The 144,179-nt window shown below is 39.7% G+C and overlaps 1 protein-coding gene across 1 annotated transcript; it reads right to left on the bottom strand.

Moving 5' to 3' along the window:
• Positions 1-35,881: 35,881 nt before the first annotated feature.
• On the bottom strand, positions 35,882-143,382 carry SLC6A11 (solute carrier family 6 member 11). Its single transcript, XM_005444412.4, has 15 exons — positions 143,152-143,382; positions 142,455-142,685; positions 138,275-138,409; positions 137,973-138,113; positions 136,440-136,530; positions 113,673-113,805; positions 91,330-91,464; positions 57,509-57,612; positions 50,806-50,930; positions 48,565-48,677; positions 47,052-47,189; positions 41,907-42,009; positions 40,906-41,006; positions 39,391-39,561; positions 35,882-37,525 (listed from the first exon to the last, which is right to left on the bottom strand). Exons 2-15 carry the CDS (start codon positions 142,672-142,674, stop codon positions 37,373-37,375), a joined length of 1,863 nt encoding a protein of 620 aa, XP_005444469.1. The 5' UTR covers positions 142,675-142,685; positions 143,152-143,382; the 3' UTR covers positions 35,882-37,372.
• Positions 143,383-144,179: the final 797 nt, after the last annotated feature.

Raw genomic sequence — 144,179 nt, 5'->3', positions numbered from 1 at the left:
TATCACAAAAAATACCCTGGTTCCAAAACTTCATTTGTTGTGCCTCTGACTGTATCATTTTGGAACAAACCCATTTTTTTATTTCCAGCAGGTTCCACAGCTCAGTCATACCTGTCTCAACCTGCCTTTCTTTTTCTGTCTTGCATATGCAACATTGCTGTATCTCAGTTTAATAGATGTGATTTTGTGTTGGGGTTGCAAGGCACCAAACTCACAGCCTGAAACAGTACTAGTCCTCAGTGGCTCACAATTAAAATCAGATGAAGAGCAAGCATGGAAGACAGCACAGCAGAGCAAAATCAGAGCTTGAGGCAGAGTAAGACTGACCTAAGTAACTTTTTCAGTGAGGGCTGTCCCTGATGCTATCCCCTCTCTTGATCTAGGCTTAATGCTTCCTCAGTCCCTACTTTGCTCTAACCCCAGACTCTTTTGCCTCCTGGTGCTACCTCAGCCTCTCCCTCAGGCCCTGACAATGCCTTCTCACAGTTTCTATCCTGATACAGAGTTCATACTGAGAAAGTTCAGTAGTTTTTTCTTCCCTTTCTGTGCTCCACCTTTAATGGGTGTGTGCCTTATTGATGAAAAATACCTCACCAGCTAGGAACTGAGACCACAGACAACTCTGCTTCTCAATCTTCTGTGGATATTATGAACAACGGAAAAAAAAAAAAAAAAAGCATTACAAATCACTTTCAGGTTGCAAAGTCAAGCACTAAACAAAGAGGAAGTGCTGGAATTAAACTTGCCTGCAAAACTTTAATTTGGCCCTTTTGTGCGTAAGTATTGTGATATAGACTTTAATTACATGAACACAGACTATTTTTTCCACATCTAAATGCATAGATGTGCAAATTCTCAAGCAGTTGACTTGATTACAAGTATGCATAATATAAAAGTTCAATAGTCTATTGATATTTAGTCAGATTGCAGAAATTCCACATATTCATCGCAGCAGCTGACTATATTAGGATACTATGCCAAGAGCTGAACAAATGAAATCAGATTACTGCAAATGACAAGGAACAAATAGCCAGGAAAAAAAAAAAAAAGAAAAAAAAAGTAGGGCCACAGGAAAAAACAACATGGTGAATACTAGACAACTGAATTAGGTTCAGCTGAAACAAAACAAGAATTCTAAAGCAGCCCGCAAATAATATTTAATCTTTCCTCTAGTACCAGTAAAACAGACTAATCAGCACAGTGGCCACTTTATATTGGGTAACTCCAAAGACTAAACCATAAAAATGGGGTCAAAGTATACGTTTGAAATACACACAAAAAATTAGAGCCGACATGTTGGCCTGTAGGTCTTCTTCTGGCTGAAAGAAAAAAAATAGAAAAAGGTTAATTTCAAGGTTAGAACTAACCTTGTTCTGTTTTTTTTCTCCAGAGCCCAAAGCAGAGCTCATGGCCAACATGTCACCTCTAATATTCTTTGCTATCTTAACTGTGAGTTTTATATTAACCTTTTCTCTTAAATTTTGCAGTCAAAATGCTAATGCACTGTAGATTTTGTTGCAGTGTGAAGAAGCTTGGCTTGATCTTTAAATCACCGGTCAACTAAGCACAGAGGCTGGAAAATGTTGATGGCAATGCTACCGCGTTTTTGCACTTCACAGGGAGTAAAGCAGGGCAGAGCTGAACTGATATGAGCTACCTCTGGACAGTAACAGAAGCAAAGCAGGGAAAGGCTTTATTATTGATTGATCTTTGTTTTTAATATCCGAGGGAAACACTTCGAGATACAGGAACATTTTCAGTTACTACCTGACAGGTGGATAGAGTTCTTTTTTGCTAGGTGCTGCATATATTATGCTCAGTAATTAATGCCAAAGTCTGGCCCTCTCTCAGTTTGCTGGAGAAAAGTTCGAGACCAGACCTCAAGATCTGGCCTGGCAAATTCTATACATTGCATACATTGTATAAATAATAGGATAAGATTGATTGAATCTTCAATCCAATTATGAACAAATCAGCTTTTCCTTTAATGCATTTCTTTCCTCTCAGTTCTTTTGTCACTTGAATCCCTCAGTTTATTCTCCCCAGCTTGCCTTGTTCACCCTACTTCCAGAAACAACCCCAGTGCTAGGAGGAGTCTTTTGGAAAAGTGCCGTGTTCCTGGGAAGTCATTGTATGCCCCTTTCCCAGGCATCTGCCTGCCAGCTTTGTACCTTCACCTAACCCGAAGTATTTCTGTGGGGGAAACTCTGAAGCGATAAGGCACACTGGTGCGTACGGCTTCTTCTGGAGGACAGGGGATGCTGGCTCAGCTGCTTACACAGAAAAAGGGAACTACTCTCTAGTTTTATAGTCCAAACGAAAGTATACAGTAGGTTCTGCCTGCACACTAGCATAGAACATGGGTGAAGGTGGAGAACAAAGATTTCACAATTTGGTAGGAGCAAATTAGAAATATTCTGTAGGAGTGAGAAGAGAAAATTGTCCAAGTAGCATATGAAGGTAGCTTTAAAATATACTCTATCCCATTAAACTCATCTGCCCCTACTCATACATTGGGACAAATTCTATTTATTCAATTTTCACTCTGTTCATATGATGATAAAACCTGAAATCAATCAGTGAGAGGCAATATCAGTTATCTTGCTGCTGCTCCAAAGTAGTTTCAAGCACCAGGAACAAATTAAAATTACATGTTGTAGCTGCATGGCTCGTATGAGTTCAGTTCCTGGCCATGTGATCTTCACACCAAATTCTTTTCATAACCAGTCTTCATAAAACCTGGAGAGGACACTACCTCCCTGAATATGCCGTTATACTGTACTGGGCTATGCTGAAGAAATGGGAGAGGGTTTTTGGGCGGCCCAGCAGTGTTGATTTCAGTGGCTCCAGCTACCTCATGTTATTTTAATTCTGTTCATTCCTGGTCACATCCCTTTCAATCAGCAGGCATGCTCAAAGAGCTACTTCCAACTTAAAAGCTGCAAGTTGCTCTGACCAACAGGTTTACTGATATTAGAATCTAGCAAGGGTTTTAGTAGAGGTCCGTTGTGTTTTACTGAAGGTTTCTTCTATACTGTATCTTCAGTTATGTGAGGATATGTGGGAGTCTTTGTTTTCATTTCACACACAGAGCTCCCCATATCCCACCTCATTCAAAATCTGATATCCAGAGTGTCAATTTGAAAAGCATGGCGTCACTGAACCTTTTCCTTTAACAACTGTCACTAGCATTTCCCATGGCATTTTACAGTACATCACACTGGCCTGAAACATTGCTTGAGCCAGCACCACTCATCTCTCATGACAGTATGCTGTGCTGTATATAAAAATTCAAAATATAATGCTGCGTGCATACCTGAGCCAGACAAACGGTTTGTTGTTGGAGTGTCTGCCTGCCTGAGTTTTCAAAGCATGGTGTGGGGTGCTCAGTCTTTATTTCAAATTGCTGAACTGAGATGTTAGCCAATTTTTCTGTTACATGAGAAAGTCATGGAGAATTTCATGTTGCAAATACTTCGCATGGCTTACAGACTACAGTGTACAAATATAGTCCACAGGAAAAAAATCCCACAGGGCGAAGCTGTCAAAAGCAGTGTCAATCCCCTGCTAGTAGCAGAGCCGTGTATGGGGAATGCCAAGGGCATAGCTGCGCCGCCATGTGCTACTAGGGGATTTTATCTGGTGCAATTAAAGCCAGGAAGAAAAGAGATGGTTAGGAAACAAACATTAAATTTTGCTACCTAACAATGTTCTTATCTTGTACAGAAATATCTCCTGGCTGTCCTTATGAAGCCTTACAGCTATGCTCTCTCTTGAAATGTCATGTGTTGGGAAGAGCAGCGTAAATCAGCTAACAGTAATCCACTGACAAACAGATTCTTTCTTTATTGGTGACAAAGCAAGAGCAGAAATTCCAGAAATGCAGCTGTATAACAGAAGAATCAGGTCCATGACATGGACGTAGAGCTAGATCTGCTCCATAAGCAGTCTGACACTCGTGAGTTTCTATGGTTTGAACCACAAGTTTATGGCCCTTGGAAGGATTTTTTTTTTTTTTTTTTTTTTTTTTTAAGGAAGTGCAGTGAAGACTTTCTTAAGGTTACAGAAGGTGGGATGACTGCAAGCTTTTGCTACAGAGCTTCAGTTCTAACGTAAGTTTCTAGTAACTGAAAATTCACTACAGCAAAAGATCTCCAGCATTCAGTGGACAGATCTGTTTCAGCTAGGAGCAATCCTCTGTTCACATGTAAAGATCATTGCAGCAAATGGCATGGTGGCAATTAAAGACCATTAAAGACCTCTAGGAGCAAGCTGGCTGCAGACTTATGTCACAGCAGTTCCAAAGACTCACCAGCTCCAATTCCAAAGCACCATCCATAATGCAAAAAGAAACATGGATGCTCCTTTGATCACACTTTCCTTAAAAAGTAAAAAAATTAAAGCAGAATTAGCTTCCAATTTATTTCTTAGGTTGGTGACTTGTATTATCCTGTTTCATTTGAGAGGGAACATCTGATATTATAACTGCCGCCTCTGATATTTTCAATTCATGAATCACCAGGTAGGGAACAAAACGTTCATTGTTCTAGCAGCAGAAGAAGCCAACGGGGAAGATATTGTCTCTGCAGAGGAAGAGTGTGCAGAAGTAGCTTGGGCCTGTTCACTGCAATTTGCAAATCCCTTCATGTTTTCCAGTAAAAGGGTGTCTGTGTAGCAAATAGGGCTGAATTTAAAGACTTTGGGTTAAAAGGATGAAGATTACATCTTAAGTATGCCTGCGTGCTGTTAATCGTCACCTATGACTCAAATCTCCTGGCTTGTCCGTGATTCCAAGACTTCATCATGTGTGCCCAAGGGCTGACATACAGTCTTTTCTACATATTGCAGCAGGAAACCTATTTTATTATTGTTCCAAGACAACAGTTCACAGAGCTTTTCTAACTAGCAAAGGATGACATTTTTATGGGATTAACAGTTGCAATAAAATACACCCCCAGCTCTAAAACTCAGTTAAGAGGGCACCATAAACGAGATGTGACAAAAGAAAATATGAGATCTTAAAAAGATGAAGGAAAAGGGCCGTTAATTAACTTAGCTTCAACTTTGCCCTTCCAGAGTTTCATTCAACGTTGAGAGCAGTATGTTACTCTTGTGTAAGTGGAAGGTAGGCTGCAGTGATTACATTGCCTGCAGTATACACTTCATGAGACTAGGACAAGTTACTACAGTCCAGAGCTGAATCACAATTTCGCTGTGACCTAGCAATGACTGTTTGGAGTAGTCTCCTCCATGAAGAGCATGTCTAGCTACAAGTATACGGCACCTTCAGTTTCTATTTGCACGTCACTCTTGCTAAGAACAGCATAGTAACTAATAATATTCCTACATGGAAATAACTTGAAAGATTTATTTTTGAAAGCAGCAAAGTGGTCTTGATTTCAATAGTATTCAGATGAGGACACGTCAAGGGCTGCAGACCAACTATTCCATAAAATATACTATGAACACAGACAGTTATGTTTCTTTTCAAGCCTTATATTTAGCTGCAGTACATACTAGATGGATCTCCTTATCCCTCTCCCAACAAAACACCAACAAAGTTGTTCATTATTATCTTTTCTAAAGAAAGCAGCAAGTCTGATTTCTATCCCAGTCATATCACAGTGCAAGTGCCTTAAAGCTAACGTGAAGGGTTGCCTAGCAACAGCACAAGGCCTGCTGGGATCATCCTGCTACTGATTTTTGCATTGATATTTTGGTACCCAAGGATGCTTTGTAATAATGAAAGACACTATTAACCCTGTTTCCTTACCTCAGAATTTAATTAATGCTTTTACTGGTGTGAAAGTCACTGCTTTCCAAAATGTCTAACTATTTTGTCAGCTCTTAGGGAAACAAAAAAATTTGGGAGCAACACGTAGCAATGGGTCCATCAAAAGAACCACAGCTTTCCAACAAACAGCAGCTGCAGATCTTATCGATCCTCTTAATTCTACACAAAAGTCACTATTTGCAATGAAACTATTGCTGGGTGTGACAAGAACAATTACATGCAATCTCTGCTGGTGGCTTTTGGAAAGTCTGTACTAACAACCAGTATGTGTAATAGTTGTGATCTGCATTTACTAGCTAAACAGAAGGCTGTTAAAAAAAGAATTATCACAACTCACGGTATCCAAAATCAAACAAACAAGAAGTTGAACTAATTGGACAGCAAACAATACACTTACTTGGAGGAGGAAAGACTACACATTATTAAGCATTTAAGGTTAAGGGGATTGCTCCAAGAACACCTAAACTCAGTGATGAAGTTGGCTTTTATCAGTATTTCCTCACAGTAAGTCTACAATGAGTGTAAGGCCCGGGAACTGTATATTGACATACAAATGGATTTACCTTAAATCTAGACCGAAGGCAAGAACAGAAATAATTTCTGTGTTTAAGAAAGCAGAATACTATTCTTGGGCTAAGTAGTAGCAAATCATGTTCCATCCTGCCTCAGTCCTAATGCAGCACTGTCTCAACGATACTAATACCTTATTGAAAAGCCATCACTGAGTTAAGGAGGACACTTTATTCCTCTTTGTTTCTGCTGGACTGCATAGAAAAGTCACAGACGTTGAGACAAGAAGTATTTTTATGCCATTAATATCAAAATGTAAAACATGGGCAAAAATCCTGGTGCTCTCAGCTCCCATAGCCAACACAATAAGCACCAATGGGTTTCAGACAGAGACAGGTAAGTTATACATCTGCAAATAACCAGCAAGATTTGAAGTAGATCTTAGCACTGTGTCTTAACTTGTGCCATCTTCTAGTGACTGTTCTCGGAAGAAGCAGGCTCATTTGAGAAGTCAGGAGGCTTCTTTCTTTTTCGGAAGGTTAGAATCTGGTGATGTGCATCTTTTTCATCAACTACGAATTTTAAGTCCCTGTAACTGACAGCAGGTACTTGAATCCATGCACAGACAGGGCCTGAGAGCTAGGTATAGTATCTGAGTCCCCATGATAAGATCACTTGCTAGAGCTCCAACACAACATGCCAAAGGTAAAAGTTCATGTTACTTTGTGCTACCCCGTTGAATGTGGTTCCTGGGTGGCTACCATGCTCCTGACCCAAGACTAAGGCTAGGGATTAAAAAAAAATAAAAAAATCACCAACATGTCCCTCTACAAGCTGACGTCAGATTGTGTGATTTAGACAGTATTGCAAACCCAAAAGCCCCAAAGATCTAGTCCAGATTGGCTTTGCAGTAACAATGATGCAAGTTTGTTTGATGGGAAATAGAAGGAGGCTATCCCCTCATTCCACATGGGGATCAATTAGTTCCCATGGAGAATGACTGGTCATCCATGACCTTAAACCTGAACCGCAGACACCGAAGTCATGATCTCCACACACAGGTTTCAGGCTCCCTCTCCTCAAATTCTGAAATTCATGGCAGGTTTTCCTTTCTGCCTTCCCACGCGGCTAGTAGGCCCATGGTGCCAAACGTTTTGGCTAGCTTTAGGGAAGGCAAGCAATCTCCCAGGTTGCAACCTGCAGCCCAAAGAAATCAACTGGCACTGTTCCCTCTATTTTCATAACAGAAGCAGCTCTCTTTAACAAATCAATTCCAAACAGAACAAGCTGTTTGACAATTATCAGTCTGAACAAATATTTCCAGCCACACGCAAAACACCGTGGCAAAAAAAGCAAACTCCCAATAAACAGAAAATAAATGATTGTTCTAAAATGACAGCTTTCATGCTGTTTATCCCTAAGGATCCACAGAGCTTATGTAGTATGAAATAAATTTGCCACTGGTTAAAAATGCAAATTCTTTAAATACATAAGACCCTAATGAAAAGGCTTGTAACATTTCCCTTTTCCTGATTCCCACTTTTCTCTTTTTATCTTCCTAGAAGACGACATTGATTATAATTACAGTGGAGACAAAAATTTATGCCTGATTTTGTGTTTAAAAACTTATTTAGAAAGTAAAAAGGGCTCTTCGTGTGCGCATGATTTGGTGTATGTATGTGCTTCTACACGTATGCATATATGAATTGTTTCATGGCTTTTAAAGAATTTTCTTTTAATGCACTGAGTACCTTTCATATTTAAATGCACATAATTTTTAGAGAGCACACAGAAGAGAGTCTGCCTATGGAAACTGGAGCGAAAAGCTGCTTTGAGATTCCTCGTCTCTTTAATGCTTTCAAGATGCACAGTAACGCAAAACACGGGGACTGCCTGCCTGCCTAGTCAAGCAAGGAGGGCTGCAGGATCAGTGCCATAGTCCATCACTTTCTGCTCACGAGTAGCAGGAGCTTGTGATCAGCACTGCAGGGTCAGCTGCTGTCAGGTCAGAGCATGCGACGAGTAACGCTCAGCCTCCACGGCCCCGCAGGCACAGAAGGCAAGCTCAGGTCTGAAGGAACACGCTATAGCACAAACCTCAGGCTTGCAAGGGGACCAAATGTTTGCTACTTAAGTGGACTGATTTCAGATTTATTTATTTTTTTTTCAACAATGATTTCAAACTCAGCACATTGCTTCTAGAGGTGAAGAACTAAAAGTGAAACTAACAGATAAACGAATAGTTTACTCCAGCGAGGGGAGATGTGTGGAAAGGCAGCAGTTTGGACCCCTCACACGTCAGTCCTCTACACCCAAACACAAACAAGCTCAGCTCCCTGCTTCACTTCACAGAGTGTCTACTTCTGTACAAAGGAACACGCACATGTGGATTTTAAGGATACTGGCTTAGACTTGAAAGCACTTGTTGCTCTCTCCCCTAACAATTATTCCTTTCTTTCCTTACAGATGCCATCAGTGCAGACCCTGCGTGCAGGCTGTGAGCCCTTTAACAAACAGCCACGGCACACATGCAAATGAAGTGTGCAACACACCAGCACCGAGCCCACCAAGACACTCACAGGTCGAGTAGCAGGTGCAACGTGCTGGACTTCGAACATCCACACCACCAAGTCATACATACACAAGTCCAGCAGAGCCAGCACGTGCACCGCGTTTAGGCAGAGGTCTGGCACTATCAGGACACACCAGCCTTACTTATGTACGAGACAACAAATACATGATCCTGCCTGCTGTGATAATCCCAGTGTTACAGCAACATGGTAGACTTTGCTAGGTATCCTGAGATTATGTCTGCATCTACCCCAACACATTACGATCTTTAGATGTACAACTAGTAGAACTCCACTGCATAGTTTCTTGGATCAGAGAGCAGATGATCCAGGTCCTACTCCCATTGCTCCTGTTCACTTGCTCTACAGCTGTGTGAATAGTAGTTCACATATCATTCTTTCTTGGAAAAACAAAAACATCCTTATTGCATACCAGGCTTCCCTTCTCACACTTAGCCAGGTCACATTCTCTTGGAATATATCTCAGCAAAGTAACTAAAATGGCTATTAGTTTGTTGTTTGTTTGTTTGTTTTAAATTATTATTCTCCTTTTCAGTTCACAGGGACCAAAATAACGGTGACTGCCATGCTTCTGCCTGGTGAAATGTCCTTTGACAGAGCAGTGCTGCGGGCGTACTGTGTGACACGGGTGCCATGCAGTGACCTAAAGACTTTTGGGATGTCAGATCGTTCGAGATGAAGCACTCAGAGCAGGGTATAAACTGTGTCCAGACCACTGGAGTAGTTTCTGGAAAAAGCTCTCCTGTGGTCTATGCCTGGGTCCCCTTTTGAATGGCAGCACTGAGCTCCATAGCAGGTGGAATCCCAGGAGGAAGCAGGCAAGCAGTATTGACAGTCAGTTCTAGGGGACAGGGCTTGCCCTTGTTCTTGAAACTCACCTCAGACTCCTAATCCGGTCATGTGTAAGGATGGAAGATTGGAAGACAAGATTGCCTTTGGGATCCTTTCCTAGCAGCAAAGTTGTAGGTACAGGCAATGAGTAGTTAGCTAGTTCACAGTGCAGAAGCTGTAGTCACACTGAACTCTGTTAGCCCACTTACGTTCTTGTTCCCACCCTTTTTGGTAATTATGCCCAATTCATTCAAGCAAAGGCTAATGATGAGAGAAAATTAGTTCTTATTCTTTTCATGTCATAATTAATGCTTTCTACTATCCTCATCAGTAGGTGTCTATCATGGAATATCCTATACTTTGCTTTGCCCTAATAAATTAAGTAAATTACTGTTCTGCTCTAGTATGGACAACCCTACAGTGATGTATACAGCTAGTCTGAAGGCACAACAAGTAGCTGAATGACATCAGAAGTTTTCAGTACATTTTGGGTGACCATCTGTGCAGAATGTAATATTGTAGATGGTAGTCTCCTCTGGAGCGAGGCAGTTAAACAAAGAGCCAGGGTCCAGAGATCCCTTTATTAAGGAGGAGCTCAATTTTTTCTTTGAAGTTGGCAACCTAGATCCTTCTCTGTCTCTTTATGTTTTAGTGAAATTAGTCTATCAAGAACATTGTTTTTTATAGTGATATGTCTTGCAATCATTTTCTGTCTTTCCATCTTTTCCTAAAAACTTACTAGTTCTTGCAATCAAATGGACAAGAACCAGCATCACAAACAGTGGAAGTGTACCATCACCTTCCTTTGGTTATGACAGATACAGAAGTATCAAAGGAGCTCTTGAATTAAAACCCATTTGAATGTTTATTTGAACTGCACTTTATATTAACTTTAGACATTCTTCTTGGCCGTATGATTTAGTTTTAAGTAGTCCCGTGAGGAACAGGGAGTTGGATTTTATTATCCTTAGGTGTCCCTTCCAACTTGAGATATCCTATGATTCTGTTCTATGATTTACCTTTTTATAACTTCTTCACATGTGAACTTTGACTTGGTTGTCTAAATTTGCTCTGAGCATGTGGTTCATGCTGACTCTGAGATTATAAATCTAGCAACCAAACTAAAGCCTTAGTCAGACACTGCCCAAGGAGCCCGATAGGGAAGAAACAAAACACTTGAAAATATGAACCACAGTCACATTTCATTGCTAGATATGACTACATTAATGACAAAGGAATTTGAAAAAGTAAAATAATTTAAACCAAACTAGACCATTTGTAGCTCAGTCCACGTTTTTATGTATCCCTTGCGTATTAGAACTGGAGATGGTGAGAAGCCTTTTTTTTTTTTTTTTCTTCTCCTAGAAGTGCTTTATGTATGTAAAAAATAAGAAGGAAGAGTTATTCAGTGGAACAGATATCCCCATTCCCGTACTGATACTATTGCATTGATTGAAACTGGTAGTAAATTAACATAAAAATATCTATTGCAAAGATGATAGTAATTCTAGGGCTGTGATTTCCAAGGAGTTTGTTCCAGGGTTGGCTTTGATACCACAAAAGAATTCCAGAATTTCTCATGACTGGAAGCTTTTAATACTTTTTCCATGTCTGTTTCCGTATGTCAAACAGGATAGCGAAGCTTTTCAGTCTGTGAGTAGATTAAATTCTGTAAATATAGCATCTTTTTGAGGTTGGCTCTTCTCTCCTTGGCTACTTATTTTTGGGAACCTTATAGGAATTTAAAGTCTTAAGCCCTTTGTTTCTCTAACATTATCTGCTTGAGCTTTACAGGATACAGTAAAGATTACTGAGGGCACAATGAGAAAATAAGTGTCAAAATCTCATAAGACACATTTCCTTAGGAATCCAAGATAAAGACAATTATGTATCTTCTCAAATATTTTTAGACAAACCCCTGGTTGGAGAACTTGGGAGGATACAACTTCGCAAGCTGGCCTCTGGGCTCAGCTAGGAAGTGTTCATGCAGTTTTTCTCGGGCTCTTTCTCCTCTTCCCACATCTCATTGTTTCTGTGCCAAAACAAAAGAACCAGATACCTATTTTTATAGTAGGTTGTTCTAGCTAAATACATCCATCATCTTCTGAAGACAGATGTGGGTGAACCTTCTCTATTCATTCAAAACCAGGCTGCATTTTGCAAATACAATTTGTAGTTCAGGCAGAGACCAGCGAAGCTGACTCTATTCATGCAACTGTCAGCTGCACACAAGATACTTAAGAGGCTTCAAGTTGCCTGACTTGCCCCTCCAGTTTCTAGTGTGGATTCACAGAAAAAATGCAGAGGGAACTGTGCAGCCTGCTTCTACTTCTTGGAAGTCTGTGTGATACATTTGTCTAAGTTATTTCTGCTGAAAGCATCTATAAATACCTTGCATAACACCTCAAGTGTATTATGGAATTATTTGGAGTTTTGCCTGATTAGAAGAAATAAGTAAAAGCTCTGAGAAAGGAGCTCAAGATTTTACATAGTAATAAAGACCAATAATTGAAGGGCTATGGATCTATTCATGTACTTAAAATTAAGAACATACTCAAGTGTCTGCTCAGCTGGAGATACTTTGCCTGTGAAATAACGTTGGTCCTTATTTTCGCAATACAAAAAAGGCCACAAAATGTTTCATCTCACACAAAGTGTGTGTTAGATCAGAACTTTTTGTTATTATCAAATAATATATTTGCCAGTGTTCTCACAAAAACACTTGTTCATTCATTGTGTTTGGATGCCCTTCCTTTTCTCTTCATATCCAAGGTCTGGAAGGAATTTTTCAGTAGGTGCCTAGAGAAAAAAAGCAATTGTATGCCAGAGAACAGACTAGAGCATCCTTGGAGCAAAAGCGTCAAATTATTGTTTGTAAGTTGTGTAAGCTGTATGCACTTCCATGCCTAATGTCTGAAAGAGCTTATCAGGGTTTTGAATACACTATAGGGACAGCTACTCCTGCTTAGCCATTAAACAAAAAATGCAGCTAAACACCAGTCAGTACTGGTTTTTGAAGGGCGAGGGGATAATAATAGGGAGCATCCCTCTTGTCATAGGTAAATGCACATTCCTTGTAACTAATGCAAGCCAGAACAAGTGACAGCTTTATTGGAAACTGTTTTCATGTTCAGGTCTTGCACTAAGGAATGCTCTACATTTCTTCTGGAACATGGAAGGAAATAGAACCATCATCTTGCTCAAGTTAGTTATGTCCATCCTTCACTATGTTCTCTTACGGATTCGTTTTATGTATATATAACCATCTCTTCACTTCCAGATATCTAATAGAGTGCTCTCTTTGGGTGGTTTGGTTGCATACTTGCTTGCATGACTACCACGCCAAAAAAATACAAAGCCAAAAGAAGATACTTCCCTTATGCTGATTTCAATGTATTTTACCTAAGGCCTTGAGAATCAAAGTGCCTTCACCAGTGTGATTTACAGGTGAGGCAAGAAGGATATGTGCATGGCATCTTAGGCTACCATATATTCGGTTTTAGATGTGAAGTGATTTACTACAGTAATAGATAGGCTAGCTTTTCTTCTAGTCTGTCATAAGCTCTATCGCACATACACATCAAGACTGATGAGATGCTGGGTGAAGTGTTTCACTAAACTGGAATAGCTACCTCTGAACCATAAAAAGCTTGTGTACTGTTCTGTGTACATGGTATTTATACTACTTGTTGCAATGGGACAACAGCTCTGTGAAGCTCAGTTTTGCTTTTCTCCTGGAGTTGTAGGTGGCTGATGGTTTAGTTTGGTATACATACACTTAGGGGTGGACTCATGGCATGTCTTTGAAAACCTCTTACAGTTTCTTTTTAACCAGCAGAGTTAAAGCTCCTGACATTCCTTCTTTTTCAGCTGTGTCTGATTCAGACATCAGAGTGGTATTGCAGGAGAAGATTTCAACCTGAGATAAAAGGATTAGATTTTACTCCTTTCCAGGAAACCTCAGTCTTTGATTCTCCTTTGCTGCAAAGTCAGTGCAACAGTAGAAGCTTTTATCACCTTGGGTAGTGAGCTGCTGTTCTACTTGGGATCTAAGTTATATTGGGTTTTGGTAAGGTGCCTACCTACCGGAATAGCTTCAGAAGTTACAGCTTTGCATTATATACCACAAACCCAGGAAATTTTCTCAGTTGAAAAGTTCTCTGCTAAAATCCACAGACTGCCTTGACCTTTTGTAAATGGGGACCCCTAGGAAAAGCTGATGTGACGCCCACTAAAGTCACTGAATAATACCTGTGGGCTTCGGTGGATGCTTGTTAAGTCTAGCAATTGCAGAGGTGTCCTGCAAAGATGTAGAGATATCAGCTCCATCACACTGGTGCAGGAAGATGCCATATTATTCATAATCTATGGATGATGGTAAGAGAAATGTGTGTGTGGGGGTTCTGTATAGCCAAAGACGTTACAAATCTAAGCTAATCAAAACCATCAAGCATTAATGACATCTGAAGAACATGATGGCTAGATTTACTCATCATCAGAGTTTTCTGAAGAAACGACCATTGTTTAACTATGGCCCAATACACATTTTCTAAACAAATGTGGAGAGCTTAACTACTCATCAACATGGTGAGTAAGAACTCTCATACTTTGCATGACTTCAGGCCAGAGTTCAAGAGCTAAAGAGCTATAGCAGGCAAAGAGGTGACGTTCCCAGCCTTTGTGAAGGCAGCACTGCCAGCTCTGCCTGGCACCTGGGACGTGCCCACAGAGACCACAGGGCACGACCACCAGCCTCTCGCAGGACTGCATCCCTCCCAGCCCAGGGAGCACCATGCTTTCCTGGTGTGGGCGCTCAGTGTCAACCTGAACGATGTGTTATATACAGTATCTTAAACACGCTCAAAACACGTTATACTGATGTATATATAAAACCAGTTTTGTTTTCAGAGCAATAGGTTTTGGCTTCCCTCGCTACTACCCTCATTAGAAAGGATGCCCGAGGACGCAGTACAGAAGCCAGCAGTTCCTCAGCCAGACAATCCAGCTGCTCCCAGTCACTTGAGAGTCGAACATCTGTTACTTGGCAACTGGGGAGGCAGTTTGGGAGCCTACCACCCCTGCCACTCTCCTCTTGCAAACCTGTCATGAACCAGCCACTCTGTGCAAGTAATCCTTTCCAAAGCAGAAGGTTAGTGTAAGAAGATTATACATTTCCAGAAATAAAACTTTACTTCAACACTTCTCTAAACCATAGCTAGGGAATGTTTAGTATATCATTTTCTCCACAACCACAGGATACTTAATGCAACAACTGATCAGTCAAAAGCTGTTGCTAGGTCAGAGACACAGCCTGGGTAAAACATCAAAGTACCAGTGCGCTCCTCTCTTGTCAACAGTTAGGCCTGCTTGCTTTTCCAGTTCAAATAGACCATGTCTGCATGGGGGTTCTGTTCTGTTGGAGGAACTGCCAATAGTCCCCAAAGCCTTGAATTATCCATTTGCACACATTACATAGGCTCTCTGTGTTACATACCAAAGGATTTAAGGATCGGCTCACTCTGCATCTTTGTTTCCAGATACAGCAGGTAGTTATGACCTTGTGTTAATTTCTGCATTTACTCTTGGTGCTTTGTTGCTAGTTTCCTTCACCCTTAGTCTCGTGTGTTTTGAAATGCATCTTTCTCAGTCCTCAACTCTATTTCTAGCTATGATTTAGAGGTGCAATTGAAGATCCTACCAACAGAATCATGACTTAGACTAACTGCTTTGGTTCTCTTGAAAAAAGGGCAAGCCATCTTTGCATTGTGCAATTTTCTTCATGGGAAGAGGCACTGTGCACATTAAGTCATTTGGGTGGACTTTTTTGATCATCACATCAACTATAACTTCTGTTTTATACTTTCTTTTATTCTAGTTTTAATAACAGTTATTGTTCCTAAAGCAAAATAGATTTTGCTTGGCATTTTTGAACAATTCTGACAATTCTGAAGATTTCTCGAGATTCACAGAACATTTATATAGGGAGGAGAGGTTTAAACCTGTTGAACATGTTACTAGATGAACCTTATTTTAAAATAACAGCCTTTTTGAAACAAACCATCATCATCAATAAGCAACGTATTTCCTGGGAGTTCCGTAATTCCTCGTACTAACAGCTGCTTCCCATGTGACTGAAGCTTGGCACATTCTGACATTTTGTTATTGACTTGATATGCAGGACAAATCACAACCTTTCTTTTCCAAGTAGGACAGCCAGGTTTCTATGGACAGCTAATACAAGCAGACAAATCTACTTTGAAAATAGGTATGTACGGCCTTAAGATATCAGTGCGTTACAATAGTGCATCAAGTCAGGAGAGCAGCCAGTTACACAGAAGAAACAATTAGTGCATAGGTTATCATCTTGTAAACAGAAGAACCAGACAACACGTAGCCAACCCCAGCGACTTACATGGTTTAATTATTCCTCTGACTTTATTGCTATGAACTATGCTGACTAAAACTTGAGTTAGATAAGGAGGCTACTAAATCTAGTGCTCTTTAGGCTCAAAATGAGGAAGAATGCAAAATTATTTTCCATTTAATTAATGTGTGTAAATGACCATATTTGGCACCTGAAGACTGCTGCTGCACACCTCCCATAATTTTTCCAGTGTTCATGGCCACCGTCTTTGGGATTTAAACCTGCTTCAACTGCATTTCTCAGCTGCAGCTGAGGTATGGTCCTAGGTTGTATTTCCTCCAAAAAAACTTTGGGTCCAAGTGCTCAGACTGCTTCTGAGACTTCCTATCCCAGCCAAAACAGTACATTTGCAATCCTACTTTCATATGTGAATTTGAATTTTGTACTTTAGTGTGAGGGAAGAAGATGTTTCTGTAGTCTACACAATTTAGCTGCAGAAATTAACCTGCCTCATTGCAATAGGGGGCTTTTATGTTCTGCACGTGCGGTGTAGGCTCAGTTACCTTACTCTGTATTCAGGATAACTATTACATCTCCTCTGAGCTCTCTGGCAAAGACTTCTGCAGTTAAGGGAGCATGGCTTACTTACTTTGTGTTGTCAGAAATTCATAGAAGATCCAACACAAACTCCTAAATGCTTCTAGGGTACAGCTGGTTGTTCCTATTGTGGCAGCTCAAGATTTAACCTATAGGCTGCAGTGGAGATGAATCACTAAAACTATGCATTACGCAGAAAGGGGTGCAAGTATTAATAGAGAGACAGCAAATATTCTTTAATGAAGGCTTGCTTTGTTACTTTGGCCTTCAGAAATTAATAACTTCAGTTTTGGAAAACTAAAAAACTAGAACTAAAAAGCCAGTGGTAACAAGTGTGGCAAAATGAAAGGAAATGCAGTATCAGAAAATTATTTTCTCTTAGTTTTTCTGATGTCACCTTGAATATTCCTGCATAAATCCTTAAAGCTTGTCTAGCATGTAAATGAGTTGGGTGGATGATGGTTTACCATCAGTAATGCTTTGAGCCTTTTAAACACATTAACAGTTAATGATTTCTAATTATGGTTTCTGTAGCAATTAAATTATTGGCTTCTTTTCAAGTATTGAATTAGGATTTTTGCTTCTCTTCTCCATGCTGACACACATTTGGTGTACTGGTAGGTAGCCTGAATACTGCAGCGGTGGCATTTATACATACAGAATGGCTCTTGTAACAGAGCTGGGAATGTATCGATGAAGTGAGAGTATTTGTTGCTGGAAAGCGATAAGTATTAGTTTTCTGTAAGACCTGCCACAAAGCAGGCCATTTAATCTCAAGTCAATTGCAATTTAAAATCTCAATGATTTTTAAAAAAATAATCAATACTTCTAATAGCAAAGAAATCTTATTTATGAGAAAGACTTTGAAGATCTATAAATGCTCCTTCCTATAATTAGGTTATGAGATGTAGCCACAACCGTATTACTTTACACTCTAAGATTATAGAAGAGTAATCAACTGTTAGATTAGTTTAGCAAGGGAAGTAATACACATTATCACTGGGGCCTTTAAATCAGCCTCACCATCTTTCTAAAGCATGCATTGAAAGCTATTAGACTTACTGAAGCAATCATTGCATGAAATATCTGGTTTGTGGTAGGCAGAGGCCAGGTGACGATTGCAACTGTCTTTTAATGGGAAGCTATGGAAGATTTACTACAAGAAGGGAAGAAACCCCTCAAGTATTGCCGGTGAAAACTGCATGTAACTGCCTACACAGCAAAGCAGTGCTAACACTATCCCAGGCTGAGACACCCAAGGTTTCTGCAAACAGCTCTAACTTAAGCACTAATGTGAACGAGACATTAGAGGACTGATGACACAGTGGAGAAAATGTGGGCTCAAACAAAGTGAAAAAAAAAATTACTTTGGGTCATTAGACAGGTGAGCTTTCATTGATCCAGCATCCTTTTACCTAAGCAAAATTTGCATCTCATGTCAGAGCCAGGAGACTGGCTGAGCATGTTCTGGTATCACTAAATTTTCAACAGTTCAGTGTACCAAGACATGAAGATATCTAAACAGGTCACCACCAAAGGCTTGATTGTCAGGCAGCCTGAAGGGACTATGGCCTTCAGCTGTACAAAATAAAGTTACAGGTTGGTACAGGCTTCAGACAGCAAGCAGAAGTAAACTAAGGATTTAAATTCTACCATAATACACAGTCAATAGTTTAGTTTGGAGGTTTTCACTAAAGAAGTTCCAGAAAAGGAGAAAAGGTGGCTACAATCTGTTTTCTTGTACCAGGAAGAGCAGCTCCAATTTGAAGTGTTACAACACAAACAACACAAAATGTTTTACCAAAAACAATATTTGTGCTCTGGAAGAGCCCAGTGTTCTATCTACGATTGCCAGCCTCTCACTGATAAGAGCTGTGTGAAATCTTCATCTAAACCCACAAATAACTTGAAACTTGTAATAATAATAATAAATCAGGCTAAATGCTTGCTTTCTGGACTGTTGTCAGGCATTCAGGGCCTAGACTTGCCTGGTTTTCCATTTAAACATCATGCTGCATAACCTCACATTTGTTGTGCTGTGTCTCAGCACGTTTCCCATTTTATCACATCAGAGTGACAGGACAATTAGATATGAACACATGTGAGGACAAATACATTTCAACAAAACAAGAAACCAGCCAAAACCTCCCACCTATATTTACACTTCTGATATTCAGATAGATTTTAAAGGGGCAGTGTATTTTTCCATAGGTGTACACGGCAAAGCTCTAAAAATAGTATGTTTCATATCCTAATGCCTGTCATTTTCTGCTTTTAACTGGAAATGGGATACATAAACACAGGAGAGCTGTCCTTATCAGATTTGAACCAACTCAGAAAAGTTCCAGTAAGTTCTTAAAGTGCTCACAGCTTCTGGGCTCACTGACCCTGGGATACTCCCGAATGCACTCAGGAGTCACTCTGGGTGTAGAGCAGATCTCACCCACGTGAGAATCATCAGAATCAAACCTTGAAGCAGCAAGTATAAGCTTTCGATTTTTGTGTTTAATGAAAAATAAAAAAGAAAACCAGAGTAGGAGATGTTTCAGTCCTGGCAACATTAAAGAGAAATAAAACAAGGATGGATAGGGAACTACCATATTTCCACCCAGCACCTGCATACACACATGGCCATCTGTTCATATGCACACTCACACATACCTGTACATATGCATCCATAGGTATCTACAGAAAGTGCAGGTCAGTCCCCCACTCTTCCACAGCCTTGGTCCAAGCAGTGAAAGCCTACAAGCCATTTGCAAACCTAGCCCTCCATGGAAAAAGTTTTGTTCCGTTTGTATAGCATTGTGGAACTGCCAGCCTGTCAGCCTCACCTCTGTGCCCGAGAGGATAACGGGCCAGACCCTCCCAGCAGCTCTGCCAAGGCCCATGGAGCACAGGGAGGAGATCCAAGACAGCCAGCATGGCTTCACCAAGGGCAAGTCCTACCTGACCAACCTAGTGGCCTTCTGTGATTAAATGACTACATCAGTAGACAAAGAGCAACCTACAGATGTCATCTATCTAGACTTCTGTAAGGCCTTTGACACAGTCCCCCACAACATCCTTCTTAGCTGGAGAGATCAGGACTTGATGGATGGATAAGGAATTGGCTGGATGGTCACATCCAGAGAGAAGCTGTCAGCAACTCAATATCTGGCTGGAGATTAGTGACAAGTGGTGTCCTTCAGGGGTCCGTCCTGGGACCAATACTGTTTAATATCTTTGTCAGTGACACAGACAAGAGGATCGAGTGCACCCTCAGCAAGTTAGCAGGCAAGACCAAGCTGAGTGGTGCTGTTGACATGACTAACAGACCATTCAGGGGGATCTGGACAAGCTGGAGAGGTGGGCCCACGTGAACCGTATGAGGTTCAACAAGACCAGGTGCAAGGTCCTGCTCCTGGGTCAGGGTAACCCCTGGCATCAATAAAGGCTGGGGGAGGAAGGGACTGAGAAGCCCTGTGAAGGACACGGGGGTACTGGTGGATGAAAAGCTGGACATGAGCCGGCAATGTCTGCTCACAGCCAGAAAGCCAACCGTGTCCTGGGCTGCGTCAGAAGAAGAGTGGCCAGCAGGTTGGTTCTGCCCCAGGAAGACCCCACCTGGGGTGCTGTGTTCAGTCTGGAACCCTCACCACTGGGAAGGCACGGACCTTTTGGAGCAGGTCCAGAGGAAGGCTACAAGAAGCAGTCAGAGGGATGGAACCCTCTCCTGTGAGGCAAGGCTGAGAGACCTGAGGCTGGTCAGCCTGGAGAACAGAGGGGTCTGGGTGGACCTTATAGCACCTTCCAGTACCTAAAGGGGGCTTATAAGAATGTTTGGGGCAGTCTTTTTAGTAGGGCCTGTTGCAATAGGACAAGGAGTAACGTTTTAAACTAAAGGACAGTAGAGTAGATTCAGAATAGATAAGAAAGATTTTTATATTTTTTATTATGAGGGTGGTAAAACACTGGAACAGGTTGCCCGGAAGGGTTGTAGATACCCCATCCCTGGAAACATTCCAGGCCAGGTGGAATGGGGCTCTGAGCAATCTGGTCTAGTTGAACATGTCCCTGCCCAGGGAAGGGGGGTTGCACTAGATGGCCTTTGAAGGTCCCTTCCCACCCAAACCATTCTGTGATCCTGTGGCTCATTGTGCACAATAAGCTCATGATCTATGGATCTGACTGGACTTCTGACATTGCAGTGCAAGTTTAATAATCATAATAATCTCAGTCTACATGAGCACAAGTTTAATTTTGCACAATAAATTGATCACCTGTTAACTACTTTGGGCTGAGGGCAGAGTTTGTAGCTCCACCTGTGTTCAGGAGAGCTCTCACTTGCAAACATTTTGCAGCCCACTGCAGACACAAAATTGAGCTTAGCCCAGAAGCACGATCTCACCATTTTGCTTTAAGAACCCTGCTAGATTAAGCAGGAAGAGTTTCATGAAATCTCTTAAGCAGATTTTCATGAAGTCACCAGAAACTTTTCATGGAAAGCCTTTTAGACTACTCACCCTGCAAATTTCTTTTTCATCTGGATTTATGAGAGCTATGAAAATACATATATATACATGAGGACAGGTATTGCTAACAGAGCGAGCAAAGCCACCGCTTAAAGTAGCAAGTAGCCTCATCTTGGTAGGAACCTTGGTTCCTTCCTGGCTTCATAATCCCAGCTCAGGGCATGTTTAGGAGAAATCTGTTTAGATAGAGCTGAAATGCTTTAAGCTACTTGCCCAGACCCAGGGCTCTGGCGTCATTACCAAGCTGATACAAGAAGCTAGATAAAAATCTGGGGTAGCACAATACACACCCCAGAACCCACAACTGAGCTACCTTCCCTGAGAGAAGATCAAGGACAAACCCCACTCAGTTGCATAAAGCCCTTTAAATAAGGCCTCCTAGGGTGAATGTGAGCTGGGCAATTCACACCCCAAAAAAATTTGTAAGTTAGTAAAAACTGTTTTAAGGAACAAGTCAGGCTGGACATTAGCATAGACCTGCTTTTCTGTTTTGTAGAACCAGGGTTTGTATTTACACCAGAAATTAAGCAATTTTCCAATCTAATGGATGTCACCTGCTTACACCAGACCTGAGGAGACCAAGCTTAAGACAAGCAGTCTGTCTCATGCTTCTTTTGCATCATTAAGACTTCAACCAGAGCGATGTCCCACATGGAACAACCCATCCTCTTTAAAATTTTTCACAGTGAGAATGGCAAAATAATGCAAAGCAGTTGATCTCTTTCCTAGAAGGGCTGTTAGTAAGGAGCTTCGTTACTGCTTCAAGCAGGTAACTTGGTAATGACATTCATGCCCATTAGTTTGAGCCAGCTGTGGTTTGTAATACTTGCAGGCAAATGCACCAACAATCGGCCAATATAATCAAGCTTCTAATTAGGAAAGTAACCAAGATACCTTGAAATAGGCCACAACCACCTGTTACAAATTGATTTTTATTTTATTTTTGTTACTGTTTTAATCAAACTACAGTGAGGTGCAGTAAAAGAGAGAACCCTTTTAATGCCCTAGGGAGGAAGCTGTCAAAGTGAAGCAAGTTATTAATATATTTATGACTAAATGAGGCCAATTATCTAGTGAATAAAACAGGACACCTCTGTGGTGTTGAGACGATCAGGGCTCCGCTGCACGGAAGGTATGCATCGTGTCTCTACTGCCGCGCAAGGACTTGTGTTTACCACCACCCTCAAGTCCCCAGCAGTTAAGTGTTCAAAAGAGAGTATCCTAGAACACTGGGGGTGGGGGGGTGGTAGAATAAAAAGCATCACTAATATTTGACCACTTTCAGAGGAGTTTGCCAGCAGCCTTTACTTTTCCAGGTTAAATAGGTGAATCTCTCCCCACCTGGGGCAGAAGGTGATACCACATGCAATTCACGAGTCACAAAGCACATTTCTGCTCCGATTCACAAGACTGCAACGTGTGGATCTTACTCGGTTCTCAGCATTCCTTTATCATCACATTCATCACAAACCTAAATTTGAAACAGAGCCTAACGTACGGGTGTAAATGCTGTTTTTGTAAAGAGTACCACATCAATCCAAATAGTTTCTTTAAAGGGCATCTCATTACCATGAGCTGACAGAATCTTAGTAATGAGAATTAATATTAAATATCAGTGGGGATATTTCAGAATAGCATGAGAGCCCCATCTTTGATGGCAGCCATCACCCATACAGTGGGGAGGGATACAAGTTGGGGTTTTGCCTGGGGAGAGAGGTCAGTGTCTTGCATTTCTTATTAGTGAGGTTTTGGAAATCTGGAAGTGTCCGAGGACTCTTTCTGCCCATTTCAGTGTATGATAAAGAGCGCACAGGGAAAGTGAAGGGCCCTTCCTGACACTTATTAAAAGGGTTAAGCTCTTTATGTATCATCGGGGAACCGCTCATTGATTTCAGAGATGAGCTGGGTAATGGAATTGAGAGCTTTTCAGTTGTAACCACTAAGTCAACTGCAGGTCATTAATGACAAAGGGAGACTTGCCTCGTTGCACTTTGGCAGTATATGTGAAGCTAGCTTACATCGCGAATACAAATCTCACCACGACCTCATTTTGTATCACCGCTTCAAAGAGTCGGAAACTACAATTTCTAGGATGGTCCTTCAGATTTCTAGTGGTATCAGAATTCAGGAGGAACAAGCACCCAGATAAAGCTGTCCCAGGAAATAGTTTGCTACATGCCAAACCCATCTCTAGTAGGGCTGAAGTTAAAGGAGAAAAAGCTGTATGACTCAGTCAACTAATTATGTAATGAAAATTTTGTACAGTGCCTTGACATTCTGTTCTACTGTATGACATGTGAAAATTATCCAGTTTATGATAGCAAGTACATATTTTAGTAGTACTTACTGGGGTTTCTAGCTGTATTTGGTATTAGGTATATTTTAGGAGAAATTAGTAAATCTGTTTAAATTCTACCAGTGGCTGCAGCCTCCGTGCAAACATTTCATGACTTTTTTTACACCAAGAGTAAAGAAGTAAAAAAAAAAAAAAGTAAAAGAGTGGAAGATAGCTACTTTGCCCCTGCTAAACTGGAAGAGGTAGGGACAACTGTCCAATCTGTGTGAAAGTGAGCACGATCAGGGGTTTTGTGCAGGTTATCCAGAATGTAGAGGGTGGTAGAATCGTAACAAATGTGTTCAGCAGCAATCAAGATGTCACTGTGCCTCAAGGAAGGATCAGATGTACCTAGATAATTTAAAACCTAATCTAAATTATTCTTGCAGTCTTTCAGCAATGGAGATTCTCTACTGGTGTAATTTTAGTGCTTCTCTACCCTCCCTAGCATCTTGAGAAGATGCTTATCTATCTCTATTAAAAGCACCCATGCTCAATTTATCCATTTTGCCGATTTGTGACTCAAGATGTCCATGCAGGAACTCAACCACATTACTCGCCGTTCTGTCCTCAGATGAGTCCCTTCTCTGAGGCATTTTACGTATGAAGCTTATAATGGCAGCATTCTTGGTCCCTGAGCTAAATTATCCTTTGGCAGATTACTGACCTTCAAATTCTTGTCACTCTTGGACACGTGGGAGTTGAGGAGAGGGCTGGATTCTATTGACTTTTAACCAGACTCAAACACTCAGCTTCCATGCGCTCTGTTGAAATTCTCAAATGTGTATGTACATGGGACAAAAATAGTCTCAAATGACATTTGCCTTGCTTCCAGGCCCAGAACAACTCACACAAAGTAAGATTCTAGAAAATAAATCCTGAAAAAGTCAAGGTGATGGATTCAATGTTGATTTGTCATCCCTAACGGTTTACTGAAAAAAAATTAAACCTAGTTGTCTTTTACGCCACGTAACACTTGAAATGTCAATGGCGTCTTCATGGGACAGCTAATATGGCAACTTCTGTATTATTTTGATCTCTTTTTGCTGAGGAATCCAGAGTTTAACTGGCTACACACTGTTTTCTAATGGAAGTATAAATATTTGTACTGCCAAAGTACTTTGAGCTTTGTTAGAGTGACATCCAGTGGCACATAAAGCTTTCTTGCTTGTGGCGGCTTGTAGCAGATAAGTCTCTGTGTCGCATCTTTTAAAATATTTCTTTTCATGATCATGTAAGTAACTGAGGCATTAGAAGGAAATGCATCAGCTGAAGTCTTCAGACCGGGTGCCTGAAGTAGAATATGTAAATTGATTTTTAACGTATCTATATAAATGACCTGCTAGTGCAGAGGAAAGCAGAGCACTGCGCTTTGCTATGGAATCTGTGGACACCCAAAACTCCTGAAGAGCATGGATTTAGCACCCACTTCTGAAATTTCAAGCTTGTTAGTTTCAGAGACCACTTCAAGACAGTCATGTCACAAAATTCCTAACTGTATGAATTTATTTAACAACTGGATACCCTGCTGGGAATTGCAGAATTAAAACCTGACAAAACATTATCTCTTCAGGGACAGCATTTTTAATCCAGCTGTTCTGACATAAAAGACATTAAAACCTCAAAAATAGATCTCTGTACATGTTTTCCCTCAAGTCCTGCAGAAAGGAACCTAACAGAGCAAGTCAAGGGGTAGACTTAGAGGAGGGTTCAATGTCACAGGAAAAAAAGTGCTGGTGATTGCAAGCCAAGCTAATATTTATGAGTAGAAGGCAGCCACCATGTTTTGAGCAGCTGGGAAAGCCCACCTAAATTAATTTTTGCAGGTCAAAAAAACAAGGCTACACAAAACCAGTCCAAAGGCATCTTTGCTTTTGTTGACACAGGGCACACAAACACGAAAGGCTCAAATTTGAGGTATAAGTCACATGAAAGAAAGGAGGTATTAGACCAATTTGGACACATTTTCCCATTCCAATAAAAATTGTAGCCTGTACTGCTCCTGCTTCTTCTGCACACTTATATTTAAGATTTACTCATGGTCTTCTTTAGTGACTATGAACAGACATGCCCGATTAGATCGTAATTTAAACATCCTTCTGTACACCAGGATGGCAGAACCATGCTTTCTCCAGCAAATATTTTGCATTTGTGTCAAATTTTGCATTCTTATTGAGAATGTACTTCATCTGAGCCCAGACCTTCAGTGTAAACTGGCAGTCCAAAGAGCAACATAAGAAGGACAGGAGGGGAGTATCTAGCTCAGTAGGCAAGACTGGCAGAGGTGACCCCATATTCACATACTGCCAACTTCTCTGATCTTTGTAACCAACTTCTCTCATTGAGAAGGCATTAAATCAGAGGAAACTACATCCCTCCTAGGTTTATGGGAGGACAATTTCCTCCTAGTTCAGTCTCCAAATGCCCTGAAAACATTTTTGCCAAGCAGCTAAAGAAACCAAAATGAGCCCTATACTTCGAGCAAGGACCCAGTTTTAAGGTCATAATAGAAAATGAGATGAAACAAATCCAATTGCACCTTGGCAGCAGCTGGAGACTCAGTCTACCATAGCAAAGGACTGATACATCTGCTGAACTGTATGGTGCTACTGAGAGGGAGGTCACCGAGGACCTAATCCTTAATGCAATTTCTTTTGTGGGGAGGAGAGGAAAAGTGTGCATGAGGTGAGCCCTAGGCCAAATGAGCATACATCAGGCAGGAGAAAAGTTGAACATTTTGAGTATTGGCTTTACCCAAGAAAAAAGCCACTGGAGTGCAGAGACAGTTTGTATCAGAATAATTGGTGAGATAACCCCCTGAAAAGTAACAAAAGAAACCAACATATTTCTGTCTTCCTCCCTCCTTCCCCACACTGTTCTTAGCACAATGTAGGGAAAATGTAGAAAAGGTATTGGGGGCTCATAGACCTGTTCAGAATCGTTTAGGTTGGAAAAGACCTTTAAGAAAGAGCCCAACCACTAACCCAGGACTGCCAAGCCCACCACTGAACCGTGTCCCTAAACACCACATCTACATGGCTATTAAACACCTCTGGGGACGGTGGCTCCACCACCTCCCTGGGCAGCCTGTTCCCATGCTCGGCCACCCTTTCCGTGAAGACATTTTTCCTGACATCCCATCTAAACCTCCCCTGGCGCAACCTGAGGCCATTTCCTCTTGTCCTGTCACTTGTCACCTGGGAGAAGAGACCGACCCCCCCTGCCCACAGCCCCTGTCAGGTCGTTGCAGGGAGCGATAAGGTCCCCCCTGAGCCCCCTCCTCTCCCGGCTGAACACCCCCCGTTCCCTCAGCTGCTCCTCACAGGACTTGTGCCCCAGCCCCTTCCCCAGCTCCGCTGCCCGTCTCTGGACACGCTCCAGCCCCTCAGTGTCTGTCTTGCAGTGAGGGGCCCAAAACCGAACACAGGATTCGAGGGGCGGCCGCACCAGCGCCGAGCGCAGGGGGACGGTCACTGCCCTGGTCCTGCTGGCCACACTGTTTCAGATACCCGCCAGGATGCTGTTGGCCTCCCTGGCCACCCGGCACACTGCTGGCTCATGTTCAGGTGGCTGTTGACCAACCCCCCAGGCCCTTTCCCCCCAGGCAGTTCCCAGCCGCTCTGCCCCGGGGCTGTAGCTCTGCCTGGGGTTGTTGCGACAAACAAAAAAAGTGCAGGACCTGGCACTGAGCAGTGTTGAATCTCACACTGTTGACCTTGGCCCATCAGTCCATCCCATCCAGATCCCTCTGCAGAGCCTTCTTACCCCCAAGCAGATCAACACTCCCACCCAACTTGGTGTCCCTGCAAACTGACTGAGCGTGCACTCAATCCCCTCATCCAGGTCACCGATAACGATACTAACCAGGACTGGCCCCAGCCCTGAGCCCTGGGGAACACCGCTTGTGACCAGCCACCAACTGGCTTTAATGCCATTCACCACCACGCTTTGGGCCTGGACAGCCAGCCAGCTTTTACCCAAAAGATAAGGTCTCAGTGCTGACAAATTTACAGCAGTTAAGTCCTAGAGTGCAGTATTTCCTTTCTTCTGGTAAATACGACCAACAGAGCAAAGGAACTACAAAGAGAGCTTTAAAGGCAAAGTAGTTATGCTTATGAGCATGTTGCCAAGCAAATTGGTTTCAATGAATAAGGTCATTGCTGATAGTTGCTTGGTTAATTTATAATTCCTGACATATTCACAAGTGTTCACATCTCATTGTTCTTGGCTTGCAGTTTATTCATAATATTTGCTACACGACATTACTTATGTGATGGGAGATCAGCTGCAAAGAGACTCTAGCTGTAGACCAACCTCTTCATCCTGACAAAAAAAAAATAATCATAAATCCAGTGCAAGCCAAGATTTTGTGCTAGAACACTAATGGGCAGAACACGCCCTGGCTTCTAGCACTTTCATAACCTGCCATAATTCCTTCAGCATGCAGGCCTAACAAAAAAAAAAAAAAATAATCTGAATTATAAGATGCCTAGGTAAAGTACTGTGCAGCATGCAGCAGTTCCACAGTAGTTAAGAGCTTCCTCTGCAAATTTTCTTACTGTAGCAGGAAAAGCACTACTGTGTACGCCAGCATCCCACAAGGAATCTGTAGCATAAATGGAGACTTGATTGAGTTGTCACCGTGTTCTGCATTACATACACAAAAGTATAGACATACACTACAAGAACAGAAACCTCTCCCCTTTATATACACTTTTATGTCTACAACCACTCCAGTCCCTTTCCCAGTGACAGCAGAATTCACCTCCAGCCTCCATCAGTCTGCAGCAAAGCTGCACTGTATCAGCGGAAAGAAACTATCGCTGGGAAAACAAGTTCAGGATAACGTGACACGGCTGGTGCTTTATGCACTGTCCTTTGTATCCTGCAAGTGTACAACACAAACAGCCTAACATACAGTACAAAATTTGCTTTAAAAGACAAAATTGCTAAAGCAATTTTAAACATCTTTCTGGAGCAAAGGTTGCTCAGACAAACCTGGTTTGGACATGTGCCCCAAAAATAACCACGTCAGACTCAGAATTTACATCTACATGAAGAAGGTTAATGAACGAGACAAATTGTACTGCACAAGAAACAAATGCCAAATATTGCTTTTACCTTCTTCTCGTGAGTCAGTGACTGCTGTGGGAATGGGGGTACGAAAATAGTCCCACATACTTGGTGCAGTTGGAACATTCCAAAATGCCGTGAAGCTGCCAGTCTGCATGTCAGAATCGATGTGCAAGCTTGTCAGGAGAAAGACAGGGTAAATTTGGAGCTTTAAATAGTCACCATCTTTTACAGTTGTTTATTAGCAGTAATGGAAGGAAGGCCTCCTTATGACTGCAAATCAGGCTCTTTATTCAGAACTGCACTGTAATTGCCTTTTCATGTGGAATTTGTAAGGAATACATATATATTTACATCTGAAGAAGAAAAATCCTAGTCAGAGGTGACAAACCAATTCAGATTATTTGAAGATGCTCAGGGCTCCAGTCCAAAGATAAACCTGGAAGCATTAACAAAGTTTGGGGGAAGCGAGCAAGTGAGAAAGCAGAACAAGTTTTAACTGATATTGACAGCAGCTCAATGTAGCTGCACTGAAGAATCACATAATCCCTAGGGAAAACCCTGAGGATCCAAGCTCAGTTTTTAATCAGCTGTTGGAAAGGACTCATAAATTAAAGCTGAAGGACTTTGACAGACCACCAAAGGTCCAGCTGCTTGAATGAGAAACCTCCCACTAACTTTAATGGTGTCTCAGTTGAAGCCTCAATGGGAATTGCTCCTTGCTTGACATTTTTTTTTTTTTAACCAGTGTCCTGCCCAGTGGCTTTTCTCCTCTCAAACAGCTACTTTCCAGGTCTGTTCACAAAGAATTAAAGATACTGAACGCTTCACTTTACATACATACGCACACAATTAAATACACATCTATACCTTGTTCCCATTTTCCTTTGCCCGCTTATTAAGTACATCTCATCACCTTACATCTGTATACAAAACTGTGTCTACAGATACTAATTAAACCTTCTTCTGATTTAGTAAGAGGTAGGAGGTTTGCTTCAACCATTAATTCTTTGATTCCCAGACCCTCAATGAAGCATCTAGGAACCATAGTCATGGTTGAGGTTTGGCTGATAATGGCGACGTTTTAGTTGCACAAATTGTGTGTTCTGAGATATTCTTCAAAAGTCTTTGACAGGATTTAGACAGTGCCAGAATAACATGAGAACTAAAAAATTCAAATTTGAATTTGACTTTCAAGGTTCAAGTAACTAGACCTGAGCAACAGATCCATACACCTAATTTATGTGAAAGGGTGACCTGGAAATGAAACTGGGTTTACCAGGAAACTGGCTGTTGTGGTTTTTTGTTTTGTTTTGTTTGTTTTTAAATGAAATATGGTTCATCTTAGAGCCACTAAGGATCCCTAAGACTTTCCTACAAATCTTCCCAAAGGTCTGAAGCAACTCTTACATTATTACATTTAGGAATATAACAACTTGAAAATCCAAATTAAGTTCCCTTCCACCTTGGTTGATACAGCCTAAAATTCACTTGTTACAGCTACTAACCAGAAAGCTGTGGTCTTGCAGTGTCCGTGAACTGCTGTAGACATCAACATTTGCAAGCATCTATGGGTACGTACAAACCTGAACCAAGTAATTGCTTTGGGATAAAACTAAATACATTCAGGATGCAATTGATTCCATCAATTTTATATTTAGTACACATGAGAATTTTTGAGGACTACAAATAACGCTGTTGTCTCTGCATGTAATTTTTTACTCTTTGAGGGTTCGGGGAAGTGGAAATAAAAGAAAAATCTGCAACATTTAACACTGGTTAACACTTCCAGTTGACACCTGCATTTCAGGCATGCACAGCCATAGAAGCCAGGGTCTCTGGCAGCATGCTTCGAAAAGGTACAGTTAGGAAGCACCAAGTAGCTCCTCACGCCCACAGAGCAGCTACAGAACCTACCTCCACAGCTTAGTGCAATGTGTGTCATACCACAAGTATTTACAAATACCTCCTTATTGTGGCCTTAAGATAGTTGTGAGAACTATTCATCAAAACTCTGATGAAGGTTAGTCATGTTATGATCTAGAGCATCTCTCTGGCACAGGTACGAGCTTAAACACTTGAGTGATCACACAGGTAGTATTTCCCCATATGTTTTCAAGACGCCACATCACTACTGACTCTTTGGTAAGTCACTTCCTTGCTTGATATTTTTTCACCAGAAAGCACGACACCCATATTTTCTTTGTCCTCTGTTTCACATGGAAATTACAATTTAATTCTGCTTCATAGAAAACGACACGAAGAGTTTTTTTCTTGATAACACTACAACAACCATTCAAGGTAATAATTTGGATATGGCAACAATGCTTTTCAGACACCAAGAAAAAAACCTCACTGCACACACCTGCTTTCTCTTTTGCGCAGGGTATGTTGTCAGTCATCAGTTTTCCTTATACCACACATTATTTTCCATTATTTTCTCCATTTATACCATTGCAGTTTCACTGACAACTCTAACACCACAATAGCAGCTTCAGTGTGAACCTTCGGGTATATTTAATGAAAAAAAGAAATTTTCTCGTGGCTCCTCTCTAAAGACTATAAATCCATTTTTGCGTGATGGTCAGGGTTAAGGAAACCTCTCCTGGCTCCACGTGCCCGGTTCAGTTGCCGAGCCATGGGGACAAACTGATTTTATGTTAGCACGTGCTGCCACCTAATGGGATGGAAGACAAATCTTTTGACAAAAAGACTCGGGACTGCATTAAAAAAAAAAAAAAAAAAAAAAAAAATTCCAACTGCAAGAAGCACTTGCAAATCTACTTACCTGAAATGGTGCATATCAAGTGTGTGTAAAGAACTGGGAAAGGCTGGTGATAGAATTGACCTCTCGTTGCTTGCTGCGAACAGCAGCTCCGCAGATGAGTTGTAGAGATAAACACGGAGGTTCATCAAGTTTAAACCTATTGTAACCAAAAGGTGTCCCCAGCGCTCCACAGGAATGCTGTGAAGAGGTACCTTTCTGGAGCACCTTGGAGCCAAGGAGCCTGCTGTCACCCCACACCTCAAGTCCCACCGAGTCCCAGCTCCACCGAGAAAGGGAACCTTTCCCGGGGACCCCGACACCATCACACAGCACAGCGGAGAGACCCCAGGCAGCACAGCCTCCCCTCCGAGGGCAGCTCTGAGGTGGGAGTTTCAGCTGAGGGAAAGCCAGGGTCTGAGTCAGAGGTTTCTGACTTCATTAGTTCCACCTGAACAGGAAGAAACAGTCTCTCAGTGTCAGGCAATCACATGTAAATGAAGAATAGTAGCTGCCACCAGAAAGCAGCTTAGGAAGAGCACCAACTTTACTATGTTTAAGTGTTCCTCAGACAGTTCTGTCAGTCCATGAAGTCACCACAGTGGCTTTTATTTAGTAACCAATCCAGAGATGCAGTACCAAATTCACTGCCCTCAAAGGTTAAAAAGACGAAGGAACTGATCCTTTTAAAATAAAAGTATGTGAACGGGGTGTGCAACTCTTCCCTCAGATTCTCAGTTCAAATCAGTACCCAAATCTTGGCCCCTTTTGCTGTATTACATTGGAATCGCTAGTTTATATTTTAAGAGTGGCTTTAGAAGGAAGATCTGGAAACCGCCTTGCACTGTTAGCACTCACCCCTCGGGATTCATACGGGTCTGGGGAGGCTGAGCAGTTGCGCATTATGCCTCTCAAGCTTTTCAGCCTTCTCCAAAACCTTTTTAAGAGAATCCCAGACAATTTTCTCCTTCTTGTGTCTGTTTGTGCAAATTCTCACATCTTCTTCAGGCCAAATGTGCAAGTATATCATCCACTAGGACGTTTTGGATATAGTCAGAAATTGGTGGGTTTAGAAGTCTTCACTAGTCTTGCTGCTGCCCTCTGGATGACCAAGTACAGGTATTCCTCTGAACGGGGACTCGTCAACACCTGAGGCCAAATTTACCGGTATGTTCAGATTTATTCATTATTTAGTTTCAAGGTGGGGCCAAGAGCCCTGTAATGCTGGCTGGAGCCTGGCTCCGGGGCTGTGCTGAGGTGTAAGGACATCAACCCTAGGAGAAGGCTGCACACCATTCCTGTCGTACCTTTGCTGCTGGGTAGAGTAGCTGGTACAGTCAGAGGAAATTGTCAAAGGCTTTGTCAAAATCCATAGCACATTTTCCTTATTACAATCATGCTTTATTAATAAAGGTGAGAAACAGCCTTTAAGAAAAGAGCTTCATTTCCTCTGTGGCAGGCTGCTGTACAACAGGGTAGAACATCAGGTTGATTCATCACTGCATCATGTACTAAAGCAAGTGGTTTTCACTGTACATGGGCCACTGACGTAAGAATCATGGAATCATAGACTGGTTTGGGCTGGAAGGGACCTTAAAGATCACCCAGTTCCACCCCTCTGACATGGGCAGGGCCACCTCCCCCCTGCCCAGGCTGCTCCCAGCCCCGTCCAGCCTGGCCTTGGGCACTGCCAGGGATGGGGCACCCACAGCTGCTCTGGGCAGCCTGGGCCAGCGCCTCGCCGCCCTCACGGGAAAGGTTTCTTTCTGATAGCTCATCTACACCTACTGCCTTTGAGTTTAAAGCCATTCCCCCTTGTTATGTCACTACCTGCCCTTGTAGATAGTCCCTCTCCAGCTTTCCTGTTTCCTCCAGCCCCCTTAGGTACTGGCAGGTGCTGTAAGGTCTGCCCAGAGCCTTCCCTTCTCCAGGCTGAACAGCCCCAGCTCTCTCAGCCCGTCTTCACAGGCGAGCTGCTCCAGCCCTCTGGTCGTCTTCGTGGCCTCCTGTGGACTCGCTCCAACAGGTCCGTGTCCTTCTTGTGTTGGGAGCCCCAGAGCTGGATGCAGCGCTGTGGGTGTTTTGAAGGGCATAAAAGCATAAAATCATAGTACAGAAGATCATCCAAGGGACAAAGCATTGGCCTATGACTGAGGCCGTGGTTAGAAGGTTGTTTTAATCCAGCGTAACGTGTATCGCAGCTGGAAGATGTAATTCACCTTCCTGTGGTGCCTCCCTTCAGCACCAGCATTTGCATGGCCAGGCAATAAGCTGGAGCTGTCAAACTGACCACAGGTTTCTCCTGGTGGCATTTCTGAGGTGGCTCTAACACTCCAGCAGCACAAAGCAGGCCAAGCAAAACACCGCCAGAAGTGGAGAGGGGATGGGGCAGGGGGAGGAAAGCGGCAGCAGGTCTGCACTTTTCCGTGGCAACATGTATTTCTTTTAAGTAACGGTGACATTAAGTTGTGAGGTCAGGAAACTTGAGGTTGTTTCAGCCAGATTTACTGGATGAGCTCAAACAAGTTGCAAAATTTTCTGTTGTTTCTAAGTTCCCCATTTAAGATCAAAGGACATATGTCTGCCCCAACAGGGTAGTTGTGATTGTTTAATTTGTTAGGTGAGAGTCAAATAGAATGTATTAATATAAACTGAAATACACAGAACAGGTTTTGCCCGTTTCCTTTAATTTTTGAAAACAGGTAAGTAAACGAAATCTTGTGCCCTTCAAAACCGAACAGAATCTTTCTTTGTGTAAAATGTTACATAAACCTTAGTGGTTGTTCATTTTATTGCATTATTTTTAATAATATTGCAGATATTTCAGAAAAGGGCAATATTGTTTCTACTGCATAAAAAAATCATCATGATATAATTGTTTTTTGCATTTTCCCCTTCATATTGTTTTAAAAAAAACCAAACAAACCCAAAACACAAATGCTATTAGGAAATTTACCCTCCCACATCCCTCCCCACAAAAGAAAAATATTTTTTAAAAAATCAGTAAAGTGTTAAACAAGTCAGATATTAAATGCACACATTTACAAGCACAGCACATTAGTAATACTGTGTAATACTTTAGACCATGCCAAACCACATGTATGTGTATAAAGCTACAGGTGAAATGGTTCATAGCAGCAGAATAGGAAGCATGTTCCATACAAAGTACATAGTTCCTGTGGGGCTATTTGGATGAGTACAGCAGTTCAAGGTACACTGAGCAGATACAACGCACAGGTCAAGTCTGCTGCCACAGGAGCGTGTGTTGCGGTTCAGAGGGCAATCTTGGCTGGGATTTTCATGTTGCGACAAATGGATGGCCAGCTGAGTGGTGTGGGTCCACCTCTTGGCACACTCTATTGCAAATATTCATGAGGAGCCCTGATTGCTGAAGATAACTTCATTGAAATCAAGGCCAGGTTAACCTAACAGTGCATCTACATTTGCACGTCCTTCACTGGTAAGAAAATCAGTGTTGCCTGGGAGGGAACACACTCCACCCCAAGGCTCGTATGTGGCTTTGGGGCCTTAGTTCTGCAACTCTCATGCGTGGAGAGAGAGACCAGAAAGTGACACTGGGTTAGAAATATTTATGACTCATTAGAACTTCCAAAAATGTTAATTTCCAGGTTTTGGAGTGGGCATTTTCCCAGTGTTCACGTGTAGCTTTCAGTTGCTTCGCTGTATATAACTCAATCTGTGATTTCAGTTCTGGGAGCATTTCTCTTCCAGAAGTATCATTTTCCAAGGGGACTGTGATTTTCATTGGTAACCTCCAGTTCTGGATGCCAAGCTGAAGACTCCCTCTGAGGGAGGCCAGCATTTACAAGATGAAAGTTCTGTACCTTCGTAAAGACAGGCTCCTTCGAAATATCCTTTCCTAAGCACCTAATGATGGAGACAGGTAAAGGCCAGCAGGACTTAAAATATTTTGAAGTAAAACTGTGGTAGAGCTCTCTCTTAGCCTTCCACCTTACCATACAAAAATTAGAAAAACATAAAAAGACAAGAAAAAATAGAAAAAGATAAAAAATATTAAATAGATCGATTAAATGATGTGACTTGAGACACAAGTGATTCTATGAAAATGCTTTTTAAGAGGTAACGATAAAATCTCAAAGAAAGTTGACTACCTGTCCAGTTCCACGTAATATTAAGATATACTTAGTGACTTCTAGTGAAATCTTTTCCTCTGTAGAAGGCCAGCAGCCACTTCTGTCTCTTTAACAACTCCAGCTGCTGGTATCTGAGCTTTGGTGATTTTGAATTGCAGAGAAGACAGCAGATTTTATGACATTTCTTCTGAGCTGCCTTGGGCTGTCTCTCTCCATCAAATACTGTGCAATGTAGTACAGTATCGCTCCACAGGTTTCTCATACAACCATTACATAAATAAAAAAGAAAAAAAAAAAAAAAAAGTGTTCCAGAACAAATAGTAGTGTTTGGAATATTGGCAGGGGTAAAAAAAAAAAACCAAAAACAAAAAACAAACAACCCAAGAGACGGCCTAGAGATTTTGATACTGGGACCACCATTTTCATACCTCATAGTAACAACTATCCATCAGTTGAGTTTACGTACAAAATCTGTTTTAAAATGGAGGGAGTCAGTTCATACAACTGATGGAATAAAAAGATCTGATATCACAAACCCAGTACTGCTCCCTTTGTGAAACAGAGAAGTCACAACATCCCTGTCTTAATTCCTTCACCGAAATACATAAATTACCTCCGGGAACTCTTGTAGAGATTAAGGACCAAATACTCCAGCCTTCCCCCAAATGAGCTCCTGTTCTGCCCTCAGTGCAAACCTCAATACCATTCAGGGCAGAAGAATCAGTGCCTAATCTGAGAGTACTGACAAATACCCCAAAGATGGGAAAAGATATATAGTGCTACACTTTGTCAGTACAGGATCCTTGATCTCTTTTGAGGGGAACGAAGAGCTGTACAGACAGACAGAGCAGCAAACAGATCAAGAGACAGAGGGGCCAAGGTACGCAGAGCTCTAAACCTGCTCTTTCTTTCCTCAGAACATCTCCACATACATAAGTGACTTTGATCTCATGTTGTACAAGCACAGATGAACGCATTTCACTTTGGGGGATGGGAAGAGTCAACCAAAATGAAGTACCGGCCACCCAGACACTTAAGAAAAAGTTGCAGGGGTCTCCTGAAGCAGTACACATCATCTTAGAGACCATTAACGTACAAAAGCAGCGAAATTCATAGCTCGTAAGAAATATTCTCTACCCAATCTCCAGAAAAATGGTGACGTAGCAGGGGGCCCCTCCCAGCACGTTTCTGGCCCCGGTGGAGCGGAGCGGGGTGGAGGGGTGGGGTAAGCGCGGCTGAGGTGGCGCTGGCGGCTGGTTCCACCGACCCCCCCCGGGAGAGAAGCTTTGCCCCGTGCAGGCCTGGGCAGGGGGTGGCACACGGCCTGGTGCGAAACCCACTGGCCCCGGCCGGAAAGGAGTCCCCGGTCTCGGCGGGCTTTGGATACAGCCCACGTTTAGGCAGTAATAGGTGGCAGCAGTTACAAGTCATCCCCCCACCATCTCACAGTCCCTTCCAATATGAACAAAAAAACATCCTGGTCCCCTTTATATACATACATTAAAAGCTGAAATGGTCTGAAACGCTTACAGATTAGAATGCATATATCTATACAACATTACACCTGCCAGAAATCACAGTAGAAAAGTTTTACAGCACATTATACAGGTCCCTCTAACTTCTAAAAAAAACCATTTACTGAAATCACCATATTACAAGAAATCATTACTAACATACTATATAATACTATTTCTTTTTCTTTTACATAATCATTACTTATATAGTAATTTTAGAAAATCACTTTTAAACAAGTATACAATATTCACTTTAAAATTAACTGGTTAATAATTTTTTGTGCAAAACAAGCGAGCCTCTATAATTAAGTGAATTTATTTATTTATTTATGTATTTATAAAAAAAAAAAAGAAAAAAAAGATAGTTCATTCAGAAATGTGTCTCCTTTTCTGTAATGGTTGAAATGTTGCCGTCTCCTTTCAGTTTGGCATCGCAGTCATTTATTGCTGCAATGTAGGCTCCTCCTCCAAGTTTCCCTCTCATTTTCAGATCTGAGCTAGGTGTAATCAACTTCCTGAATTTCTAGAAAATTTGAGAAAAAGGAAATCATTATCTTTTTATTTGCCACAGACACACATTTCTTAAACAGATTGGCTATAAACCCCTTTTCTCTTGCATGTCTGTTTCTCATGGTCCTGTTACAGGTACACCCGTAAAACCGCATGCCATGCCACACAATTCTTTACAACTGCGCCAGACCAGATGCTAGACAATGAAGATGAAGACAAAGTGAATTTTCACGCTGCTTTTGAGTAGCATCCCTTTCCATAAAGACACTCAGCACAACACTTCGGGTAAGTTATATGGGTATATATGTTATAGCCTGTTATATGGGTATATTTTGTTTCTCATGGTATAGTCAAAGGATTACAGACATTGGGGGGGGGGGGGGGGGGGGGGGGCGGGAAATTAAACCAGAGACTGCCAAAGTGTATTAAGCTACAATAAAGAACAAAAGAAAAATATATCTGTTCCTCTGAGGACTTCCTCTTTTCTAGCAATAACATCAGCAGTGACTTTGCTGCTTACAGCTTGGGGAGCAGAGGTATTGGTGAAAGTTGGCTTCCTGAGAAGCTGCCAAATGTATAATTAAAAAACCCCTCTTGTCATTCATGTATGGAGAAGATAATGACCTGTCCACAGTGCTTCAGACTATAAACAAAGGCTGTTTACCTGCAGAGACAGGGTAAGGTTGATGCATTAAAGAAATATTTATTGTTAAGATTTATGTAAAACTTCCTTTCTTTGACATGCTAAGAAAACTATATTATGGGTAATTCGGTTTTTGTTTATATACCCACAGCAAAGATTTCCTAGGTAGTCTCCAGGCCATATTTAATCAGCTTAATGGAGTTATTTCAATATGGACTGCCATCAGCCAGCACAACAAATGGCATGTCACCTTCTGCATTCCAGACAGCAGTACCTACTGCACCGAGATACCCTCAGGCACACGCAGATGTCACACCCTTCGTGGAAGTGTGGGTATGCACTGTGAGACAGGTCCTTCAAAAGTGCTGGGTAAACCAACGAGCCTCAGGCACCCTGGACACAGAAGTTCCTACTGTCTTGTTCTTCACGCTGGCCTTATCCCAGAGAATACCAGAAAGCGTGAGAAAGCATGAAAGGGACCGAGTGAAGTCCCTTCCATGCATGTACTGAGACAGGAGGAGGCAATACTGGGATACCCACTTTTACTGACTACTATCTAAGGAACTCCAGATGACAGAACTAGGCTTTTCTGTAAGATGAGAAATCCTAAACAGCTGAATAAGGTTTATATCGCTGTTTCTTTCATCTTCACTGTCTTTCTTTGGAGAAACGGTCATATATTTAATAATCTTAACCTCAGCCTAGACGTGAGCTCACATGATACCACATGTTAGTAAGTGGCACTGGATGTTTCTTTTTGCCTGTCTGTCTCAGAGAACTGTTATCAGGAAAACTGTCCAGAAGACCTGTGTGAGTGTTTGCTACCCAGCTGCTGGAGGAACAGCACGGCACATGGACATCAGTTACCATAGCCATGGAAAGAAGGTAGCCGACCTGCATGGATGGCTGGTTTCTTGAGGGATTTAGCCGATGTTACGGACATTTTAAGCTACAACTTGAGTAGGAACAGAGCATCTTAAAGTTATAGTATCAGTTAGTTTAACACAGGCTAAAGTCAGTGAAGGAAAACAAAAAAAAATCAGAAGAAAACAGAGAAGAAAATACAGAAAATCCCTTTTTCCACCAGTGACTGAGAGGCCTAACCCGAGCTGCCACTGGAACAGGTATGTGGCATTGCTTTTTTGATTAAATTGTGCTTAGTCTCATGCAGGTGAGGATTCACACTCCCTTCCCATTTCTTTTTTCAGTACCATTAACCTGAAAATCTGTCTTACCTCTATGAAAGTACCTTCTGACTTCCACAGCTTAATGCACATCCACAAAGGGATACAGATCATGGAAGAGAGCGCCATCATCCATCCTATGCCATAGCCCCAGTCAGGGTATATATATACATTGTTGTATTTCAAAGGCTTGTATTTCACCAGGAAAAAGATGAAGATTCCCTGAAATAAGCAGAGAAACATACTAGCAGTATTTGAAAAAACACTGCCTATGTAACAAGAAAATGATTGACTGTTTAGGCAAGGACAGTTTCGCTAAAGACGGAAATCGGAGGTAAGCTTTTCAGTCAGAGAAAAAAAACAACCAGCAATATCTTCTTTCATGTACTGCTTAAATAACATGTCTCAGTAGCTTCCACAGAAATGAACAACCTTTCAAGTTTAAATCCTATTTACCTCTCGATGACAATAAAACCTGCACTTTGATGGCAAACAGTACCTGGGCAGGAAAGATTAAGTTTTGCTGCTGTGAACCTGCTGTGATTAAGTAACACAAGCTGCGTTCTCTCCAACCTGTCATGATGAAAAAGGAAAGCCAAAATTTTCAAAGTTGCCTTAATACACTGTCTATATCTGCAGTTCTGCAGGCCAACTCTTTCATCCTCACAAAACCTCAAATATATCTGTCTAAATTTGACAGGTTTCAAGCAGTTTGGACCATTTCAGTTTATGAAATAGAGAAAAGCTACTATGTACTTTTCTCTAAAGTGGTGAAAAAGAGTGTACAAGAGCAAGTGATATTAAGTTCATTTCAGCATTGGTGAAAATGAGTCAGAAAGTTTCCCAAGTTTGCAAATGAACTGGAAGAGTTCAAGGGAACCTGGATCTCCAGGTGCGCCAGCATCTGTGGGTTTGCAGTTGCTGTCATTTATGTATTGGGCAACCGGAAGGTTTTAGTCTGTAACCCTCAAGCACTTGTGCATCAAATTTATGGCCAATCTGGTCATGCTCCTGTTGTAATTTTATCCCTGTTATGTAGCCACAGCAGTTTGCCAGAGTTTGCACCAGTACTGCTAGCTTCTGGTAAGGCAAATTCCTTCCCCTTCTTCATATGAGATGTTCTTTTGGCCTCTTCTGCTCTTGCTAGAAGAAAAAATGTCCTGTCTTCTTTGAAAAATGTCTACTTACCCAAAGACGGAAGGAAGTAGGAGGCTGGAGCAGCAAGGAAACCAGCACAAGTCTGGAGGAGCCTGAGTTACACTGGGTAGACACAAGGTATACTAGCAACGCAGTGAAAAAAAAAAAAGCCTCCATTGTACTGGCAATTGTTCATTTAGGGCCCTGAGTTAATTTTTTTTTCCAGTTAGAAGGTTTCTCACAGTTCACAGAACATTTAATGATTTTTACAGATCCTACAGAGTGGGTTTTTTGATTAAAACACATGCTACAAATCAACAGGCATTTTTTTCAACAATTGTGAACTACTAGCAGCAGCAAAATTCTAATAATATGCACAGAAAACCCTCTTTATGTCTAAAACAAGTTATTTGGATATTCTATACTTACTGCACAAATACCTGGAGTTAAGACCATCCAGCACCATTTAATCAATGACAGTGGTTTGTACCCAATCATATCTTCAATGTTTTCGTAAAAGCGATTGCTGCCTGCCCCAAAAAAAAAACAAAACAAAACAACAAAAAAAAAACAAAAACCAAAGGAAAAGATGTAGGATGTACATGTAAGAGGCTGTATGGGTTAGTATCTAAAAGTCAGGAAAAAAACATAGGTTCTGACAGAGTTGCAGGCTGAAGCTGCCATTGCCCTGACACAGACATCTGTCATATGCTCCGCACTTGTGGCAGAGATTGCTGCTCTCATCTGTGTCTGAGCAATGTGGACAGAGAAGGGGTGGGTGGGCTGTCAGACAGAGATGGCTTCTGGTCAGCCAGTCTGGGCAAGCCCAGTTAAAGAGTACATATATATCTAGATATATGCATGCTGGTTTGGGTAGATAGCTGGGGACATGTGTGAACTGAAGTTCATGTGTTGTTTTACAAAGTAAAATTGTCAGTCACTTGTGTGCAAAAAAAACGCTGGAGGATGTCACCGTGAGCACACCCTGCACTGGGACGGTTTTCTCTTGACTTTGCTGACTGACAAAAATGGCAGAGCTAGGGACACTGCTGTGTCCCTTCTGGGTTAAGAAGGCATGAACGCCAGCTTCCCTGGATTTATCCGTGAGCGTTGAAAGTGGAAGGGAACACGCCCTGCACAGATGCTTTGTAAGAGAAGGAAGACTTAGTGCCAGCCTGCCTCCCTAAGGCAGATAAGGCTTTCCTTGGGGAGGGGGGGTGGAGGTCCATCCCAACAAGGACCAAGGGGGGAAAAAATCTTTTCCACTATCTTTGTTATTTAGAGTGGAAAAAAAGACATTTCTGACTTACGGTAGGGCAGGGGGATGTGGAGGGCGCTGCTCCATAAGGGTACAAGGCTTTCACATTGCTTTTATGCAAATAGAAAACTTTCATAAAAACTGAAAACTGCAGCAATTTTCAGAAACTCACCATAAACCCAGCCTATGCAGACACATTCAAATATAGCAACAAAAAGAAGACACATGCCACTAGCTGCATAAGAGTCAAATAACTGAAAGACGTACATCCCACCCTGAAAGACAAAAACAGAAAGAGGAAAAAAAATACTGTGTTGGCACCAGTAGGACTATTTCGTAGCAAATCTGGCTTTAATTACACAGTCAGTCTCTTGGTTCCCTGGCAATCTTCCTACTAAAGTTCATTTCTTCTTGAACAAAGAATATTAATTTCTCAGTGATTTCTTATTGTGAAAGATTTTTGTCTTCCATAGCACTTAAGATTATTCCCTATGCCAGCTGAATACGGTGCATTTGCTTTTAGGTAGCAAATCCTGGAGTGGAGAGAACTGCAACTGTTTTGTTTCCAAAACGCTCTCCCAACTCCATGCTTTTTTTCAACTTCATTTGTTATCACATCAGGCTGTGGACGTCTACAGGTGCTTTTGGTCTCCAGATCACTGTGCATGAAAATTTTTAATTCTGTCTGTGCTATTAATATGTAAAAGAATTAGTTAAAATGTGAAGAAAGAAGGGAAAATGTAGCTACTAGAATCACCCTTCAATGACATGGGGACTGTAAAATGAGTAAAGTGACCTGTAAAGTTTAAACATAAGCTCACAGCCTTTAAGCCACATTACTGAAATGAGTAATTATTATCTGACACACCAAAAATTAAAATAAATAAATAAATAAGTAAATAAATCACCCTGACTCCAAGCAAGCTTTTTAAAAGTGTTTTCCTAACAAATTAAAAATTGTTCTCCAAATGGCTTTAACATAGCAACTTCTGCACTTCCGGAAAGGAGAGCAGCCGAAACTTAGCAGTGTCTTAAGCTGGCGCAGCATCTGTACGCAATGCACACAATGCTATCAGTGTGCTGTAATTCTCTGCATTCAGCGGTGCCACAACACCAACCAGTATGAAAACAGTAAATGTGTTTAAGATGCCCTCACTTACTGTTTGACTATGACTCAACTATATCAAATGTCACATATATTAAAGACATTAATTTTTTTCTTCTTTTCCTGTATTTTTTCTCTTGCTTACAGTAGTCAGAGCTGTTCGGAGAACTGGCTGGCTTTCTAGAGCCTTTGCCTTCAGGCAAGATGAGAAGAAAACCTATGAAGTCCATTAAATAACATTATGGGTAACCTGACTAATAAAATTATATGAATAATATTACAACACTTTCTATGCAAGACACTTCATCTTTTATGACATATGCATTCAATATTGAAATAATAATGAGGAGGAAATTCACAAAAGATCATTTCAGTAGAAAGGAATCCTAAGACTTCCCTCTTTGCAGAAAGCTATGTGAAGGAAATAAGGGTTTGAGATCATCTCTTCAGTTGAAATGTAATGCTATTTGGGTAGTACATATGATCCATTACATCTCAGACAATTTCTGCAAATGGAAGAGAACCCTAAAAACATAAAGAAAACTAAATCAAAAACAATACCTAGGATTTCCCCCTTTTTTCTCTGCATTAACTGACTGGAGGTAAGTTAAGATAGACTCTGTGAACTTGAAATCCTGACCACATTTCACAGAACAGAAGAATGTTCTAAGGTTATTGTATATAAAACTGCATTGATGTTTAAGAATTTTGGGCAAAATCAATTATTTTACCATATATATGAAAGAGAAAGTTTTCCTATAAGGTAAAATATCTTTTATGAATAATCCAAAGCCTGAATAAAATCCAGGAATGTGTATTTAGGAATGCAAGAGAGGGTAGGATAGCGTTAGGATATCTATTTACCCTCGGACGTCTCACTCAGGCATAATGCTTTGCTGCCTTGCTGAACGACCGTGGAGTGGAGGTTCTCCACCCCTATGCCATTTCTGCATTGGATGACAGCCACTTAGATTGCCTAATTGGTATAATTAAGTCACATCTCTCAGTAATAACTTATGTCTCTCTAGCGATACTGAGAAAAAAGTGTTTCTCTGTCCTTTAAGGTTTCTGTTCAGCAAAAAGTTATAGTAAAAGCACTGTGGAATGTCAGCCCTCCCGGACTGGAATGAATAAGTTGAAGGAATTTTTTTTTAATTAAATGAGATTTTTTTCCTTGTAATGCAGATTCTTTTTTGATTATTAACTACACTGCTTTTAGTCAGCTCTGCCAGCTGACTGCTTTCCAAAATCTCACAAGTGAACATCTTTATTGCAAAGAGCTCATGGTGAGGTTCAGCAAATACCTGAGCAACCTGGAAACTAAGCAACTAAGAAAATACAATGTAAGGAAAACAAGTCCGCAAAACTCCTGCAAGAATATTCCTGTCATTTTGGAAAACTTCCTTCCCCTTCACTCTTCATGCTTATATTTCTTTTAGCCTGTACGTCTTGACGTATCTCCCACTGCTCTGCTCAACACTTGCACTGTGGGAGGAATTATTCCAAAACTTCCCCATTTTACATAGCAAAGACAATTTATCTTACTGAGAGTACCAACGTTTACAAGCAAATTGATCCCTATAGGTTGCTCTGCTCCAATGCTCTACTTATAGGGACACACATCTGGAAGGAACTCCTAATCAGCCAGTGTAAACGCCTCTGTTCTCACAGGGAACTGTGTCACATAAGAGCTTTCATAAAGTAACTGACAACCTGAATTCCAGTTTAGAGTCAGAACTGTTGTTCTTGGAAAACCTCCCAGAACCTCACTGTACTGATGGACAGATAGGTTTCTTAAATTTTCAGCCTAACTATTCATGGCCAGCTTATACACCCTGGATTGGCGATGAGGGAGAAGGAGCCATTCTTTTTGCAGAAATAGTTTATGATTATACTCACTGATATATCTATGATGCACTTACAAAAAGCAATCATACACTCTTGCTAATGTTATCATTTTGCTACTTTCTGGTGTCATTGGCTCTATACTCAAAGGATCACCCTCACTGCTCTTCCTTTGCACGCTCTTCCCGCCTGGATACAAGTACCCAAAGTCATACGAAATATTACAGTGGGACTACTACCTTGTCCTGTCACGGGACAACCTCTCAATTGGAAACACCTTCCTGAAACATCTAAGAAACATAGATTTATGTCTACAGCATATTTGTAGTGCTTAGTTTCACATCCAGATACTTCTGTTCCCTAATGTTTACTACTATAAGGATGACTTTATACTTTGTGCTGCTACAGTCTACCCTATCTTTAATACTCTGGTCATCAAGTCCTTTCTCACCATCATGCCTTCTTCTGTGACCCAGGAACATCAGAGTTAATAAAGCCTGATTTGGACTTAAATCTTACATATAACTGTGAGCCCTTATTCTTCATACAGTCATTAGGCTACAGCTTTTTAGTGAATTCTCTGGTTTTTAATAAAGACTGAACTTACGCATTGTTCTTCTGAACAGTAAGGACACCTCTACACCTTGTCTATCTGGCTGCCAACTTCCGTGAATGATGAACCTTCATGAAAAAGTATTTATCTTTGAAACTTCTGTTAAATTGACTGAAATCTGCCAATAGGTTCAAAATTGCAAAATGAAGGAGGACTACATCGCCAGAAAGCTAGCTGTGTGTAGCCAATGACTATATGTGACTTGTTTTCACAGCAAGTCAACTACTTGATACTAGATAAAACTGCTACCAAGTGCTGTGTATCTTCAGTGAGAATCTCATTTCAGCTACTGTCTCTTAACACCAATAGTCGTCATCTCCTCTTTGCCCAGTTACTTGCTCCAGTCCTTTTCTTTTGAATAAAGTCAATAATTTTTCTTGTGGAGAATTTTCAGTTCCTTCACTGCAATATATAAAACTTCTGCTCAACTGCATTTGCTTCATAAAGTGTCATATCTATTATCAGAAGAAGAGATCTGATTAGTCTGGCATAAACTAAAATAAACATTAAAACTTTCATGTTGTCCTAGTCTCCACCTTGCTCCCCACCTTTACTTATTCTTTGCTTGAAAGGGTATATAAAGCTAATATATTCTCATCAGTTTATTTATTCTATTTGTTGTAAAAACTTGCATACTGAGGACAACAGATCGATATGCTTACAATTGCGTAACACCTTTTTTGGGTGAAATTTGCTTATTTTCAGTAACAGTCATTTGCAAAGCACATAGTCTAAAGGACTGTGGCTCTCTGTAGGGGGAATTTAAGTGACCCCAGGGGAGCTCCTGAAGCCCTGGGAGGCTGCCTCACTGGGACACCCAGCCTGAGATTGCTACACGGCAGAGACATGTCGTGGCCCTTCATGGTTAATACAGCCAGGCTTCCCTGGAAAAACATTCCTCAGATGTGTAATTCTACAGCTCCTCAGACATGAAACTTTCCTTTCTCGCTCCCTGATATGGGGAGGCTCTAATGGCCCAGCAAGCAGAAAAATATGGGCAGAGAAAATTATGGGTTCTGCCCCTCTTCTTTCTGAGGGGTAAAGTGAAGGGGAGGAAGACTGTTGATGTAACTTATTCTGTAAAGCACTAAACTCCTGCCAAGTACCAAAGGAACCCAGAGACCCTCCCCAACCTGGTACCAAACGCAGTAGTGGCAGACACGTTGTGTCATGAACTGATGGGATGGACTGACACCCTCAGGATTTTTTGCTTTAGAACATCCCAAAGCAAACACCCTGGTTTGGGGGGGGGGGGGGGGGGGAAGTATCTTTTTTATTTCACACACACACACACACACACACTCTCTTACTGAAGCAATTTCTGCTCAGAGATTGGCTGTATTGATTGACTTGGTCTATTGATAGAAAAATGAAAGATGTTTTAGTTATCTATTTTCACTTCATCTTTTTTATGGATCTAATAATACAAAATGTAGTTGTTTTCAGGGTGGTCTGCCCAGAGTAAGCAACCAGAAACTGTGACCAGTATATCTGGTTGGCTGGTGCTAAGCAGATGGAATTTCCTTGGCAACATAACTTTTATTAAAATATTACCTAAGCTCAACTGAAAAATATTAGGATACATTTCCATTTCAAAAGTTACAGAGTAGTTGAAAAGTCTCTCAAGTATTTTGTAGTCATATTCATGACAGTGAAATTTGTCTATGACAAATGTTCTCATGTTTTATCTGTTACGATTATAAACAGGAACTCATTTCCTTTTCTCTGCAGTAGCACAACAAAGCACATCTTACCTCCGTTAACATTATTAGGCCAATGAAGTATGACACAATGGATAGGCCAAGAATCAACAGTTCTCTTCTGTAGCCCCTTCGGAATATCTTTGGGTACATATCTACAACAGCCGTCACGAGGCTTTCAACACACACGAACTAGAACAAATGATAGGAAAGGACAAATGAAATATGTGTCTCATCTGCTGTTGGGATTTGGATTTGCTACCAAACACTTCAAATATCCTTCTATGTTCTCATCACAGAGACTGAATGATCCCTGAGGACACTTTATAAGCAGAAGCTCAAGCTGAGAGGAACATTATTTCAGAATTACAAAGTATGGATTTCCATTCAACTACTAAATTCAAATAGTTGAATCCACTAATATTATCTCAGAAGGTATTTGCCCTGTAGCAGATGGATTACATAAATACTAAAACTTTCAAACGTGGTTTGAATGGGACTTAAATGATGTCCAAACTGTTCATAGGATTGCAGCAGATCTTCACCCTAAGCATCCTGCACCTTGTCACTCAAAGGAGTGATACGCAGTGCCATGTACCTTCAAGCGCTGCTAAATGAACTGCAGGGTTTTTTGAGAAGTTCTTCCCATTTTACAGAAGAGGGAAGTTCCATAGAGCTATTAAGTGCCCAAGCCAACCAAGTACATCTCATGAAGGATGGAAGGAACATTCTTACTAACTTTAAAAATCAGCAGAAAGCAAGAGCCCTGAGCTTCTGAGTCAGGGCTCTGAAGCAAAGTTTCTAAAATAGGCACCAAATTTAATGCCCCGAAGTAGACAATATAAAGCCTGCTTCCTTGGAACATGTCAAGAGTGAAATTCAGAAATTGTTCATTTTTAAAGACCTTAAAAAAAGTCAGATCAGGAAAAAGAGCAGTTATGAAAACATTAAGTTTAATGATTGGAAAAGTCACGCAATATAAGCACTGAAGAGATTTATTCGCAGTATATAAACAAAAACTTTCTGAAACAAATCATGCTGAGAGCTGAACTGCATGCTAAAAATGCTAGCTGCTTTACATTTTTCATCAAACGGCTTTCACAATTTTTATGGTCACATAGAAAGGACAACTTCTGTACTGTCACTTTGCTGCAGAACATGACTACACATCTCTTGCTATGTTATCTTGAAGTATAAATACACTGTAGGAACTTACGTTATCACTATCAGATATTCAGTTTCAAAATTCATTGCAAAGTGCTTTGAAAATTGGAAAAGAAGACAGACTGGTATTTCACTGAACCGTGAATTTTAATCACCCATATTTAAGTTCAAACTGATTTCCATGTTAATAGTGAAAGCTGTAGTCAGGCTGAATCAGCGTTCTCAGTAAATCATAGCAGAATCTCTAACACCATGTAAATAAGATTTAAAATAAGGAACCTGAATCAATGGTTTTAAGCAAGAAATTAAGTTAGAGTTCATTCTTTCCTCAGATTACATGCTGTTTATATCAAGGATGCTGATATACAGATTCTAGGGAATCCACAAAATACTTGTTTCATACCTGGCTATCTAATCCAAGGAATATGAGCATCATGAAGAACAGAGTTGCCCACAGAGGAGAAAGAGGCATCATGGTAACAGCTTTAGGGTAAGCAATGAATGCAAGTCCTGGTCCTGAAAAGGAAGAAATGAAACGAAATAGTTTGTACGTGTGTACTGAGTCTGGCTGAGATGGAGTTAACTTTCTTCATGAAGCCTGTACAGTGCTATGTTTTGGATTTCTGGGTAGAAGAACATTGCCAACACCAACATTGCGGCTACTGCTGAGCAGTGCTTGCACAGTATCACTTATTAAACTGTTTTTATCTGGACCCACCAGTTTTTTCCCTTTTTCTCTTTCTGTTCCCTTCCCCATCCCACTGGGTGGGCGAGTGAGTGAACAGCAGTGCGGATGCTTAGCTGCTGGCGAGGGACAAACCACCACAACTTCGTTCTTCTTTTATGGCAGACCAGAGGAGCTAAATACAAGGTTGGCAACCTTGACAAACCCTACACCTCTAATAGTCTAAATATTTGGTGATGAGGCTAATTAGTAACAAAGACTTCCTTGGCACATCAACTCTTCCTATATCCTGTCCAAATGTTTGAAGGTTGAAACTTCTGTTAAGACATCACCGCACTTTATGTTCTCCTTCTTCTTTGTGTGGATATATGACAAGATAACAAATAAATAACATGCAGTCTTGTGATTGCCTTACATAACTTCTTAACATATTCTGGAATCTTTTTTTTTCCCCAAGATGGTATGTATCTGACAATTTGTGCAAGAATGCAGTCAGTGGTAGGAGCTGCATCTTGGAAACCATACACGGTGCGAGCTAAATGTCTACTGGTTTGTTCAAAATCTGCTCTGCGTTTTTGAGTCCTGCTGCTGGTACATAACATTAATTCATTGGCTGCGTATTTACAGAAATCTTTACATTAGAACATTTTTGCAATAGCACTGGTAACTTCTCCAATCTGCTAAAATACCATCTCACCTAGCTCATATTTTCTTGTTCTTATTTACCGGTGCCCATTTTTCAGCTGCTGCAGACTCTCATGCTTAACAGTTTTTATTGAAGTTAGCCAGCTTTTAAAGCAGGGGTACAAAGGCAGTATCATAAGGCTGACAAGAGTACCTCTGTGCTCCTGCTGCAACAACTTCAGTGAAGACCTGTGAACATGCTATTGTTTTTTATTTAACGTGGTATTTACAAGCTCCTATAATTTCCAGAGTTGCTATAGTCTTTTAACCTTTTCCTACATAGTTTCTATAATAGTATTGGTGCCAGTTGTCTTGAGGGCTTTAAGAAAAGAGAAATATTTTCCGTGACAGCATTGGTGAAGCTCTACTTGCTCTGCAGTTTTCCTGCTAACCTTGACTAACTTCACGGGATTCATTTCTCCTCAACTGTTCAGCATTATACTGCTTTTCTTTCTGGGCAGCACTCCTGTTCTTTTTGTTCTGTTGAGTTTTAAGTGATGCTTAAAGATGTTACATCCACAAAGTTGTTAAAGAGCAATTAACTTTCATTGGATGCCTAACTCCAAGGGACGGTAATGAACATTAGATGGTTAATTTCTTGTAGAGCTGGGCCTTCGTGTCTTTCTCGACTCAAAACAAGAACTTTTATACTTAATCAACCAGAGTGAATGTGTCTCAGTGTATGTCCCTGGGAGAAAAACTTGCTGACATTAGGAGATGGCATTAGCCATCTGACTGTTGGAGATCTGTATCTGGATACTATACATTAAGCAAGACTTCAGAGGACTTCCAAACATTTCTCCTAAACAGTCGGTTTCTCAACTCTTTAATAGATATATCTTTTTTTTTATTTTTTTCCTTCTTTTTTTTTCAGAAGGAGCAAGTATTTCTGTGGATTGTCTTATTTAAAGAAAACAGTGCTCCTTTCATGAGGATATATAATACTCAAGGGGCATAACTGAGCAACATACCTCTTCTAAACAGTCTTCTGGATGCTCAGCTGGAGTAAGTTTGTGTTACAATAGCTCCTTAACTTGATGAATTTGGTGCTATGCACTTAATATTCTTCACACATGAACGTATGACCATCAAAATAGCTGAGACTCTGCCTCTAGCAGTTATTCTGATGAGTCAGGTAACAGGTTTTTAAGAGGAGTTTTGTAAAACTATTTGCAAAACTGTCAACTTATCCATAAGACATGGCACAGACTAGGTATTCTGACAGCAACTTCTGGGCATTTTTTTTAAACTCAGAAAACTGCTTTTGGAACTTACCTGACTCTGCAACTTCTGCAATGGGCACGCCTTGTTCATAAGCCATAAATCCAAGAACTGAAAAGATAGCAAAACCAGCAACAAAGCTTGTGCCACTGTTCAAGCAGCAGAGCATGATGCAGTCTCTGAAAATATAAATAAAAAAAAGTGTAGTTGATCTCCAGAGCCTGGGTTTCTTTCATCTGCTGAGCCATAGGACTCATAGCAGAACCCCAAGCTGCAGGAATGGACATTAAGTTGCTCATTAAGCGTAAGCTCCCAACTGATATTATGCCTGAGAGGAAATCAGTCAGGCGTAAGCATTTGCAGGAAGGTGCCATCATAATACCCTCGCTTGTGTTTTAACTGATTCAATTACCAACCTGTTGCTACTCACTTACTGTTTTCCAATAGAATCTTTAAAAAACATGAAAAAATACCATAAGAATGGTGTTAAAAAACATTTTTTCTACAGTAGTTGTAATAATGTATTCCAGAGGATATGAACTTATTTACAAACTATATAAAAATAGTAGTACTTTGTTTCCTGGAAAGAAGTCCTATGTTCGGATCTTAGTTAATTCTATTCCAATTACAGTATATTGGCAATATATATCCATATAAAACTCCAGTTTGGTTCATAAACTTTTTTTAAGAAGCTATAGTAATGAAAAGCACCATACATAATCTAAGTAGTGTGTACATGCCTAAAAATGTGCCTAACAAGTAGGCAAAGACAGTGCAGGGACAGTGATCTCTCAGACCTATCTATCTTACACATCAAACAATGACAATTACAAGGCTGAGCTGAGGAAATGTTTCTTTCCCCAGACTGGAAATGTCACAATACTAAATTACTTTAAAAAAAAAAAAAAAAAAGGGAAAATACTCTTGCAGAAAGGTGCAACCTTTCCCCAGAGCTCAGTAGAAATATCATTGTTCACCCCGCTTTCAGGCAGCACTTCAGGCTTGACAGATGGTGAGGTAGGAATGATCTATCATGACAGGCAGGCTTTTAAAACTGTTTGCTGTGAGAGATACTTGCGTACTTGAGAAAATAATAAGCTAATGTAGATGCCTGCAAGTAAATCAGGGTTCTAAACCACTGAAACACCAGGCAAGCCTGTAGTTCTGCCAGGGCTGTACCTTAGTCTCGTTTACTCCCATCCTACTACAGCTCCGAAGCACATTTTTGTGCAAGCTATCTACGGCAAGAACTGCCTCTGTAAAATCCAACAGGTTCTGAATCCAAATCCTCAGTAACAATTCCAATCTTTGTCACAGACGTGTAGTGACTTTTTGAGATTCAGAGACAATTCATATTTTTGAAGTCCGAGCATATATTCCACAAAACTCCTTTGGCAAGCTCTCTGTCCTGCTGCTTGTTTTGTTTGGTGTTTTTATCCGGTAACTTTATCTCGTATATTAAGTTGAAAGCGATGTGAACATTCCAGCATCTCATTCCTTCCCTAATGAGCCCTGCACTGTTGCCACCCCTGTTCAAAGCTCCCCCTGTTCCTGCCGCTGACTCGCCACAGCGCTGGGCACATATATTCCCAACGGAGGACCCGGGTGTACGTGGCCATTCTGCAAAGGGATCAGCTGAACTATGGCCACTGGGCTACGGGAGGCTTTAGTTTGCTCATTACCTTATCTACAGTTGATTTTAACTACTGTTTTGAGAATGGCTTTATGTTTTCAGAACCATTTCATAGTAAAAAAAAAATCTGCATGGCACATCATCTATAATAAAGTACCAAAATCTGTCCAGAAATAGAAAAGAATGAATGCGCGCATTTGTAGATCAAGACTCGAACATGGAGAAGTCCGGTGACATTCACACTTTCATGCATGGGCTCTCTCGAACACTGTTCATTAGCAAGGGTAAATAGGACCCTTAAAATACTTTCTGAAAAATCTGAAAATGCTCATAATTCTAACCTGTTATTTATTTGCTTTTCATAAGAAATTGCTTCCTGCAGTTCTGCACAGCCATGCGAGTTATACACTTTGGCAGCTTTAAAGAAAAACAGCAATCTAAAAGAAAGCAACCAGGAGCACGGAGTTCTTTGTGCTTTGCTGAGAAATAAAAAAAGATCATCTTCTGAACCATTCTTCTCAGTGTCTTTCAGCACTAAAGTAGCTCTGGAGAGATTCTTACCCCAGCCTACCTCACCTAAGGAACTGGTGAGTTCAGTGCCGAGAAATCAAAACAAAGTGTGATGAAACCCTGTCGATAAGTGATGTCGGAAACGTGTCGGGTTTAATCCATTGTGGGCGAAAAAAAGGAGATACTACTGTGGTGGGATGGACCTGGCGGCTCACCAGTCGTATGATGCCTCCGTTTGGAACAGTCTGTTTTCTGCAGATAAGATTCATTTTAGGCAATTCTCAGGCTTCAACAGGCTTTAAATACCGTCTGAACAAAAAGGTTTTTTTTCTGGTGAATGGTGTGCTACCAGCCATTGAGAGCTGCTGCTTCCTAATCATGAGCAAAAGGCTTGAGGTGGAGATACAACGTCCCCTGTGCACCGCCAGAGCCCCTGGCAGTTTCTGCTGCTGCCTCTCCAAGGCAGGTCCTAGGGCCGGGCTGGGGGGGTTTAAGCTGGACAACGCTGCACCACTAGACCAGCCCCGAGAGAAAAACCATTCCTCCCCTGGCTGGGAGGACCCACAGACCACAGCGCCACGGTACAGACACTTAAGGGCAGGCATGCACCTCTCCAAGGAACCGGGCAGAAGTGAACCCAGGGGGATTCTCACCACCTCCAGCCGGTGAGGTACCTGTTCCCAGTAACACAGCCACAGCTCCAGCATTTGCTTCCTCAGACCGTCACAGACTGAGCACTCAGTTCTCTGGGGTCCTCACAGTGTTTCCTGTCCTAATAAAAATATAACCTCCGATTTTAATTTCCGTCCTTCCTTTTTCTTTGGAGGAATTCTACTAACCCCTCAACTCCTTCTGTTTTTTTCCCTTAGACAGAAGTGTGTAACCTTCAGTTCAGTCTTTTTTCTCCTCCTCTGGGAAGGAAAACTGAAAGTGGGATCTGGGTCCATTGACTGTGAAAACCATGAATTTTAAAACACAAATGCTCAAGAACCACTGGAAGGAGAACATGAAGATTATCTAACTTTCCACCAACTTTTAATAAGCATCCTTGGTAGGAAGGAATCAGAGCCTGACTGAAGCCCAAACTGATTTCAAATGAAAGGAATACTTCAGATTTTTAGGAAAATTTCACATTCTTCCGAATTAATGTCTTGCCAGTCACTTGAATAATTCAAGACATGCATCCCTTATCCTCCCCCTGCCTGACAGGCAGGATGCTGCTGAAAATTCATTCTGCCTTCTTTAGGGAGCTGCTTTGATTAAAGAGAAGGGCCCACAGAGCCTTTTGCATCCCTCTGATTACTTCCTTGCCATTATGGATTCCCTCGAGACCAATTCCCATTCCTCTTTTCCTCTTGGACTAGAAGCTTGATAAAAGACACATCTTCATTTCTTAAAAGTCCTGTCCATTTGTTGACAGTGTGTGAAATCACTCATTTATCTTCCGTACCACAGCAGCAACATGGCAGCTAACTCCTGATTTGTACAAGTTGTAATTGTTTTATTTGGTCTGTAGAAAGTTTTTAAATGAAGATGCTGAAACCATGTATGGTTCTAGATTATTTCTTAGGAAATGGTCAGGTTTCTGCAGTGCCTGAGTGGCTGGTCCAAGTTACATGTGTTATACAACATCCATAGGATAAAGCACAATTAACTGCTTAGTGAGTTACACATTCATAATTAGTGCAGAATTAATTGGGTATTAATGGGGCTCACACATAACAGTTGTCCTGCTGAGGTGCAGCCCCGAGCACAAAGGAGTGGTGTGAAACCCAGCGGCATTTCCCCGGGTGGTCAACTGTGCAGTGCCCGGCAGGGAGCCGCACCAGTTCTGCCAAGCCACAGCACATGAAGCAGGAACAAGAACATTTCCCTCCTGTCTGCTGGGGTTGTCTGAAACTAATCCATCCCTTCAGGTCTGAATGGATTAGGAATTTGTATCTTGCTAAAAATTAGAGGAAACATCAGTACACCTTTCTTTTCTTTATATGGGGAAAACATTGCCTGCTGATGGTGCTGCCAGTACATTCATCACTTTTGATATAAACTGTTGTAAATCCAGGGAGGATCTGTATGAATGTATTACAACAAAAGATAAGTAAAGATAATAAAAATTCGTTTCCTATTAAAAGGCGTGAAGTGACTTGTTTGCAAATCATTTATAACGTTAAGGAAATAGATCAGGTTGCTAATAAGAAAAACCCATATGCAGTTTAGATTTTCCCATTTCCCACTGAAATACCTCATATCATTATTCTCCGCTGCAACTTTCCCTTTGAAAAAATATTTTAGCAAAACAGAGTGCAAAAAGAGTGGAAGTAGATGTTACAATCAGACAACGCACTGCGGGTATTGTGAGAGGCAAATTCATGGCTTGATTTTAATTTTTTGAAGTACTAATTAGAATACAAATCTAATTCTGTTTTCCACTGCACAGCTGCTTTATATGTCTTGCTCTGTTAACAGCCCTGTTTAACTCAGCCGCTTTTCTGCAGTTAACTTCTGTCCTACTCCGTTCCTCAGATTCCTTGAGAACGATACTTCGGGACATAATAAAATCTGACCTATTCAGGAAATCTGTGAAAACATTTTGTTAGAGGAACTGTGAATCTTGGATTCAGTAAAAAGTATTTTGTTGCAGCATCTTGCTCGGGAGCTCTCAAAGACGGCTGCTGATGGGTTTTACCAGCTGTGCTGCTAGGGTCAGAGGGAAAGGAAAATTACATGAGCTCTCTGATCACACATCAAATCTCCTGCTTTTTGTAATGAGTTACAAAACCACAGTAAAAAGATCACTGCGGTCCTTGAGGCAGTGACAGAATAGCTCCTAGATGGGATGCAACTGGAAAGCAATAAAATTAAATAAGAGAGAAATGGGGCAGCACCTTTGTTAAAGCATCACTTATGCTAATTAGGGCAAACTTATTACCCACTGTTCTGTAGAGGCATTCATTACCCACTGCTGGGGTATCTTTTGTCATTATTCTGAAAATTATGTCAGTCAGCACTGAAGGTTTTAGGGGACTCGCACTAATTTACAGCAAACCATTTGGAATTTCGGCTGTCACAGCCGGGCAAAAAAGTAATTTATGTTGCTGCTAAGTTACTTTGCATATTTAGATGGCAAAGTACCCTTAGCTGCTGCTGAATAGCTTTGCAGATGTTCAGGTGGTGGACACAATCATGTGTCTATGGTTTCCAGTATCCCAGTTCCCTCGCTGGAGGGCCCTACTGGTTGGTGTTTCTCTGACAGAAGAGCAAATTGTTGCCAAGATGTTCAAAGAAGACATTTCCTAAAACTGCCTCCTGAACTCCCCAAGTAAAACGGTAATTCAGAATTTAAATAGTTACACTTTGAGGGGTTTGGGGGTGGTGTCTTTGGGGTTCTTTGCTTTTGGACAGTATTGTTTCCTTTGTTGAAAAATGAAATTTTAGTTCTCTGTCTGGAGACCATAATGGAGTCAGTACAATCAAACTGTCATTTACTGTCTTGTATTAAAGGCTGTTGAATAGTAGGAAAACTAATTCAATAACTCCTGATGCCAGAAGAAAAAAGTAGTGCTCATATTCCTGCCCAAGCCAGTAAAATGGAATGAGGATCTTGTGTGAGTCATATCCTTTCGACATTGATTCAGGGAAGATTGAAACTTACTGAAGTCATTAGCAATTTTCTTACTGACTTCTATAAAGATAAGCAATGAAATGTGATCCATTTCTACTGTGCTTTAGCTAGGAGCAAGTAGACTATGGGAAAAAGCAACATTCAGAGCATAGACCGAACTCAGGTGAGTTTTAATAACAGTTTTTTGTAGGAATTCTTTTAAAGCAGATATATGTTACATAGTCAAATATTACACACATATGCAATTATACTTGTATGAAATGCTGTATATTATACATGCAGTTGTGTATACCTGTGTGTACTGAGTAGCTTGTGGCTGTGCAAGGGTCAGATATGATCAAAATGGATGAAAACACCAAATTTTGGAAAGAGTTCCTCTGAAGCAATTATAAGAAAGACGACCAGAGGGCTGGGGCAGCTCTGCTGTGCAGACAGGCTGAGGGAGTCGGGGTTGCTCAGCCTGGAGAAGGGAAGGCTCCGGGGAGACCTTGTAGCAACCTGCCAGTACCTCAGGGGGCTTGTAAGAAAGGTGGGGACAGACTTCTTACTAGGGCCTGTAGCAACAGGACAAGGGAGAATGGTTTTAAATTAAAAGAGGGCATATTTAGATGAGCTATTAGGAACAAATTCTTCACTGTGAGGGTGGTGAGGTGCTGGCACGGGCTGCCCAGAGCAGCTGTGGGTGCCCCATCCCTGGCAGGGCTCAGGGCCAGGCTGGACGGGGCTTGGGGCAACCTGGGCTGGGGGGAGGTGGCCCTGCCCAGGGCAGGGGGTGGAACTGGCTGATCTTTAAGGTCCCTTCCAGCCCAAACCAGCCTGGGGTTCTACAAATCTATGATTATAGATCTCTCTCCTACAAAAACATGTGCATGTGCTTATGATTACTCATGCGAATACCTAAAGGAAAAGGGAAGTACTTCCCAGTGAAGCTAAGCGTGTGGACACTTCCATTGGTGAAACTAAATGTAAAAATAAAGCATGGAAGGTATTACCTGTAGCAGTTATTATTATAGTTGTTGTAACTTCCCAGGGCTGTCAAGCACCCCAAGCAGATCGCGTAAGAGAAAAATATCTGTGTGCCGGCATCCACCCACACCTGCAGACAAAAGAAATGGAGTGGTTAAAAAAGGTCAGGAAGGAAATCACCTTCATGCATATATTTGCTGCAGATTTGCAGAAGCAACTGTATAGGGTATTTGGGACACCTTTTATAAGTCACAACCTTAAAAAATATACACTGTGACTTAAATTCCCCCCTCCTTCCCAGCGGTATAAACAAGGAGTAACTCAGCTGGTCTTTACAGGTTCAACCTAATCAAAGTAGAAATAGAGACAGAATTTCTCAAGAACAACCTCACCCAGTATAAATTCTTTAATGGTTTTATTAAACTACAATGTGTTAGAAATTGGAATCTAAACAGAATCATCTGCATTCATCTAATTCGCATTTGATAAGTATTTATTCAAATTTAAAAGTTTAGTGTGAAAAAATACTCTAAACACAAAATATGCCATTCATAGATAATATACAAATTAAGCTGGGGAAAGAGAAGAAACAATTTATCCATGTAAAGGTGTTTCTTGAGCAGTACATAATGGCCCCAGTTAGGCATGAGGACATGTTTTTTCTGGTCACTGTACAATTAATAAATGAAGGTTCTGTAAAGCTTAACAACTAAGTAGCTTTATACTGTCATTATGGTAACATTTGTATCCTAAAGTGAAAAAAATATTATAGTCTAAATCAGAGGGGAGGGGAAAAAAAAAAAAAAAAAAGGAAGCATGAGCTGATACAGTGAGATTATTCTCCTCACAGCCATCTCAGAACACTAATATAAAATGCAATTTTTTTTTACTTTAAATATACTCCCAACAAAACAGTTAATTTTGTTCAGCAAGAGTCTGTATGTGTTATTACTGGAGGTAAATACATTCTTTTAACTCCTGCTTTTGCCATGAGAGCCATGTGAAGAACCCACATCTACCCAGCTAGACTATTCTTTCCAATCCAATAAATTCTGACTCCTGGTTTTCTGGGATAAATGAGCTCTGTATGTTTGGGTTTTTTAAAGCAGAGCAACCAAAGTGCTTTTCAGAGAAGTAACAAAACACTGACTACATAACCAGAAGTAATAACTCCGTAGCCATTAGCTACTCTGAGACAGGGAAGAGGTAATACAGATAATTATTCCATGACTAATAATAGCAATAGTAATAATTGTAATCAAATACTCATAAATACATGAAGGGGATGTATTTATCTTACATGCGATCAAGTGAGACCTCAGTCTCTGCAGTTGTTGAGAGTGTTTCTGTTTAGGAGTAACATTAAGATCACATTTGATTTGCATCAGTGGCTTAAATGCTTTCACTGCTGTCATACTGAATAAGACACAGCTGGTTACATCTCGAAGTTTCACCACTTGGTAAGGAAAGAACCGCACCAAGAAAGCCTTTTGACAGACAGGCTCTTTAACAAGATCAGAAGCTCCCAAAAAGCTGCAAGTAGCATAGGTCAACTGAAAATGCACGGTCTTCTTAAGCACAAACAAAAGCTAGGAAACTGGATCAGGACATGCAGAATCTGCGGTTTCCTTCCATTTCAGTTTTTGCACAACCTACTGTTGCAATGCATTGTACAGCACTTAGACAAGCAACAGCCTTTCCTGTTGGCATACGCCAGCTCCACAGAAGTCTGATTATTCCCTGTACAGCAAGTCCTAGGGGAAATCGGGGCAAAGAAGAATTGTACTCTGAAGTGAGAACCTCCAGAGCTGCTTGAGAAGTGGAACAGAAAGCATATCCCTCTGGAGGTCCCGTGTACCTAGTTAGAAAAACGGATAAAATTCAGGCCATAAGTGATATTATTTCCTTCAAAGAAGTCTCCTCTAAAGACCGTGACATCTGAGTGATTCACCACAAAAAGTCACAAATACTTTATGAGAAACATGCTCTGTAAGCAAAAGTTGAATCAGAGTGAAGAGCCCTTTGTTTTTGTTGCACTATATGACATCAACCTAGAAATTCCATCAGAACCGCTGTTAATGTTTGAACAGGAAGGAAGGAATGTTATTTACTGAATGGAATAACAGAATCAGCACAGCTTCTTTTGGATTCCATACTCAGAGAACCAGTGACATTTAATTTGTGATGACCATTAATATTTCAATTGCAGCCTTCTGAAATGGCAAAAACATCTACCACTGATCGAGGAAATGGCAAATAGGGAATTAAAGGTAGAAACCACAGGCAGATTTTGGGTAGCTGGAAAAAACATGAGAGATGGGCAAACTGTTGCATGTTTGTCACAAGTCTAGACATGTCACCATGTTAAAGCTATGCAGTTGATATTACAGACCAGTTCTTCACGTTCTTGCCCCAACAGCTAGTGACCATTGGACATTTAGCGTCAGACTGCAGTACTTGTTTGTAGCTGGAGAATTTGTTGAGGTACACAAATGGTTTATTAGTCTAAGTCACACCCAGGCTTAGTCGGTCATAAACTGTACCTCAGGGGAAGTTGTTCTCATTAAAACTTCTAGTGGGTGCTGATGGGCTTTTGTAGATACCACCCACCAACCCAGGTGTCAGCTATCTGGCTTACGGCAACAAAAGCATTATGAATTATTTCTGAGTGCTAAATTTGCAGCGTCTGGCTTAGACTAGAAGTTGTAACATTTTCCAAGTACATGGAATGAATGTAGCACAATGCTGCAGAACAATGAAATACTGAAGGATAGAGACAAAGAAAACACTGCCAGTAAGCTGCAAACCAAGGGTTCTGGAGCCAGCAGCTGGTGAAAGGCTGGGACAAAAGGAGTACGCTTTTTTTCTGAAATGAGATAGGACTTGATACGTTTCTGGCATAAGTAAAAAAAAAGGAAAGGACGTGTACCAGAAAACATCCTGTTCATGCTTTATAAACTTTGCACCTTGAAAAATCTTTTGGTTAGAAATAATTAAGTCAATTTAGTGGTATGCACTCATAAATTTGGAGATTGAAAATGCCTTATAGTTTTCTATTAGCTCCTACTTTAAAAGATGGAACTAAGTTTTTCTTCTTACTTTTTTTTTATCTCGTGTTTAAAATGTTTCCATGCCAAAACAAGATTAAACCTAAAGCACACAACCTTTGTTTATTATACCTTAAAATTTTAAAAATCCAAATATAAAAAAAAGACAGAACCTCTATACCTATTGTGCTCCCGTTTTTGCACCCATGTTGCAACCACTGCCCGGCCATGCTAGGCTCAGCACTACTTCAGAATGAGGAGAATGCAAACGCCAGCTCAGAGCACAGGAGCACCACCACTGCTCTGACTCCTGCACGGGAATAATTCCTGCTGGCTACGAAGAAGAGGCTGTTCAATGAGTCCATGAGATGAAGCTCTGTTTCCAAAGGGAGAAGATAAATCAAACATGCCTCGACTCTATGGCACTGCCTGCTTTCTCCAAGTAGAAATGAGGCACGACAGTGAGAGACTGAGAGTCTCTCTGCTTCCCATTTTCCGAGTGGGAAGGGAAACAGGCAGAGCTGTCTGTGCCCTGATCCCCGTTTTGAGGATTTCTCACACTTCTCTGATTCACACCATTAGCTCACAAGTGTGGTCTCAGCTGCGTCCTGCTGATACCTAACTTATGTTGGTACAAACACAATTCCACAAAACGGAATAAACAAGAACGTTCTTTACTAAAAACAGAAAGCACTTTTTTTTGCAAAGTCCAGCTCTCAAAAGCTAGCAATACCTAGATACTAAGTCTGCCTGGGTAATCTTAATTTGACCTTCTTGTGTTTAGGTCTAGGACACAATCTTCTTTTACATGACTATTCATCTCTCTGCCCAGGGAGATGAATTGAGCTCGTCAAACAGAGAATCCTGTTGTCTGGAGGATCCTTTGCCTCTTTTGTTGCCGTGACTGTACCGCACGTAATGAATGAAGAAGCATAAAGAAGAAGGGGGATGTGCTGTAGTGAAGACAACAGAATACTGCTCTAGAGAATTAGGTTCTTTTCATGCCTCTGCTATAAAGTTTCTATGTGACATTATGTCCATAAATCGCTCAAACCAACCCTTTCTCAAATGTTCATTAACTGGGTAATCCTCATTTAATGGGTGCCTAAAGTGAAGTACAAAATTACTGAGCATTCACAGTTGCAACTAAGGTGAATGAAAGACATGTCTGGAACAAGCGGAAAAAACCCACAGTATAAAAAGCCAGGTCTACAACTTCAGATTTTAAATCCCCAAAAGACCAATGGCCTCTCGGTTTAGCTTCACTATGTATCTCCCTATATCAGTGAGATGGGGTTATGCCATACACTGAAAACAAAATAACTGAGGTTTATGAAGCATGTGGACAGTGCAGAAATAAGTCACTTTGAAAGGCTGAGGCATTTTTTGTGATGAACAAGGTCTGAACAATATGCAGTATATTTACAGGGCCAAGCAACGCGTGAAAAGGCTAAAACAAAATGTTGCGTAACTGTCCTGAAATGAGCTTAGCTGGAGCTGTGCCTGAATAAGGCAGAGGCCTTGGGGAAAACCTGTTATGTGTTGAAATTGATTATTTCCATAATGCATGGAATAAAAAAGAACATTGCTTACCTGAAGGACTAACATTAGATTCCAGGTTTTTCTCTAACTGTGTACCTTCCCTTCACTTCCCATATTCTCTGTATATATTTTCTATACACTGCTACACAGCTATTATGGAATCTTCCCATGACTGCAGGAAATATAGGATAAACTGACTGGCACTTCCACAAACCTTTTGAGTCATGACAAACAGCTGAATGTAACTCATAAGGTGTAAAATTGTTTCATGGCTGGGGAACATGCAGTTATTTTCAGCCTGACCCTCCTGAAAGACATGTTGTTCAAAAAAAATGTATGTTGTCACCTGAAAAGCTTCCTTTTACACCTCAGCTAAAGGAAGCTATTAATGAAATTTCACTATTCTGCTGTGTTGTGCGTATCTCTAGGAGGAATGCAAGGTGCCTAAAATGCATGTTGAGGACATTTTGAGCCGAAGTGGGAGCGGTCTGTTAAAAATGTGATACTTGGAAATTATGTTTGTGGCAGGTTACATGTTCAAACCCACAGCCAAGCATCTCAGCACCTGGGCCCTGGAGGAAGACAGGACCTGGTCAGCCTACATTGCCTCTGCCTGTGAGGATCAAGTCTGTGGGCTGAGTAGAGAAGCTCTTGGGACAAACACCAGTTTATGGTTTAATTATTCAGTTTGTTGCTCAGATACTGGTAAAAAAGCAGAAAAGCAAACAAAAGAGAATATGATTTTTCATAAATGGCCCAGTGCAGCACTAAATCACCTCAGCCACATCCTATGCTTATTCCTTGTTCAAATACCCATTGTATTGTGTGCGTACCTGTACATCTTCACAAGCACCCTGCACATGGTAACAGCGGCCCTCTAACTGTTGACTCACAGATCTACCGTGATTGAAAGGTGATTTTTTTCCCTCTACTTTAAGTCAACAGATGAGAATAACCAATGTGTAACACTAGTGCTATTGTCACAGTAGCATGAAGTAGGGAAGACCATACATGGGCCTGAACGATACGATGGAATTTAATACCAAAAAAACCCAGAAAAGCTCTAAAAAGCAGGCAGTGTCTACACAATAAAGTGTATGCCTAATGACACACAAGGAAAAGTAACAAATATGACTAAAGCTACGACAGAGTAAGGCTCATGGCATTTTTCCAGATGGGAACCCAGTACCGTCATTGTCATTACAACTGGTGCTGACCTAAGGGCTGTATGTGACCTAGCGCAGGGGAGGTGCCATGATCTCCTCCCAGTGGCACTGCTCTCACACGTACAGAATCAACAAGCATGTTGAGGTAGTAGCTGTGGGTTCTTGATACTAGTCTGGACTGACACATAGGCTTTAGGTGCCTGTGTATTCCAGTTTCAGAGACTGGTGGGGTGTGTAAAGAAAAACACACGTCACTCTTTCTTTTTTTGCAGTCTTCTAAATGATATTTCACAGATTTCTTAATGGTACTGAATCACTGTGATACCTTGCTCCAGGTGAAGGGTTCAGAGAGTTTTCAATGTAATGTCTCATCTAAAAGGACCGCAACATCCATGTTTCTCCGTACATAATTAGGACAACAATCAAGCACTATGAGGATTCTTCCATTAAACAAAATGTGTATATTGTTTATCTGTCTTTCCATGGCCTCTCCTGTTGTCTACAGTTAACAGAACTGTTAAAAATGATAAACATGTAAGGGCTCCTACTATTTGTACCCACACACTTAAGTTTGCTTCCTTGAGTATTTCTATTAAAATCAAGGGAATTGATTTCACATTAGTGTCTGAGTACTGGCTGAAATATGCATCCCAGTGGAGTAGTTCCATAAATGCACTTTTTTTTTACATTATTAACAGTGAGACTGAACCACCTCTTCAGCTGCAAAGCTCAAAGCATCCTTAAATACAGAGTGGTTAATGACAATTCCATAATGAAACATTCTGTCTGAGAATATGGGAGATCTCATAGGCCAGTTAAATGCTGTGCTCACTCTTTAAAACATGATGTTCCAAATGTTGATAATAATTTATTTTCCATTTTGTTCTCAGAGAATAAGCAATCACTTTAGAATTTTATTTTAATTTAAATTATTCACTACTTTTTGATGAATCTCAGCAGTGTTTGTATTTTAAAAAGCAGTGTGCCTTTGGTTTCAAATAAGAATTTTAAAAGTATAGGCTTTGCTGTCAGGATATAATAAATGAATTTCAAGGTAAAGGCATAGAACAGTTGCAGATTTTTATAACAGGAAGAATGCTTGAATCAAATAACCTGTTGCGAAATAGACTTGAAAAGGAGCATTACTGGAGTTTAAGTCCCACATGTCATGACAGGTTTAATGTTCATGTGCCAGTGTCCATCACAATATGTGGGGAGGGCGTGGAAAACGTCAAAAAAATCACGTCAGCTACAGAACTTCTCTAGCTGTACTAGATCACAAGGTTTAGCATTTTCAAGTTGGCTTCTAAAGCCCATGCTTTGTGAGTCTATATTCATAAAGCACCCAACCCAGCTGGGAGCCACCTAACCTACCTGGATATTTCATGTACTGTAAAAGGCAGACAAATTCAATAAATGGAGAAGCCACAAGAGGACTAAATGAAGATCAGAGGAAAAAAGAACAAAAAACCCCAAAAGAACAACCCAAACAGAAATCCATGTGCAAAATCAAAACAGAGCGTCTACGGGACTGCGGCCTTCAGCAATGGCAGCTGCACTGCCACAACAGGTCAGAACAGGTCCAATACTTTCTGACATAAAACTGTAGGAAACCCCAAAATATATGCTTAGCAAGATTTGATGAAAAAAATGCAGTTTCTAATGATTTGGGGGAAAAGCCAAAGTCCCTATTTCACCCCGTCCTTTCACCTCAGATAGTCCAAGTACTTCTTTTCTATCAGTTCATCATTAAATCCTGTTTTCAGTTACTAGCTAACATATCCGACTGAACAGGAGATGAAATTGAAAACCAAGCTGACCCTTCTGCTGTAACCCCCAGAAAAACAGCAGGTGCTCACACCATGAACCTACAACTCGGAGGACAACTGGACAGACAGGTGCTACCAAGATACTCTGACCTTGTTGTGGGGCCAGACTGGAACCTTTCTCTCATCTGGTAACGCACCTTGGCTTCACACTGACACTACCAAAGAGATGCGATACACGTGAACACGTGGTACATGTGAAACGAACCTACCTCAGCTATGTTAAACAAAACAAACCATGCTCAGACCTAATGGAATGCTTTTCCTGCAGCCAAATCCTGCCCGTGCTGAGGCTCCTGACGGTCACGGCGCTGCTGTAGCAAACAGAACAGGGCCACTGGACTCTGCTGCTCAGAATAATACTTCAATATTAAGAACACAGAGCACATACTCTCTGTCACAAGGAAGTACCATATAGCCTGAAGTTTCCTAAGCAGGGAGCTTTAACATTTTTTTATTTACAAGACTGATTTTTCCAGTCTTAGTTCCTATGTCTCAAATAAATACAATCATTAATTTCTGAAGATACTAGGAAACTAAGGTTTATTCTACTGATTGAGGTGTGCCTACACAGTGTAGGTTAATGTGCAACTATAAGAATAATTTCCAGAACATTTCTTAAATTGCCATTTATTACATTCCTCAGTTAAATTTTAATATATTTATGAATGTATCTTCTAAGAAAAATGCTAAAATAGGCAGTAGCAGAGGACTGAGCATTCTACCTCTGATTTTATTCCAGTTAAAGTAATTTTTTTTCCAGCCTTCTCATTACGAAGAACATTCAACACCATCACAAACTATTATGTTTGGCTGGTAGCAGAGAACACCAGGAGAAGCAGACTGCTGTATAGGCTGGGTATATATACGTATCACTGGATACACTGGAAAGAAAGCAACAAAGTGTATGTGTGGCTTTTTTTTCTTTTTTTTTCTTTTAACACTTTCTGTGTTCCTCACACACTAAAGATGAAGAATGCGCTACATTCATATGACACCCCACAAGAAAAGACAGAGATTCATTTTGGGGTATTTTAGGTTTCATTGCAGAGTGCTTTGCTAACTGAATAGAGAAGAGGCTGGAGCATCTACATCTGCCCCGGAGGCCACGCTGAACAGCAGCACACAGTATCTTTAGACACCTAGGTTACACCTAGGTCACTGCCATCAACTGAAATCTCTGTTTAAAGGCATAAAAAAGAGAATTAACTGGTTTTCATTTACTCTCTAATCACCCTCTTGTAATCAACTGATTTTTTGTCTTCAATAGCAGCTGGCACAAAAATGCTGAATGTCTGTGCTATGCAACTATGCAAAATACATATTTCAGTTCAAAGTACTGTTCTACTCTCAAAAACAACCCAAACACTTAGAAGATGCAGATATTCAAAGTGAATAAATCCATTCCTTGGATGCATTCTGCTCTTTTCCTGATGAGCAGTACACTGATAATGTATCTTATTCTTATGAATCCTACAGGCAAAATCAAACAGGGGAGAATAAACTTTATTATTTTAATTTCCCCACATAATCAACAGTTATTATAGCTGCATAGTTTTTCATGTTTGACTATAAAATAAAAAATACTGATTTTCTTCTCTCGGTATATGTTTAGTTTTTTAAAGAAATCTACAAATCTTTTCAACAGAATTAATTAAAAGACGACACATGTCTTTAGAAATAAAAAGAAATTTTGCAAAATTAAACTAGTTAGTCCCAGGGGTCACAATGAAAAGCTTTTTGCTGACTAGAAAAATACAGCTTCTTGCTTGAAACTGAAATCCTGGAACAAACGGAACAAAACACACTGCTAGAATGCAATTTTAAAGTAACTTCTCTGAGTAGAAGATTAACTAAAGACACAGATCAAAGTTTCTGAGAATTTACATGATGACCTTCACGATAAATCATTCTGAAAGTTGCTGCCTCAGCAAATATGCTTTCAATAGTAGTTCAACATACTTTTGGTACACTTACATTCCATTAAACAGTGTCCTTTAAAACTTTCCATGTCTGAAGTTATCAGTCTACATTTATTGAACTTACGCTAAAAGCGTGATGTGGAAAAAGAAGGTTATAAATCAGACTATTCCCTGAAAATATGCCTGCCCTCGGGCTACTTGAAAGCCACAGCTGTCTGTTCCAACAGTCCTTGATGTAAGAAGAGTTTAGCATGATGTTTTACAGGAGAAGCACAGCTCCTGTAGGCTTATGCAGGTAGCAAGAACAGTACTGAAATGTCCCCTGTTCTCGCCACGAAGCCTCAGTCAGCTCCAAGGGATCATGGCTGGCAGCAAGGCCAGGGCCCTCGTGTTCGGGAAAGTAAAGTAAAAAACCTGCTGGATCCAAGCACGCTGGCACCAACTGTGTTACCTAAAGTAAATAAGCTCTTTAGCCCCTGCCCCCTGTCCCCAAATGCCTTCTTTGGGAAAAAAAAAAAAGAAATTATCTTGCTACCCTCTCAACTTAATGGGAAATGTCATTAAATGGAAAACTAAACCAAAACAAAATATGTACTGTGTATTGTGGAGAGGCAGGGAAAAAGGAAAAAGGAAAAAAAAAAAAAGAAAAAAAAAAAGGAAAAAAAGTCGAGTTTTGGATACAGGACTTGGTTTGTTTCTGAAGTTTACTACCCAGGGGTTTTTAAACAACACAGCTTCTGAAAGCAGAGCCTTCATTAGAGCAGGAAAACACAACTTAAACGGCCAGGCAGAAAATGGCTGAATTAAGCTCTTTTTTGCCTCTCTTTAATGGTAGTGATTCTCAAAAGATTAAAAGTAGGTTAGGCGAATAATAAACCAGCTATGTTTCTAGTGTCTACCTGACAACAGCTTTTGTAGCAGTGAATAATTACATGAAAATCCCTTCCTCTCCGCCCCTCGGGATGGCTGCGGGTTGCTAGGCTGTCCCGCTCCCACCTCCCGCTAATGCTGCGCACGGGCGGGTGAATGCAGGGGATTCATCGTGAGAATGGTGAGCTGGGGGGGAAGGCCCTAAATGCCTGCAGTTTTTTTTATTCATTGCTGCCTTTGGAGACCAATACTATAGCTCAGCTTACACATATTTAAATGCTAATGTCCCAAGGCATAACTGTTAGCCAAGTACCACCCTGTTAAAATAGAACAGGACCTTCCTCAATAGGGGAGCCACACCAGTAGTATGTTTCTGTGTTGCCAGCCAGTGTTGGAAGTCAGGTGCTGGAGCAAAGCATGCTGAGGTTCCTTCTGGGACTCAGAGGAAGAATTCTTTCACTCACTCTGACTGCTTTTCATGACTCAAATAATGTTTGTTATGAGACTGGTTTACCTTCCTGAACTCCTTAACCCAAAACTTAGGAGAGATCTTGACTGCCTTGGCATGATTCCAAAACTAGCAGCCACGAGGTCCTGCTGTACTTCCCTGTCTGTATAATCATGAGTACCCTCATACAGGTTAGGGTATATGTTCGTTAAAAATTAACGTTATCTGAAAATCCCTCTCCTCTGCAGATTGCTAGCTGAGATAACCAGGGGCGTGAATGTGCATTTCAGGGTGGGTGGGTGGGTGTTGTTGTGGGAAGGGCAGTGAAACAAGTGCAAGGCTTCGTGGGTTTTTTAAAAAGTGTCTTTGATTTCCAAACTCCGATTTCAGTCTTCTGAGCCTGCAATTCACTTTGATTATGGACTTGTTGATTGAAACCCTCCACGTTACCTCACACGGCAACAGTGCTGTGGGAGACGGGAAAGAGACCAGTGGTTTGGATTCGCTGCCCAGTCAGCGTATTCTGACACAGGAGTCAAACACACAAACTAGCACCTCAATTAAGAGAAATCCCAACCTGGCAAGAACGCACGTGCTAAACATATTGCATTTTGCATCCTTATTTTACTATTGTCTTACCAACCGTCTCCTTGGCTAATTGCTGAGAACAGCCAGCAGCACACACCCCTGCCCCACACATCTACACAACTCTGCTTCCAAATTGAATGCCATTACAGAAACAACAGGAGGTAACAAGTCCCAGCAGTAAATCTGTTATTTCATTATTTCATTAATCTGCAGTACAGTAAACTAATATATTAAAAGAGCAACTTCTGCCTCCTACCTCACTCACACTCTGAAAGGTACAAGGCTGATACATTTAATGCTGGGATGCTTGATTGTCTGCTTCCATTTGTAACCTTTACATTACCTCCATCTCTAATTGGCACCTCAGACCTCAAGAGGGCTCTGAATTCCAGGACACCGAATACTCAGGTGACTTCAGTTTTCCACAGTGATGGACCTGAAAGCCTGTCGTTTCTGCAGTTGTCACCACAAGGACACCTTGGAGACCTGGAGGCTCAGAAGAATGCCTGGGCAACTAGGAGTGGTAATGGAGGTAAAAGCATTCTGTAACCTCCGGGTTGTTCCACTGCCTTTCCACCCCCGACTTCACTCTGAAACAGCAATGCCTATGGGCAGCGCTGCCTGCAAGTGATGTAAAAGACTATTCCGGCTGTGAAAGTAGCTTTCCAGGTTACGCGCAGAGATTTGGTGTGTAAAACAGCATTATTAAGGCATAAGCCTTTGGAGCTGCTCTCTCCAACCAGTATTTGGATAACTATTACCTTGTCCTGACCATCCAAGAAATGTAAAGGTATGAAAGAAATAATAGATGGCTATCTGATGTTCCTCCTCTTAAAGAACTTACTTTGATTTGATAGCACTTATTGTCTTGCTTGATTTCTTCTGTGCAGATATGCAAAATCCCAGGAATAATTTTCATAGGACTTTTCCCCATATTTAGAAAGACTAAAAAAATCTAACACAAGAACAAATATTTGGCCAGGCCTATCTTTATCTGAAAGTCAATGCTAACATTCCAAGTTTGCCCAAAGGAAATATCCCATCTACAATAGTAGTTATGAGTCCAAGATTTTCTCTAAACTATCTTTAAGATAAAACTTGCATGTTTTCATCTACAGCCAATAGTTACAACAGTTGCCTAGAATACATTTAAGGGGAAAGTTATCTCAGTATAGAATTTTCCTTTGAAATATATACCAGCTTTCCATCATTTTAGCTCTGGAGCATAAGGTAAGGAGAAGGCTGACAGTATAAGATACACAGAGTATTCAAGAGATATGACTCCTATAAAAACATTTATGTCCCTATGATGAATGTGATTTCGGGGGGGAAAAAAGGTCACTGAGTAGCTGGAACAGTTCTTTTGTGTCTGAGTGGCATGACATGAAAATTGTCTTCAGTACATTGGTAGCTTAAATTTGCAAATCTGGCAGGCTGGAAACCTTTTTTAAAAGGTATTGATAAGAGGCAAAAATATCATAAAATCCCAGTATCTCTTGGGAGCAGAAACTGCTTTTTCACTGACTCATTTCTTGTAACTGCTTACCAAACGTACACAGAATTCAGATCAGCAGGAGGCTCTGCATCATTCCTCTGTGATGAAGCCTGCTTGTATCGACAGTTCTTGGTTAATGAGGATTGTGCAGTGTTCTAGAAGGTAAAGTCATTGACTGATAGAGCTTCCACATACTCTGGTTGTGCTGTGTAGCTCTCCTGTAGCATGCCTTAAAAGCATAAAAAAATTTGCCTTCTCATACACTTGCACTATATAAAGCTTCATGCATTTGCAAACAAAAGAATTTTTTTTTTTTCATTCCAGACATGATACAAAAAAGCACAAAAAAAAGCTATTGGCTTTCTTTCGCTTTTCAACAGAGAGTGTATTTTTCTTGTCCTAGAGATACCAGACTTTACCAGGTCTTTTCAGGGGCATGTTTGGAAGTTGGGGCATGCTTAATGTCATTTCCTGTAAATTATAAATAAAGATGCTAAGTTTTTTAAAACAAATGCAGGAAGTGCAGTTAACTAATTTCTAAAATGAGGGTGTTGATCAGTGTTCCTCTTTACTGACTAAGACACTATCACCAAATGCTCTCAGAACGAGATATTTGGCTGCTCCCACATACACTATAATGCTCATGGGCAGTCAGATGTGTTTCAAAATATTTATGCCCAATTGCACTGAGGCACTGATGAGAGAGCTCATCCTGACTAATTTCTGAAGTATTCTGAATCCAGACCAAGGTGGTTTTAAGGTCTTTTTTTCTTCAAATATTACATTTGTATAACATTGCCAGAAACCAGGGCTCTGGAGCTGGTTTCATTTTTAGGTTTTCCAAGGGGAGGAGGAGGCAGGAGTTCTAGCAAACGTAGCAGGTTTCCATATCCTCTCAGCAAGCTGATCATTTCAAGATACCTAACTGCTATTACAGAGATGCTTGACTGTAATATCAGAGTGACAAAACAAATCCTTCTCTGATAGCTTTTTGTTTACTCCTGTTACTTTTGTAAGATTCAGCATCCTTGAAACCTGAGGGACACTGGAGACATTCAAACATAGTATTCAGCCCTGATTGCAAATACGCTAAAAAAGCGTAAATGTATCTGTCATGATTCATTATTCAAAAAATTCACTTCATTCAGAAATTAAGAGAAAACTATACTTAGGTCATATAACATTAGATTAAATGTTATCTAATCCAACTTCTTTAAAAACAATAATCCTCAAGGATTCTTCTTAAAAATCTTCTTAAGAATACTTAACCTTAGAAACTATTAACGAAGTATCTAAAAAGAACAGTTTGAAACAGAAGAAAACACAGTTATGGAAGCATAAGAATTATTTGATCTTAATTCTTCCTTTTATTGAAGACAGCCTAAACCTCATACTAAACTAAGTTTTCCACAAGGGAATCTCCACTCACTTCTGCAATTTAGACACTGTCCAAGTACCCAAAGATGAATGCTAAAATGATACACAAACACCGACTGAAGCAAAGTCTGACTGAGTAGTAAAATGTTAGGTATTGTGTATGTGGCATTAAACAGTTATTGCTGTACAATGACGACCCAAAAGTTTCAGAGGTATTGATGAAGTAACATAGTGCCATGTATTAGTCATACCCAGTAATAAATAAAACACTAAATATTACTAAAAATAACTGACAATCATATCGAACTGTGTATGAACCACTCTTAAAATAGAGGCCAGATTTCTTGAAAGAAGTATTTCCTCATCTTTGAATACTATACAAACTGCCAAAAAGCCTTTTCGTTTGTATAAACCTGCAGCTCAGAGACAGGCAGAACTGACTGTAAAAATCACACCTTAAAGGTTATTTTCAAATAACACTATTTTTAATTTGGGCAGAAGTGGAACCATCATGGTACCGAGAACATCGCAGCAGCATACTTGTGTTCTGTTCCATTGTCAGTGTTCATACCCCAGACAGTTCCACAGCAAGGCTGTGCAGTACGGCTGTAACGGAGTCAAATCCATACCAGTTTGTTAAGCAGCCTCACAACCAAATAAAATTTTAAAACCACAATGACTATATGCTATATAGGCTGCAACTATTCTATCCGTGCAAAGAGGGCTGAATCCAGCTGTGCTGTGGAAGGAGAAGCTGTGCAGGCATGCCTGAACCAGAACAAAACTGAAATGCTGCTACCAGGAGCAGGTAAAAAGATGCCTGACAGTCCCTCTCCCCGTTCAGTAAAACTGTGCCTAATATGATGCCCGAAAGATACTCCCAGAGTGGATTCAATTTACGATAAGAAAACAGAGCTTCTGCCTGTAGATTAAACTATCTGAACCACCGAAGCAGGCACCACGTCAAAAGCACCACTTTGCCCAGAAAAGCTGTCACTATATTGGGAGTTTTTTCATGATTCGTGTTTCAGCCAATCCAGCTCCTGCCAACTAGTGATTATAATACAGTTATGATGCCAAAGGCCGCCTGCCACCTAGGTTAGAGTCTAATGAGGGTGTTTAAATTAAGAATGTACTTTCCTGAGTTCTCCTGTAGCCAAAGGAGAGAGATTGGCCCCTCCTCGAAAGTTACTCAATCATTAAGTGGGATAAATTACCCTTCAGAGGAGCCTGTTTTCCCTGTTACTTACTGGGAGAATTAAAAGCACTACATTAAGTTTCTTCAGTAGGGGACTGAATAGCAAACGGAGCAAACTCTGACCTTCAGGAGTCCCCAGGGATTTTCAGTGGGGACCTGTGGGAACTGAAGATTCCGGACCACGATGAGTCCTGGAGGTTCTACCTGAGTTGTATATTTAGCCTCTAACATCTGCTTCGTAAAGTAAAAATTTATCTGTTTAAGAAAAACTTACATTTAGCACCATACAGTGTTAAAAAAAAGTAAAAGGAAAGGAAATTCAAAACACAAGGAAAAGAATGTGCTACCTCACTACTGAATACTTTAAAAACTTACAGTTCATTTTAAACAGGTAAAACTTCTGCAGTATTAGGGCACAAAATTTAACCGAAGTTTTTCCATTGATTTCCAGGAGCCAAGTTTTGACCTTGCCAGTTTTTATAGAATTGGAATTTGTGAAAACAAGAAATGCAACTAAAAGACTTGCTTATTGGCTTTTCGTCCTTGCAGAAATATTTATCAAAGTAAAGTTTGAAATATGTGAAGAGTTAATATATGTTCTACTGCTCTAATGTAGCATTTTGCCAATTATGGGCTTGAGGACACTAGAAGCAGAGTAAAATAAAAAAAGTACTCACGCCTTACAGTATAAAGACTTCAAAACGGAGCTGAGTTGGTATAATCAAATTTGTGATATAAATTCTCATCTAATAAAAAATACCCCTTAGGAACACACTCAGTTTTTCTAAGCAGTAGATAAAAGTTTATCTCAAAAAAGCTTATTTATGTTCATTATATTTTTGTTCACTTCAGAAATCCCTTCCATGACACAAAAGATTTTCATGACTGCCAATCTCTTGCAGAAGGATCCTTAAGGGTGGCATTTAGGTATTAGGACAACTGTAGTAAATATGGTAAAATAAGCATATGCAGAGATTCTACCCTTGCATACACTGTTGCAAAGACAAAGTTGTTCCCTGTTTAGGTCACTGCACTATCTGGTCGAGTCATTCTGAAAACACTGTTGTTTCACAGATCTGAGAGATCAAGATTTAGTAGATAATGCATACCCATGGTCTTTATTCTGTCTTTGCGTACTCGCACAAAGTTCTCATTAACTCCTGATAAAAAGAACTGCCTTTGACTGGAGGGTTTGTATCAAGGGATATACTGAAGTGATTTAGCTCTGTGTACCAATACTACAATTTTTTTCTCAGATTGCACTCTGCAATGATATCTAACAACTCTACTTTCTTCCGTAGAGCAGGGTGTGCAGAGATCGACAGGCACTGTCAGTACAGGGATAGAGCAGACAGAGTAGAAGCAGCTCCCTTAAAATGTGCTCTTCAGTATTTACACATTTTTTCTTGTTACTGCATTTTGTACAGTACCAGCACCAGCATTAGAGGCTGTTTAGGGCAATCAATACACTAAACATTTGATTCGCTTTCTCAGATTAGATCAGATTACATTACTGCCTTACTCCAGCTGTGTTGGGGAAGATGGCACTGAGTCTCAGTAATCTTTTACGGCTGTCTACTCATACAACCTCATCTCACTGACTGCAGTCAGCAGGTGATTGTAAGAAAATGATCTGTCTCCATTGACTCTTCATGGAAAGCAGAGAGTAGCTGTCATAAGAACATAGCTTCCTACCCACAGCATCGCCTTTCTCCAGCCACTGCCAAAAGCAGAAAAGCCCAAAGGCAAATGAAGCAGAAGTCTGCAGTCTTGACTTGCCCAGAGGTGAAGAATATATTTCCCCTTCTGAACTAAACTGGCAAAATGCCGCGGGTAGGCACCTCAACATTGGATTCTGGCCCAGCTGCTGGAATTGTGCCACTGGCAGCTGCACTTCAAAAATTAAGAAACCAATCAAGTTTCTGTAGCATTACCAGCGCAGAATGCATCTCTATTTCCAGAGCCTGTTCCCTCTGCTCCTTCTGTTCCTCCTATACTTGGCATTGGAGACATGACAGAAGCTGCTGGTAAAGCTTAGAAATTGAAGAAAAGATAAACACCAAGAGAGATTATTGCTCTTAAAATTTTTGGAAGTGGTCAGCAACCATGTGATTGAAGGTGATATAAACCTATTTGATTTTCAAAAGCATTTTGGAAAAATCTGTCACCAAAAGCTCTTTAGGAAACTAAGCACCTGAGGTTTAAGAAAGAAACTAATTGCTGGAAAAATAACTGATGAGAAGATGGGAAATGCCAAATAAGAGTAAAGGAAAATATTTTACAGCAGAGGAAGGCCACCAAAGGAATACTACAATGACCTGCACCTCTGCTGTTCAGTTTTTTCACAAGTCACTGAGAAAAAAGGGATGACACAAAGTTAATCAGACCAGCAAAGATGATTGTTAAAAAAGAAGTGACACCAAGTTAACCAGACTAGCAGGAATGACATCTAATTGGGATGATGGATCTTATGAGCTGGAGTGACCGAAACATATTTTTTTTTTAAAATGGCACAAAAACTTCAATTGCATTTCAGGTAACATATACAAGAAAAAGCAACTCTGATTTGACCTATGAAATGATGCGCTCTTACCTGAAAATTTTGATTTGGAAGCATCACTTTGTAGTTATGTTAGATAGTTTCAACAGTACTCAGCAGTGGTCAAGAAAGCAAATTAAGTGCTAGACATTATTAAGGAATAAATATAAGGAATACTAAGGAAGAGAACCGCATTATAACACTGACTAAATCCGTCATTTATCCACATCTTGAATACTCTATTCACTTCTTACTATGGTCTCCTCACACAAAAAAGTTACAATAGAATTTGAAAGGGCTTAGAGAAAGATGAAACAAGTAACCAAAAATAGCTTTGTGTTTTACGGTATGAGCAACCCCATGCATACATGCAGGCTAGGGAACAAACAGTGTCCTTGAGGCAAAGGCGACCAACAGCATCCCGGGCTAAGCATGAGGAAGAGTGTTAGCAGCACACTGAGGAAGGCTGGTGGTTCTTTTTCTCTGCCAAGTACCGTTGAGGCCTGTCTAGATAGCTGCGTTCAGTGCTAGGGTCCCAGTTCTTGAGAGACACAGACTTACTGGAGTGAGTCTGGTGAAGGGCTACAACTAGGATTAAGGGACTGTTGCACCTAACACGTGAGGAGAGGTTGAGAGACCTGGGACTGTTCAGCTGGGAGAAGACTTGGGGGATTGTAACAATGTCTATCAATATTTGATGGGAGGGAATAAAGAAGAGGGAACCAGTGTCTTTTCAGTGGTGCCTGACAGAAGGACAAGAGGCAACGGGCAAAACCTGGAAATTAGGAAATAGCATTTAAACACAAGAAAAAACTTTTATTGTGGGAGTGGTCAAATACTGGAACAGGTTGCCCACAGAGAGCTTGTGGAGTCACCATCCTTGGAGGTACTCAGAACCCAACTGGACATGATCTTTGGTGGATCTGACAGTGTTAGGTTTGTGGTTGGACTCTATGATCTTAAAGGTCTCTTGCAACCTAAATGGTTCTACGATTTTATGGTCGCGAGCAACCTGTTCTGGTCAAACCTGCTCTGGGAAGGGAGGTTAGACTAGAAGATCTCCAAAGGTGTATATATATATATATACACACCAGCCTCAGCTGTACTCTGATTATGTATGCAAACAGATTGAGTGGACTAGGACTTTTTCAACTGAGGTGGTATATCAGTGCAGTTTAACAAGTCACGAATGAGAAGACAAGTGAGAGCAGGGATGCTTCGTTCACTCTTACTTCCAGTGCAAGAACTTTTGAATCATCAGATGAAGTTTCTAGAACTCCAGTTCAAAAAGAGTGAAAGAAGGTAAGCTCTTCCTGATACAACTAGCAGACCTGTGGAACCCGTTGCCAAGAAATGCTGGGGACACTGAAAGCCTTCTTGTGTTCTAGGCATTAGAAAATCACCTGAGCTGAAAACACCTGGCTGTCCAAAGAGTTCAAGGGACAAGTATCACATATTCCCCCAGGAACCCTCTTAGGTCCACTGGTGGAAACAGCATGCTGGGCTACATGATCTTTGTTCTAGGTAAGTTTTTATGTAAAGCATTATCTTATATACTATCAAGAAAATAACATTGTTTGATACTTACGATAATGCTCCCTGTTCTGCAGAAGAAATTATCACCTTGAGCTGTCTATTACACTGACTAACATCGTCTAGTGGTTTTCTCGCAGTCATTTCTACAGTTCTCTTAATGTCTCACCTGATAATACCAGTACCAAAACAAGAAGCATGATGCTTCCACGCCTATACAACTTCTGGCACAACTTCGCCCACCAATCCATGCATAGGATAATGAAAATGATGAATGATTGCTATCAAAGTATCAAAGTATCAAAGATATCAGTTAAACTACGACTCTGTAGCAGTCAGCCACCAATGTGGTATTTTCTATCCAAATAAGCACGCTCTGACTAGCTGGCACACACTTCATCTTCTTTTATAGTAGGAACACAGGAGCCTGCACCTGCAGGGTGGACACCCCAGGACAGGGAAATTGCCAGTAGAAGCTGGACAGAAATTCTCCAGCAGAAACAATCTGGAACCACAGGTTATACGCGGACTCTTGTGTTTAACAGTTCACAATTGACCTATCCGTAATTAATTGAATTAATTCAAACGTTCAGCCTCCCACATCCTCTAGCAGTGAGTTCCACCATTTAGTCATTCATTGTGTGAAACAGCACATTCTTTTGTATTTTTCTAAACCCATTACATCTCCATTTTTATAGACTTTTGCCAAATCCAAGGCCAGGTTCCAGTAGGACCTCCTGAGTTACTGGCTGACTGCCACACAAACAGGGAACGGTGCCCTGGCTGCAGAACCAGGAGGCCTGTGCTCTAGTTTCAGTCTGACAGTGTGTAAAAGCTTTTTATGCCTTTTTTTTCTTTTTCCTTTTTTACAAGAACCCCACCAGTGACTGTTGGCTATATACTGCCCTATAAAGCTACCATGCTATTTAATGAGCAGATCAGCCTTCTAAGGAGCATTACAAATGCAATATGGTTTTCTGAATTGCTACTCTTAACTATCTGATTGTCTAAAATACCACCAAAATTGTGGTCCAGCTTCCAGCTAATATCCACTAAGCACCTCTACTATGGTCTATTTATTTAAAACAAAAACAACAAACATTTATTGCCTAAAGATCAAAAGGAAAAGTGAAAAATGTTTTTTAAAATTTAACAGGAATGTCTCTAGAAAATCCCTCAACCAAATTCAGTATTTAATAAACCAATTAAAGGTTCCAAGGTGCAATTTATTACCTATCATTCTGTTGCATAAATAAATGCTTCATTGAAAACAGCATTGATTTCACACTGTCTAGATAATAATCTAAATATTGTCCTTCACAAGCATAATAAAACCTGAATGCCTAGGCAGAATAAATAATAAAGACAATTAAAAGTTAATTATCTTTTTAAGATAGTGTTCTCAAAACAGAGAACTGAAATCTCGTGCAACATACTCCTTCAGCTATTGGTATGACAATATAGGTCAACAATCCAAGATGACAGATGGGAAAGTATGTAATTTTATGATAACTTAATCACATTTCAGTTAGCTTTCAACAAAGCTATGGATTTGGATAATCCCATCCTAACTCAGCAAAAATCAACCAGAAAATAAAGAAAAGCCATCCAGTTATCTAGAGCATTAACCACTTTCAGTAAAACGTCTGAAAACCTCTTCTAAGAACTGTCATTGTCTGTTTAATATGGCTTAAGACAATTAGAACAGAAAGGATTGAAACTACTACAGCAGGACAAACACATTTTTTCACTTTAGCTACATATGTACAGAGGATACAAATTTGGATATAAATATGTAACAAAAGGATGGCTGCATTCAATCAGCAATCAGTGCAAAGGTAGCCCGCTGTCCTCCTTTAATTGTCACCAAAACCAGATGCTCACAGGACAGCAAACATTTACCAAAACAATAAGTTCCAATTTTATTCTAGTTAATCTGTATCCAAAGGTTATATAATGTTATGTGTTCAAGTGACTTGAGTACAATGCAACGGAAAGGGTCTCCAAAGGTGACCCTCTTTCCATCGCCTGCACAGGGAGCCTGGGAGTCCCACCACCTCCCGTACCCTGCCATGTACCTTCTGGCTGTGGGTCATGGGTAACCAACGGGCTTTAAACCATATCACTCTGCCCCAGGAGTTGTCTGCCAGACTCTCAGGGCCAGAGCATCTTGGCCCTTGCCTTTGGTGCAGCTTTGGCGTTTGGTGCTCTATTTTCTGCCATTTTGTATAATCGCGTTCAAACCACAAACAAATGTTTTTATCTGGGTATTTCAACGTAGAAGTGAAGTAACAGGGATGAGTCAAGGATACACAGAACTGCCTGCACGAGAGCCCAAGGAAGCACATTAGAAAAGAAAAACTGATAAACATCTTTAAGCAACAATTAAGGCTGAATGGATGTGCCCCCACTGTGTACGGCAAATCTAAATGACTTGAAACAAAAGGTTACTTATTGCTTATCTTTCTCAGGCAAAACAGAACGGCAATTCTAGGAAGCAAAAGAAAGAATCCGTTAAGGTTACCTGACAGCTAAACCTTCAGAAATATCTGTGGCAGTGCTGCCCAGGAGTAAATTTTTTCAGAATACTGAGCATTACAGTTACCTCCTCAGTGAGTGTATACCATGAAACCATATGCACTTATTCACTGGAGTCTCAAAGACTCTGTATTCACGAACAGAAACTCTACTTCTATGTCCTGTACCCTCTTCCTCATTGAACTTAATGGATTAAGTACTGAGCAAGTGATAGTTGTCAACTTGGGTATTTGATAGAATTATAGAATAACTAAAGCTTTAATTCCATCTCTCCCCACACCCTTAACCTGCATGCAAGTCAGAAGCTTCCAGCCCCAAATGCAATGGGCAGCTAGAGGTGGAATGTCTTGCAGTCCCTGCAATAACCAGCACACGCTGTCAAGGGTGTGTGGCCAAGACTCCTGGGGGGGATTCAGGCTGGTACGTAAGGGTGGGTAGGCCAGCCACTGACTTGTTCTGTGGGCTGGGACAAATCTGATTCTGTAGGTGTATGAGCATGGCTGTAGATCTGCAACTGGAAGGACACCATTGTATTGATGCAAAGATGATAACTTGACGTGTACCGTCTGACCACGTCTCTCAGTTAATTACTGGTGAATGGTAGCTGGAATTTGCTTGGAACCAGACAAAGAGCCTGGCACCTACCCAGGGTTATGTGCCAAGAATCTCTGAGATTCCTCTTAGAAGCTTACAGCAACAACTTATCCAATCGATCTCAGATCTCAAGAAATTATTTTTTCTTTTGAAGGGGCATTTTGGGTTTTCTGGCTGTCCTCAGTTACCAGTCACTGAGACTCCAGCTAGCAGTTTAAAGAAGCACACATCACTAGCGAAGAAGCTACTAACACCACCCAGCTCCAAAAGGGGCTCAACAGATACAAACATCAGAACGAGTTCCTTAGATGATTTTCATAATAAATGCAAGGGGGGAAGCAAAGAGGCAAAGGAATAAAGCAAATTTGTTTTAGCTCTTCAGGCATAAGCTTGTCATCTCTTCCCTGTGATGGATTCGTCTTGAAGAAGTTAATTTGGGAAACAAACATTGTACTGTTGATATCCTAGGCTTATTTTAAATGCTTGTCTGAAGTGTTCAAAGAACTGATGTGCTGGTAGGCGTTTTTCCTCATACCTAGCCAGGACCATGGAGCGATGTATAGGTCGTTCCAACCCACAAGCATCTTTGATGCTGTGTCCATCCCTCAGAATAAGTTCTTGCATGTTCCTCCTCCGTCAAAGGAAGATTTGCTTCTGTCTGATACTTTCAATCTACAGTACTCAGTACAATAGGGTAAAAAGAAGATAAAAAGAGACTGCATCTTTGGTTCTTCCCCTTTCCCACTTGCTGTCAACTCATTTAGTCTTGCATTCCTCAACTCTGTATTTTGGTAACGCACACTCAGTTCTTACTTCTACTTGCACCTGTATGACAATGCAGCTAAAGTAAAAACTCAAGCCAGTGTATTACAAACAAACCAACCACCTTTCTTGGACCTAAAGAGAGCACAATATTAATGTTTTATTTTTTGGAGTTTTGTTTGACAGGCTGGGTTCTTTAACAACTAACAGTCAGCGGCTATGCAAATCACCTTTTAGTCAGTGACTACCATACTACCTAAACTACTTAAAATCTGCAGGCAAGTGGTGTTATGGAAATAAAAAAAAATACAGTTATCAGTGATATACCAGTACTGAAAATCATTGCCTAGTCAGTCTCAAAATATCCAGGAGTGTAAATTAGTCCCTATGTTATTTAGCCTCTCCCTCATTCACTCAACCTGAGGTACCTGCCTCTGCTCTGACTGTAAGACTGTGGTCATTCCAAGTGCTCTACAGAAGTAGTGCAAAAGGAAATTAATAGGACTGATGCAAATGGTGGGTGACTGAACGACACTTCCAAGACACCTTTCCCTCTCCACTGATGAAAAAGGCAGCCATCTGTGAATTCAGAACCTTCCTTACACATGCCAGTTACACATATCATGTTAAATATGACCGCCCTGGACCACCTTACCTACTTTGTTGTGAAGATCAAGATACAGAACAGATCATTTTGGTTTGTAATCCCTAATCATGTGCCACACTTTCTGCCTTGTTCCACAAGACAGTAACTCACTGAAGGCTAGTGCCCCAACTATATCTTTTTCAGTGCTTTAACTGCTGCAATCATTTTCCACCTATGTTTTGCTCACCTTCATGGATGAATAAACAAGTTCGTTTAGACCTCCAGGCTGGGAAAGTACCAGCTTTCACTGTACCTTTTTGTGAACATCCCTCAGAGTCACCATGTTGTTTTATTATTTTACACAGAAGGATTTAGAGTATTTTAAAAGCATGAGTTGTTTTCAGAGTGACAGGAACTGTACACCAAACTGGCAAATTTTAGTAAACAAGCCACTCAGCGTTCACTAAAATTCTGCTGTGAGCCTAGCCCTTTTTAAAGAGAGCTGGGCAACGGAAAACCTTTCATTTATGCCACAGAGCTGGCAGAAACTTAAAGTAAAACCAAGTTAAAGATAAAAAAAGCACTGGAATAATAAAACTCTATTTAGGAATTGTATTCAGGACCTGGACTTCTTGACACTAAGGAGGGTACTGAAAGTATTGCTGTTGATCAAATGCTTAATTTTGCAGAAGAATGGAGATTCAGTTTAGTTTACATTATTTGTAAATTTGTGTCAGACAGTAAAATCATTTGGTCAAAAAATGAAAGGTTATTTGGAGAAGTCAGATGTTATTTCCCTATTTTTAAATTAAGCATTTGATTTTTAATTCCTAAACAAGATTATTTTTTTTTCAGAATGTAATAGTAAAAAGAATAGAGGAAAACACCTTTTTAAAATTAGAATATTTTTTAATGTTCTGGTCTGCGTGAAATGTTTTTGTTTTTTCTGCTAAAATTTCAATATGCCAACACAGAACTTAAGTTCAATATCACCAGGAACCAGATTCTGCCTCCAAATCTTTACAATTCATCTGCGCTTTCTTGAAGCAAATGTTCTCTAAAAAGTTCACATGGGTTGACAATAAACAAACAAATGAAAGATCGGTGAACCTGTGTCCCAAACTACATCAACATCTGATGATTTCCTGCCAAGTTTGTAACAGATTTACTCAATGCATTTTATTGCCTCTCTCTTTGTGCCAGTCATATGCTGTCTTTCCTTATCCTTATTTACAGTCCTAAATTGAAGTAGTAGTGTTTGGTTGGCACTGGTGCGACAAAATACGTTATTGCCTCTGTTGTCTGATGGCATAAAAAGATAATCTTGCAGCCAGGATTCTGTGCAAATGGTCACAGAATGCTCAGTCTATTTGAGCCTCAGTGTTTAAAGTAGCTGTCTGTAAACATCCATATGGGAAAATGTTAACATATGGAAACCTAAGACTGTGAACACAGTTGAGGAAGATATCTTTAAAAATATTAATGACCTTTGCAGGAATGCCTGTATTACAAAATTTTCTGGAATATGACATTCACACAGGAATAAATTTATTTCTTAAAAGACTCTTATTTCAGAGAAAATAATATGAACTGTATCCCCAAGTCATGTAATGCACCACAGCAGAAAAAAGTTAAGAAAACATGTTGACTACCACATCCTGCCATTTGTCTTCAGGGGCAATGTTGATGATATAGCTTTAGTATGTATTTATGTCTGTGTGTGCATGTAAACATTTGATAAAGCATAAGGAAGAAACAATTATGCTATGCTAGGTTGTCAATCAATCAATCCAGCTTCAACAGTCTTAACAAAAACTATACTAATACAGTGGAGTTACTTTATCCATAAGGAAGGAAAAGACAATGATTTAGCACAGACATTCAGAGTAGAAAGCATCAGAAAGTCACAGCTGCCAACACACACATCTCCCCATCTTCCCAGTTTGCTCTTCTGGACCTGGGTCCTCGCTTTGAGCTGCCTGGCAGCTGGTGACAGTTCCTGATGGGAGAGGCAGCTTGTTTTCCCACATACATTAGGGCAGCGCGCCAGCAACCGCCATCAGTCACCTCCCACCTTCCTTCGCATGCTTCTATCACTTTTTCCTTCCTTTCCCATGTTGCCCTTGCAAGTAAATCACGTATGTATGCACAAGTGTCATGCAAACTATATGCTAGTGGATCCAAAAAGCATGGTAGGAGAAGGGAAGAGCAGCAGTAAGATGCATGTAGTTGTAAGATGCCCACATAGCCCGCAGCTCAGCGCAGTCCCCAGCTTACGCTGCCCTGAAGGAGAGGGCCTCATCTGATCCTTTCTGCCTCTTCCTCATTTTGTATTTCTGTTACTTCAGAGAATACTTTCAGGGAAGAACTTCAGTACCAGTCTCCTTTAAGCTACTTCTGAAGGGGAAAATGCATCCGCACCCAACTCCATTTACTGGGCAATCTGTAGGCAGAGACTTTTCCAGGCTCACAGCCAGCCCCTACAGCACGCTCTCCAGCGGTAGTTCCCAGGTGTACACAATACACTTCAGCCATTACTACTTTTCCGCAGATGTTTGCCCAGCCTTGGTTTTGTTGGATTGTTTTGAGATTTCAACTGCTATTCCAGTTCTAGGATGGAGATAAAAAGTCTGAGAAATGTCTGGGGAATTAGAAAACATTTTTTTATATAGGTCTCCAAAGAATAATCTTTAGGAGCACTCAATTTTTTAAACAGTAAGTAACAGTTTTTCTGCAAGCTGCAGATATTCCAGTAGTGTAGTAATCTTTTATTATTTTTTTGCTCATTCCTTTGGAATAACAGGATTAACAAGAATCCTGTTAGCAATTCTTAAAATAACTATATATTTTCGGTGCCTCTATTTATATGGCATCATATATCTACTTGTGACTGTCCCAGAAATAGTGTGGGATATTTATTTGCTTCACTTACTGACTATCCTCACTGTGCACGAGGCACCTTATCATTATTCCCTCATTAACATCCATATATCACTTAGTATTTTTTTGTACCAATGTTTAATTTCATCTGAAATAAATGACTTTTTAACAAGATCTTTTCTTTTGCAGGGAGACTTGACTTCTAGAGCAGCCGACAGGCTGGAGTAATTGAGACAGTATTCACAATTCCTAAAGTGTTCCTGAGAATGTTAACTAATTTATACACAAAATGCTCTTCAAGTTTATCTAGCACTTCTTTTCAGGTGCCACTATGGTAAACAGTGAAAAACTCTCTCCCTGTTTTGCCGGTGCACCGAGCTACCATGTGGATCCTGTCTCCCTCCAGTGGCCTCTCACACCAGCCATAAAGTCTAATATCAAAGTACAATTACACTTTCCCTGAAGCTCAGATGATGTCTCTCCATTGCCAAGGTTGCTAAGGGTTTCAGGGATAGCTGGTAGAGATTTTGTGTGGCTTAGAAGCCCCAGGGAAATGACAAAATGACCCCATTCTTTCCGCAAGTCTCCTCTAAATGCCAAAATCTGCTGTTGCCTGCTCAGCTTGCTGTTGCTTGTGTAGCAATAGCAAGAAACACAAGAGGAGGTAGCAAACTATTTGTTCAGGACTTGAAATAACTCTTCCAAGCAATAACTGGACTTCTGAAACCACATTTGCTACATAAAAATTAAGTCACAATATTATGCTAGTGAAAAAAAAAACCAAACAGAGTTGCATATTGAGGCATAAAAAGGAATGTCATGTTCACTCCTATACACCAACATCTCAGCAATGACGTATTCAATTGGATTGTGCCTTTCCCACAGCACAGGTAAATATACCCGAAACCTTTGCACAATGTAACGACCTGTGCAGTGAACAAATACTAAGCTGTTCCATCATTGCAGAGAGTAATTTTTGGTCATAGAAGACCCTGAATGTCCAGCCCATGGCTTGTGAAATGTATGTGCCCAAACACTCAGTGCAGATTCACTGTGAGAGTGCAGTATGGATGTTCCTTGGAGCAGGGATAATGAAATGTGGTCCCAGGGCTGCTTTCAATCTTTCTTTGGGCAAAGTGGGAATAGTATCTGTCCCAGGAATAATTTATGGCTTTGTTAAAACATCCCTGCCCTTTCATCAAGAACACTGCATTACAGCAATTTGTTGGTCTTCCTATTCTTTAAAACCACGTAAACAATTTGTAATGCAAAAGCTGTAGTACATAGCAAAATGAAATAGTTCCTCAATGTGGAGATCATAAACTGCATTGTAGGGCAAAAGGTTTCTAAACATCGTACCTTACAATTTCAAATCTCAGTAACTTGTAATGATGGTGTGAACTGCAGACTTTGAGAAGAAGTAATAATTTTTCAAGTTTAAATTTAAAAAGAGTTTGGGTAGGGGATTACTGCTTAACAGCAACATGAGTGCCTCACTTGTTCAAAGATACGTGTGTAAAGTGGGAGTTGAGTTACATAGATAGTAAGTTCAGCTAAGGATTTTCATACCTATGCCCCTTGTACAAATTTCTGGCGTTTCACTCTTTTTTAAATTTACTGCAACTCACGTGTGTGTGCATCACAGCTGCCTGGTTCAGAAACTGAATACCTGATGAAGCAAACAATACAGAGAACGGGAAGAAATCAGTAGAAGCGTGAATTCCATAGCTGTTAACAGAACCACATGAGTGTGGGTGGGAACTGGACATCTTCCTTCTCTTACTACTATTTTTCCCCAGTTAATTGTCTGTTTGTTTTGTTTTTTTTTAAATAGCTGCATGATCTCTATAATGATCAAAAAATGCAGAAAATTGCTGAAGGTATTACTAGACTTAGCGGCACTAAAAGGCTGGTAAAATTTACGACCTGTGACCTGCCTCTGAGCTCTTTCTCCAAGTACTATGCTTAAAAAACTAGGCTTACCATCCAGTATTCCACGCACCCTGGGAAGGAAGTTTCTCATTAGACTGCAAGTTTCTGACTTGTCACGTTCCAAACAAATAAAAACATTCAAAAAAACCTCTGCCAATTCTGTATCATTTCATTGCCAATATATGAAAATTCCTCGGTTTTGATTTTAAGGATTAGTGTGCTTAGATACAGTACAGGTCTAAAACCCACTAGTCAGGAATCCATACAGTTCCCTTGATTTTCTGAGCATGAAACGAAATCAAAATTTCTTCTACCTGTTTGTTTGTTTGTTTGTTTAAGAAAACAGAGCCCTAACACTTCTGTTTAAATGCAACTTTCCTCCACTTTCAAAGTTAGGAGATATTTTTTTTTTCTGCTCCTTTTTAAAACATAAATTTCATTCAGCCTCTAGGTGGCAATACAATTGTGATAGTTGCTGCTTCCAGGGCTGAATGTACTAAAATTTGAATCAATCTGGGTTATTTCTTCTCTGCTAAGACAACAGTTTTTGGGAAAGAACAAGAGTGGCATTACTGCTGCAGCTCTCATTGCTAAAACAACTCTGAGTTATTAAACATTAGAAATAAAAAGTTAAGGGAAGATAAAATTCTCAAATACTTTCCCAGTTTGGGTTTTCAGAACAGTATTTAAGAAGATACCAACTCCACACCTATACAGTATACCCAAATGTCTCTCCCACATACGCATAGTATAATTAGCGTAACTGGATAGCAACTGTTTACAGCTTTAGTGAGTACCAGCTTTTTAAAAAGTGTAATTTGATACATACGCTCAAATATATTACGATGATGATAAGGAAGGTGTGAATAACTAGCAAAGTAAGGTCATACCAACCTTACAATTAAGAAGCATGTAATGAAAATTACAATTTTCGGGGGGGGGGGGGGCGGGGGGAGTGCATTCATTCTAGGTGATTTTCCACCAAAGAAAGTGTTTTCCTTAAAACAGATAACCAACATACCAAAAGGTTATTTTTCTCTATAAACAGACCATGAAAAAAACTTAGCCTCAGTGCCACACATTAAAGTGCAGAAAGAAAGAAATTTGAGACAGAGGCCAATGTAAGGAAAAGAGTCACCTTTGTACTGCAAGACTTACCTAGTTTACACTAGGGGTTTTTGGGGGTTAAGTTGATGGTCGTTGATGTCCATATTTTAGTACTTACTTGCAAGAAGGGCAAGAAGGAAGCTCTAGTGAGTTACAAGCCAGTCAACCAAATTCCAGTGCCAGGGAAATTTACGGGAAAAGTCCTCCTGGAAGCCATTTTCAAATTGGGTGGAGTACTCATTGCAAGAGCACCCACAGAAAACACCTGAAAGCTCTGCACAGTCATGGCTACATAATAGTTAAACTCTCATAGCTGAGCTACAAGAGATGAATTGTAGAATTGTTTCTGCCATCAGAAATTTTATTGAAATTTTAACACTTTCTCACTACAAATAAAAGATCAGAGAAATTCAAAATCAATTGCAACTGTGATGGCTCAGATTTTCCTGTAACTTTTATCTAATTTGCCCTGTCATTCACTCGTCATGCTCAACATTCACATGACAGTCTATCAGAGATTAAGTACGACCTGTATTCTTTCCACATAGAAAAGTATTCTCATGTGTAATTCAGCTGCAAAACCCAGATTACTTGACCTTGTTCAAGATTTTTTATAAGCAGAGTGCAATTTTGACTATGTGGACATGTTCATCCCTACAGATGCTATAATGAGTATCTTCATTAAAACAATACATAAGTTTTAATTAAAAAAAAAAATGTAACTCAGCCAGTTATTAGCATATAAGTGCACAATAAACAGGAAGGCTTTAATTTGATTTTCCTCTTTATTCTAAAAATCCACTGCTACAGCAAGATTTAAATTTACATGTGTGTGTGTTCCAGATCATTGACCATAATATTAGTCATTGATCCATCAAACTGGTACGTCCGCTAGTCCCTAAGTGATTTAACCTCTTCTATGCACAAATGTTTGGAAAATCCCATCATGAAGAACCAAATGTTTTCCCCCAAAAGGAGCAGTGAGTACCACACACAAGCACAATGACATATTAAGCGACTTAAATCTGTTGAGGGAGGGACAAGAAGGACCATATCCTGAGTCAGACTTGCACACAAAAAACAACAATCGTAATAACTTTGTAAAATACTCCTTTTTTGAGAGTTATAACTCAGGAAAGACTTTGTTCATATTTGAGCTATAAACAGCACCCGTATCTTCCAAGATTGGTGTAAAGGGACATATATCAAACCAACTGGAGTGTGAAGGCTATAGAGACCTTACTGTTGATGAAACAAAGCATTTCTGAGGCTTCAATATAGTACTCCATTATTGTAATGAAAAGTGATTGGTATGAGCTCTACAGATACACAGGACAAAAGATGGCATTTTCAGATGAAGAGGATTCAGTCTGCTGAAAAGATAGAATATAAAAATGAAATAGAGAACACAGCACTTGAAAGCTAAGAGGAACTGAAAAGACAGATGGATAGCTGCTTAGAAAATCATAATGAACCATGGAATGCAAATTGCGCAAAGACAAAAGATTCAAGAACTTCAAACTAAAGTGAGCCTTGAAGACAAACTTATTTAATCCACAGCAAACATAGTTGGCACTGTGGTTCAAATACTGCTCTCCTAATACAGACACAGTAGTCTCCCTGGAACACTATTTAAACTGACCTCCAACTGAAGAGGAAAACAACTTCTGCTAGTACACATGCATTATGCTTTAATATTGTGGAGTAAATCCAATTAAACAAGAGTAAAGATGAAAACTGGAAGCACAAATGTCAAGATTACTTCAGTTGTTCTATACTTGCTTCTTGGCAAAATTATCTTAAGAATGAATTGAGAAGAGGCTTATGGAACTGGGTTTTCAAAATATCTCCATTTTAATGAAATGACAGTTTTTCTGCACAAAAATAATTTTCTAATACCATTCCATCACACATCCCACAGTTAAATTACTTCTATTAGTGTTCACAACCCCTATTACGGTCATTCTATTTCAGCTTCTTTCCTACAAAAAGATGCCTAAAATACTAAGGCTGAAGTATGGCAACATGTCAGTTAAAGCTCATTGAAATGGAGAAGAAAATTGGCTTGTTCAAGCGATCCATTACGCCTTCCCGAAAGACATTCTAGTATCAGCTGAGCTATACGTGTGGGACAAACAGACACACGCACACATGTCTTAAGTGCTTTGTACTCCACAGACTGCTTAGACTAATAAGATGTGCTTTGGAAATTGTCATGGCAACAATGTGTTTCTTTACAAATGGGAACAGTATAGTAAATAGGCATATAAAACCCCCTTGTAGGCTGACAATCATGGTGCTTAAGCCTGCATGCCCTCCCTCAATGACAAACAGAGGCAAGGGTGTTAGTGGCATGTGAAAAATCCACACGCAGGGCAAAATCCTGTTAGCAGACAGCTCACACACCACTGGACAAGTGAAAGAGTCCCCACTGAAACAGCAGGACTGCTTCCTATTCCTACTGGGCCAGTACACCGTGCAGGTGGAGGAATCACGCTGTGGTACAAGAAGAGAGTACTCGGCCAGCACTTGTTGTTAAGGCAGTGGGTAACTCCAGTCGTCAGAACCACACAGTGGAGTGAAACACTAGTTAAAACTGGGCAACATAAACAGGTGCCACACATGTTCTCAGACAGGCATACACAGTCAAATTTCTTGTCTCTGCTAAAACAAATCGGGACTCACGGGGTTCACTTGAAATTGGACTGGGTTGCTATATTTATTTCAGCCTGAGTCTATTATATGTTGCAAAAAAAAAACTGGGAGTGTGCCAGAGAATCCTGTTGTTTTTCTCTGCGGCCATGCCATTTTCAGGTGAACTGAGGCCACCTCCAATCAAGCTAACTGTTGGAAATCTATAGCACATGGCTGACATTCTAACACCACTGCCACAAGTCATCTTTCACTTCCCATCTATGCTGAAAGAACGATGGAAACATTGTCAAGTCCAAAGGTGTCAACATGATTAAATTTTCATCTAAATTTTTCAATATTTTAAATTATTCTTTTTCTCGCTAACTTTTTTTCCTCCTGTATAAAATACTACTTGTTTAAAATTAATTTCACATGAGTCAGTCATCAAACACTTCAAGAAAATAACTTTAAGGGTCCTCTCTTTTGTCTGTTGCAACAAAATACGATTTCAATAAGCAGATTAAAAAAATACATTTTGAAAAATATTCCTAAACTTTCTATCTTCATCTCAGAATCCATTTTATATTCTAATAGCCTTTGGAGTAATACTGCGTAATGTCTTTTACATTGCCAGACCAGATAAGTAAAATGCTGTCTGCAACCTGCCAGGTTTTGTAGAGCTTGTGTCACTTTCCCTCTTCAATATCAGACACATTATATAACTGCTTTATTGTTGTCATCTGTCACTTAAAAAATAAAATAAAATCCACTTATTCCAGTATTTCCATGTTCAACACTACTCTGGAAACAACACAGAGTTCCTGATTTGAATACTTCATTCCTACTTGATTGCGTCCAGAGATTTCTGCTTCAAAGACAATAATAATTTGAATGATTAATTTCTCTACTAATCTTGACTGAGATTTAGATACGGAATGAGCAAAGAACCATAAAATAGATGTCTTGGTCAAAGTTGTTCCTGTGGAACCGGTGGCAATGCTCTTGCCCCTCACTGGTAGAAGCAGCAACAGCAACTGAACACTTCTGAAAATTCTGATTTATCAGCCAAGGTACTTTTCTACTAAAAGAATAATAATTCCAGTACATGTAAGCAGTGATGGCTTTAAAGCCCTATCTACAATTCCAAATTTCTGCCAGTGAACAACTATCCAAAAATCACCTGTATTCAAACTTCAAAATCAAGAAACTCCTGCAGTTTTTCCCAGTCAGAGAAGAAAATAAATACATGGATCATGATCCTACCTGTGGGTCAGACAGTCGAGAAAGGTCAGGGTACAAGTAGAATTTTATCCCCTCAGAAGCACCTGGTAACGTTACTCCACGAATCAGAAGAATCATCAACATGATATAGGGGAATGTGGCTGTTACATATACAACCTAGCAAGAAAAAGGAAACATTAGAAAAATATTTTCTTCCAACTGCAATGAAAGCACCCCATTTCCACATCCATTTTGCTATTACATAAACCCCAAATCCTTATCTGCCGGAAAAGTGCTTTTGATGCCTTTGTTTATGCAGGTGAATTTTGTCCCCCAGCCGTATTGCCCTCTAAACCTTTTATGTCTTGTAGGGAAGGTCAACACATTTTTATAGAGAGATTGGGAAGTTCTCTTTATTATTTACTCTCTGTGACAGGTAACCAGTCTCTGTACTATAGCATACCTGTACACCGTACCACATCCTGTCCAAACACAGGTACAAGGCAATGGACTCATAATAGCAAGTAATTAATTCCATTATATTATATGTAATATGTAACAACATATGCAATGAATTCTCAATCACCTAGTAATTACTAAACTTTCAGCTCATAAGACTGCTTTGCCTGCATGTCTCTATTTGAAGAATAAGCATTTCATGAAGCCTAAAGGTTAAATGCTACATGTAGCTCCTTGCGATTTGCTGTAGTACCCTTACCGTGCAAAGCACCTTCCAGCAAAACTTCTGCAGTGCTCAAGCCCAGAAGTTTCTGCTCTCACATATGGCCATCTCCTGCCTGCCACCCCCCATCCCCGCAGAAATCGGTTTGGTTTGTGCATGGGGAACCACTGAGCTTTTCTAGAAACCTGCAAGGAGCATTTTCCAAAGGAAAAACTAAGCAGAATTGATCCCATTTTGCAATCACAAACCCGAGAGCAGTACATAGCTGTTAAAACTCAGAGATGGATTAAATTATGAATCCCATGTCTCTATAAAATATTTCCTTTACATAACATACCTTAAACTTAACTCTCCATTAGCCATTTCTGCCTGTGCAGAGTAGGTATAAAATATCCTAATATGAGATGATGCTCTTACACATCTGCCTTGCACAAGTCAAAATTACTTAACAGACTGCAAGAATGAGGAAAATCATTTGGTGAAAAACAACCTGTATAGCTCTCAAAAATATGCATTTTAGATTCAAAAGTTCATTATCTGTCTCATGCCTATGTAAATCAAAGAGATACATCAGAGAACACACCCATGAAAGGATTCTCAAACACATTTTCCTAACTAATAACTGAAATTTGATTTTCAAACCATGCTGAGTGTTTAACCCCAAACATGAAATCATCTCATGTGTTCCTCAGCTGGTACACTCAGAAATGCAGGAACACAAAATCACCTGGCAGAGCCTCAGACACGTCCAGCTGCCTAAGCCCTATTTAGACACTTCAGTCTCGCTGACCTTGACAGGAGGTAAGCATCTATGTATCTTTTCTGTATCTTATCCCTTTTGAAAATACAAACCATGATTTTCCCAGGAAACAGAGACAACCATTATATTTCTATAGGTCTCAGAAGCCTGAATTGATGAATCCATAGGTCAACCAAATGCAAAATAGAAAGCTCTATCCTCAGAGCTTATATTTATTATAATTGACTATTAGTGGACATGCAAACTGATATGACTGGCTGAGTTCAAACAGACCTTGTCTCAGAGAGACTGCTGTCCACATTTAGATTTCAAATAGAAATGGATCATCAGTTAATGAGAAGTAACAAAGAAACACACAGAATGGACATGGTCCTGCTCCAAGTCTTATACTGGGTGGAAAGGATGGAGTAACCAGCAACTGTTTTTCATGTTCCTGTATTTAATTCTTTGCCAGCTATTTTTCTCTACTTCTTTTAAACCAATGGTTGTTTTTAACAGAGGATAATCAGCAGACATACACATTTGATGACATGAAAGTACCTGAATATCTATGACAACATTAAAAAACATTTCATTGCATCATGCTTTATTAATTATAACGGTTTGCAGCCATCTAGCACATCCTGCCACTGCCTTCAAACATTTTACATCAGTAAACAGACTGTAATTTGGTAGGGGCAGATTTCTCCCCAGGTCCCTTTGGCTGTATTTCCTCATGCAGCTCCATCAAGGAAAAGCTGAAACCACTCTCTGCTCGAGAGGTCAGGTAAGAGGTACCGTACCTCGTACCACAGCCTGCAATTCCATGGCAGCTATCCCAGGCTTGTAGTGTTACACTTCATAGTTTTCTGTTTGCTTTTCCAAATGCCTTTCCCAGCCCATCCTCACCTATTAACATTATGGCAACTACTAGAACCACAACTGCTAGCGTTTTTGTTTTTTTTTTTATCGTGAGGGCTGCTGTGCCTCAGCTTTAGAGGGATGAGGACTCTCCTTCCTTTCTGGTTTACCATGCAGAAAGAGAATATAAATAGAGCACAATTAGCTCTGTATTTCTGGCAATAAATACTAATGCAGATATCCAGAACAACAATGAAAGAGATAGGAAGTAAGCATGTGTGGAAAAAATAGACCCTTCTTGAGCCAATTGCCGCTGTTGACAACTTACCAGTGTTAGTGCTCGTACTGCTAAGGAAGCTGCTGGAACAGCAGGCTGCTCTGTCCTGCCACAGGTGTGGGCGCTGGGCTCAGAGAGGGGAGAGCAGGCCACCACCTGTAGGTGGGTGTTCCACTCTTTGAGTATGGGTTGAGCCACTTAATTCCACTGCATCGGTTCCTCATTTTATCATGCTCCTCAAGAGCTCATGAGGTGAGGGAGGATGGGGCATTTTAGAAATCAAATGCCAGTATTAGTATCATCATCACATCTGTAGGCATTAAAAGTTTCCTGAATTGTTTTCTTCTCTTTCAACACATCAAACCTCTTTGAATATAAATGTGAACACAACTGTTTCTAATTACACTGCATCCTGTTTTAATTGACTTTAATTGCTTGGTATGTTAATTTGCATTCCAATGCTCAAAATGCTTTTTTTAAACCCTTGTCAGAGCAATGCCAATGTTTAAGCAGTTGGAAACAAAATAAAACTCTTTGGCATGCTAGTTTTTGCACCGAGTTCTTCTATTACAATATAACTGAAAGACAAAATTTAAAAGATATTTAGTCATACAAGTATGTGGAAAGGCACCACTGAGACATTTAACAGCTCTTCAGCATACTTTGTGCTTCATGGAAAGCACATTAGTATCAAAGAACCTGAGAACAGGTACTTCATTGACTGCCATGAGCTTTAAGCACCAAAGTACTGGAAGTGAGTTAAGGGCTAGGTACTGGATTACCCAGGTATCTTTAAAGTGCAAACATACTACATAGGTTCCCATTTAGCTACTGGGACTGTTGAACTTCTTGTCCTAAATGAAAGGGTGCCTTTTCCGAACATTCAGGCCACATCATGCCACAGAGGTTCAAGTGAAGGTGACCTGGCTTCTAAGAAACTGTAGAAGAAATACATGATAAATCTGTTGAGAATAAGAAAGAAGCCCTGCATGCAACGAATCAAGCCACAAACCCACAGAAATCTGAAAGTCTAAAATCAGATTTCTCTGCCTACAGCTACTACAGAAACACCAGACTGATGTTCCCATACTACCTCACAGCTGCTTCTTAACGGGGTGAGTCATCACAAGGAAGCAGTGAACTTCAATCCTTTGCTTGGCTCTTGCTGAGAACATAACTGAAGTAGAATTCAATGAAGAAAATAGAACTTTCTGAGGCTAGGAAGTCGAAGGAATACTTTCCTGCAAGATGTGGATGTTCGAGGTTGTTTTCAGTTATAATGAGCCAATTACATTTTATAAATGGAACAGAAGTGTTTACTTGCACTTTATGTTTCAGAAAATTAATGGCTTGCTAATCCCCTTCCCCTAAAGTCCTCTACTGCTCCATTAGGCTACAAACACAAGTAGTTATAACACAGGAATTACCAGCAATTTGCCCAAACTCAGTATCAGAAGTTACATGGAAAATAAGACCTGACCCCATGTCCTACTATCCTTATCTTTCACTTAACGTTTTCAGCCTATTGGTTGGTCATTTAGCCTATTTATGTCGTTGACACTGTAACCACAGAGAACCAGACTGACACCTTCAACTTCCTTTGTTAAGAGGAGACTGCCAGGCATACTCAGATCTCGGTGACATACAGGGTTTGTCTACACGGGACAAATACAAGAAAGTTATGGCCACGGTGCAGTACACTCCTGTGTGGAGACTCAGCCTGGAAACTAAAATTTCACTACCTAAGTGATGTGACAGGGAGAAAAGTAATTTTTTTATCCTGCTTTACAGTGTTGATGCAGAAGGGCATATTAGTACAACTGCGGAGATATAATTATCTTATCACTGTCTGACACTCCCAATGTCTTTGTACACACAGCCAGGTATTACCAATTTGTGCATGATTTGCATCAAAATTCTACAAAAGAGCTCTACATGCCACAGTTAACCCAGACATCTAGGCTCCACTAATATTTTTCCAGTTTCACAAATTTTAACAGCAGATAATAACATAATGGAAGATTTTCTTTTTCAGCCACCATGGTATACTACGAAATTTCCATACAGTTTTGTTTGAAAAAGTCTTTTGCTGATATGATACTATAGCATCTATGGACATACAAATGACAACCAAAAAAAAGATATTTTCAACATTAATTGGATGAAAAATGGTATAAAACAGCATAAAGGAGTGACAGCTGATTCACAAGTTTTTTTAAAAGTATGTCAAAGGGGGGAAAATGTTCTAGGATCTGCCTATGTTTTAAAGCTAGAATTTCATATGCAGAAAAAGAAACCAAAACATAAACCCAACAGAATACCAGATGACTGGACTTGTATGATGTTTGACTGGGATGGGGCAGGGGAGATAAAATTGTGAACCATCATTAACCAGATTGCTTACAAACTGCAGAATTTCTTCTAAGGTACTACTGCATCGTGTGAGTACAGACAGTTTGACTTGGAGTAGAAAGAAGTTCAAAAACCAACATGTAAGAAAATTTAATGAGATTTGAGAGCTGAGAAATTATTATCAAAGAAGAAAAAATCACTGGGAATGCAAAATGAGCTACAAAATAGGGGCCAGGAGAGGACATTTAATAAAGGTATGTAAGAACCCTGTTAAATGTGCAGTGATCACAGGAAGCAGAAGATGCTACGTGACACAACAACAGAAAGAATAAACACTTCTAATACCACATCACACTGAGGTCATTCACTGGGAGACAGAAAAATCTCTATCTAGCAGACCTGTTCAAGACCAAAAAATACATATTATCCATGGGTGGTAAAGGCAATAAATAAGTAAATAAAAGTCTGAGTCAAGCTGAAACAGGTTCCTTCACAATTAAATGAAAACTCAACTCCAACTTTTATTCTGAGCCAAAAAAAAAAATTTACGTTCTATTCCGTTTTGGTTTAGTACTCTTTTCACCAAATGGGTGGAAAGGAGCTCTCCCTTGGGATTCCACAAGCCAAATTAATTATTTATATACTTCATTTCAATAGTTTAAAAAGGGTGAAAAATGGGGGTGGGGGGTGGGGGGGGTGTGTCTTTTTTTTTTTTTTTAGCAAGAATTATTCTTTACATTGTGTCTGATTTTATAAACTTTTTAGCGTTTCCCAAATTCCATTCCAACAACATATTCTGTGTTCAAAAAAACACCTACCTGTAGTTAAAAGTTCCAAAAGAGGGGGAAGAAAAACATTGTGGAAGTTTTGACTCGGTGCTGAGGACTCTAGTGCTGTAATAGCCTCAACTAAGCCAATCCAGAAATACAGCTAAAATTGGAAAGCAATAAAGAAGTACCAAAGGCAGACAGTATCAATGCACTGCAGCAGCTCACACTCCTGGCTGAAGTGAACAATTCACTTAAATTATAAGCTATTTCTCTCCATAAATATTCCTTAAGCAGTACCAAGTTTTCTAAATGTGTTACTTGAAATTATTTCCCAGCTAATTACCACAGCTGGTTTTGTTTCCAGATCACCCAGGACCATTAAAATCAAGATCTGACTTATTTCTGCTAAAATTGTTTTTCAAGTTTGTTGGGGTCTGCAGGCCTCATTTAATAAAAAAAAAAAAAAAAATATATTGCCTAGATCAAATGCCGTGCTAGGTAACTGCTGCCCCAAAACATTCATTTGTTAGACTACCAAGACAAACCAAACAGAAATGTTCATAAACATGGCCTGAGAGACTTCAAGACAAATATCTTGGGCAACACCCCAGTTCCTTAGTTATCCCTGCTTCTCAGCTTGGTGTTTGAACATAAAGAGAGGGTGCAAAACTCCCCGTACCTCCTTTAGAAAGAAACCTTGCTGTGGGAGTAGAAGGGAGCTTCAGTGATTCTGCAGAGCCTGTCCACAGACTAAGAAATACTTTGTGGAGCAGAATTTCCCCTCTGTGCAGATATAATCAGTAAAACTCAGTCATGGGGACTGGAACACACAAAAGTGCCTATACAACATGTAGAAGCTGTTAATTTTATTACATATTTAATCAATTATGTGATCACCTGCATTTAAGCACTAAATGTTAAATGCAGATAACCAGATTCTTTCTTGAACTGACCATATGCATGCACAGCTTAATAATGACAAAATCATTTACAAAGAATGTGCCAACAACTTCTTAAAAAGTGGGACTGATCATAATAGATGGGGATCCCTTGAGATCCTGGAAGAATGTCCTTAAATCACAGCTCTATATATTTCAAGAAACCATTCCAGTCTGAACAGGCTGTGGGAGAATGCATAGTAAAATCTGATTCAGGGCATTAAGAGAACAGACTCACTCACCTTAATCTAGATTAAGGTTTATAGGAAACTATTTGCATAGTTACCGTGTTTACAGAGTCTAAAAAGTTGATACATGGGTCTATAGTAGTTTTCAGAGACCCTGCTCTGAAGTGTACAGAAAAATTCACTAGTGAATCTGTGCAATGCTAACTTTACTGGCACGAACAGGGACACAGCCTGAACTAAGAAACTGAGACTTTCAGTCATTGTGTTTCATCAGTGCTACTACAGTTTTTGCCGTCATTAAGTGCCAAAGGAGGAGAGCAGGAAAATTTACTTCCTAGATAAATACCTACAGTAAATACAATTCAGAGAAACCTCAGGAACTCAGTGCTATGACTTGCATTCTCCCAGCGCTACTGTTCCTCAGTCTCCAAACTTGCATTGTGCAAAGTCAATATTCACCCTATAATTACCAACTGCCTGAGTGTCTTTAGAGGAGTTATGTTGGTAAAAAAAGTAAAGGACACAGCAATTCTAATCACTAATGTGCCTAAGAGCGTGCTATCTATTTGTTAGAAAGCATGTTTTCACATTGTTAATACATTGTGAATACACTGCCAATGCAAAAATTTCAACAGTTGTAAAACAGTATGCCCCAAATAATTCTGCGAAGCAAGAGGAAGTTTGTAGTGCAATTTTCAAATGGCGAAAGTTGCAGAAAATCTTTAGCGAAATGAGCACTACAATTTGGCAAGCAGATAGATACAGCTCTACCCATGTAAATACAAAAGCAGCAATCTGACGATAAAATCAGGGTATTATAGTCCTCCTAGTCCCTGCATGGTGTGTGGGTTTCTTTTTTTTGTTTGCTTGGTTGGTTGAAGAGGATGGTTTGGTTTTTTCCTTTTTACTTTGAAGAGACTATTGATTTAAACTCATTATTTTATCTCCACCATAAATGGCCCAGCCTCAAACTAGAATGGCAAATGAAATAATGTTATCTTGTAACTACAAATATCTAAAAAGAATAACGTTAGTTTATTGTTTTGGTTACCGTTCAAATGCACAAAGAGGAAGACCTGCCCTGCGGTTGTGGGCAGGGAGAGGACGGGCGATATGGGGGAAACAAACTTTTCAGGATCTTGGCTAAGCTCATTACTGCAAGCGAAGAAAAGTGTTTATGTAGTGCTCCCATCAAGTAGGGAATTTGCAGAGCCACAAATATCTCAAAGACTGCTATTTAATCAAGTAAAAGTCAACTTTAAAAATCAGTCAGGAAGAATTTTAAATATAAATTAGGACTAATTAATCAGCTGAGGGTTTTTTTTTTCATTTTGAAAAGGTCTTTAAAAAGTTCAAGCTTTTAAAAATCAAAGCTGTTCCTTTTCAGAACCTTCCAGGATTTCCAGACTTCTGAATGCTATCTAGTTTGCTTTAATAAACAACAACCCAGCTACTGATATTAGTTCCATATATGCACAGAAACCTGAATTTTGCCTAAAAACCATTTAATATGTGATTACTATTCCTAATATAGGACAACCCCATTTCTATGGAAATAATTTACAGTGAGTCAGAATCATCCCACACTAGCACCTGAATTTCCACTTTTGTTAACTGAGTTTACACAGGCAGAAACGGGGGACTGATAAGGCACTAAATTAATTTCATTTCTTAGCAACTCTAGACATGCCTTCCAGCTCTCACTAAGGCACCAGTCATTAGGTTCTGACATACTCTAAAAACGTTTAACCTGTAAAGCAGATAAAGATGCGAGGGTCAGAACAGGACAGGAGATGATTTTCCTGTCACACAGAAGTTTGTAAGATCTTAAAACTGCACTGGAATGAACTCAAAATTTTTGGCCAACTCATTCCTCCAACAAGACGACAGGAAAGGATTGTCCATTCTCTAACTGCTTACTAGAGAACATGAAACTGGGTTTTCCAGACAAGTGTTGTCCACGTGTAATTACTAGGTGCTCTGAAGAATGACTAGTTTCACCAAATCAACATTTTCCAGTGAAATAAAGCTTTACCAGAACATTTCTTACCACCTCCAGCTTAGATTGCTTCCTTGTCCTCTCCATTTTCCTCACTTGTCTTAAAAACAAACAAACAAACCAACCAAAAAACCCACCCCACACTCAAAAAACCAAACAAATGCACCCCCACTCGCCAAGTAACACCACCACTAAGAGCAAAAAGATGACTGCATGCAGTCAGGCAGGTGGATACAAGACTACCTACCAAAAGGAGTAGCAGGTGAGGTTTCCTAGCTAGACCTCCTCCTTCTTCAGGTAGCCACAAAAGGTCAGCAAAGACCAAGATAGCAACTAGAGTACACCACCTGCACAGAGGCCTTGAGTGGGAAGGAGCTAAGAGAATCAGGCACTATAGCCAGCATATGAGAAGTCATCAAATGCATGACCACATCAGAAATGTTAACATAACTGCAAATATTAAAACCATGAAACATCAATTCAATAGGAAATAAGAATTTCCCTAGAACTTTGCATTAAAACTAGTCCCACGTGAGCATCTTTTTGATATGTAGTCTAACAGTCTTCCAAGCACTCAAGCAGATATGCTAGTGGCCATCTTTAAATGATTTATAAGTCAATCCTGCACACTTTTCTGAAAGTACCACAGCATTATTTAACCTACAGTAAATGCTGGGGGGGGGGGGGGGGAAGGGATTTGTAAACAAGCAGGCAAAAGAGACATCCCTACAGCACACTCATACCTCTTCTTTCGTTTGACACTTTTCACAGTCATGAAACTCTCTTGTGTATTGGACTAGATGACCTTTAAAGATCCCTTCCAACCAAAACCATTCTATGATTCTATTGGGAGGTTCAGGACATTTATAGGATAATCAAGAGCTTATAATTTACTATTGAAAAAGGTGTATGTTGGTCTACCCACAGGATGATAGACCAATTTATATCATCTACTGAGGAATATAGGCCCTTATCACCATGGTGACAGAGGAGATGTATCCATCATACAGCATTTGCAATGCTACTTGTGTATTAACTATAAAAATTGTAACAGAAATATAAACATAGCCTTACCACCTAAACCAACAAGTATCTTTATCCTCCAGACGCTAATTTTCCACATTTCCATTCCCTATGGCTGCTACATCTATCATAACACAGTTAGACACATCGTTATTTTACTTAAAGGCTTTATTGCACTGTAACTTCCCTACTAAACAGCCTCTAAATCACCTCAAGGCTGACTTGTAGGACACTGATCTGACAGTGTGCTGCAATTTAAATGTGTTTTTGATCTGAGTTTCAGTCTGAGAAGAAGAGCTGATGAGATGCATAGGAGAAATGAGAGTCACACAATAAAGACATTGGGCTGGAAGACAGTGTGACTGAAGAGTATGTTACTGCCACAGATTTGTTTTTTTCTGTCTTCAGCAGACGCTTTGATCTCTCCCTTCTCCCTCCAGTTCAACAGATCTCTGCCTGTGATGCGGCTGTAAAGGCAAGCTCTTTGGGGAATAGAGGCATCTCACTGCGTTCATCCAAGATTTGGCACACTGAGATTCTGACCTCAGTAAGGCACTCCAGGAACAAGCGACATACAAACTAAGCCACAAAACCATTTACTGACCTGAACTACGGTTAGTTCTCTTGGGTAGCAATGCACACATTTTATACCCACAGGAAATAAAGAAGTTTTTATTACAAGTAATTCTTTGTGTCAGACTCTTACAGCAGTGTCTTACATTTTCTACATATGCCACAATCAAGCTTATAAAGGATATTTTGAGGAGTTTTTTTTTCTTTTCTTTTTTAACCATACACATTTTTCAATTGCCCAGCAGCAGAAGTGAATAGCAGGCACACAGCAGCCAACTCACTTCTTGGGGATGTGTTTTAGTTACCAGCATAGCACCAGCAGCTGCTTGAAACTGCCTTTGTTGCTTGTGTAGCAATTCATTTCATTAAGCTTTCCCATTCTTAAGACTGAGTTTGGATTAAATCCATGTTAGTTGAAACTGGGGTGGTATACAGAATTAAAGTTTGTAAGTCTCACAAGAACAGCCTTGTAAACAAAACTTCTACTACAAAGACATCTTCACATTGCAGACAAAGCCAAAAATCTAGCCTATGCTGACTGCAGAAACTGAAGAGACTGCCTTCCCTCTGGCAGGAATTTGATATAATACTTTGCATACAGTGCCATGGGGATGGATGGCTATAAACTGCTTTGTAAACTGTGAAGAATAAGCCAATCTTCAAGCTATACAGGTTAGCACTAGCTCAGGACAAGCTACCCGTGTGAGAACAGGGGATTATATCTGTTCTACTTCAGCTGAAGAAACATAAAACTGGTATCACTGAAAGAGTCAATGAGAGAAATTGACATCAACCCTCATGTTTCTGTATTTGAGTTGAGGTACCAAGGACATACCTTACATAGCCTTGGTGAAGAAAAAGTGCAAGTAATATTCCAAATACGCAAAATAAGATCCAACAAAAACAATATCTATAGTGATTTTTGTACACACATAAAGAGACTAGGACATGGGCAACCACACCAAGCTTTTTGTAAAACACAGCTTCATAAAACCTCAAGTTATAAGTCAGATGCAGGTGTTTCATGCACCTGAGGGATAACATTTTAGCCCTGACACATGCATCAGCAAAGATCAAAGTAAAAAGAACTTGTATCTTGGCTCCTGTTTGATGTTCTTCTGTATGGCGTTGTTCACTAATTTATTTTATTGGGGCAGGGGATAAGGCAATTTGGTAAGGAAGGGCAGGTTCTGTGAAAGGAGAAATGAAACATGAAGAGGTCATATAGAAATAGGATAGTTTGTCATCCATTGCTGAAGTCTTCTTTTATTCCGTCAGTGTATTTTTGATAATGGGCTAAAAGTGCCTGGAATGGAAAAAAATAAACCTGGATGTTACCTTCAGCCAATCAATGCATTTCTCCTATAGAGATACCTCAATGTTAATCTGTGCCCTTTGGCTTCACCTTTAATTTTTCAGCAAATTTCACTGCATTCCAGCTGCAAATACTACAACTGGCCTTCCATCCTCTGCCCACTTCCCCACCCCCCAGTGTCATACATTAGGTTGACAGATCAGGTGATTTTTCTGCCCCAAAACTCTCACATCTGCATGTGCCCTGAGCTGTCCTTCAGTGCACTGAAACACACTTTTGACTTGCTTGGGCTGTGATCCAGTCTAAGTAAGTGTTCATATAAAAGTGGATCTCTCCTGTTAAGATGCAGCTGGGAAAGAATGAAATCATGAAGATATGATTCTGATTTAAGTTTACCATTAATACTTTCCCAAGCTCCAAAACAGAAGTTTGGGAAAACCACCAAGAGGCACAAAAATCTTTAACAAACCCAAGGTGTCCTTAAATGCTCGGTGCACAGGAGAGGGAAAAAAATTTCACTGTAGCGGTTTTAAAACCTCACATAGAGGAGGCGGATAGCAGGAACTCTGCATGCATCTCATGAATGTTCTACTTTCCCCCTTTGAATACAGAGATCTGTCTTGGACAGAGTGTTAAAGCCTCTCCATGAAGGGCTATTCTTCACTGTTACTTTAGGCTAAAACAAAAGACACTTCAGGAGATACAATCATTGCTGCCTAGTTCCTTTTCCTGGGCTCCTACAATGGGCCCCAGTTCTTTTTATTTTTTTTCCTTCCACACATCTTTCTCTAATTTTTTTTTTCCTTCTGTCCTTTTACTCTTTTTTTCTGCCTCATTGAATCCATTAAGGCCTTTATATAGCCTGCTATTGAGAAATAAATTTTCTTTGGGACTAGTGACTGAGTCTTAACTGCTGGCAAGCAAGGCTTAACTCCTGATGGGAGGGCAGAGAAAATGATGGGTGAAAGGTATGGAAAGTCTATCTCTGAACCTGCGGTCTTCAAACACACTAGATACAATGCAGTGTCCTGCTGGCAATCAGCTCAAGGAAAAGGAACATCCTAATCCTAGCAGGTTTTCCACATCTTTCATGCATTAGTCTTGATACACTGCCTTTCTGCTTGTATCTTCAACCAGATCAATACACTCTTTTCAATTTTTTTTCTTGGTTTAGATCTATATGCCAGTCCTTTTTGCGCACCTGTAAATTAGAAGGCACTCTGATGTGAACAGAGGTGCGCTACTATGAAAGAGATGTGAAATTGAGTCCTCTCTCAATTAACACAAATTTGTCCACAGTCAGAAATATAAACACTATTCAGGTCTGCCAACGGTGTGATAAACTATTTCAAAGACACTAAAGCCAGATTCAGACTGAGTGCATTGCAGTTTACCCAGAACAAACCTGCATGCAAGCTGAAAAACCTTATCACTCTGGGGTGAGACACTAGTTTTTGTATGGCAACATGAGAGAAACAAGGGGGCTACAGAAGGGCTGAGCAGAGACGTCTCTGAGGATAGACAATCAGCCCATGGCACTACCTAGCACGTGGAAAGGGGTCTGATGCAAACAGGCGAGCTCAAGCAGGCGTACACAGGCTGGCACAGCAGCTGCTGGCCCTCCCTGCTTGCCCTGTGATGGGCAGCTCCGTGGGGTCGGTCTTCTGCCACAGGGATCCATTCTAACAGTGATGGCCTTGGCAGGTGATCCAAATCTATTGGAATGAAGGGGAAAAGCCTTCAAAATCCTGACATTCTGAGTAGCTGCTATGTAAAATTGAAAATAACTCAACTATCTGAGAACCATATAAATCATTCACAAAATATAAACAAATATGAGCTGGGGCAAGGAGGCAAAAGGTTGAAATAATTTACTATTAGTGTGCCCTCTATTCTCTTCAGCCTGGATAATGAAGTTGTCCGGGGGGGATGAACAGTGAAGCGCTGCCAACCTATAAAAAGAGGTAAGAGTGGAACGTGTAGAGTTCAATAGTGAGAGATGACACCACACTCAGCCAGCCAAAGCCTTACGCTTACATCTTGCATTTTAAACTGTTCACATAAATTCTGCTGTTTTCCTCAATAACAGTAATATTAAAGAAAAAGTAATAATAAGATGTTAAGTACAGTTGCAGCCTTTTTTTTTTTTTTTCCCCTAGTAATGCATAGCAAGGAGTTTGATTTGTTAGAATAAACTCTCAATAAATAAGTTAGAACAAACTCTCAACAGCTCAGACATCTATTTTGTACTGAACTACTCAGGTCTATCAGAACTGCAGCGTGGGGCAGAAGGTCTTCAGCAGCACTATGGAGTGAAAAAAAAAATAAAAAAGGGCCCTACACCTTTATTTAAACCTTGCTAAAATGTGGATGCTAATTAAGTATATTTTAGTACATTTCATTGGCCGTCTTATTTATTCATTATAAATAGTCTTACAGTTTTCAGTGACTGTTTCCTGCCCATCACATTCACATATTAACAATAACGTCAGAACTACTTACCAAGCCATTTTTTATCATTCTTAATAGGCTTATGCCAAGGCGCCCCAATCAAACAGGCTGTGCCTTACTGTTTTCTCTTATCTCTGGTCTTTTAACACATAGAATTAGTATAGACTTCCATAACATTTCTTGACAATTTACACTTAAATGGCCCTTCACTGTGTTCAGCTCAGCAAATCAAACAGATCAGTGGAACAAAGTAATAAGGAACAGTGCAGCATTGGGAAGGACAAAACCCATGCAGTTACAAAATAAATTAAATGAAGTCCAGCTTAAGATCCTCATATTGATCACAGCTAGTAAGGCTGCCAGGTGCATTTTATGGACTCTTGCCTAAGTTTTACATGTAAAGCTGAAATAAAACACTCAAACCATGAAAAATCTGGGAGTCTACATGGAATCTAACCAAGTTTGCCAAACGTAACATTTAGAGTAAGACAGGCTCTCATCAGAACCATTAAGCAGAAAAGAACTATGGAGAACAATCACAGGTGAAGACACTATGCACACACAGGAAAAAGAAAAAAATCAATAGCATAAGAGTAAAATAACAAATTATGCCATCACACATATTCAACCCAATATCCTGCTTACTCATGATAGGTAAAATAGTAATGCTGCTCCTTTAAGAAAGTTCTCTGCTTTGCTAAGGTGTTTATAACTTTTGCAATGATGTCACGGTAGAAAGTAAAATACTTGAATCAATAATGAAAGTGACTACCGAAAAAATCAGAATGCCTCATATTTTTATGTTTATATACAGTAGCTATATCACTAAGAAAGCTTGCAAGGTCATTTCTAATAGTTTACAAAGATGAACTTCAAATTATTTTCTTAACCAAACAGTATCCTTTTTAGAGATGCAATAGATAGTATGAGGCTATTCAATGATAAATTAGGAGAGAAGTCATAAATGTTTCATGAGGAGATACTGTGTAATCATTAATCTATTATTTTAGGTTTTGGCTTGCAGGACTATTTAATCAAGCATCTTAGGCAGCTCATGTTTATGCAGACAGAATAGCTAAATCAGTTTTTTCTTATGTAGCACCGAGACGTGAACACAGCAATACCTTTCAGCAATGCGTTCTGTGCTATGGGTAAGAGAGTACCTACAGAGTAAAAAGGGTAGCAAGTGATAAACAGAACCATATTCTACCATGTTTTCAGGTCAAAGCCTGATGAGACAGCAAGCATGCAAGACATTTTCCAAGTTGGTTATGATCCAAAAGAACAAGCTTTGTTTTAGAGCAATATCCACAGCTTTTTACAGGGGGGACACCCTTTTAGCTCTGGGTCTACTCCTCTAGTTTGTTTTATAATCACTTGATATCTGTGAAAAAGTTGATGCTTTCTGCATGTTCTTGTGTCAAGTTAGGACAACACTCCTGACCTTACCTCTAAGCACCACCCTCTGTTTTTATTAGCCTCTCCTTCTGTTGCAGTTTTAAAGTATATCAAGTGGAGAGAGCGTAAAGTTAAGACATTCTAAGATCAGGATAACGTTGAACTTCAGGGAACTCAACACAAAGAGTAGGAAAGGATCAAAAGATTGAAAAGTCAGAATCAGAATAAAATTCAGTGATTACTGAAGCCTACATCTGTGATACATAAATTAGTTTCAGAAAAATTAGAATAGACTTATGAGATTTGACCCCTTCCAGATGATCCTGCAACAATGTGAGAAGGATTTCTCATCACATATTGTCCAGCTGCTAATGGAGAAGTACAAAACAGTGTGGAAGAATATTTTGATTCGGCTCTGGCAAAAGAATAGAAGTATAGTCTTTATGATATTAATGAGAACTCAATCCAAAAAGATCCGAAACCTATGTAAGTGTTGGTCTTAGTGGTCACGCAAGCAGTATGATATCCTAATACTAAATGACACGAAAAACTTGAAGGTAGACATTAATATTCTTCTAACACTTCATATCATATCAGAAAATGATGACTTTGAGTCATAAAATGAGAAAAACTGACCCATAGTTTTACAACAGGCAATTTTTTGTTTGCTAAAAGTTTCCCCAGACCAAAAGCAATTTTCCGCTAGCTATCCAGATCCTTTTCAAGTTAGTGTTACCCAGACAAATTGTATCAGAAATAATTACACTTATTGCTGTCACCCAAATTTCTTTATGGAAAGGTTTCAGAGAATGAACTGGAACGCACTGTAAATCTGAATGCAGTTTACTATTTTGTAAGGAACAAGCTTTTTTTGTTGTCTCTTTTGTAACCATTATTTAATAATGTATTCTATCAAAATAGAATACATGGCAAAGAAAATGGTTTAGGGTATAAATTCATATAGCAAAATTGTAAGTTGCAGCTTACTGTAAGATGGAAGCTTTTTGGCATTGTTTACCCATAATAACCTTTTGCAGTCTTTCAACCTTGTTGAAGTCTTTAGCAGACTTTGCATTATTTGTTGATTAGGTCCAACTCTATGCAATACAACTGAAAAGGTCTTAGCTTGATTTTCCAAGAAATGCAAAATGCATGTGGACAAGGGGCAGTTTATGGCATTTATTACACATCAAATACTCACTGCCTAAACCAGCCTTTAGATCCAAATTTTTTGTCATTATTAAATTAGTTTCCTTTTTACAAGTTTTGCTTTTCTCTTTGTTGCTTGCTTTCAAACATAATTTATCACAATTAAAATGTAAAGCTAGGGGTGTAGCATATACTTGCATTCTAATAACGATACTTGAAAACACTAGCAAGACTGCAGGGAGCTTTTTAACACTTTTGATTCAACCTTCCTGATTTACAGACTGAGCAGAAGTAGTAGCTCTTCTACACAGCACAGAGAACAGAAGCATATCGTGCAATGATATCACAAAGAAATGAGCAGGTTTGGTCAGTTGTCCCATGGCTGTGTGACATATTCTGTGCTAATTAGCTGCCACTCCCATTCATGAATAGGCCAGTGATGCTGACTAGGAGAGAAAGACTCAAGAAAAAAAAAATGCAGCTATTAACTTAGCCTAGAGCCCACCCGCAGTACTGCATTCAGCGCTGCCCCCCCCCCCCCCCCCCAAAAAAAAAGGACATAAACTTCTTGGAGCAAACCCAGAGGACCACCGTGAAGACGACCAGAGGGCTGGAGCAGCTCTCCTGTGCAGACAGGCTGAGGGAGTTGGGGCTGTTCAGCCTGGAGAAGGGAAGGCTCTGGGCAGACCTTACAGCACCTGCCAGTACCCCAGGGGGCTTGCAAGAAAGCTGGGGAGGGATGTTTTACAAGGGCTGATAGTGATAGGACAAGGGGCAATGGCTTTAAGCTGAAAAGGCGCAGATTTAGATGAGCTATTAGGAAGAAATTCTTTACTGTGAGGGTGGTGAGGCACTGGCAGAGGCTGCCCGGAGAACCTGCGGGTGCCCCATCCCTGGCAGTGCCCAAGGCCAGGCTGGATGGGGCTGGGAGCAACCTGGGCTGGTGGAGGGTGGCCCATGGCAGGGGGCTTGGAACGAGGTGATCCTTAATGTCCCTTCCAACCCAAACCATTCTATGATTCTATGATTTTATGTGCATGAGTAACTGCAGGCAAACTCATGCTATGTAGTAATGCAGATGACACAAAGGTGTTTTAATCAGGAGTGGATGACAGAAATACAATAAGCTAAGCAAGGGAAAAAAATTATAATTCTGTAACAAAATTAAATATTGGAACAAACCTACATGTAAGAAAAAACACAAGAAAAAAAATCATGAAGACAATTAAGCACTGAAATAGGTTGCCCCAAGACATGCAAAATCTCTGTCCTTGGAGATTTTTACAATGCAGCCAGTCAAAGCACAAAAAAACCAGCAAAACATTCTGAATTCAGTGTTGATCTTTATTTGGCCAAGAGGCTGGACAAGTGACTTCTCAAGATGCCTTCTAACCCGTATAACTTCATGATTCTATGAATCCATGTACCAGACAGGGTTCAGGGTTCCAAACTAACAATATCAGTACCAGACACAGAAGTGTTGATGCATTTAAAAACTAAGATGCTTGAATAGAAAAGGAATGGGCTGATGAATAAGACTGAGGTTACCATAATACCTTTATATAACTCTAGATCTACCAGCCTCCTCACTTCAAAAGGAATTGTGCAGAAGTTGCTAGAAGCAAGGAGTCACTATGAGCTCAGAGGAGTGATCACTATCTGAAAAATTCCCTTAGTCTCATCCAAAAAAAAAAACCAAAACAAAAGAAAAAAAAAGAAAAAAAAAAAAAGGAAGCATTAAGATTACTTCCTTCAGCAAGCAATTTAGGACAAAAAGATTAGGAATTTCTGGTGTCCTTTGCTCAAAGTTTAAAGTACAAGGACATTTTGTCAAATTAATAAATGGATAGTCAAGATCCAAAAAAAGAACCAGTTCCCTGGTACCTGAAGAGTTCATTACTCTTATATGAGGATCAAAAATTAGCAAGACTGAGCAACTATGTAGGCGTATACATGACAGAAATGCTCAGAATTGTAATAATTAGCAATCAAAAATAGCTTGGAAAAACAAGATACTAAACCAAGTCCTAATAATCAGAGTCTCGATCAATACTTTAAATGTTTAGAAAATTAACTTCCTTCAGCATTCTACATAGTTCTTACCTCATCTTTGGAAATATTTGGTGCTCTCTAGTGAAAATACTTCTTCATAAGATGGCTATCAGATATTATCAAACTCAGCAACTTTCAAGATACACATAACATTATGATGACATTACATTGTCTAATTTTCCCCTCTTGATTTTGAGTTTCTCATTCAAAGATCCCGTATTTAGTATATATGCAACATTTTAAATGTTGCTAGCATATTTACAACTTCAGACCTAAGACTGAATAGTTAATGGCACGAACCTCAGAAAAGGCACAAATCTACATTCTCCTGAAAGTCACCAGAACCACCTGAAACTATTTTGATATTACACCTCTGTTGGAATAGGAAACTAATATGTTTTGTGAGAAAGTAATGACTTTCAAGAACAGTAATGAAAGGGTTTGAAACTTCTTGTTAACACTGTCACAAGCACTTCATTTGCAGTTAAAGTTTGTTAGATTTAATGTATTTTATGTCTTAAAATATTAAATATTCATAATCTAAGTAGATGAGTTCTGTAGTAGTGCTAGTTGGGGAATGATGTTTTTATTTTATGACAGCTTTTAAGGCTCGGATTTCTTTTTTCATCATGCATTAGGACGCATAGTAGAAAGAGGAAAAGAGTAAGCCAACCTATTGAATATTTCACAGAACATAGCTCTATGACGATGCCAAGTCTCTCTCTCCCCTTCTCCATAGTATCTTTTTCTGCTTCCCCTGTCCTCTTTCTTTCTAGCTATTCTGTCCCACAGATATCTTCCTTTGAAAATGTTTCCAAAGGTGATAAAACTTTAAGAAGTTTTCTGCTTTGAATAAACGTGTTATTTAATTAAAATTATTCAATCCAACTAGAGTGTATAGCAAAATTCACAGGCTAGCCTAAAGCACACTTTTAACATTATGGTAAAAATCTAGAAGTCAATTCTAAAGGCTTCCTGGAAATGAGCATATAATGAATTCAATCTAGTGTGAAGTAGTATGATCAGATGAGTTTAAATATGTACTATTCAAATGCCAATATATCAGAAATGGAAACTGCAGCACAGAAGGCTGCTCTGTCATCTATATTTCAGAGCACTTCAATGCTTTGTAGCATCCACAACACTTGGCTTCTATGTTTTTGTTTAGCTGGTCTGGGAAGACAGTGAGATGGCACAGATTTACAATGACTTCGGCTCTAATAAGTGGCAAGCATAAGAATATTAAAATTCTAAGTACATCCAAACAGTGAATTCATGTCCAGGAAAAAACGTATTACTGGAAACCAACTGCAGTATCACACATTCATCTAGTAAGAAGCTTTCCTTACTAATCACAAGAACAGAACTGGAAAAAGAAATCATCAATATTGGCTTTGAAAGATCCTTACTGCACGTTTCATGAGAAGCAATGGATCTTCTGCATAGGCAGGCTGCTGGATACAATGGTGTCTCCTGAGGAACACAGAAATCTACCAGCCTGCTTCCTCATGGGTTTGGAAACACAATTGCTGCTTGTGCTAAACCAAATTAAATAATGTAAATATACGATGAGTCTACTTCTTACAGGACCCTGATCTATTCTTTTTAAGCCTGAGGCCTATAAAGCTGAATACTGAGTATTAATTCCATCTTCTTTGCACTTCTGTTGCACACCTGCTAGTTATTTCTGCTTAGCTGGAAAGCTTATTCCATTTCAAATGGGCAAAACGCATCTCTGTCTCAGGCTGTTTCACCTAACCTCATCAGAAAGGTGGTTATCAAAAATCACACTGAAATAACATCAAATAAAATTTATTCCACCTACCAGTAAGTTGAGATTTTAGCTAGGAAAAAAAAAAGAAAGAAAAAAAAAGAAAGGGGAAAAAAAAAAGTCAGACAAGTCAGTTTCACCTTCATTACTCCCAAAATGCAAGATCTGTTTTTGGGGTAATGATTTAAGCTGAAGGAATCCCATGTGATATGTATATAAAGAACAATAAAAATCTGACTGTAAAACAGAGATACAGAAAGGTAAAATACATCCTTTCCAAAATCACTAGAGCTTCTCCCTACCAGCCAGCGATTTCTACCAATGCTATTTTTCTTCAGTACAGTGCAGTTTTTGCACAACCTCGCATGCACGCACGCATATGCATTCATAGTACATGTTTTTTCCTCCACCCTTGGGTCAGATTACACTATGGTAGAATAGATCTCCATCTTCAGACTTTCTTTCTGATGGAAAACAGAAAATTAGTTTTGCTCAGTTTAATTTCTTCACTGCCAGCTGTAGCTCCTCAGACAACTCTAAACCACTTCTGTACCTCCCTGGAGTACATGCTTCAAAGACATATGGACATTTATCTTGTCATTCCCTTGTATCACCTTTGCTTCTCTATATTTCTCTTTATGTTTTTTCTCCTTTTTCCTCTATTCAGGCTTATATGTATCCCTTGACAGTCTTAGCATTTTTCCTGCAGTGAGTTGGTAAAAGTAGGAATGCATAAACCTGTGTGTGCAAATACTTAAATGAAAAATGCAGTACCACATTGACTGAAAAAGTTGGCAAATACAGACAGAATTCAGCAAATAATTTCAGTCAAAATTTTAATAGGAAGAAGGATGTGTGGTTGAGAAAGCTGAAAATACTCACTTTTACATTTTCTAAATTAAAGATAAGAAAACCACTCTATTTCAAACATTCCCTTTATAAATGTAGGCTACTAAAAAAAAAAAAAAAAATTCAACCACACTTCCAAACTAATAAACAATTGAAAATTAAATGCACAAAATGTTTCAAACCACCAATTTTTTTCCATGTATTCTTTGGTTCCAACACGAGAAACCAGTGCTTCTTTTAGACCCCACCCCACCTCTGAACTATGGCTCTTTTCCTCTCTCTGTTTTGTTGATTAATCATATATTCTAGTCAGAACTATATCTGCTGCTACTCTGGGGCAATCTCTCCATCGTGCCATGACTTGCTTAGGCTGTGAAATAGTGTCTCTCTACTGGGTGTCCAGTATGGAGTAGCATTCTCTCAGAAAGTCGTGAGTATTAGATATTTTTATTTTTTTCCCTAACATGTCCCTCTGTCTTTGCGTTTTTTTCATTATTTCTGCTTTTTTAAAAATTCCATTTACATTTGTTCGCATCTGTTGTAGGTTGCTCATATTCCTAAATTCTCTCTGTTTATGTGTGTAATTTACCTGTGTCACTGAGTGTCTCAGCTCCTCTCTGTTTGGGACAAAATTCAAATTTTGGATACTTCATGCAGAGGAATCAACACAACCCAGTTACGACTTCAGGGTTCGAAGACTGGCCAGTATTGTAGTTTGCCAAACTAACAAAGCTGAACCAAAACATAAACAACCAGCTTCATCTAACAGAATTATGGAAAAAGCAAATCATGACCAGCAATGGGAACAAAACAATACAAAGTATGACTGATTCTTAGTTACCTAGTATTACAATTTATACACCCACAAGTACAGTTAGTTTCAGCAATGCAAGGTGCACGTGAAATTCTACTGCTGTGATTTAAAAAAATATAAATGACAATACAGGTATGGAGCATGACAGTCATAATCGAGCTGATGCACAGAATTTTAACCTCACCTTTCCAGTAGACTTTGTTCCTTTCCAAATGCAAAAATAGCAGATAGTCCAAGCAGCCAGGAGGCACAGTGCAAGTTCCCAACGAAGATTCCCAATATGTTCAATTCCATCAGATATAGCTAGCACCCTTCGTCTTCCAAGAAAAGAAAGGAAAAAAAAAAAAAAAGGAAAAAAATAATATTGAAGTAAACCAGCACTACATATAAAACACTGGCCTAAAACCAAATCACCTTCAACCAAGGACTTTCCTAGTTATTGACTTCTGAAAATGTACCATATTAAGATAGAAGAGCCAGAAGGAAAAAAATACAGTATTCTCAATGGATTTTACATCTCCATAAAAATTAACAAACGCTTAATTTTTCCAGGTCAGTAACAAAATAAAAAATGAAAATAGCTTTTGTATAAAGTAAAAAAAAAAAAAAATATCCCAAATTTCCTTGAATAAATAACTGACATATATAAGCCCCAAATAAAACACTTGGTGCTTTTTGAATTTTACTGGGTTGTTTGGGTTTTTTTCCCTCAGAAAAAAGTTATAACCTTTATTTTTACCTCATAACATTTTTTTTCATATATTTCTTTTTGTAACTGAAATTATCATTTTAGAACATTATTTTCAATACTGTCAAACATCATGACATGTTCCAGATGCATTTTATTTAGGAAACACTAATCTTAAAACATTAATATATTAAAAGCAAACTTTTTTTGTGGTAAGTGATCAGCAAAAATATGTACTGCATTTACTATTTGAAAACTGTATCTGAAATTGTAGCTACTTGGCTCTAAAAAGGTAAGTCCTCGTATATTTTAGGAACATCCCTATGCCTTGCACCTCACACTTCAGAGCCAAAGTGTTGACTAACTTAGTAAACAAGAGAAAGACTGAAGAATTTTTGGAGTTTCTTGTTATCCCAACAAGAAACAGGGAACAGAAAAATCAAGTGAGTTCCGGGTATTCACACAGGAAACCTGTAGAACCAGGCTTCAGTGTTAGTTTCCAGAAATCTGGGCTTGCATTTTAGTCACAAGAATGATTTTTTAAAAATAAAAAATATGCTTTTATTTGGGAGATGCACTGTACTTTTTATTTTTACTTTAAGTAAACATTCAGTTTAAACAAAATGTAAATTATTTAGCAGCCTGTAAATAAAACATGGGTACTACTAGTTGTATGGATGAAGAGGTTAAAAGCAAGAGCAAGAATTTATTCCTATAATGCTCAATATTTTCATGAATTCTCTTGAGATTTCTCAATTGCTCTTGAGCCTGAAATAAACCATTTAATTAAAATGTAATTTTTAGATTTTTAAAAGGTAATTACAAGACTATTTTTTCAGGATTCTAGAAGTATGATTTAACTGGTATGTGAGGTCAGAAGTTGATATGGATTTAAATTCTATATATTCAGAAATTTGGAAACACCTCATCATTTTTAAACAACTTCAAAGCAAGCAGTTAGTCATTTACTAATTATATACAAAGAATAATACATTGCATTCTCATTCATGCCTTTTATCAGCTTAAAGAAATCTCTATAGAGATTCTATATTTCATCTTATGTGTGTTTCCATAAATATATTTGCACACCTGTATGCACATATACACATAAAAATTTCCATCATTCAACTTTACACAAATTATCACGAGCAAACTTTTCTCTAAAACCTGTATTACCTGGTATCTATACAACCACAGAAACCCAGACTTACACTACCACTCCTCCCAGAGACATCATGACTGAAAACAAATGACCTGAATTTCACAGGTACTCTGATGTAGTTAAAAGCCCTATAATAATAATCACTGTTACGTACACCATGACTGTGCATATAGTTACACAGTATATAACATATAGTTATACAATAAAATGTATTTAGGTTGAGTTTAGTATTATTTTTTTTTTAAATCCAACCTATAATTACCCATAGGAAATAATTCTTCCTTTTGCATTTGATTCAGTCATTAGCCAAGGCGATCAATCCAGGGAATATAAAGTATGATCATGCAACTCAAGGCCATGCCTAAAATAAATAAATGTTGGGGCTACCTGGGGAGGAATCTGATCTAGTTCTTTCTGCTTTCACTAGCAGAAGGTTGATGAGGATGCAAGGAAGTTCCTTCACCTGCCACTAATGATGGAGTAGGAGGATGGAGACATCAACAGCTGGTGGTATGGTGGGAAAATGAAAAGATGTAACTTTCAGCAAGACTTTCAGATGGCCATACAGATGCTGCAGAACCTGTTCTGTCTTTCCCACATTTCAAGAGCTGCAGCTGCTGTTCCTGCTGTGGCCCTGGGGTACACCCATTTACAACATATGTGCTAAAAGTTTATTGTTAGCTAAGGCAGGACAAAACTTAATAGGTTAAAGAAAAAACACAAAAACAATCCCCAAACCCCCAAAGCCTCAGGTTTGTCATCTCATTTTCCAATGAACAGAGAGGTAGAAAATCCTTCCGCATTTTAAAAAAAAAAAAGAGAGAGGAGGGAGAGAGGTTACACAAACTCTTTGCAATGTAGTGTCACGTGCTTAAATGTAAAATTACTGCCACCTCATCCACATTTTCTGCTCACCCAGTAACTAGACTTATTCATCAAAGCTTCTGCCATCACTGACTTCGGGAGAGAAGTGATCTATCATGGAACACCCTCAGCTAGCTAAGACCTGCAAAGAACCTGAAGAACTGTCATCAAAATGCGTTCAAAAATGAAGAGAGGTATAGCTTTTAACGAAGGATACGTTTTAATCAAGAGCGGGAAGCACACATTTTGTATCTACAGTCTAGATTTGAAAATAACATCACTGAGCCATAATTTTACAGAAAGGCTGATTAAATAGATACTTAAAATTCAAGTTGATCTAAGCAATTTGCCAGATGATATCATGTGGAATTCAACTTAGGGTGACACCCACCCTCTTTATAAATTCTCATTCAAAAAGCAGAAGAAATCCTTGAATTCTTAGCTCACCTTGAATATTAGGGTGTCACTTGCAAAAGAGCCAAGACAAAAAAGTGGTATAATATGATTAAACAGGGTCTAAGGAACAAAATACCAATGAGTGTGTGCTGACAACAGGCTATGGATAACCATGTTGAAAGACACATTAAGAATGAACAGTTCACCACAGAAACCTGATGGCAAAGCAAAGAACAAGTAGCAGAGACACCTATTTTGATTGCAGGTACTAAAAAGTCTCTTTTTAACCAAAAACGTTTTATAGATGGACTAAAAAGCCTTAAACTATAAATTACTGTCATGGAAAAGAACTAGCCAATAAATATCTTGGCTTTCCTGTTCCTCATCTGGGCACCAGTGTTTCCATGCAAAGCCTACCAGACTAACTATCTTGACCCCCCAGCAAGATTTCTGACCTAGCGGGATTAAGGAGGAAGAGTTTTGACAAATGCAGCTACTAATATCAAGAAAACATGGTTGTAGAGTAAACACTCTGACCTTTTTCAACCCTATGAAAAGAAAGCAGCATATTATTAGCCTGTTAGCACATAGCATAATGTATGGTCAGCACATCTATATACTATATACCAGTAATATGGAAATGACAGTTTTGTTGTGAGACTATACATATCCAACCGTTCTACAGTAACACACAAGTGTATATTACCTATAATTTTCAGTTTATAGCTGCAATTGATTTTTTTTTTAATATTACTATATTGATTTAAAGATGCAGGTTAGAAAGAGATTGGTCCAAGTTCAGTTTGAACTTCACAATCAGATTGAGAGAAAAATCACAAGACAAGCAGAGGCAGCCTAAAGATTTTTGTCTTGCTTAGAAAGGCTCTAATTTTTATTTTCAAATTACATACTACATTTTAAATTATTTTTTAATGAAAAAGAAAACTAAACCAAAAAAATATGCAGAAAAAAACCCCCACCAAAAACCACCAAATTGTTTGTGTTTGGGCCACAATAATCATGAAATGCAAACTTTTTTCATTTAGCTTTATTTTCATTGAAAAATAATAATGAACAGATTTCCTTATGTTTCAACCAAATCATCTCTCTTTTTCTTTTTTTTTTTTTCTGGCTATTCAGTTATTATTTATGTACACATGCACCTAAACATAAGTAGCATTTCTTTCCCAAAACTGGGAGGTGTGCGCACATGTAAGACAGCTGCAGTAACAGAAAGCAATGCCATGGAGGAATCTGTAAGCTTACTCAGCTACTGGATGCCGTAGAGCCATGAAAGATAGCGCTCTGCCTGCGCTAGGTATTACAAGTAGCTACTTGCCAGTAGCACACCATGGATATCACTGTGCTGCGGTGGTACACGAGCCAGCCAGTTCAGACAGCTTGGAACCTCAGCAGCAGACCCTGTCTTCATGACAAAACCTGCTACAGGGCAAACCCCCAGCAACAGGAGCGGCTGCTGGAGGACTGGTAAATGTATTTGAGACTGGCAACCTCCTCACTTGAAAATTTGTGCATATCTATGTGGATGAAGAACTGCATCACATCCATCACTGGTTCCCCTGAATTCCACCTGCCTCGTCTCACAGTACCTCTCAATACTCATGTCCTGCAAACAGTTACACATAGGACTACAATCACTCCTCAACTTCCACACCTGTGAATGTGTCAATTGAGATATCAAACTTTATTCAGCTGTCTTGTAGCACAGTTGCAAACTGTGTGCTGTGGGAAAAAGGCATGGGGAGCTTTCAATAATGATTCCGCTGTGCTGCCACCACGTTGCAAAATAGCAAGCATGATGGAAGTGTACAACTGATCCATAGCGTACTCGGGACTCAAACAGAGCTTGCAGAATTATATTAGACTCGCACCATAATCCAAATCAAGCTGTCAAAGCAATCCATTTCAGCAGCCAGTCACTTGAATTACTACGCTGTTCTTCCCTAACTGCATAAGAACTTCTTAATAAATGTTATTACTCTCTCTCTCTCACACTTAGAATGTTTCACACACCAAAAGATACCTTTGTCTTAAGAACACAATTCTCAGTGAAGATTCAAGATGAGGATTTTTAAAAGCAACCAGTTTCTGAAAACTGTCTGAAGAAAGTCAATGCTCAGCCTTTTCTGAATGCTCTGTGAGAAGTCTCAGATAGCTGAGACACCTCCCTTACCCATCCAAAAAAACCTTGGCCTGATTCTTTTGCATGGAGTGTCATAGAAAGTAAATGGCAAATTAATGGCTCAACAAAATTATCCCTGCTGCTCCCATTTAAAAAAGGCATGGTGCTAATCAACTTGAACTGTTAGCACCATGAGTACTTAAATATACTGAAGTGCTGTAAATGGTTGTGTATTTTCTTTGTTCAAGCAGAACAAAGGTTTAGTGCTTCCCTTAGAAAGTAAGCACTAAGTCCAGAACCTATAATTAAACTATAACATACAAGGTATGCAATGAATAGATTCAAGGAAGAGAAAGTCTTGCGTAGAGGCTAGCAGTGATTTCCTCAGCAGGCACCACACGGCTCTCCCCAGTGCCAGGGCCTTAGCTCTCCTGAAACCACCTGAAACCGCCGCAGCAGCAGGAGGTTTTGAAAGGCGGTGGCACGCAGCACATGACGGTCTCACAAAGCCTCAGGTCAGTCTCACTGTAGATACCCGCATATCTACTCTTATTCAACGTCAATAAAACAGAAAGGGGGAGCATTTTAAAAATACATGATTCTCCTCCTGCATCCAAAAAGTGAGGTTGATGTATTCAGGGGTCAGGAGAGTTGATCACAGCTTCTTGCTTCTCGGCAGTTTAGCTTCCATCTAAAAGCTGCCCTAACCTTGCATAAATCACACAAACAAAACCAGAAAGAGTGTAGCCTTCACTATAAGTCCCCTACACTACCTTCTTCTCCTTATCTCTTAATGCAGGGAAAGAGAATGAACGGCAGCAGTGAAAGTGGTACTTTCAGTTTTGAGGTAACAAGCATTTGAAAAAGAGTAGTTCTATAGTACGATCTATAGCTCAACTGGTTTAATTCATACTTGCATGGAGGGAAAAAAAGTAATCTTTTTCCTTATATATGTATCAAGACTTATTAAACCTAAGGATCTTCAAGAAAAATCCCCCAAAATTAAATGAGGGGAAATACTTTAACAGTATTTCATTGGAATGCCTTGAAACTTTATCATTAGAACTAACTACTAGTTAATTACTACTCTTAACTACTACTTTTTAACCACTGCCACTGTCTTAAGGCCTAAACATACTTACCTTCAAAAAAATACTGCAAACTCATCTACCTTGCAGGGCATTTAGGGGAAAGAGAGTGGATTCAGGAAGGCTATCTAATGTTCTCTTAATAAATGAAAGTTTCCAGAAAGCATTGTACTTTTAAATAAATACAAAAAAAAAATAATCAACAATAATTCTGATAGAAAAAAGCCCAAGAACCTAGAGGACCACTGTAGCTGCCAGTACGACAAACTGGAGGTAGCTATACTGCATTTTCTGCCAACAACTTAAGACTATGTGCAACTTTGCTGAAAAAAGGTTTGTCTTGCACAGAGACCTGCAGATACAGATCATTAACGATTTTTGAATCTAATTGAAAACAGAAATTGCTGAGAGTCTGAAAAGATTTGCTGCAGGTATTGTTTGCTTTCTTGTTGTAGCTGTTTTGGGATTTTTTGTTTTGTTGTTTAAAAATACGCAGCACTTCAGTTTCTTGAACTGGTCAATAGCCTGGGAAAGAAGCCAGGGGACTGGTGGCATTTCAGCATCTTGAACAGAATATTGAGGGAAATAAGCTACATTGATATTAGGGTTAGTTTGGAATGCAAAGGTTAACTCAAACCATAGTAATGTTTTTAATTCTGTAGTAGCAAATCATTAATTCTACACAGGATATTTTGATTGTAAATAGAAAGTTGTATTTAAACCAGAGTGAATTTTTAATGTGTCTCACACCCAAAGACACACTGCGTTTGAAGGTTTCACTACCTCTAGTCACACATATAACTTGACTAAATGTTATTGAAGGAAGATTTTTACTTTTCTTACATAATACAGAAGTGATAAAAGTTACAAGAATCTAACGAATAAAAGATAAATTTAAGTGTAATAACAGGACGTATATCTTAAGGGTGGTATTCTTTATGTTTCCCATTAGCCATTAGAAATGCTGATGTTTGGTCACAAGTGTATTTACAACTAGACTGAACAAAATCATGACATTATTACTACAGTGTAGGTTTATCCTGGTTACAGCTTATAGTACCAAATATTGTAAGCCTATTTTTAGCTTACAGTTTAACTTGAATCAAAATGTAAGCAAGGATTAAAAAAAACAAACAAAAAACCATAGACAGAGTTGGTAAGAGACAACAGAGCCATAGGAAAATTGCAGCATGCTTCAAGTACACATAAAATAACATACTTAGCAAAAACCAGACAGCATACAATGACCTTTTGCTACCTACATTCCAGGAACATACTGTTGCTAATGGTTACCTCTGTTCTTCCAATTAACATCATTATATGTATCTGCGCTGGCAAAATTTAGAACAATAAAATCCTGTGAAGAAATTATTTTTAGAAGTATTATATACTTAACTGAAAATGTTTTTAATTTGTTTGAGAATGTACTAAACCACCTTTCAATTTAGTAGTTCAGTACATCTGACGGGAGGAATTCCTCTGTTGTTGGGATTGCTGTAGAGGGGCATATTATGAGATAACTGCTGCTTCTGACAACTCAATACCTGAAAAGTAACCTTTCCATCCAAATTTGAAAACGAACATTTTGAAAGCTTACAATACTACGTTACTGGCTGGGAGAACACTACATTTTCCTGGGAAAGAGTGTCTTTAATAAAGTGTTCCAATGCACAGAGTTGTACTAGGTTCTTGAATAGAAAGAGGATTGATTAACTGCTGCCAACACATTGTTGAAATGAATGTACCGGCGTACTTATTGCATTATTTCATGATTTGGAAAGCTGAAGAACAGATTCAATCTATTTGAAGAAGGTCCCTTCATGTTCCTTCTCTGATTTGGAGCAGTTTCCAAGACATTTTGCTTTAAACAAAAACCACCCAAACAGAGGCGGCAGCCTCTTGAGGTCACTTCTCCATCTGTATCTGTTCAGCCAGGAACATAGGTGGCAATGTTCCTTTTTACTCTGGGCCAGATTCTGTCCTCAGAGCATGTTGTGGGGAATGAAAGGAAAACAAAATGAAGTCACTAAGCAGCAGCAGTGCTACTGCACCGGGGTCTTTCTTATTACATGTTTTGGTATGCGCCTTTCATCATGCAGATTTTTCAGGCCCAGTCCATATTTACCTTGTGAGCCTTGTTACCATGCTCCTTGTACAAAAAGCATAACATTTGAGTGACAGTGCTGCAGACTTCCCATCAGTTTATTAGAAAAGTGTCAGTACCTTTCAGACATCCTTTATTCCTGAGTTAAGAGTTTAAATTTCTATCTGAAGACATGTTTTCCAAACTCTCATCTTTCTTTCTCTCATTGCATTCATGCAGGTAAAGGCCTTTATTTTTTTGTGAAAATACATTGGTTTGAGCATTTCATACACAAATTCAAGCATCATGTGCAAGTATACAGCTTCTGACACGCAGAAACTTGAGCAGATATTAACTGAATTCTGAAAATGGTGGGATTCAGATTCCATGTACCAGAACCCTCTCCGGATGCTTGAACTGCTAGGCCAGGGAGCTACCAGCCTCCCAGGTTCTGGTAAACACCGCCATGAAGACAATCACAGCATGGATTGCTGCACTGCCAGAAGCTTATTCAACTAGTTCGCAGTCATAAAACCATACTCATTTGTAAGGCCATAATGATTGCAGTACTTCCAAAACTCTGGAAGGCCGAGATGTTTGCTGGGAACACACGAAAAAGCAAAAGGTGACATTATTTTTGTCAGAGATGAGAGGCAGCCACTTATTTAACGTGTTTGTGAAATGCTATTTACTAATGAGTGTGGCCAACCACACAACTACAGGAATGGCTTAGAAACAGCTCTTTTGAGTTGTTTCGCCACCAGCAGCATTTGTTCTCTCTTGTCTGAATCACTGTAGCTTTCCCACTCTGATAGAGAATCCTAAAAATTGCAGGCTCACCTGACCCTGCACCCTCCCCAGGCAGTGGTGCTGTGAGTTCTTGCTCAAGTCAGTGCTTCCTCAGCATTTATGACTGCAAGCAGTTTGAAAGGATCTCTCAGGTAGTGAGACTGCTTCTTTCATTCTATGAAAACACTAAGCTCTGCTTAACAGCACGGAGTTGCCTGTACTGAAATCATCTCTCAGGGAGTTGCGACACTTCCCTGCGGCTGTCTAATCCGCACTAATTCTTGTCTAATTTGGAAGAGAGGATGATCCATGCATCTGGGCTGCATAACCTCAAAGGTGGAAAAGGAACAGCTTAAGAGGAACAAAAAGTTTTGAAAGAATGCTTATTTTATAATAATACATAAATATACAGGCAGTTATATTTCAGAGAAGGCTCTATCTCTTGAGTCAGTAGCCTCCAGTTTACCGACTAGACACTCTGAAACTCTCATAAAGTAAGGAGTAATGGCTAAGAGAAGGCGAGTTCACCCACCTTTCTTTGAATATAGGGAAAGTAAAAAAACAGTATTAAACAGCATACAAGAAGCTAAAGATTTTCAACAGCCTTCTCCACTGCCTTAGACACTCATATGATAACTTTTGATAATGGTACTCATATGATAAACTTAAAAAATCTGTGCTGAATGCTAAAGGATATAGAACTATGAAACCAAAAGGCTAGCAGTTAAGTTTGTAAAATTCTCAGGGCTTTTCTCTAAATCTACATATACTATATATAGGACAAGGATTTTCCTTCAATAAAATGAACATTAAAAGGGTTTTCTTGTTACTTTTCTGCCCAGTTTATTACTGTATTTATTACTTGTACTGTTTTCCAAGGTTTCTCTTCTCTGGCATAGTTCATTACCTCTCAATACAAGAAAATGTAAAGAATGGTACAATATTGTCTTAGGCAATAGGTATAGCAACATTCTATGTGCTAGTGACATCAAATCTGTGAAACATTTTTCAGTTTTAAGATATAAATCATACATCCTGTTCTATACTTTACAGGACTATATATTATCAGGTAGCTGCCAAATAAAGTAAAGGAGGCTCTCTGAGCTCCACTTAGTGAACAACACTCAACAGAATAAAGAAAAAAAAAAATCATAGAAGAGAACCTACCTGATGCAGGACTTAAGACAAAAATGTGTGGGAGGCCTCTCCCTTTTACAGGAAGGGAACACGTATTTTAACAGGGATAACCTTTATAACGGTAAGCCCTGGAGTATAATATATACTATATACTATTCCTATACTGCATATAATATACACTGCATTGCCCATATGAACTTTGCCCATCAAAACTTGGCAACACGTATGACTTGGGCTGCATGTTAATTTCATTCTGATCTCACTTGCATCCATATTATACAGTCTCGAACCTCAGTAGGAATGAAGGAAGCAAGCATTCAGAAGACACACTGCATGACTGGCTAGTGCATGAACCCTCCTTTGGCTTGCTAACCTGCAACGTGACAACAACGTGGGAAAAATGACATACCGAATGACATGTTGATAATGTTAATACCATATAGTGGGGCATATCTTTGAGAAAGAGAATGCCTTAAAAAGAAAGGATCCTTTTCAGACTATCTTTTTTCCCTTCTAGATTCTAACATTTACAAAACTAGTAATGGTCTGGTTGTGTCAGGTTCTTACCCAGTGCAGAAGCACGGTAATCACTGAAGCACCTCCAGAATGAGCATGGATACAACCACAAAGTTGAACAAAGGTAATCTTCCAGTGAATTTGTAGCAGATGTAGTCACTAAAAGTTTATGATCTTTGAAATGAACAGAGAGAGGAGTACAGGTGCCAAACTACCACTGGAAGTCACTATGAGCTGACACTTTCACTTCCCTGAAAGTTACATATCCAGAACTGACGAAGGATACAGAATCTGTGTGTTGTACAAACCTCTCTTTTTAAGGTTTCACGTAAACTCTAAAATAGGAAATCTAACATATCCACAGATTTCTGAAAGTGCTACAAATAATCCTTGCCAGATATTGTTGGATACCCACTTGTAGTCTCCAACCATTGGTGCTCAATGATTAGAAGGATGCATTTCAGCTTTTAGCTTCTAAAACTATAAGAAAACTGCTGGAAATCCACTTAATCCATACTTGGCTATTTTTAAAAAGCCCCAAAAACCCCCACCCAAACCCCAAAAAAACCAGCAGACAGACAATTCCCAGTGGTGACATTAGCAACTATCCCTCAGCTACAGCATTATACACAGCTCTAAAATATTTACCTCTTCAGCATACTTTCTGTGACCTACACATTCTTAGTTGAGCCACATTTGCTGCTGCTCAGCCTTGTTCATTGCTCTTAAAGGCCTGACAGGGCTCGACGTTGCTCCATTTATTATCCATTTTTACACTTCTTATCAAATTAAAAGGGAAGATTAATCTCCCCTCAGCAGATTTCTCTAACATTGCTAGTACTACTTGAAAATAATGACATGTATCAACCCCTGCCCCTCATTAAAGTCAATACTCAAGTAATGTGACACTACTCTAGCAACTACTGTATATATACACATATTGATTTTTTCATTTTTTTATGTATATGTGTGTTTGCATATATCCATAGCAAGAGACAGAGACAGTGATGAAAACACCCCACTTCTCTAGCCATTCCTGACCTAGTTTCCTCCAACCTCTTTCACTGAAGTCATGGCAACTTCTCCTTAACCAAGTCTGAGAGTTTAATCCTGTCAAATAATGGTTTTGCACTGTTCCACTCACCTCTGCTCTGTAGTTTCTTGGTAGTCTTAACATATCTAATGACTCCTTCAGTCTTTTTGCAGTTTTCCCCCACTCCTCTCTGAAGGTGTCATGCAGTGACAAAAATCTAATTTTTATTCACCTTCTGAGTGACATAAACTAGTTCAGCACACAGCAGCAGCTGTGAAATGAAAGCACCTAGCAATGTAAGTCAACCTGATGGCTCCCAAAATTTGTGTTGAGCATTTTAGACAGTCTGTAGGCTTGTACTCAGTTGTTCATTCTTAACTAAAATGTTCATAAAATGGGAACTACAGACCACAGAAAATTGGTAACTGTTCCATGATTTTGTAAAGTAGTCCTTCGTAACAACCTCTTGGCTACAAACTCGCGTAAAAAATGAACAATGGTATGCTTTTATCGCTGTCATTACCCTAACATTACTCTCTGAAATTACTCTGTCAACATATTTTGTATACTCACTGGCCCTGTACTAAATCCTACCTACAAAAACACCCTAGAGTGGAAATCCAAAGGAATAGGGGGACAAGGCAGTGAAGAATGACTAATCGGTCAAAAAGAGAAAAAAGGCAACTCTAAATGCACACGAGCCATTTTGGAAGGTCGTAAGTCCTTTGCCCACATTTAGAGCTACTGGATCTTCATAATAGCACTTGCAACTTACAGTACAATTCTTAATTAAATAAATTCAGATAAATTCTACTGACTCCATTTTTTATTTGTAAATGAAAACCAATAGTCAGCAGAGTTGAAATCATTAAAAATTAGCTGTTGAAGGGACTTTGTGAAGATATCAGCCATTTTCCTTTCCACACAGACAACTATACCTACATCGTTTCAAAGCCTGCACTGACTGATATTCTGTAACCTTCATATGAATTCCAAAGCAATATTTAGTAAGACTTCCTCAAGAAGTCCTCCTGATACTGCAAATCAATTTCTTTGCAGCCATATAAGAATTTAGTGGAAAACAGTGAAAAATTTACCATTTTTTTTCCCCAGTCTGTGTTCACTATTGGGTTTTTTGCACAGCAAGAACATCTCTTTTCAGCATTTAATTTGACTAAACAAAACCCCAAGCAACCACTCAACCACTCCTTTTGCTAATGCCCTGAATCTACAAAGTCATACTTTAAAAATATTTTTAGTGTCTAAACTTTTTTTTTTCCCCTTTTTTCTTGCGATTATACTTTTTCAAGAGTCAAAAATAGATACAGGCTTGCTTAACTATTTGCTTTACGCAGTAGCCTGGCCAAGATAGCCAAGAAGTGGATGTGACTGTTGTTTAACATTGTTTTCAGTTACTTGAGCATCTTTAAAATTCTTTGCACCAAGGCCCTTAAGATTCTCCAATTTCAAGACAGTAAGCAAATCTAATGGGCACATTCTTTGACAGTTGAAAGTGACAGTCTATTATTTACAAAACCACATGCATATTTAAAATATTCCAGAGGTATTGAAAAATATGGCTTGGGAGAGTTACATGCTATTTGTTTACACATCTAGACTTGCAAACAGAATTCCCATTGTAAACTGGTGGAGAGAACATTACTGGGGAGGGCAAAACACCAATGTAACTTTTCGGCTTGTCCTATGCAAGACATCTCTCTTCTGTAAAGGAGCTACTGAGGTGGACTAATTGGTTTCAGGCAGCAATTGCCACGAACTGTATCTTGCTTTTAGTTTTCTATAGGATTTAAAAGTTTGTTTAGATACAAGTGTAGGAGGCTATGCATAATAATTCTTAATGAAGGGATGAGATCACTTTGGTATTTGTACAAAACCAGATGCAACTGAAAGGCAGCCTTTCAGCGGAGATCTTCTCTTATATAAGTAACAAAACAAAAACAAAAAACCACACCAAACATCCCCCCCCCCAAAAAAAAAAAACCCCACAGCACCTACAAGAAACCAATTAAAATCCTAGCAAAGCCAGAAGAAACATGCCTGGTTATTTTGGCATGTTCTGCAATTGACTGATTTGGCCAAGCCTGTCATGGCACAGCTAATATTTTGCTATTTTAGACCTTTCGGGTTTTGTGGTTTTTGGTTGGTTTTGGTTTTGTTTTTTTTTTCCCCCCCTACAAGCAAACTATGTTTCTAACAAATAATTCCTTCCCTGCAGGATCAAAAAGTGCATATATAGGTATATATGTCTTTAAACATACATTTCTAAATTAGCAACAGTGAAAAAGCCCTTAATGCTACTAATTCTTAAAAAAAGTTTAGCATTCTTCAGCAAAACTGGGTATCTGAGCCAGCAGCTGCAAAAGGTCACAGTTTAAGCACGTCACTCAGATCCCTGTACATGTTTTCCAACTATTAGTAGGCAATAATATCATTGCTAGAACTTTTACAATTGTGTAATTAAGGGTTATTTTAAATAGCTCATGTATGATCTTTGCTACAAAAATGTAATTTCTATTTTTGCCAGCACTGCAGGCCAAAACTTTCCCATATTTTATTGTAGGAACCAACCAAATGCTACATATTCCCAAAAGACATTTTAAGTTGTAGATAGTGAAATAAATGTTTTATGAACTATATCTGAAATAACAGTCTCATTCTAAATAACTAGGAAAATAAAAAATAAAAATTGTTCATGGTACCTTCACAACCAAAGAAATGGTTATTATTACCCTAAGTACCTACAACTACTGAAGAGGAGTTTGTAATGTTTTAAAGTTAGTTTTCCAAAACTTAAAAGGTGTGTCTCCTAACACCAAATTTTTATTATTTAAAACTTTCCATTACAGAATCTTGTTTCCAGATACAGATATATTTATTCAAACTCCTACGGTTTAAGCAAACTATTTTATGATGATTACTTTCAAAAATTTTAATGGTAATTTTTGGCTTCACCCAAAACACAGACATAGGAAAAAAATACTTATTGCAATAACCTGACACTTGACTTATCATTGAAGAAAAACAGAAAAGTTCGCATTGCCAGACGTCATCAGGATACCGACAAAAACCTTCCTAGAATCCTCCATCAAAATACTTTAATGCTGCATACTTACTACTAACTTTGCACAATTTAAAGACATCTGGAAGAAAAAACCCACACACAGAGGACTGGGAGTTAGCAAGACTTGAAGATAAACTGGACTGAGAATGTCTGGACAAGGAGGCCAGTTTCTCACACTAACAGACAGGCATGAGGAGAGGAAGAGAAGCAATGAGCAGAAGGAAGAACAGTCTTGTAGAGGAATGAAGCTGGGTTAATTAGCATTGGTAATATACAGCTGTGGGCTGGCTTCAGGGGCGGTGGGTTGGCTGATGTAGACAAGGTGCAGCTGTGGCTGGTTCCGTTAAGGGGTTGAGAGCCAATGAAGAGAGAGCAGCCGAGGAAGAGAGGGGAGGAAGAAGCAGAGAGAAGAGAGTGGGCCCTGGATGAGGTGAGATGAGAAGGCAGCAGAGGGACTGTATGAAGAATGTACTGGTATGAGATGGTAAAAGACCTTGTTGCAGCTTGATAGTTTGGGGAGTGCTGCAACGCAGTCTGTGATTAGCTGGCCAATGAATTTAGGGAGCAGATGAAAAATGTTTAGGGAGTTATAAGACCATAGGTGGGTGAGCAACTATCCTGACACTAGATGCAAGTTTGGGGTGTGGACAGCTGGCTGTATAAAGTGACTGGGACTAGCTGGCTAGAGGTGGAAAGCAGTAATACATCCAATTTGGAGACAAGTTAGAGGACAGTTTGAACTGCCCAAGAAAAGACTAGGATGAATTACAATCCAGAGAAAAGACAGCAGTAGGAAGTATACGTGGGAATATTAGGATTGGATGTAATCCTAGGGCAGGATACTAAAGTAGATGGTTGTGGTGGGGATGCCAGGCAGACACTATCGTTGAGCAGGGAGTAACAAATCAACTGTGGAATTAAGATAAGAACTGCGATAGCGCACCAGTGTCCCAGAAGCATGCTGACATCTAGATTCCATCTGAACAGACCTTTCAAAGTTTCTGGAACTAAGATTAGAAACATGAGGAATGAAGAGTTGATTTGCGCAGAGGGAAGAGGTTAGGATAGGAAATGAACAATTTAAAAGCTACCCCATCATGCTGGAAACCCATATTCATAGCCCTTCCATACCCTAGAGCCTATGAAGTTCTCTACCAAGAGAACTCCCTAGCTATCACATGTCCTGCTATTCTGCAGTAGGTGGATTCAGAAAAAGCTTTCACTCTCTCCTGTTAGCACTGTGTATAAACAATTAAATATTTATTGGCATAAAGACTGGAACTGGATAGTCTAACTATTAACCTATAAAGTATCAGAACAGTTTCCCTCAGTCCTTCTTGTCCTCACATATCCCCTTCAATCTAAACCATCTAAACTAGTAGTGAGACAGAGGGAGAATAATCCTTCTGGCCAAGGCACCTGAGAAGCAAGATGTTAGCATCCCAGTCTATGCTCCACGATTACTTAACTTTTATACAAAGCAGAGCAAGATCAAGAAAAGACGGTGAGATTCCCACCCATACAGAAGAGTGGAATATATGTATTCAACTTCTTTCAAGCAAAATACAATGAAGAGAGTCTTCTAAATACTGAGTAATTAGACTAAAGATGACAAAGTTATTTTTAAAAATAATTTTCTTGCAAGTGCTCAAAAAATATTTTGTTCGGAATGAAATCGCAATTACTTGTTTCAAGCAAATATTACTGTGTCTTTAACTTTTTTTAAATCTTCATCTTTGGACAAAGCTGACTCAAATATTTTCTGGTTTGTTAATTGAAATAAAATGTGTGCAATCCTAATGCTAAATAGCATGAAAAAACGTCTTGGGCTCCTCATATGTCTTCCTTTTACTCTCTCTGTAGCTCAGATCCCCTTCTGTAAATAGGAATAATTTGAACTGATCAAGATTTTTGTGAAGATCAGTGAAAGTGTAAATAATCATGAAAACTGTGACTGTAAAGACATTGACATCATGAGTACCCTAGAAAGCCTTGATTGAATTAATAACATTGTCAGCAGAACAGGAACTTAATGAGGATATAAACCAAAAGGAAATGAACAAATAGAAAAACAACAACATATTGAATACCTGCACAGTGTTTCCTCCCTATCCATACTCTAGCAAAACCAAAGCAGATCTATTAAGTGGTTCTTCAACTAAAGAAATCTATACCCATAAAAGATGTGAACTTAAAACTGCACAGCCTTACTTCCAGTATTTCCTAATAATCAAATACTTGACTTTGCAACTTTTAAGGTCATTTTGTCTCCATAGTAAAAACAATACGTATAAAGTCCATCTGCCTGGTTTAGGGTAACATTTATCCCTCAATATTAAGAAATCAGCTTAGCATTTTGACACCTATCCCATTTACTTCTCTCAACCGAAACCAAAGTCAGTGGTTTTGAGGCAAAACCAGATGAAAAGCTCATGCGACTATAAACAAAAAGCAATTTTCACACGGCCTTTTATGAACCAAACAGAAATAAGCAAGTCTGGCACAACTCGATGTTCTACAAGACATGTACAAAGACCCTAGTTCTGAGAGGTGCAGAAGGTCTCTGGGTACTGAGCACTGCAGGATGAGTCTCAACTTCCTAACGACTTTTCATAGGGTAGTGGGGATTAACCACAATGTGACTCCTGCAGTCATTTGCAGCCTGAATGAAACAGGAAAACTCTCTTTGACTTTGCAAGGAAAGGGATTGTGCCTTTTCCTTTTTGCTGAGAACAGTCCCTTTTCTTTTTCCCTAGACAAAAAAATGGTTTTTTCTCACTATGCTTTTCTTGGAAATGCTAAGGAGGTGTCACCCCCTCCAGAGAATGACAGGCCAACAAGTTAGACCTTCTTTAACAGAGGACTAAATTGTTGTTACACAGCCAATAAAAAAAACCTATTGAGGTGGAATCAACCACAAAACCATGGGTCCTCTGTCTGTCCAGCTCCCTTCCCAGGCACTAGAAACCTCAAATTCCTGACCATGGTGACAGACTGGAGTAGCAGCCAAAAGAGCCCACAGACATAGCTGCTGCCCCTGTACCTGCCAGACAATTTCCTCTCCTAGGAAAGCATCAGAACAATGGAGCAGAGTATCTTCTCCTCGCTATTCTGTTTCCCAGGCTATAAATATAGCCTCATCCATGGCCACAGCTCTTTCATGGGACTGCTTTAATACATCCAAAATTGTCAAGACCTCTGTTACTACCTCTGCAGCTACCACTATTAACAGTTTAAAGTTTGGACACTAGAAAATCCATGTGCCATACCCAGAAATTAGGATTACTATTTTTTTCTTAGAAAATCATTAATCAAGCTATATGATAAGGATGAGAGAAACACCATAAATGGTAGTTAACTGGGCAGTCTCTGAATGCTGGGCACTGTTATGAAATGAAAAGTGAAGTTTCAGGCTCTTGCCTGTCATTCTTTCAGAGGAGCATAGACAGGTTTGGGCTTAAAGATCACCCAGTTCTACTCCCCCGACAGGGACACCTCCCACCAGCCCAGGTTGCTCCAAGCCCCGTCCAGCCTGGCCTTGAACACTGCTGGGGACGGGATATCCACAACTTCTCTGGGCAACCCGTTCCAGTATCTTGCCACCCTCACAGTAAATAATTCCTTCCTAACATCTAATCTAGATCTATTCTCTTTCATCTTAAAACCATTCCAGCTTGTCCTATCACTACACACCCTTGTAAAAAGCCCCTCCCTTGGATTTGGCATTACAATTTGAAGAAAAAGTGAATTTCAGTTAATTCAGCTGCTTACCTTAAAAACTGCATATGCAGATGGAATGTGAAACTTCTCAAGGCTATGGCTTGCAATGTCTTTGTAAGCAAGGTAAGAAATCCTTAACCTCCTAATTTTTCCCAGAGTTATCAACAGTGGCAAGTCCGCTAACTCAAATGAAGTCTTAAAACCAACAGGGACAGACATTTCTAAGCAGGAAAAGAAGTAAAGAGGCTCCAAACTCCCAGATGTTGCCTGCTGCTCCTCCAGCAGGATCAGACCATTTTCACTGTATAGCTATAGGTAAGTATATGAATTACAGGCTCAAAAATTATATTAAGTTTTAAGGTCCTTGAACATACAACGAGATTCTCCTGAATGTACCAAAAGGAAAATAGGACCTACTGCAGTACTTACCTCTAAAGTCTCCTTTTTCTCTTTTTTTTTAAACAAACCAACAAACAATAAATAGGCCTTCACTGTCTGTGTAAGCCAGCTATCAAAGCTGGTAGAGAACGTTGCATTATCAGAGGAAGTGCGAATATACTTGCTTGTGTAGCAAGGAAACAGTATCCTCTGCAGAGACCTGAAGAAACGTAACTACTCTGCATGCCAGAAAAGCTCCATAGTACTGCAAAGTTATCTTCCCAGTCATAACTGCAAGTTGGGCAAGTTGCTGTCTGACTTCAGCAATGGGTTTAGGAGTAGCCAAAGCCACAAAACCAATAAAAGCTAGAAATGTATCAGAGACTGAAGCCTTTATTTGCAGTCCTCAAACCAACTAAGGATTTTGATTTGCTTCCAGTCACAAATAAACAAAGGCTGAGCCTTCTAGCCTAGATGATGGAAAAGACCTAGTAGTACTAGTTAAATGGGGAGAAAAAACAGACAGAAAGAGATTCTTTCTCAAAGCCAGCAGACATCCTTCCGAGCCCGGTGTATTCATTTACTCCCATGCGCCTGAACAAAACCAAATCCAGCTTGTGCCCCTGCTACTAATCTTTGCTGATATTTACATAATACCAGTCTAGTCTGGTGCATGATACATAGCAACCTGTATAGCCCTCAGCGTTATTAACTCTTAGACTGAGGGCACTAGGCTTGAAAGAAACACATAGCACTGCTAAAACGTGCATTTGTGTAAATACTGAGTCTTCCCCAAGCATTTTTATTGGGGTTTGGGTTTTCATAAATTAAAAAAATTTGCAGATATTGTGAATACTCTAAAAGGCTGTGGTAATGCAATATGATTATCAAAAGCAAGATAGAACATCAGGCTGACAGTTTACAAATGCAGTATTTAGTTCCACATGTAAATGAGATCATATGCAGTAAGCAAATAGGATCACTATTCACAATAATTGCCACTCCAATATACATGTCATCTCAAGAGTAGATGTTAACAGAAAAAAAACAACACCCACACACAAAAAAACAAAACAAAAACCAAAACCCCAACCAAAAACACAAACCCCAAACTTTTTTCCCCCAGCTGACCCCTTACACAATAAATGGGCTTTAAGTGGCCACAACTTTGAGAAACTTCCATTGCAGACTTGACACTGCAGAGCAAAGCGTAAATGTTTTGAATGGTGTGGCTGTTCAGAAGAAATTTAAGAGCCTCCCCCTTCCCTTCACGGGCATCTACTTAATTAATTGTAAGGAACCTGGTCGTTATGCAAATGAATTTAGTCCTGTGATTGGACTGAAGATTCTCACACACTATCCACATGAGCTATGAAAATACCAAGAAGTATCTGCTCTGTGCAGTCTACCCCATCAATTTTCCTTTTACTATTTGTTTCAAAAAGTGTCTTACAATAAATGACCCCAGAATTTATAAAGGAATAAAGCAACATGATGTGAACAAGACCTCTGGCTAAGTGAAATAACATCTACAGACTATAAGATTACTTGCTGGACAAATTAACTAGTTTAGTAACACATTTACTTCCTATTAACTACTCTGATCTGCACTGCATAATCTATACACAAAGAACTCTACTGTGCATTTGTCTAATATATTTAAGATATATAACTTCATTATAAACTTCTGTTCATTCCAATTAGTTATTTTAATGTAAAATCAGTCCTGATATTTAATAAAGCTCATTGTTCCACCTCTAAACTAGTTTGTTACGTCTATTTTGAATTTTGAAGCCATGTAACGTCATATCTACTTAAATTTTAACAAGGCAAATATCTTCCTCAGGAGGAAGAGAGTATATTCATTTTCCAAGTGTGAAAAGCTATGCAACTTCAGTTTTGCTTAGACAGGGAAAGTAGTTAAGTTCAATGTTTTAAGCCATTTTGGCCAGTACGCTGTTAGGATTATGGAAAGTTTGTCCACAACACAACAAAGAAGTTTCAAATAAATAACTTTATTTTATTTATCTTCTCTCAGGTTTTGTGATTTTAAAAGTTCTGGAGCGTGTCTTTTCAACTTTGTATACACAAGACTATAAAACAAGTTATAGAAAAGGCTAAATCTGATTAGCTCTTCCAGTTTCATAATTCATTCCTAACTCAACCAAAATCAGGTAGGCAAATATTTTGTCCAAAATTTGAAGGATTTAAAGCCCACTGTGACTGGAATCCAAGTTCAGCTATAGAATCTTTTTTTAGCTTCATTTTTAGAGAATTCTGAGAAGGGGACATGCTTAAAATGCACCCGTGTGTGCATCAAAATAGCACTGACACGGGTACTTGGACAGTCTAAATATAAGCACTAACAAAAAAAAACCAAAATCCTAAAAACATGAGAATATAAAACTTAGTCTGCACCCTCCATATAATTCAACTGAATGTTGCCTGTTTCTCTGGATAACTGGAGTTACCATTAATTGCTGAGTTTTTAATATTGATGAATACACAAAGAAGCACAGCGAATAAACAAGGCCAGTACTGGAGAAAATACTTTGTTAATTTACTCTAATTATATGAAATCTTTGTTTTGGTTATCCCAAAGAACCGTAAGATCTCTTTGTTAAAATTATGAAGTCACAGCAATAAGAGATGCCACCTCAGAAATTCTTGTTTATTCTGTAATATTAACTGGGAAATGGGTAGAGCAGGTATATTTTGATTTAATGTGTTAGGTGTTACGATTATTGAGAATTTTAAGAGAAAATAAAATTACAATTTTAACCACATAATGTATGCATTTTCATGCCTTGTTCAGATTTATTTTGGCTTGGGGGGGGGGGGCATTTTTAAATAAAACATTATTTACTGAAGCAACAACTACCACCCATGAAGGCTAATGTAACTGATGTAGCAAGAAAAAGAGGTTCAGAGGCAAAGACAATAGCATATGCTAACATTCAAGAAAAATATGTCAATGTAGAGTTGTCCCTTCAAGCATAGTCTTTATTTATGGCCCTTTCAAAGTGTAGCTAATGCTGTCCCGAACATAAAACAGAGCTCTGAACATAGAGCCTCAGAATAAGGCTCTATCTTAATAAAACTAACAAGATTAGACTGGGCCTGCCTGCAAGAAATTTTAGTAAGCCAGAATTTTGTAACACACTTTGAATTGTGAGATGACTTAGTATTTAAAGTAACATTCCTTTTCCATGACTGTCTTAACACACACTACACCCTGCAAGGCACAAATATGTGACTACACATGCACCAATTTAAATATTTATAGTAAGAAAAAATATGTGTCACCACAAAAGCAGACTGTATTTTGTAGACATATAATTGTCTTCTGTTACTCTAACTGGAAATCTGAAGCAAGGAGATGAGACAGTTAAACTCTCCTATTATTATCCCTGAATAACTAACACATAGTCCTTTAAATCATAATGAGATACAGAAGTCAAAGTATTAATTAGCTCAAGCAAGGATGAAGGTGCAACTCTCAAGCTCTTTAAAAGAAGAAACATCCTGGAAAAAAACCCAAGAAATATTTAAAATCATCCTTTTCCTTTCACCTCTGCTTCCTCATTAGTATGAGTTTGAGGTTCTTCCCTCCAGCAGCAGGAGCCAAGCTCCTAAGTGGCACACTTTGTTCTATGTTCTTTCAGGATATGGAATTCCTTTCCTTGTACCCTCTAAAAACAAAAAGAGTTAAAACTCTCATCCTGACTCTCTTTGGCTGTATGAGAAAATTCCCAGTTGAACTCTTATCATTAAGTGCTATAGGGTTACAAGGTACCTAATCATGTGTAAATGATCAAAATATTGGAAGATAACTTATAGTCTGGTCAAAAATAAATTTTATCTGCACTTACTCCCAGAATTCCATCACTGGAGAAGTGGCATTTTGTAAAGAGACTTGACTGCAGTTGCTCATATTAAGTTTTTGAAATTCCACACAGTTTTCTATAAAAGAACAAAAACAGAGTTTGCTATATTGACATGCAAGTACATTTCCTCTTGTCCATCATGTAAAGCTACTATTCTATAATACATTTTCTCTCTGTGGTTAAAGGATTTCTAGGTATGCTAAAATGCCACACCTCCCTCTGTAACACTAACTTGATCACCAGGATCCCAGGCCTATCCCATCCTACCCATGCAGTATGCTACAGTCTGCTACAACGCTTTCCAAAGGCACAGTTGCAATGGCAAGGACCCATAAAACATCTGAGGCAGAAGAAAGATGCTTTGAAAAACCAAAGCGATTGGGAATTACAACATACTCCTACTCCAGCTGCTGGTTCAATGGCCAATGGTAACAATTGGCTCATGAAACACTGCCAGCAACAAGTTCCCGCTTTGCCTTAATATGGCAAGTGAATAGTCACTCTGGCTTATTTTTATTATCTCCAATACAGAGAAAGGAGGTCAAGGCAGCTCAGCATTGTCAAGTTGACACTTACTATTTGAACAGCAATCAACATTGACTAAGCTGCCTTGCAGGGTTGCCAAAATTGATACTGAAGCCTTCCACATCTATTGGGCCCACGGCTAGCTCCCTGACATAACCTAAACTGCAAGATTTCAAATAGCTTTAGTTTGCTCAAAGAACACAATAATGACCAGTTATTAAAAGCCATGAAAGACAGGACAACTGGTACATGATTTGAAATCAGACAGTAATATAGGAAACAAATGCAAAGACTTCAGGAATGCGGAAATAAGGGCATCAGTATGTATTCCTCCCCATAGATGTTTGTGATCTTCACATGCAGCAAGTAGAGCATTACAGATAAAAATATCAATCAGGACAGATGCAGAGCCCTGTACTGCAAAACCTTATGAATACACACCTCATCTTTCATGGAACAGGCTACTTTGCATGCAGTAAGGATTATTTATGTGGCTAAATTTTCAGAAGTAGCTTGATGAACATTATCCCTCAACAACTGGCATTAAAAAAAGTGAATCCGAAGTTCCACATTTAATACTTTCCATTTAAACTCCTCCTGATTTCATTAGAGTGAAAAAGCAAGATTGTAACCTGTCATCAGGTCATCAGCTCGTCAGTAGAATTGACTTACTGTATTCCATGAGAATAGATATGATTGCCAATGACAGTGTTAGGATTTAGCCAGAATATCTTAAAAAATTAACAAGATCCGAAGTCTTCTTCTGCTATCTGACATTGTATTTTGCAGGAACAAATGCTTATACAATGACTGAAAACAAAAAGGTGTGAATAAGTCTTCACTCCAGGATTCCTTTATCATGGTGCAGTGTGATGCGATTGGCCCATTTCCACAGATTTTCTACCAGAACAGTTTTGTTTCTGATGTTTTAATATATTAACCAACTACTTGGAAGTATTTGTACAGCAATAATCTCTACTGAGGTCATCATACCTGTATTCCATTCATGCCCACAGGTAGCCCAAGGAAGCTCTGTAGTAAAGCAGTTAAACAAATAGAAGATAGCCCATGCTAAAATGATGATGTAATATACATTTAGATGTGCCTCTATAACTTGGGTAGCATATCCAATGCCTAGAGAAAAAAAAGAAGTGAGACAAATAGAAAACAGTTACTTTTCAGGTACTTTAAAAACCAATGCTTACCACTTTATCTTAACTTCAATTTTGATACAATTTATTTTATTTTACTTCAAATTGAATGCATTCTTCTGCAGTAGAACACAGAACTGTTACCTTCAAATAGAGGGCAAACTTTCCTCCAGCATGTAATGCCTCCTTCACTCGTAAACTGCCCCAAGGCCGTCTCCAAAAAAAATACTGGTATTCCACAGCAAATAAAAAAAACCACATATGGAATGAGGAAAGCACCTACAAGTAAACATTGAGGGGGTATTAGTTACAGTGAATACAGTTCCTTGACAGCATAGTGAGAAATTAATTTTCTTAATAAAGTAAGGATCACCTATTAGCCACCACTCAGGCATGATGCTGAAAGTGCAGAAAGTGTTTACTCCTTGCCCCAAATATCAAAAGTTAACCTGTAAACCAGTGTCTTGTACAAAAAAAGATCAAAGTTCCTCAGTATAGACTAAAGTCTGTTCATGTGTGTCTCAAACACAGAAAAGACCAGTGTTGCTCAGCCACATAGCTCCGCTGTGATCGTCACCAAGTCAGTCTACACGATCTTCTCTTCCTTGCCTTTCTCAGGAAAGCAGGGATGAAGAAGCATTATGGAAATTAAAACCAAGAAGTCCTTTATATGTTATTTGGGTAAGCCTGATGATAAGAATCACTGAAAGGGAATGATGAAATAAACTTCAGAATTACTTACAAGAACAGGAAAGCAGGGCTTGGCCTTATCAGCTAGAAATATTAATATGAAATTGTAGCAAAATAAGACAACATCAACATTTTTGTTAGATGCTGACAGTAAACTCCAGCATAGACACTGAATAGTACAATTCAGTGCTGAAGCATTGTATACAACAACAACAAGTAATCCTTTTTTATCGATTAACACACAGAAGTAGTATTGTATTATTTAATGATTAATAGTGTTATTAGGTATGGCACCTAAAAAAACATGGCTGTGAAGTATGCCAAAGCAATGAGAGAAGATACATATGTTAGGCATAATGTCACTTGCTAATAACGTAGATTTGGGGTAATCCGTTTAGAATTGAACCTAAATAATAAGGAATAAAATACAGCCTTTTGACTACACAGAGAATCTGTTAACATATAAGGATTTGGTTTTCCTCATTCCCCCAAATCCTCAGACTTTCTGATGAGTCAAAGGATGAGGTGGAAAGCAAGCAACTAAACCAATTGGTTTAGACTGAAACAAGGAAATAAATAAATAAATACTGAGAAGAAAGCAGAAAATAACTCATTCTGCCATTTTCACTTACACCAAGAAAGTTTTGCTGGTTTAACCAGGCAGACTAGCACAGCAAAGTGCTGTACAGAATAATTTACCTGAAATTGGATGAAAATTACAGTGTTAACTGCCTAAGTTATGAGAATAAAGCTTAGTACAACATATAAAATGTTTGTATCCAGGCCTCAACCTACTTGCTCACAAACAAATAATCCCACACCACTAAATAACTTCATTTAAAGCTCCCATGAAATGACGTAAGCATCCCATCATTCATTCCATTTTAAATCAACACAAGTTACGCTAAACACATGAAAGTTTTGGTGGATGCATTTTCTCCTAGGAAGATGTGTTTTACAATAGTGTCCATCACTGCATACATTGATCAGTTCTTTACGGCACTAGCAATAGTAGCATTTTCTTCCGTCAACAGGAGTCCTGAAGGTCAATTTGATCGTTTATGAACGGCACCTTAATAGTTACCTCTCCAATATTAAATCTCCATCAGAATAGTAACTATGAACAAAGTATTTCTGAATATACTTCAGGAAAATTTCTACAACTACAAGGCAAACAGGCATCCTGTTCATAATGTTTGTTAAAAAAAAGGCAACAAAAAAACCACACCAAAACCCAAACACCAGAACACACCCACGACCTGCAACAATCAGGTTTATGAATTATTATGCTTTAGGCACTTTGATTAGAAAGGTGAGACAACTAAACACAGCTGCTTTGACTTGAAGTTTCTGTCTTCAGACCCAGCACATCAAAAGAGATCTCTTCACGAGTAGTGTCTTCCTTCAGCTAGGCAGTTTGCCTATAGATGAATCTCAGCTGCATCTCAAGCAACACAAGTGGATTTCACAAAGAATGGAATCCTTGCATCTAAAACATGCTTTCTCTGCATGATTTGCTGTGCAAACGGTTCAAACGAAATCTTAAATGCTGGGTGAACTGCTGACCAGTATCAAATCCCGCCTGGCCTGCTCATGCACACAACCATTGCAAGTTAAGCATGGCAACTTGTTGAAATTACTAGCTTTAACTATTTTTCCAACACTGTTCTACAACAGGTATACATCACGAAAATTAGAGGACACCAGGTTTCCCAGCTTGCAAAGAGACCATATGCCAAGATACACCTAATTCCAAGCATGCAAAGAAATTAATTTTCCTAAAAAGACCCATTAAATATCCATAAGAACAAAGTAAATTTATAGAAGCTTATGCCTACACTACCTGTTATGACTTGGAGTAAGTACCAGAGAGACATCAGACCTCAGGAGTTCCATACTACTGCTTCTAGGTTTGTTCTGTATCTAGCAAGTTAGGAAATAACTAGCTCATATCTTACCATTGTCTTCACTTACCACACACTAAGTAGTTTTCAGTATTTACATCTGATGTATCAAACAAGTCCAACCCTGGTCTAATTCCAGCAGGGTGTTCCAGAGAGTTACAAAAACGCGGGTCATAGACCAAGTCTTCACTGAATAAAGTTGAAGTCAATGGCAAATTTCCCATGGTCCAGGACATGACCAAATAAACCATACACACATTAATTCTATTCTTAAGGAATAGAGTGGTGATTAAGTATGATATTTAAGTAATTGCTTTTTCACCAAATCACCAAAAAAAAAAAAAGGTTAGAAATTTTTTCCACTTAATGTTATAGCCTTAAAAATTATAGCTTCACATTTTGACAACCTAGCATATTTATATGCAAATGGGCACATAAAGGTTACTGTATGAACAAGGAAATCTTCATTATATACTGAAAAAATATTTCTATCTTTTTCTCTGCGAAAGCTTTGACAATCAACAAGAAACTGTTCTGCATATCATATCCAGCATATTAATATTTATGTACTAACAGCAGTACTTGGTAGCATCATTCTGAAAACAGGCGAATTCTTGTCATCTTAGTTTTGCCAAAGCACAGCTATGCAATGAAAGGAGCCACAAACCATAAACAGATCTTCCACAGCAGTATCAGCCTTACAGAACCAGCAGACAAACTGGGCCAAAACCACCCGAGTTCAGACAACCATGCCTAGTTTTTGAGGGACAAGGGAAAGATGTTTGACACAGAACTGTTAGCCCGCAAACCCATTAGAGAACAGATCTTTGCATATCAGCCACTGAAAATACTGATTTTCTCCCTACCCATAACAGGTAGTGTAGGCATAAGCTTCTATAACACTGATTCAGGCCTTAAGGGAGGAGAACGTTGAATCCAGTCCACAGAATTCTAAACCAAATTTTTTATTTACTTTTCTTTCCTCCCCTCACTGCTTTGCAAGTCACTGCTGATATGCTTATTCTTAACCATCACATACCTTTCATTGTGTATGCATAACTATAACCAATACATGCCACATGTTGCACTTTTGTAGAAGTTAAGTCTGCTCTTTCTCTCTCAAATAATATTTGTATTCTAAATTTTATGGTGCTTTCTCTCTTCTTTGAGTAACAGGCAGCTTTTACATCTTCCCCTACCTCACTGTAGTGATTTAGGAAGAAATAAGAAAAAAAGTATGGTTGAATTAAAGAAATTTTCACATGACAAAGAAATGAAAGTATTTTTTGTAGCAGTATCAAAACCAACATTCATCCTCTCCAAAGTACACTGTTGTGAAAAATAAACTGCTCCATTATTTTCTACATCAGACAAACTTATTAAAGTATGCTTGGGTCTGTATTCATATGCAGAAGAAAACACACTACTACTATGATAGAACACTGGCTCCTTCCACATCAAAAATCTTAGAGAAAAAAAGATGTAAATTTACTAACATAAAAGAAACTTGTGAAAGTAAGTCACACAATATTTGGGAGGAGAAAGAAAGAGAAACAAAATATTTTTTCCTTACTTGTCAGATGCTTAATACTGCTCTATCCACATATACACCGAAATCCTGAACACATACCTCTTATTCATTCAAGAAATCACTGTAAAACATTCTTAACTGTTTATTTCCCACATGTTTATAGCAAGCTGTAAATCAACATATGATGATGCCATCTTACCTCCTCCATTCTTGTAGCAAAGATACGGGAATCTCCAAACATTTCCCAACCCAATAATCTCCCCTGCCACAGAAAGCACAAATTCAACCTTATTGTTCCAGTGGCCTCTTTCATGAACTTTCTTATCATTACTGTGGACGAGGTTGGTACTTGAGGCTTCTGGGTCCAAAGCATCGTCTGGCTTGCCATTAATTATAGGAATAGTCTTTTCAGCTGTCATGACTGTTCAGCCTAGGGGAGAACAAAAGAAAAACATACAGATGTTTTGAGCCACTTGTTAGTAATAACCTTCAATGACTAAAGAAGCCCTGCAGCCTATTGTTGGCTTATTACCTATGTAAATTTGCAGGTGAAAGTGAAGGAGGCAACTCTGTAAGGCTGGAAAAGTTGTAAAAGAAAAAATGAAAAGGAAGGATGAAAAAATTTTACAAGGTTATGGATAGGGAGGGAAGGAGACGAAGATTTCCAAGTGAAGACAGGTAACTTAGTAGAATGACGTTGTTTTAAGGAGCAGACAGTGAAGCCTTTCAAAAATCCCTCCCCAAGCCAGGATCCCAGCTTGACCAACCTACCAGAGGGCAGCGATCAGCTGCACCTTCCAGGCACACAACCGAGAGCAGAAGAAAGGGATGTGGAGAAGGGGGCCTGAATGGTTCTGCCCTGCCTGGAGGACTAGGGGAGCTGCCAGACTACTCACCCAGGGCTCTGCCCGTGCCTGCGCGGCTGGGCGAGGGGCAGGGTCTGTGGCTCAGTGCCGGGCTCCCAGCGGACCTCCCCGCGCTCCGCTCCTCGCTCCTCGCACGGGAGGCGCGGGGCAGGGCAGGCGCCGGCGGGCAGCGGCCGCGGCGGGCAGGGGGAGGCGGGATACCGCGGGCAGCGGTAGGAGAGCAGGAGCCGGGAAGCGTCGTCCTGGTCTGCGGCTGCTGCCCTGCCGGCCGGCGGGGACAGGATGCTCCCCGCCTTGCGAAGCCGGAATTTGCAAATGCTCAGCCTTCCCCGGCGCGATGGTATAACACCGCCTCCCCCCTCCGCCCACCTCAGGCTGTCCCGCCAGCTCCCCCCTCCTCCTCCTCCACCCAGCATCACCGCCCGAGCCGCCCCCGCCCCGCGCCAGGCAACCAGGGCTAAGCACCGGGCGGTCCCCAGCCCCGCTCCGCGCACCCCCGCGGCTCCCCGCGACACGAGGGGGAGGCGACCTGCCAGCGGCTGGCGGAGGGCCGGCGGCGGCTGCGGCTGGGGATGGCTGCGCACCTGCCGCCCGCCCTGCTGCAGTGCCCGCCGCGGCGGGAGCCCGGCCCCGCGCCTGCCCGCCGCTCCCCCACGCTGCTTCGGGGGCCGGGGCGCTCGGGGGGGGCTGCGGAGCTCGCGGGGGAGGGGGGGGGGGGGGGGGAAGCCGGGGCTCTCGTGGGGCTGCAGCAAGGTCGGGCCTGGCAAGTCAAAGAAAGGAACCTGGCGAAAACATGACGTTAACTTCAGCCTGAAAGGGGGACGGGGACACGGGGACGCGGGCGGGGATGTGAGGGGAATAAAGAAAATGGGGGGGGGGAAACAACATTTGGAAAGCGTGGAAACAACGTGGGTGCTTTCGAGTTACACTGGGAAAATGCAGAAACGGCCCACGTGGGCATTTCTAACTGCAGTTTTGCACAAAATTCAAGCTAAATAATTGTAAAATAGAAGCAAGAATAGGAGAAAACCAATACAAACTGCCCAGTTTCCCGTTGA

Source organism: Falco cherrug, chromosome 4 (genome assembly GCF_023634085.1).
Source record: "Falco cherrug isolate bFalChe1 chromosome 4, bFalChe1.pri, whole genome shotgun sequence".
NCBI lineage: Eukaryota > Metazoa > Chordata > Aves > Falconiformes > Falconidae > Falco > Falco cherrug.
The sequence above is the reverse complement of the archived record's forward strand: the minus strand, read 5'-3'. Positions and strand labels throughout refer to the sequence as shown.

Excerpts from the sequence above, each read along its gene's own strand:
- SLC6A11 (XM_005444412.4), bottom strand. The coding sequence starts at position 142,674 with ATGACAGCTGAAAAGACTATTCCTATAATTAATGGCAAGCCAGACGAT. Across the intron at positions 138,114-138,274 it reads AGTTTGCCCTCTATTTGAAG|GCATTGGATATGCTACCCAA; the intron begins GTAACAGTTCTG and ends TTTTTTCTCTAG. Across the intron at positions 50,931-57,508 it reads TATAATAATAACTGCTACAG|AGACTGCATCATGCTCTGCT; the intron begins GTAATACCTTCC and ends TTATATTTTCAG.